Here is a 134,772-nt window from a genome sequence, read left to right on the forward strand (position 1 = left end):
GCAAAAGTATTCATACCCCCTTTTTCGCATTTTGTCACCTTACAACCACAAACAAAAATGTATTTTATTGGGATTGCATGTGATAGACCAACACAAAATGACACATAATTATTAAGGGGAAAGAAAATGATAAATGGTTTTCAGATTTTTTTTTTTTACAAGTAAAAATATAAAAAGTGTGGCATGCATTTGTATTTAGCCCATTTACTCTCATACTCCTAACTAAAATCCAGTGGAACCAATTGCCTTAAGAAGTCACCTAATTATTAAATAGAGTCCTCCTGTGTGTAATTTGTTCTTAGTATGAATACAGCTGTTCTGTGAAGCTGTCAGAGGTTTGTTAGAGAACATTAGTGAACAAACAGCATCATAAAGCTCAAGGAACAGACCAAACGAGTCAGGGATAAAGTTGTGGAGAAGTTCAAAGCAGGGTTAGGTTATAAAACATATCTAAAGCTTTGAACATTTCACAGAGCACTGTTCAATCCATCGTCTGAAAATAGAAAGCTACCAAGATATGGGCATCCATTAATAAAAATCTTAATTTTTAAGATTTTGTCAGGGTGCGTTTTTGCTCGCAGACTATATGATTGTGTTGAATTTACACAGTGGCGTTGCGTTGATGCTTGCACTTAAGGGTGTGTTTAAAAAAAACCTTCTCTGAACTTGCATCATGGCTAGATGAACAGCTCAACAACATATCACATCGTTTTCTTTTGCAAAATAATAATAATAAAAAATACATATTTCGCAGCATTTGTTTTCTGCTCTTGAGGACCTGAAAGTTGGTTCTTTTTTCTTTGGTAGTTTTTTTTATCTCATTGTCTTGGGAACATATTGGGTGGACTGTGTGAACCACACGCATAAAATATTGCTACATGAGGAAGTGAAGACACAGTTTTAATTTTAAATATATAGTGAGGGTGTGCGAGTGTGAAGGTAAACTTTCAGGAACTAATAAGTGGGATCAGAGAAATTACTAGTACATAGTAGGTCTGAGCCCAAACATGTTCACAAACAGTACAGTATAGTATACTTCATAGTATGGTTGCAGTAAAAAAAAAAAGAAAAAGACCATAATGTGAACTAGTTGTGTACATAAAAATAATTAATTTTATACTTATGTTTGTATTTTACATTTACATTCAGGCATTTATCAGATGCTTTTATCTGGAGCGACTTACATAAGTGCTTTGGAATTTCCATCATTAAATAGATCCTTACACTGGTTTACTGAGTTACTAATTAGAAGTACTTTAAGTCAAAAGTTATTCATTACTTAAATATTGACAGTGACTCGGCTGAACGGACATCTACTGTAGAGGAAGTTCATTCCACCACCTAGGAGCCAGGACAGAAAATGGTCTAGATGCATGTCTTCCTCGATCCCTTAGATTAGCTGAATCACTACATTAGCAATCACTACATAAATTTTGAATGCATCTTGTCAACAGCATTGATGATATGTGTCATGTTACTGTACATACTGTATTTCACAATGTTTTTGGATGCCTTTGCTTTTCTAGTAGAGTTTATGCAAAGCATACACAATTGGTAGACATGGGCATTTTTGTCAAGGAATGTTTTTTTAAAACCATCAAAGCCAAAATATTTATATTACAGTGTTAAAAGATACAGTACTTGCAACGTTTTAACTTCAATGTGATATGATAAAAAAAATCAGCCCACTGAGAGAAATAACTCAGCTTTTCAGTGTCATTTCCTAGACTGTTAAAATTGGTAGGTCTACAGTATGTACTACAGTCTGATAAAAAAATTCTTGAGCCCCGCTTATTTCCTCATATTTGGAACCACATGCTATTGTATTTTATTGTAATCTTGAGGCTTAGTTCTCCAGGTTTCCTGAAGGAATTTTTTGGCTCTCATTTTCAGTCCACTCCCTCACAGTTTCAGAGGAATGTCTTTTGTTTGTTAAGCCACACAGTGACCTACAGTATGAATCATTCAAGTGATAAAAGAATGTCTTTGCCATGAACCAGTGAGAAACCGGTGCAGATGATGACAGATGATTAGGCTGGTGATTAGTATACTGGTGATGCTGAATGCTGAGTGGTGCGGACAAGAGGGCAAATGAGGTTGCTTCTGAGGCTGTTACAAATAACCAATCTTTAGTCACTTTTCAGCATGGGACAGGAAAACATTTGTTCCCATTTCTTGAATTTAATCTACATAATTTAATTTAATATAAAGAAATGAGTGGTGGATCATGACTTCTGTATAGTACTGTAAGTACATGGTGATCTTGATTTTTATGGAATCATGGAATATGGAATGCATTCAGGATGATTGCATCATACAAGATTTTACTCATAATGTGGAATGACAAGATATCTGATTTAAAGCTGACGAAAAACTGTTCGTAATAGAATTTTTTCAGCACTAAATTCACAACTACAGTATTTGTTGCTTGGCATTAGAGCTGAAGATCTTTGCCCGAACCCGACGGAACCCGACAGGACCTGGGCTTAATTAATATAATTTCCACAGGCTCGGGCTAAGGAGGTTTTTTATTTTATGTTTCAACTTCCAAGTTGCCTGCTTATACTGTACGTTATTCATAAATGAATTATGTTAAAACATGTATAAATGACTCATTCTTGACCAAAGGCAAAAGACCTGTGTGCTTGCGCACATTTGAATAATGTCGGGCTGTAAACGGGTTCGGGCTTTTAAAAGGTTGTCAATCAAAATGTACAGTACTTGTCGGGCTCGGGCCCTGTCGGGCATAACTTTTAAGGCCGATTACAGCTCTACTTGGCATGCTTTTCAGTTTTATGTTTCCTGCACATAGTACTCTGTTGCAAGAAGATTACAATAAAAACTTCTCTTTACATGTAAATGTGATTTCTTACCTTGTCTTGTACAATGAATTATTTTCTTGCATAATACAGCAATGTGCAACCCTGTATTGCTGTGAGCAGTGTTGAAAAAAAAAAAAAGAAGACATTTAACTTGTTACAAAACAGCATTTAATTTCAGGCTTAGAATTTATAGTCTGGTAAATGAACAATAACATTTGCTCAAAAGAGGCCAATGGTGATTACTGGTGATTACTGTGTTTATTACTATTTTATGACCATGGACACACTCATTCACACACTATGGGCAAGTTAGGAATGCCAATTAATCTAATCTGCATGTCTTTTGACTGTGGGAGGAAAGTTCCAGGAGGACAACCCCCAAGCATGGGAAGAACATGTAAACTCAATGCACTTGGTCCCAAGGTGCTACCCGAACCCAGATCGTGGAAGTGCAAGGTGACAGTGTTAACCGCTAAGCCACCTACTGTCAATATAGCTAAGATTTTTGACTGGCTTGTATCCAGAGAAATTTATGTTTTTGTACCACTAACTAATTTCCTGACACCAATCTTTGTTAATTTTTTATATAATTTGTATTTTGAAAAACAAATTAAGAGGCTGAAGAGAATTGCTTCACTTTGCAGATTAACCATAGTAGATGTGTTGGGGAGGAGGCCAGTGTGCTCAGCACTATAGTCTTGTGCAGCGACACATAAATTTTCCAGCATATGAAAAGAAAAGTTCTTCTAAAGAGCATTAAATAAATATTTTATTAATTAGCACTGAAAAAAATAATCCTTTGAATTTACTTGATTTTAATGTGTACATCGGTCCCACATCATCAAAATGTGGCCAAATTACACAAATATTGCCTGCTAAACCAAAGTATTTCATTCATGTTAATCTTGAATCATGTTGACTTAACAAAATCTTTATAATTTACTGTAATAGCAATTGATTGTGCAATTGTAATGTAATTGAATTATGTCTATGATACTCCATTATCATTAAGGGGTCTAACAATTTTTTAGTGCTTACATTATTCAAATGTTTAATGTAATTTTAATTAAAAAAATAATCAGTCAAATTAATTTTATTAGGATCATTTAACTTATTTACTACAGCTGTGTCTAACATAATTTAATACTGTTAACATAAATGAATAGGGTTGTTACACCTCAAGTAAATTGAGGTTTTTCAAGTTTTTAAATTTCAAGCCCTGGTCAACAGAATTCTGTGAAGGAAGGAAGCATAAGACAAACGGGATAAAACGGGGATTTTTATTTTATAGTTAATAAAAACCCTGTTTTACACCAGCAGCGACTTACAAATAAGATCTCAATTTAAAAAGATGTACAAAACTTAAAACACCACAAATAAGTATTAATCATAGAAAAAAAATTAAACACCAACAGAAACGTTTTGTACTTTATAACTGTACGTTATGACTTTTAAATATGACCGTTAGAGACGGTTGGTCAGGAAACTCCTGAAGTCAGATGCAGACAGGACACTTTTCAGTCACAAACTGCTGTGAAAAAATATAGAAATAGATTCAATTAAAATTCATGATACTTAATTTAGCAAATGAACAATATTTATACTTTGTTCCTAACGCTTCACAACTCATGAGAACAGAACCAGAACCGAACCGCAGATTAAGCACGCGCATATAACCGTCGGTATTTTACGTGTGATTAAAAATACAAGAAATAGCTTAAACCAAAATAACGTGACTAAACATCGCTAAACAGCAGGTGACATTTATGTTCAGTATTTCGTTTCTATTTAGAAAGAAGGGAATTAATTCCTGCTTACCTTTTCCACACGCCCGCCAAACGTTTGTCTTCTCAACACGCTGTGTTCTCTTCTCGCGATGTTTGCTTGGATATTTCCGGTTTTCATAGTGACAAGATCTCTTTTGTTTATCTCAACATGATTGAATCTAATACATGTTGTTAAATTTTAGACAAATGCAACATAATTTATTCATGTTCATCTTGAAAACATGAAATTATTGTGTACAAAAACACATATTGCATTTTAGTACATGTAACAGGTAGCCATGTTCCTTTTTTTAGTGCATCAGGCACCTTGACTGACACAGACTGGCCTTTAAATACTAAGAGAAAGCATTTAGAAAAATAATGGTTTTGTAAAATGTATTATGATTAGGTAGTTTATGTTTTTAAAATTTATCCAAATTTAAGTATAGCTTAAAGAAAGACCCCTAATCATTTTTTAAATTCTATATTTTTATTGATTTATAATTATTTTGTAGAATGTACATGAAAAACATTTCTGTTATCACTTAAAGTTTCTAGCATTAGTATCCACCATGTAACTGTAACTGCAATAATTCATTAGAGATTAGAATTTATTAGAAACCAGAGCTTTTTCAGTCAGAAATACTGCCAGAGTCAAGCTATTATAAAAAAAAAAGACATGTTCATCCATCCAGCCATCCAGCTGAAAAGCACAGAAAAGTGCAGGCATACACATGTTTAATATATTTTTTATTATTTTTTGTAACAACATTTTGCATTGTTGTTATTATTTACAGGCAATTAGGTAGAAATTAGACTCCTGTTTGTTAAAATGCATTTGCTATGTATATGCGCACTATAGCTCTTCTTTAGCTGTTGCCTTCTGTGCATCCAGATATTTCTTCCTCTCTATTTCTTCCTACAGTATTAAAAAAAAGAAAGACATTATTAAGTCATGTGCACTGACGAAAAAGAGAGTGAAAAGTTCGGGAGTGTGTTTGTGTGTGTGTGTGTGTGTACAGTATGTGTGAGAGAGAGAGAGAGAGAGAGAGAGAGAGAAAGGTGACCTTAGCCTTATCCTCCTTGGCTCGTGCTCTTTCTGCATTCACAAACTCAACTATTGGCTCTAGTTTGGTTTGGCCAGTATATGGCACTACCTAAGAAATATTAAAACAATGCAAAGAGGTTAGTAAACACTGCAGTCTATAAATTCACAAAAAAATGTGTTTATTCATTTGCAGTGGTAGTAAGTACTGTATGTTTATTCAATTTTTACTATTAGATGAAGAGTTCTTACCCTTTCAGCATAGACTGCAGGGAAAAGGTTAATGGTTGGATATCGGTCAGTCATGCGAATGTTGACATCATTTGCAGTTACATCAATTCTGGCAAGTACCACATCCTCATTGTCATGGTAGTGTTTCGCAAGCTCTTCAAATAAAGGGAACAGTGCTCGACTCTCAGAACTCCATGAGGCATCTAGACATATACCGATTATTATTTTTTTGTATTTTAACATTTCAACTCTCATTATATCCAGTATTGTATTAGTAATTCTACTGGAATGAGGCTACAATGTCCAACTCTATATATCTTAGCTAATGCACAAGGATGAACAACCCATGTGGACAGTGTAATGGCGCTTACAGAAAAGAACCAAGACGTTCTTGTTTTCATTGAAAGCCACCCTTTCAAAGTTCATCCCCACCAGCTCTTTCACTGGCTGTTTGTCCCAGCCATCAGGGATTGGCTCACTTTGTAGCTTTGGCTATAAAAGCACACATACACATTCAGAAATACTGGAACATTACATAAAACAATGCATTTAACTAGATATAAGGAATTTTTGAGGGTATTGTACACTCACCTTAGCTTTCCCCTGAAAGTAACTCTGGCAGAAGTCATAAATTGTTTCTCTATCCAGCTGGTCTGAAGGTAAATTATATTGTAAGTTGTCTGTCAAATTAACCATTCGGATCAGTGGCGATTCCTCTTTCCTCACACGGAAATACTCTAAGACACGTCCATTCCTGGGCTCACCCGTGTCAATTAGCACGAACAGAACCTATATGAAATATTTCATTTTACTTTTAAACTCTAATATTTATATCCTTAAATTATTTCTTGACCGGTCTCCCACTTATTGTGTGTGTTTCTCAGGACCTGTATGGTTCATATTCTTACATTTCCACAAATTATGGGAAATAATGGTGGTGGGGATGGGTCACGAAAGTAAACATTGTTATAAGTTGGTTCATGGGTGGGCTCAGCCAAAAGGTGCTATTTTTGGAGCTGTTACACAAATGATGTAAATATTTAAAAAAAATAAAAGCTAAAACCTCTTCTAATCTATTGTCTCAAACACATCTTTTGATCTAAAACTGAAATGTTATGATTTTTTTGGGGGGGCTTGGTCCTGTTTATCTTAAAGGTTACAGGATCTGGCACCGGTTATATGTCGGATGCACTTTTGTGGCATCTCCCACTTTCTTAGTGGGCTTGGGACCAGTATTGCATGCAGTGAATGAGTTGTATAGGGTGTAGGAGTGAAGTCCTTGCCCAAGGACCCAACAATGCTGACCTGGCAGCAGGGCTCAAGCTCCAGGCCCTCCAACCAGCAACCCAGAGCCTCAACTGCCTGAGCCACCACTTCCACATATATCTTGATTATGTATTGAGAAAATGAATAAATAAATAAATAAATAAATAAATTGGCCTTTCTGCAGAAGAATTGGCTAATACTTTTAAGACCGTACATATAAAAGTCACTGGGCTCACGTTTTCCCACCAGCTTCAGTAAAATTTCATCAGAATGAATACCCATTTCAGCCATATAATTGGCTGATTGCATAATTATACGAATGACACTGCTGCCTTTGTTGGAAATGTTACCAATACAAACTCTGTCTTATTAGCTTTATTCTAGAAGAGTAAGACCCTTGTTTATGTTGTTTTAACTTAAATTCATAAAACACTACATACCTTGCCTCTATATTCCTTGGCAGTGCTTTTGAAGGCACGGTATATTTGTTTGAATCCTCCCTTGGCTTTATCAATGAACAAAACCAAGTGATTCTGTACCACAGAGTTTAATATCTTAGATGATGTCTGAGGGGAAGCAAAAAGACAAGAACCTTTTAGGAACAAGGTCCAAGCTGTTTAAAAAGAAATGTACCAAAATGTAAGTATAAGCACCTCGCCATTGTATTCAGTCACCAGAGGCATCTCATGGATTCTAATGAAGTAAATGACATCCTCTTTTATGGTTTTGCTTGTCATCCTAAATGTTTCTGCCACTTTTGACTACAAGAACCGAAAAGAAGTGTGCACATAATTTAACATTATTGGTTTTAACATTTTTTTGTCAAAAATGTAACATTTTATTGGTTTTAAGTACGTCGTTCATGCAGCAGGCTATCAACTGTCTGCTATGTGAATAGATTTTTAATAGATTCATTTGACTTCCTAAAGCAGATATGAAACAATCATATTTCCATATATAAAAGTAATCTTCTTACCTTTCTGAGAAGCACAACTGAGTCATCAAATATATCGTACTTGGTAAAGATCTGCTCGCTTCCTGTTACACAAAAGGTCATGTCAGCAATATCTGCTGCCACGTCGTAAAAAACATTTACTAAGCCCCTCTCAACATCCTAAAACACACGCACACACAATTTAAAGTCATTAAAGGAAAATGAAACAACAGTAATAACAGAAAAAAAATTATATATAATATAAACGCAACACCTTTGGTTCTGCTCCGATTTTTCCATGAGATGGACTTTAAGACCTAAAATTCATTCCAGATACACAATATTACCATTTCTTTTGAACATTGTTCACAAATCAGTCTAAATGTGTGATAGTGAGCACTTCTGCTTTGCTGAGATAATCCATCTCACCTTACAGGTGTGCCACATCAAGATGCTGATCTGACATCATGAGTAGTGCACAGGTGTACCTTATACTGCCCACAATAAAAGGCCACCCTGGAATGACACACTATCACACATTTAGACTGATTTGTGAACAATATTTGAGAGAAATGGTAATATTGTGTATCTGGAATGAATTTTAGATCTTTAAGTCCATCTCATGAAAAATCAGAAACAAAGGTTTTGCGTTTATATTTTTGTTGAGTGTATATATATTACAAATGTAGTAGGTGTGATCACCTTAAATAATCCCAGAACCACAAGATCATCTTCTTTAAGTACGCTCTGCAACCGGCTGAGATCAGTAATAAGGACAGCACTAGGGCCCTCTCTCCTTTTAAGCCATGTTATGATGGCAGTAGAGGTCTTCAGAACTAAAGCATATACACTTCTTCTTAGTCAATGCTATAAACATTAATAAAGCTTAAATCTTTATTTAATGAGAATAACACATATATTATATTCTAATATGAAGTCTACTGCTTCAGTGTTTTAAGATCTTTTTGTCAGATTTGACATTTCATAACTGTCAAAGGCTTTTATTGACAATTAATTGTTGACCCTTTTTCTTTTACAAGACGTCTGCAATTCCCCCTGGTATGCTGACAACTAACTTCTGGGCCAAACCCTGACTGATGGAAGCCTTTTCTTGCAAAATCAATGCTTGGAGTCCGTCAGAATTTTTTGGTTTTCCACCCACCTCTTGAGGATTGACCACAAGTTCTTAGTGGGATTAAGATCTGGGGTGCTCCATCATGCTGGAAAATGCATTGTTTGTCACTAAACTCTTTTTGGGTGTTTGGGCGAAGAAGCTCTCTGAGGATTTTTTTTGTTCCATTACTTATTCATGGCTGTGTTTTTAGGCAAAATTGTAAGTGAGCCCACTCTCTCGGCTATTTGACACATGAATGGTCTCAGGATGCTTTACTGTTGGCATGACACAGGACTGATGCTTAGAATATTATTATTATTATTATTATTATTATTAAGAACAACTGCTGAGAACAACTTATTCTTATTGTCCTGAAAATTATTTGATTTTAACAGAAATACCCAACCAGCCCCAAAGTGTTAGGGACAACATTGGTCTTCCACTGCAAGATTAACATTAGCTGTCTAGCCTGGTGAAATCTGCCACTAAAATGTATGATTATTCAAGGTGTTGCACTGTACATGAATTAACTAAAAAGGCTTGGTATTGTAGGTTGGTTTTATTCTAGTGTTGTTTGTGTTTGGAAATAAATTTGAGCGAGAAAGGGACTTTCTCTATTTTGTTGTTGTGCTTTAAAAAAATAGCAAATCACAATGCTGTTATGAGGCTCCAGTGTACTCGGCCTGTTCTGAATTGTATTGCAATCTGTCATATACTTTAATTGGCTGTTGTTGTTTTTTCATTTTGGTGTGCTGTACAGATTCAGTTCCTGCATTAGAGCTATCATCAGTCCACATCAGTGCACACAATAAACTTACAGGGAACAGTGAGGACAATGAAGAAAAAAATCACAGAATCTGAAATTATTTTGGTTCTTCTATTGCTATTTGTTTTTAAAATTATAAACAATAAGTCGAACTGAGTGGAAAAAGAAAACATGCATAAGTGTGTCAATGAAAAAATGTTTTTAAATGAAAATGAAAAAGAAAGGAATTTTCCCTAATGGGTCAGATTAAAAAATAAGGTGACATGATGTGATTGCTGGCCATTCAGTCAGAGTTATTGAATGAGTGGAGACAGTCGGTGGACAGCAAGAGAGTCTTAAAGAGTTGATGCCAATTTGCTCCTATATTTTAAACAATGTTCATAGATTTGTGATTTTTTTTTTTTTTTTTTTTTTTTTACATATGGACGAAATAGCTATTGATAAGGTTTTATTTGTTTCTCTGAACAACTTGACCTTGGTCCAAAGTTATTTTTATTCTATATAATGTTGTGTAAGGTCAAGTGAATATATAAATGAATGAATAAATTACTTACAAGTATCCACTGTATCATTTTACAGAATAAAATAATAAAATGTCATTAGGTTAGTAATACGTTTTTTTTTTGTATAGACACTGAAATAAGTAATGGTCCATGATGCCATTACACTATAATAATTATGAAAAAAAAAAACATTTCTACATACCTGGACATTCAATAGGGCTGGATTTGTCTCCAGAGAGGTACAGTCGTAATGATGGCACTGTAGTTACATTTAAGGATTTGGCAAAGTCTTTTTCTTTAGCGACATCAATCTTTCCAAGTTTCACAGATGATTTGGAGTCTTTGAGCTCACTGGCTGCTTTTGCAAACTCTAGAATTGAGCCAAGAGACTCACCAGAGAGAGGAGCATCTGTACAAACAATCATATAATTAAGTAACCTACCATCACACCATTATCATAAATACAAATGCATATAATAGAAGGATTTATTTTTATTGTATTGAATTACACTGTTGGTTGGGATTAGTGAATAATTTGTGTGTGTGTATATAGTATGTATGTACACACACACTATGTGGACAAAAGGAAGGATTTGACCAAATACTGCAATGAGATTGTATCCAAATACATATCCTATAACAGCTTCCACTTTTCTTAAGAAGAGTTTAGAGTGTTTCTGTAGGAATTCGTGCCCATTTATTCTGTACATCATTTATGAGGTCAGGCATTGATCTTCTATTAGAAGGCCTGGCTCGCAATCTCAGTTCTAGTTCATCCCAAAGGTCCTCGATGGGGTTCAGGTCAGGGCTCTTTGTGGGTCAGTTATGTTCTTCCACACCAAACTCATCAAACTATGTCTTTATAATCCTTGCTTTGTGCACTGGCACACTGTCATGTTGGAATAGAAAAGGGCCTTCCCACAAAGTTGGAAGCAAAAAATTGTCCAAGATGCCTTAGGATGCTGATGCATTAAGATTGCTCTTCACTGTACGTAAGAGGCCAGATTAAAAGACCCGAAGGTGTTTATTTAATAATTAACAGGTTTAAATACTAATTAATAATTAACAAGTATTAGCCAAATACTTTTGTCCATATAGTAAATTTTACATATCAACCACTATATTAACATCACTGAATAACACTGATTATCAATTATATACCAGTAAACTAGTGGCAGAATCATGGGCACCTAAGGCTTATCAGTGCCTGTGATCAAAGTCCAGCCCGTCTGATCTCACAGCCAAGCCAATGCAGCATAAAAAAAAAAGTCAGTGCCGGCCATGATGGAACACCCAGTACTCTAGAGTTTGCTGTGTTTGGGACTTTGCATTTAAATAATTTAAAGTCATTGATCTGGCCTTCAGATCCCCCAGATCTTTTTTTGGGGTGTCCAATTCCTCCCCGTCACTAGGGGGCTCCCACATTAAGGCTACTACTGTATGTCGGGAGGGCCGAAGACTACCATGAGTTTCCTCCGAACCTCCGAACCACATGACGCCAGCCGAATGCATCTTTTAGAACTGCTCGCTTACGCACCGTCGGGAGCGGTGTGAGCTCACAGACACCCCTGATTGGCTGTAGAGCCGTAATTAATGTGGGAGCAAGAAGTACCTCTCATCGCTCCCCTCTGAGAGCTCGGCCTATCAGCTCTCAGAGGTTACAGCATCACTCAGGAATCGAACCAGCAATCTACGGATGATAGGGCGAGCACTTTACAAACAAATCAAATCCATGGAGGCCCTAACCCACAACCCACAGCACCCAAAGGATCTACCATTAATGTCACACTACCAGACACCACAGCACACAATACAATCATACGGAGTCATTCCCTGAGGGGCCAGATCTGCCATAGCTGTGCTATGGCTGATCAATAATATTATTAGCTTAAAAGTGTTCTTAACCTATACGGTAAGATTTTTATACGCTTTGAAAACTGGGACATCTTGATCCTATATTGTGATTAGACGCTTTACCAATTTTCCTTACCCATGTTAGAAGTACACAGACAGATATATTTTTTTTTGCATCGAGTCGTTAATGAAACTACTTTGTTCATGTTACTGGAAACACTGAACACAATGCCTTCAAAGAAAGCGAGTTACTTTTAGGAAGCAGTTAGTTCCTTTTTGGAGATACATAATAACAGTATTTTCCTCACATAAGGTATAGTATGAGAATTTGCACACGCACACACACGCACACATACTTACAGAAGTGTACCAGTAACTGGCTGTGTTCTTTAAGTGCTTGGTTAAAGTTGCTTTCGGTCAGCACCAGTACATCTTTATCCTCTGAAATGACTTCCCCCTCTTTTTTGGCCAAAACTCCACTTAAACATGCACTCAGAAAGAGTTCAAGGCACAATATATATATTTCCATGGGCTTCATGCTGCCTTGTTTTACACTGAGCTCACAGGCTTAATAACCTTTAGAGCTTAGGAATGAGTCTGATTAAAGACACTTTGTAGTAACCGATATCTCTGTGCACTTTGATAACGGTCTACCTATAACCAATAGGAGGAGAGAAAGGAATAGAGATAAGGCTCGCCACCAGCACCAAGGAGTAGGTGGACGGCCTTATAGAGCAAAATTGCTCAGTTTTATCTTTTGGCCTGTAATAATGTGTTTGTATAACCTCCAAGCTCATTTGTAGTTCCAGATAAAAAAAATCTTTTATAGCTAGAGGAAAGATGAATCAACAGTTTAACATAAAAGCAGAAGTCTCTCTGCACAAATATGTTACTTTTGATTTGTACACAAGAAAGACGAAAATCATTTCCTGAAACCTTAGGTACCCTAAGAGACAAGTTTTCAATGTTGTATTTTTTGTTTGTGTGTGTGAGAGAGAGAGCGAATAGACCATAACATAATAATCAGAGGTGGAAAGAGTAATACATTTTGTACTTAAGTAAAAACTTTTTAAGTTTACTTTAGTGAACTTTTACTGAAGTACAAGTAAAGTTATCCTTATAAAAATCTACTCAAGTAAAAGTAAAAAGTAGCTCATTAAAAATTTACACTGAAAAAAAAAAAGATACTTTGGATCAACTTAAAAAAATAGCTTCAATTTGTTACAAGCAATTTTTCTACTTTCTCTCAAATCAAAAAATATTATCTAAGGTTTAATTTTGATTAAATATAACTATATTTTTAAGTTTCCCCAAAGCAAAAGAAATTCATTCATCCAAATCAAAAAACAAAAGTTATTACAATGCCTTAGGCCAGTAAAACTAATTTTTCTACCTTCTAATAACTTGATTATATCACTTTAGAAAAACCTAAAATTTAACACTATATTTAAGTTTACTGTTCTCCTCCAAAAACATTTATTACCATCCTTGAAACCATACATTACCTTTTATTTTTGTTATACTATTATTTCACCAATTAAAAGACAGAAAAAAGAAATAAAATAAATAAAACAATGCATTTTAATAACTTAAGCTTAAGAACAGTAAAAACCTATCTCCTAACCATGTGAAAATCTGACAATTGTTTAACAAATAAAGTGACCAGAATGTTATATTTTAATGTCAATAAAGGGCCACAAAAGTGTGTTTAAACTCACCAAGATAGCTTAAGTTTAGTGCATACAGTAGATGAGGCCAAACAACATGGAACATGCATGTGCGACTGATGCAAACTCAATAAGTCACAATCCCGATTTCATGTGGTCCCTGAAGACAGTCCTCTTCCTCCCAGAGGACAAACAGGGCCATCGTGCACCTCTCAAGTTCTGCCTGAGCTTGAACATCTAGGATTAAGGTGCATCAAGTTAAATGTAATTATGTCAATGAATAGGCCAAAACAACTGACATACATATACACACATTATATATTACATTATATTACATAAGTATTGGCTCGCCTGCCTTCACATGCATACAGTATAAACTTAAGTAACATCCACTTCTTAATCCATAGGGTTTAATATGATGTTGGCCTTTTGCAGCTATAACAGCTTCAGGTCTTCTGTGAAGTCTTTCCACGAGGTTTAGAAGCATGTATGTAACTAATGTTAATACATACTATGTTTTTTTTAATGGCCCTGTGTAAAGGTTGTGCTGCAGCTGATAATGCCAATGACCTCATATTTGTCAATATGAAGGAGCAGAGGTAGTTGTGAGGAAGCTGCCACCTGGACCTCTGAGCAATGCTAATATATCAATTCAGTAACATTTTTCAGTTCTAAGGTTGAAATGCCTTATGAACAAACGCTTACCAGTGCTTAATCAGTTGGTCCACATCTTCCACTAAATACACCATGAGACATTTCAGGAGATACTCTTTTCATACATTCACCTCCAGGATCTGGGCATGTAAAAACAAACATAGTATTGTTGGTTATGTTAGGCTTGTGAAGTGTGATAAAATGAACATGGCAGACATTGAAACCTGTATTCAGATAGCATACACTAACCAGTGAACAAGTTAAACTAAAATGTTTTATTCTGCTAGTTATGTGTTCATTTAGTGCGTCACAGCCAACTTGATTTGGATGCCTTGCTCAGCTCCTGTGGCTTCCATTCACAATGTTACATTTGACACCAAGCTAATTTCTTCTTTTTCGAGCAAGTACATACCAGATCAAGAACTTGAAGATGAAGATTATATCTCTGGTCTTCTCTTTGACAATTCCTCCGTTGTTTCTGATGATCTCAATGAGTTTGTAGTGTTGCTTGTTCAAGGAAACCAAAGCAGAGCAGTTATAATTCTCAGAAACTCATTACTGATCTTAAAAAAAAAAAAATTGAACTTGCTCAAGTTCTTATCAAATCTTAATTACAGTATGTATAGAAAGAATCACCCCCCCCACACACACACACCTTTAAAATAACTGCACTTTGTTGCTTTGCAAGTAATCACTACTGATAATACAATAAACCCATGAACATACTGTAATTCAGTTTCACAGGATAATTGAAATTATTCTCTGATATTACCAGATAATTCAACTGCTAAGTTTCAGTTCTCCGTCATTTTAAAGGGAGTTTATTTTAGAATATTTAGATTACGCTGACAGTTACTAAATTCACGGCAATTCTATTGTATCATTTTCATTTCCAAATGTATCCACATAATGTTTTTTTCTTGTGCATTTTAGTACTTAATTTCTGCAGTATGGGTAAAGTAATGCCCTTACAGAAAAGCTAACAGACCTGTAAACACAAAAGTTAATAAAGATTTTATGTTTACTTTTAAACTTCATGATATAGTAATGTCTAACCTCAGCTTGTTGGTCTGTGTAAACACTAGTGGACAGTGGGACAGTGCTCCGCCCATTAATCCATGCTACTACTACCAAGCAAATTGGAAGTTTGTTTAATAATTATATATATATATATATATATATATATACATAATTAACTGTTTTTATTTTTTATTTCACATTTTATTTAATTTCCATGGTTAATTTAATCGGTCGACTTGTGGACTTTTACTTGTAGTAACGTTAAATCAACATGTTAACTTGCTGCCAGTATTAGGGATTATATACTGATAACATTAAAAACCTGTAATAAAGTGTTACCAGTATGTCAGGAACATGTGCTAATGCCCCGTACGTTTCATACGAGGGAATATAGTTTTAGCGATATTACATTACTTACACGTTAGCAAGTCCAGAAGGTTTTAGACATAACTATAAGTACTACAAACATCACTCACTACAAACTGGCTTGTTTTGTGTTAAGATCACTTTCCTATTATTTTTTACGGTACTTAAATATAATTAACTTTATGTTATTCGGCACAGCCGACCTAGCGTAGAAACTCCGGTGTTTTTAAAAATAACCGCCTTAGTTAACTAATGCTACTGTAGGTAACATACTGTAGGTGTTTTTAGCTAGTAAACACGGACACAAAACTTAATCTACAAAGTAGTAGTTCCTGACATAAATCATAAATTTGCTCATATAAGAGATACATTTAACATAGAAATGACATGAGTTTGTTTTCTTAACTGTTGTTTTCTTTGAAAAACGATGGCCGCCAGCAGACCGTGATTCAGTCCGCGATAATACTACGTCATGAGGTCACGTGACACGGCAAACGTTTGTTTTGAAGCAGTAATGTCCTTTGAGTGAACGGATAACATTTAAGTTTAAACAGGAGCTGTTTCGTATAGTAAATCAAAAATCTTTGAAATTTTGAAAGTCTTATAAACACACTGAAATTTTTGGTTTCCTGAGCGTTTCCACTTCAGCGTCTTGGTTGCCTTCTTGAACATGGAGTCAGGAGTGAGGTGATGATGCTCAAATACCTAGGAAACATATTAAAGTGAATAAACCCAAGGAGTTCAACAGTGTTTAACATGGGCCAGGTAGTGACAGTCATTGCTTTGTCTTGGTTTGAAGGTGTGTTTTCTTTACTTGGGTAAACAAGTAGGCGAAGATGAACATAACCCATCTGGGACTTTTCATTTACACATTATATTATATTACCAATAACCTTTCTCATTGATTCACCAAAACTACAAATAAAGTGTCATTTTTATGATCGTTTAGGACAATGATGTATGTATATATGTATGTGTTATGTGCATGAAGTTATACAGCAATTTCTTTTAACTATTTAACTGGTTGCAAGGCTGTGGCATGGTGGCTTAGTGGTCAGCAATGTCATGGTTCGATTCTGACCTCGGGTCTGTGTGTGTGTTTGCATGTTCTCCCCTTGCTTGGTGAGTTTCCTCCAGTACTCCGCTTTCCTCCCACAACCCAAAGACATGTAGATTAGGATAATTGGTGTTGCCAAATTGCCCGTAGTGTGTGTGTATGCCCTGTGACAGATCGCACCCCATCCAGGGTGGACCCTAGCCATGCTGATTGTATAAAGGATAAAGTGGTATAGATTCAATTAAATTTCAATTTTAATTTTATTTTTAAAGCGTTTTTAACAATGGTCATTGTCTCAAAGCAGCTTCACAAAAATGAAAAGAAAATGTAAAAAAGAAAATTTATGAAAGTGTGTATGTTTGAGGAAAATGTGTCTAGATAATAATAGGATGAATGAAACCAAGGGTGACGGCGACGGTGGCAAGGAAAAACTCTCTGAGAGAGCAATAGGAAGAAACCTTGAGAGGAAACAGACTCAATCAGGGAACCCATCCTCATTTGGGTGATAACAGATTTTTTTTATACAGAAATTAAATAACATCATGTGTGTTATGCAGCTAAATTTTCAATATAACAGAAATTCTTTAAATTAACATGAAGTCCAGTTCAGCACAGGGAGTCAGTAGGTGCAGAGGGCAGATGGGGTCTGGGTCACTGGAAGCACAGGAGCAGGATGTGTAGCTCCAACCATCATAAAGCAGAATCCAGCTGGAGCTGGTCCTTCTCTGGATGCCTCAGGATCCTCGCAGGGTTGGTCTTTGTCTACTAGCTGGCACAATCTCCAGATGCCTTGAGGTGGGTAGAAGAATAAAGAACAGATGAAAATGAGTGAGTGTTTGAGTGGCATTCAAGTATAGTGCCTTTATTTTTTTTGCCTTTATTACTTTATATATTTTTCACACTGGTAAGTTTTACTCTTCGTATTACTCTGTTCATCTGTGTTTGCCAAGTAAAATGTAAAATTAAGTACTTCTATATCCTTTGTACAGTGTATGACTACCCTGCCCAGTTTTTACCCTTGTGTGATGACCCTCTGGCCATGTTTCCCTTGGCCTCTGGTCATGTTTCCTTTTCTTGAATACATTTTAACTATTTGTATGCCATAATGATTTATGGATTGTGCTTAATATTTTGACCCCTTATCTCCCAAATAAACTCATTTGCATTCATTTTGCCTTGACTTGAAGATGTCAGAGATAACTCCTGGAGGATGCTCTGTGCCCATGAACCACTTTCAGTATTTTGGACTTTTTTTGTGTCTTGTTGTTTCTTTGTTCAAAGTCTTCAGTTTTACAGGTCTGTAACTCCGGATTGGATTTACTCCTGTTTTGGTTTTTAGTTTTGCGATTGTTGCTTTTCACTTTATCAAAGTCTTCACATCTGCACTTATGCATATGCCATTGGAATTTGTTAGAATAACATCATATTTATTACCAAACTGTCCTGGACCTTTACTCCAACAAAACAAAGTCAGCACAAACTAAAAAGCAGGCTAAACAGCTATTTTAATTAAAGAAATATACACTATAGGACTAAATTATGGACTATATAATAAAATCTGGCATTTAATTATATAACAAGAAAGGTGTTTAAGCCAATATAAAGTCCACTTTTACTGATGGAAGCCCAAGTACAAAACTGTTTGTGGCAATTTCAGTTCTAAAACTACTGAGCGACTGCAGTCACAAGCCGTTATAGAAAACCTGCCTGCAGCTGCCCAGTATAAGGAGCGTGGGAAGGAAACTTGAACATAAGGGTTCCCTGTGAATAAGACAACCAGTCATTTCACCGTCAACATTTCACCTGAGGGATCAAGGAGAGTTGAAAAAGACATGCCAGTTTAATGAGTCCTCAACTTTACCTAAGAACAAATTCTTTCACGAGTAAGCTTGACTAAATAAACATGTGTTCAGGCAAGATTTAAGACTGAGATCCAAACAATAACTGGAAATAACTTTCTTCCTCCAGCACAACCCAGCCTTGTAAATATTGTGTTGTCCTGCTTTAGCGACGCCCTGGTGCCCCTGCCAGGATTCAAGTATATCAAACTTGCAGTGCATCGCAGGATGGCAGATGTAAAACAACATCCCAAGCCCCAGTTCAGGTTCACTTCAAGCCTCCCCATGCCATGTTCCTGTGCCAACTTTCAGCTCTGGCCCTGTGCCCAGTTTAAACATAACCTCCATATCATGTCCTCATACCAAACCCAATGTCCTCCACCACAGCCTCGGTGCTAGGGAGCAGGACAAAAGATTTAGTGGGGGCATGTCGTGGATTATGAGGGGTGCTTCTAAATAGCTTCTCTGGGGGGAGACATTATATCAGGAATAACCTCTGGAGGACCGTCTGTGACAGTGAACTGCCTTTGTTGTGACTTTGTGTCTCATTGCTTCTATGTTCGCAATCTTTGATGTGACTGATTTGTGTAACGTCCTGTTAATCAGTAATATTATTTAAGAAATTTATTTTTTCTGCCTAAATATATATAAAATGAGCTATTAAGTGCTATTTACTTATAATAAAAAATCCACCCTTCTTTTCTTATAATTAACTGCATTGACACAATCATACACATGACCCTCGACTATTAAATCCATCATGTTCTTTTACTCCACCAATTGTATAATTCCATAGAGAACAATCTCTAGGGTTTAATAAGATGTCCAGGTAGAAAGTGTACTGATGTGCTTATTAACCAAAAACTAATACCTATTCAGTTTTTCACCCTCATTTGTTCCATCATTTACTGACATGACAGTTTTCAATCAGTATTTCGATTTCCTCAGAAAATGTCCTCTACCTCTCCAGGAAGCACATAGCACATGCAAAGAAAAAAAATGGTTTAATTGAATTTTACCTCACACACCCAAGCCCTTCTGACACAAACCTTGCATCGACCATTTTATAGAAATACTGTAAGAATGTTTGTAAGGAAGGCAATAATTAAAATGTAACTAAAATATAAAAAAATATTAAAACTACAAACATATAACAGTTTCACGTGACCCCCTAGGTATATCTTCAAATTTTGACATCTGATGGGACCTTTAAAAATATGCTTTTTTTTTCCTGTACAGCTTTAAAACAACGTTAAAAAAAAAAAAAAAAAAAAATCTTATGTTGACAGTTTCTTGATTCCCACTTCAACACATATGATCCGACCCAATAGAAGAGCTACTGTAGCTCAAATTGTTGCAAAGGTTTTGGTGGCAAAAAAAGGGGCCTACTCAATATTAGACAGGTGGTCATAATGTTATGGATGATGGGTGTATGTGTGTATGTGTGTCCCTGTTCGGTCATGTGATTACAGTACCAAAGGATGTAGATATGGGTTGAGTTTCAGTTAAAGTTCACAGAAAATGTCAGAATGGGGGTTGACCTCGATTTGTGGCATGGCGGTTGTGGCATTGGCATTTGGTTTAAACATTTCAGAGACTAATAATCTCCTGGGATTTTTATGTGCTACAGAGAGATATGACAAACAACAACCAAACAATCAACCAAACATCCATTAGGTTGAGAATGAAGAGTGGGGAAACATACAGTAGCACCCAGAAATACAAGGTCATCATAAATCTCTATGCCAATGAATCCCCATTTGCTCCTTTACCTACAGTACGACAAAACTATTCACAAACGTTTTCAGCCTAAAATTTGGTCAATGAGGCAAAGGCAGCACTGCAATTTATTCTTATACTTGTTCAGTGAGTTTGTGGTCATGTCTCAGTTCAGGCCACTTGAGTTCATCCACATCAACCTTGGAACACCTTGTCTTAATGAACCTCGCTTTGTGCACAGATGCTTTGTACTGCAAGGCGCTTCCAGGTTCAGGGCGCTTAATTTGCAAAGACCCTCTCGCAAAGATACTGTAGTGGACACCTATCTGTTCACAAATGGTGGTGGGGCAAATTTTAATTTAAAGGTTTAATTTGTGATTAAATTAAACATTATTTACATTTTAGTTTAGTTATTATATAAAAACACTGTTTAAAATTGTGTAAATTGTGTGAATTATAAATATTCTAGGAGACATATGGGTGTAAAACACACTGGGTGCACAAGACATCTTTTCCCTGTTTGGCCAGCAGAGGGCGTCAGAGTTATGTAAACCTGTATGAGATTTCTTTTTTGAGATCTTTTTCTCTTTTCTGTTTTTAAAGCCATATATATTACAGATGTTATAAGAGCATAAGAACCTGCTGAATGTACAATTGAGTTTAACTCAATGTTAAACAATGAGTTAAACCCTGTTAGAGAGATCATAATTCTACATAATCATTGAATTTTGGTGATTTTATTGTATTTATGGATAATCATTCTTCATCGTAATCTATTTTAAGGATTGAGCGACACACAGGTGTGTGTGTGTGTGTGTGTGTGTGTGTGTGTGTGTGTCTAACCCATTTAAGATGTTTTTACAACCACATTTTTTCTTTAAAAAAAAAAATCATGATTCGCCATATCCTACCAGGTTTTTTTTTATAGTTCTTAACCCAATTACACTATTTTCAGCAATCTCTTTAATTATTTTTTTTTTCTCAATGCAATCTTTTCTCTTGAAATAAAGTTGGAAATAGAGTTATTGTTTAAGAATGAAAATCTACTCACTGCATCAGTCAGGGTTAAATAGCTTGTTGCTGGCTGAGACATATTAATCAGTGCAATAATCATTCAGTGGCTCTTAACGAGTTGCTACAAACCTGTTTGTTCAAGTCAAACCAGGACTATTGATTGTGCAGAATAACAGTTCACTTCATAGTGCTTGAAGTCTTTTGCAGATGTCAATCGGCTTTATGCCTTCATTCACAAAAAATTGACTTGATCGACATTTAGTAAAAAAACTTCACACAATATACAGCATTGTAATTATGATCTACCTGTTTTTTGTTTTTTTTTAAACCTTGTACTTTTTTATTGTCCCACCAATGAACCTCCTCCAGAATTGTGTTTCTTTCCTAACAGAGTAATGAACCTGTCAGATTGCCATTGTAAGTAAATTACATTAGACAATATTATGACATTATCCGACAACCTCCCTGAGGTGTTTGGGCCACATGCGGATGGATGATGCTTGTGATCTAATGTGGCCGTTTCTTGCTTGGATTAATTTCTGTGTTTAACAAACAGTGGAAATCGTGCCAGAAACTGCAGAAAGGACAGCTTTATTTTCTTTTACAGTAAAGTAGATTTTAACATATTGGCTTATATAAAATTAATGGTTATTGTTTGAGTAAATCCCACTTTTTTTTTTTACCCATTATAATTTTCGTGATAACATTGAGGCAATAAAGTATATTGGTGAAGGTGAATGCATATTTACAGTATTTAGCAACACAGATGTTATGGGTCTGAAAAGTATTATAAGTAAAGCAGTTGACCAGAAAGGTTTTTTTCCCCCCTTAGTGATATTGCATGTGCACATGGGAGACATTTGAGGTAAATGAATGCATTGAGGGATTGATTAAATTTTTAACTTGTATAACATGAATAGAGTAACATTAAACTATCTTTTTTGTATACTAGTATAGTAATATATGTATGAAATATAAGGAAAAAGTACTGGGTTGAATTTTAGCATAAAATTTGCAAACAAAAAGAGGAGCCCAAAGATGTATACACACTAAAACATGAAAAAAATATGCCGACTGTATATACGGTACAATATATCCATCTTGACATTTGCTTCTTTAGTCCAACTAAGGACCTTGGAGGCCAACATGACTGTATGCATGTATGCATGTATGTATGTATGTATGTATGTATGTATGTATGTATGTGTGTGTGTATGTATGTATGTAAACTATGATGTAAATCTATAATTTGACCAACAGGGTTATACTTTTTTCAGTTGATTTTGTCAGTCATTCCTATCCTATCAGGGAAGTACTTTAGACACTGCTACAAATGAGCACTCCACCTACTGTATCTGCATCATAGGTGACTATGATGGTTGTGTTAGCAACTGGATAGACGGTGTGACTTTCATCACCATGCATGCAAACCAGAAGCCTGCAGGTGACTCCTTATGTGAGCTTGCTGCTTAAAACCCAAGACACTGACTTCAGGTCAGATGACAAGTCAGATGCCAAGTCCTGTCTGAGCCAAACAGAAAGGCAAAGTGCACAGAAAATCCACCGTCACTTTCAAAGTACCAAGGGCACAGGGTGTCATGTCTGTAAGGGTGATTCCTACAGTATGCACAATTTAAAGCACAGAACCAAGCCCACAGAAAACCTCTGTTCCTGATCAGGTGTACAATCTTCATCACTTTGTTATTGGTTACTTCTTTTCTGCTTCATGTGTCTTTATTACAAAAAATGTTTTAATACCTTAAACTGAATATCCCAGGACTATAAATCGAATGGGCCCTTTTACAAGTGCTGTGTTTAGTAAAGAAGGATGCACATGTACAGTAATATACCATTTACAGAAAATCTCTGATTGTCATCTCATACACAGCTTGTCTGAGTTGCTGGAATAAAACAGAATATCATAAACCTTCATAACTTATTCTGTTGCACATTTTACTTGGGAAATTTTGCAACCAACTACTGCCAACAATGGATATCAGTCAGTCTTTGGTTGAGTGCTCAGGGAATGAGCTCATCAGCTTGCATATGTCATAATTTTTTTTTATGGACTCTTCGCACACTTTTTTTCACACTTCTTGTCATGAAATGTCTTGAGGCCTGAACCTATTCCAGTCCACCTACCCCCAAAACTACTCAGCAGAGAAGACCATATCTGCTGCTATTTACTCATCTCTTACCTACCTACCTAAGGAGACTAGGATCTTTTAACATCTGTAATGAGCTCCTGCTGATGTTTTATCAATCGGTCATCGCCAGTGTACTTTTCTACGTGGTGGTGTCAGCCTTAAAAGCAGGGATGTCGCTCAATTGGACGAGATAGTCAGAAGAGCTATGTTGGTGGTTGGTTTAAGTTTGACTCTCTAGATGAAGTGGTGAAGAGGAGGACACTAAGCAAAATGCTGTCCATCATGGTCAACCCAAAGCATCCACTTCACAAAGTTTTCTGCAAATAGAAGAGTGTGTTTGGTGGAATACTTCTGTTCCAAAGCAGTGTGCAATCTACAGCCTGTCTTTGTGTTACTGTCTCTATCTGTTTTCTATCTATCTATACATCTACCTGTACAAAAAGTACAATTATTTCAGGTTAGTGTCACCGAAACAAAAATGTACAGACTGGTTACCCCTAATGAAATGCCTAAAGGAACTACAACAGGGCATTCCCCAGGGATGTATCATCAGTCCACTAGTGTTTCACTTCTGACTTGTTTTTGTACCTCTGATGACAATACAGTCTTAGGTCTCATTTGAGATCATGGAGGACCTGGGTAGACCGCTCACCAGTGAACATCATCAATGCAACTATAACAAGATTCAGCTTTCTTTGTCTTAATCTTGTTGTGGACTCACAAAACCACCTGTCAATCAAAAAAAAAACATCAATATTTCTAGAGGTTAAAGAGAGCCAGCTGCCCTCCTCCTATCCTTACCACTTTCTAAAAGGAAGTTTTTTCGGTGATAAGTCAGTTACAAATGGCACCTCAAGAGTGGTACCAAGGAGTAATGTCTTTGTAGAGAAAAAAAAAAGGCGACTGGTTACAAGATTACAGTTTAGTGAATTTTGCAGAGTTTATTTCCTGATATTGTGATTGTGGCAGTGTAACATTTGATTATATATTAACATTTGAAATTATATTGATTTTACAATTATAGCTATAGTCCATAAATCGATATGTGAATATTAGATGGTGTTACATGTCTAAATTTATTTAGTAAACAAAATATGTCATACATATAAATACAGTATGTATAGACCATTTAATTGAACTGAATAAGTAATTTACAGTACACACACATTTACACGCACACACAATCACACAAACACACACCTGTATATGTCTTCATCTGAAAGGTTATATACAGTATCTGATTTGCCAGGACACCTTATCTGCCTCATTTCTGATGTGGAGATGCTGATGCTGACTAAATTGTTCTGCATTGTATTCATCATAAATATTAACAAATGCTGCAGGAAATTTTGACACATTGCCACACTGCCCATATTACAGCTTATTAAATGAGAATACTATCTAGTTTGTTTTGCTTATTGGCTTATTAACCATTAACCTTGAAAGGCTAGTTGGTTAGAGCTATAAGAGAGCAATATTTATTGCCTTCCTGTGTGAAGTTGACTCTCTCTCTCTCTTTCTCCGTGTGTCTCTCTCTCTTTTTCTCCACCACCAAAATTTTTTTTACTGCTAAGTACATTTTATTTGCTGCAGTGTGAAATTAAACTAGCCTTGTCTTGTTAATTTATGATGTGTATATCATAAATAACCTGTGTGTAGGAGGTCCTCACGATAATTATATTTTAATAGCATTCATATGCTTTGAATATGGTACTATATGTCACAATGATTACTTTTCTTAGTGTGAGCAAAGAAAAAAAGAGTTTGTAGAAATAGTTAAAGAGTTCAAGCTGATCAGCATTAATGTAATCAGTGATATCATTATATCAGGTTGAAGCCCATGTACATGTCTGTCTGTCTTTCTGTACGGCAGAACTCTCTATCTAACCTATTAATACAAAGAAATACAATTTTGTAAGGTTGAATACACTCCCTGTTTGGTAATCAGAGAGTGAATCGCAGGTGAGAAATCAAAAAAGTAGATCAAATAAAGATGTTAAAGATAAAGTTTTGTCAGATAAGGTTTTGTCAATATATAAAAATATATTGTTTTTAGCTTTTTTTTTATTAATATCTATTGGTTCTGGTGTTTGTTTGCATTGAGCAAGTAGCTTATTATAATTTTTTTAAGTGGATCATTAAATCTGTCACATAACTGCTTATAACATGTTTTACACAGCATTTTGATTTCACTTATGGTGCAGGTTGAACTGCAGGCAGATATCTAAATACTGTAAAAGTTTCATTAAATTCTGTCCAGTAGTCGTTTTAAGACACGCCCACAGTTTGATGTATGCGCAGTTGCTGTCAAAACGTCCGGTTTGTAATCTGGCACGTAACTGCTCATAACTTCATTTCTACTAAACATTTTGAATTTTGAATTAATTTATTGCTCAGGTTTAACTTAAAAAAACACTGTTTTTGTACTACCAAAGGTTTACAAAGTTGCTGGTTTCAGGTCCTTCAATGTATGAAATGTAAAAAAAAAGAATTCTTTTATTTTTATACATAACACACACACACACATACACACAATTGAGACTCACTGAGTAGAAATCATTTAAATTTGCTGCAATTTGTTTTAATCTAATACACGCTCAATAATTTATTTCTTAAATTTCATTTCTATTACCAGTAGAGACACTTAATGTATAACCTACTGCATGCTGAGACAGTAAAATCAAAATTGCATTAACTGATTAACCTGCTAAAAATGTCAGGTTAAAGAAATTTTTATTCAGCAATTCCTCCGTTATGATGAACACACTCTGGATGGGATGCCAGTTCTTTGTAGAGCACATGCATGGAAAAAAGACATGGAGGGGGAGAATATGAGATAAGATTGAGCCAGGTATAATAGTGCTCTATAACCATTGTGCTACCAACAAAGACATTTTAATTAGCATTTTATTATTTTATTTCTAATATGTTTAAGATCAAAAACACACCCTTTTTTTAAATGAATGAAAGGCAGCTGTCATTGTTTTCTTAATGTATATTAAACATGCATACATTCCCTTCCAAAAGTACTGGAAGAGTAAGGCCAATTCTTCTGGTTTTTGTCATACATTAGAAACATTTGTCTGTGAGATCGCAAGATGTATATGGGACAATAGATAGGTATTTAGTTTGTTATGATATCTAAATATATTAAATGTTTTCAACATGGTTCCTCTTGCTTGAACGCAAAGAATTTTTAAGTGACTATAAATGTTGTTCTTTTGGCTGGTCCCATCAAGGGATCATCACAGCAGACCATTTGGTCCGCACATACAAGCTTGGCACACGTTTTACTCCGAATGTTCTTCCTGATGCAACCATCCCATTTTATCCATGCTTGGGACCGGCACTGTCTAACCTCAGTGGCACAAGTGGCTGAGGTGAGAACTTGGGCCTTCACCGTGGCAGGTGAAACACCTACCACTGAGCCACCAGTGCCCTTTTCGAGTGACTATAAATATTGAAACATTATTATTATTATTATTATTATTATTATTGCACATGCCTGTTAGATTGCATGTTAGACAAAACATACTGCATGTTTTTGTTAAAAGGGAGAAAAGCAACCAATTTTAAAGGCCAAAAGTCAAAGCCTTTTAACAAACAATATCATGAAAAGAGAAGAGACTACTGATGTACTAACAACAAGGCATCAAACAGGTCAACCAATGAAACAATAGAAGTTAATAAGAAACATAATAAGAGCTGTGATTAAATATATACAGTACAGGAATCAGTGGCCTCACCAACAACCTCTACAGGGCAGGAATCAGGTATTGCAATCCACCATAAGATGCAAACCATGCATCAGCAGCATCAGCACCACCTTCTGAGGAAAGAATTTAAAAGAAAAATCTCACCTTAACAATCAAGAATCGAAAGAAGCTGCGGTACAGCATGGAAATTCATCGTAAAGCAGAATACAACAGTTTGGTGTTGTTAGTAAGTTGCCGGCTTAATATGTACAGTAGGTTTTGCAAGCAAAATCCATCATGCATCCAACTCATTTAGAAAGAATTAGGTAAAACTAATTTTTTTAAGTTACTAAACTGTTACTGTTACTACTGTTTTTTTATTCTTGTATTTTACTCCTGGCAGATTACAAATATTACAGTGGATACAAACCACTTTGCACATGTCATTAAAAAAAATCATACTGTACTGTATATCTGATTAAATGCTTTGAGCCTGTAAATGTACATCTAAAAACCAGAGGTTCTCAACCCGGGTATTGGAGGATCCCCTGCTCTGCACATATTAGGGAACCACTGATGAAATCAGAATGATTTCAATTAAGATTCAAAAAATATAGTCAGTGTAACCACAGCTACTGAGACTCCACCACTCCTTTTCCAACAGTTTTGCCTTCAAACATTTTCAAAGGCTTACATACAATAAAAAGGACCTAGGCCTCCTAAATTATTCAGATCTGCTCTTTCTGTAGTAGTAGCATTTAAAGATGCATGAGGTTTTTAGGTACATTTTGTGCCATATTCTAACTACATTCTGGCATTGGCTTTCAGTTTCTATGTATTATTAGTGAAACCACAAAACAATAATGTATGTTATACCATTGGTTTTGTAATATTATTGAATTTATTATCACATGAGAAGCAGTTAAAGTGATTTACAGTGTGCAAAACCTTGCATCATGGAGCAGTTTATAACAATTTATCATGATTAGGTCTTGGTAGGACCATAGAGCATACTGGGACACTTTTAAAATGGAAGTATATATAGAAATAGAACCCCAATGTGTGTGTGTGTGTGTGTGTGTGTGTGTGTGTATAACAGCGAAAACATGGTATTGGTGATAAAAATATCTTACCAAGGTGAAAAAGTGAATTTTGTGAAAGGATCCTACAGTATAACACCATTTTCATAATACTTAATGCTTCTTATCTCCGAATCCATGGTTTTTTTTTTGTAAATATGCATACACATTTATATTATTAGCAGGTTTTAAAATCACATTTGCTGAATACCATTTTATTCTCTTTGATGTAGTGTCTGTAACCTTTTTGAATTCAAATCTTTCAAATCTTTTAACTGTCATTCAGATGAAACTTGGCCAATTTAGATTTTACATCAAAAGACATAAACCTGAAAAAGTGCATTATTCTAAAATGCAAAATTGTTAAGATATTAAAACATAAATTTGACATGGTTACGGACACTACAGATTAATTCCTTTTTAAGCTTTTACTAAAAACCAAAATGTTTTAATTTAAGCATAAATAAACAAGATTGGCCACTTGTCTAAATTTCAGAAGTAGCTTCTTTGGCACACATAATTTCTTTATCACAATATATTTATAACATGAAAGAAAAAAATCTATTTATATATATTAATAATATATTAGCATACTATTGTCATATATATCAATATATAACGTATAGAAATAGATTTAGTTAATAAAATATTTCTACAATGTTTTTTTTTTGAAAGTGTGTATACATTTTGTGTATACTTGGTGTGTGTCTTTGCCTGTTCAGACTGTGCTTCAAATAAACCCAAACAAGTGTAAATACACACAGTGTATTCTGCAAACTAGCACCAGCATATTTTTGTTTTTGTTTTTACTTTGTTTACTCAGTTTTTTTTAAATAAATATAATACAAGAAATAGACTGGCTGCCCAAAATCTGACAAACTCCTCAGGATATTTAGGGACATGGGCTATCTCCTGATGTGACTGTTTAAGAACTGGAATTAGGATGTTCATATAGCCTACTGTAATTACTTCATTTACTGTACACAGAATTAATTGATTGCACGGGAGGGAATCTGCATCGTATCATTAGCTTAAAAACGAAGCATGCCGGTTGCCGCAGCAGCAGCAGCAGAGTCTCTCCCTCCACGTCTCTCCTTCTTCTTCTGGTTTGAATCAGATGCACAGTTTTCAGACTGCAGTCTCAGACAGAAAGGAACTGGGAGCGTATCGACGTTTTCCTGAACTCAGCTCACTTCCAGGGAGCCACTGCGGCTGTTGCGCCGCTTGTGCGAACGTCTCCCCAAATACCCTTCCTCCCCTCCCCGGCGCGCGCGCACTCACACTTATACACACACACACACACACACAGACAGACAGACCAGCATCACCGATACAATTTGATGAAGCGCTCCAGAGTGACCGCCCTCCCTCTCCCTCTCTCTCTCAGTCTCTCTCTCTCTCTCTCTCACACACACACACACACACACACTATCTCTTTCCTTCTCTCTGGACGCTGCGATGAATCTGGATGGAGCGAGATGCCACAAGGCCTGGTTGGTTAAGTCTCTCCACGCGCAACCCGGCGAAGGCATCGCGTCCGAGCCGATGTGAAAGCCACGTGTCCGCGTAATGGGATTCCAGTCTCGAGCTCCAGGTTTCGACGCCGGTTCAAGACTGCGCGGGTTCAGCAACACTGCGCGTGCACGCTCGCTTCGGACGCGCTCCACTTTCGGAAAGCGGCTTACCGGCGCTTTAATATAATAATAATAATAATAATAAGTGGAAACGCTTATAACGAGTGAAGTTTTTGGAGCTGCTGGAATCAGAGGAGACAGAAACACACACACACACACACACACACACACACACTGGTGATGTGTTTAGTTGGGGTTCACCGCTGCGGTCCTCATCCACCAAGGCACGCGTCCTCGCCTGGCTTCTGACGCCGCGCAGAGAGACAGAGACACAGACAGAGAGAAAAAGAGAAAGAGAGAGTGTGTGTGTGTGTGAGAGAGAGAGAGAGAGAGAGAGAGAGCAGATCCCACCCTTACCACGAAGCGCCGAACTAATATGCGATGTTATTTTGTGCTGAAAGCCCTCGCGTCGCACCGTGATCAGGCCACACACCACCCACCCCCGCGCGACAAATGCGATCGAAAAAGTGCACGGACGAGCCGGAGAGGCAAAGGCGCCGCCGCTGGTAACGAGTCGGACGCGAAGCCGAGCGCCGTCCTCAAGTGGCACGCGATATTTCTGCACTTGGATGAAGACGCAGACGAGCCGGGGCATCACGCGGCGATTTCTATGGTACAAGTGGCATTCTCGTGCGGCAGAACTGATCCAGCAGGGCTATTATGCAACCGCAAAGAGCCCTTCCCTATGAGGGCGCCTAGGCTGCTGGACTGCTCTTTGCCCAAATCAATGTGGTTTCTTTGGAACATTTTCAGCAAAGGATCGCATATGCTGCAGTGTCTTTGTGGCAAGAGTCTTAAGAAAAACAAGAACCCAAGTGGTAAGATGTATACTCACTCCTACCCCTTCATGATACCCTCCCCCTCATCATCATCATCATCATCATCATCACTCCCCGGCTCTCACCACCACCGCGATGAGTGTTCTAATGTACTTGCATTGGTGCGCAAGTGTGTGTTGTGTGTGTGCGCGCGTGAGTAGAGGAATAAGTTATTGCACACCTTGCTGCTGCATAATAAGGCGTATCACAATCACAATCCACTATGTCCTCCTCCCAGACTGTGCCGGGAAAACCTGCCATGCACTACAGTCTGATTCTAAACTTATACGCTGCGGAATCACTACATCATTAGATCATCGAGGTACCCCAGACTCAGACTGCGGCGCTTGTTGCTGTGTTCTGTCCCCGCTCCTCCAGACTATTGGTGTAAAAGTGGCTACTGCAGTAGTACAGTAGCGATGCAAAGCTCATTGGTTAAAAAGCGTCTCAATCAGGTGGAGAACTGGAATGCCTCAACAACAACAACAAAAAAAAAAAAACACACACAAACAAGCAAACTTGGGAGGCCATGAGTGCATGCAGAATATGCATGAAAAAGCATGCAAAACTGTTGCACATGATCTATGAGGAAACCCCTCAACCCCCAAGCCAGGTGCTGACGTGAGCAGCAATGAAAATCTAAAATATTTATAAGCCAAGCAAAAGCTCACTGACAATTCATAAGTAAAAACAAATTATCCTGTGCCATAGACTTTGCCTTGGCTTATACTGTATGAATCAAACACCTGAGGCTATGTAATGTCTGATGTACAGTCCTGTTTTATTAACGTCCCAAACTACTGTATGATCTGATTGATAATTAATTCCATTACAGAGCAAGCAAACATTAAATATGATTTAACTTTATTCACAGATACCCAGCTGATACCTAAATGGAGGTCTTGGCCTCTGTTGCTTTTTTACGCTATAACCTTTTTCAGCTTTAGTCAGCTCACACTTGGTCTTAACATCCATCTCGGGTGATTGAATCACAAATGGACCGAGTACAGTCATGTGGGATGCATGTGTGGTGTCAACGGCAACGTGTTCCTTGTCTGAATAGTTGATGATGTTGCGAAGTTTGTAGTTTTCACTCCTTGTACAGTTTATTTGGACCAATGGTGTTACACTGTTGATGTGCGCTTTGCAAACATTTCTATAATTTATTAGTTTATTTAGGAGCATGTTACTTAATTACACAAAAAAGTAATGTCAACATGACTTAAAAAAAAAAAAATCTTAATATGTGATTACAAATCTTTTTAAATTATCATCATCATCATCTATCGGTGTAAAAATGAAGTTCTTGATGGACTTAAAGTTTGGAAAAGGAGTATTAGGAGTTTGGCAGTATGATCAGTCATATTAAACATATGAAACATCATATAAATAATCAGCTCAAACTTGTTCTCAACCAGGCATCGTGAAAGGTGAAAGGGTCCATCTACATAGGAAGACAGATACTCCCCACCCTGGAGATATATCCTTAATTTCGGTGGCAGTATGGGGTCGAGTTGCTAGCTTGACACCTGATTGTAGTTCTTAGGGGTGAAGGAACTTGCTCAAAGGCAGCCCGGCAGTATCAGGCTTAAACCAGGGACCTTCTGATCAGCAGTCCAAAATCTTAAACAGCAAGCCACACCTTCCCCTAATGTAGCCTAGTAAAAAATACTAGCTATAATTTATAGCTATAATATAGAAAAAACTCTTATGTAATTAATAAATGAAATTATAATACTGTGGTCAAGTTCTTTAGAATGCACTTGCTTTAAATACTTTATCTGATGCAATCAGAGGCCTTGACAGTTTTATTAGAAAATAGTACCAAATTGCTAAATGGAAACACATTGTGAAGAGGTGGCCTTAGCAGCCAAGCTGATATCTTTTTATTCCTTACTTATTTATAAAGGAAAGTGAAGCAGTAAAAGATTCACTTTAAGCTGACACTCACAGCTTCAGTAAATTCTTTGAATGTACCATCACCATACATTTTGTTAGGAACATCTGTAAACTTGTATATCCATGCATCTATATAATCAACCAATCCTGTGGCAAGAATACCATATAAAGTTCAATACAGGTACAGGTTAAGAGCACTTTGCTTGGGGTAGACCATACTAGCTCATACCAAAATGGCTGGTTTGAGTATTTCATAAACTGTTGAGCTCCTGGAATTTTCACACACAACAGAGTTTACAGAGAAAGATGCAAAAACAGCAACAGCTTAAAACACTGTGGGTGGGGACACCTTGTTGATAAGAAAGATCAAAGGAAAATAGTCAAATTAATTCAGGCTAACTCATATAATTACGTTTAACGTACTTTTTATTTATATAGATTATTATAAGATTATTAATAATCAGATAAATTATGATGCTAAAAGTCCAACCTGATGTGTTTCAATTTCCTGTTAGTGAAACCTTATAAACAGTTTGTTTTGCAGCACTCATTGCATTGACCAACACACTGTACAATGGAAAAGTCCATGGAGCTCAGGGTAGATCTGAGTATAAAGTTGTAGAGTTACACAAGTCATGGATATCTCTTATGGCCATTTCTAACTGCAAATTTTATAATCAATTCAAAAAACTGTACTGAAATACAAGTTATGGTGAAGTGTAGCCATTTTGCCAAGGCCTGGAAAAAGACCCAAACTGTCATCCCCAATGAGGGCACAGAGTTGCTGCAACAGCAGGGTCACTTTATATAGTCAAACAAGATTTATATTACCATTGACTGAAATTTCCATAATTTTCTTTTGATTCTGTTAAGTTGCTTTGCAACAATAAGCACTGTTTAAAGCTATATACAAATAAAATTGAATTTAATTAAAAAGAGGCCTTTTCTAAAACCAGCATCTTCAAATTGACTGAGAAAAAAAGGCATAGTTAAATCTGTGGAGAAACTTTTTAATGAGAGATATGTGTAAAATTGACGTATTCGACCCCCAAAATACTGTACCATGTGCTACACATGGTGGTGGTAGTATCAGGCTTTGAGACTGGTTTTGCTGAGTGAAAGGAATAATGAAGAATGAAGAAAAAGGACTACAGTACCTCAAAATACAAACTAAACAAAAAGAAAAACTGAAGAAAGGGAAGACTTTGATATGTTTTGGCAAAAATATGCAGTATCTCCAAACTTATTTTCTTGTTTTCAGCAACTTTCATGAGCCAGCCATGCATAATATCCATGAGTTCACAACCAGTCCTAGCTAAAGCAGCCACCACAACCTCCAGGACAATTTCTCTCTCACTAAATCCCACTTAGGGGATGTCTGAAATTAGTTGAGGAAAGGGTCTAGCGTTTGAATACATGTGAAAGAACATTGGCATATTGCTTAAATATCTTAATTTTCTTAAATCCGGCTAACTTCTTGTACCACTGTTTAAAGACTGTGAATTTTCCATCTACTTAAAAATTAGAAAGGCCCATCTACCTCACCCTATTAACTATTATCTCATCATTAATGATAGAAGCTCTGACTCACTGGCACTCGGTTTCACCTAGTTCTTGAGAACCGCACAAAAGTCCTTAGAAATATTAGCTTCAGGGTATTTCTTGACCAAATTATGTTCATTCTTTTTTGTCCAATTTTGGCACATTTTTCTATTAAGCAGTGTCTCGGGTTTCCTCACCTTAGTGATCCCACTAAACATTTGACGCCAACTACAATCAAGAGTTTGTTAAAAAGTTAATTATAAGTCTTTTACATTTACACATTACATTTCTGACTTTCCTTTAACACATTTCTGCCTGAACTGACTATTTTTAATAAAGTGTTTGTGTGGTAGTCATACAGTACCTCAATAATTGTATATCCTAAAAAGGAATGAATTCTCCTAAAATATTGTCTTCTGAAGTTGTACATTTTGATTGTCATTTACAGTAGATGTCCTTATTTGGATTTCCTTATGGTGCATGCATATAAAGTACTTCCATTTCTTTCAACCATATATACAGTGACATCAAAGCACCTAAAATGATCATAACCAATGATTATTGAGGCAAATAGTAATTTCTTTTAAAATTTCTTTCTTTGTAAGCCAGTCATTCCAAAGGTGGTTAGAAACAGATCATTGTGCTCTTGACTAACTGTGTCAACCACATCCTTAACATATATATATATATATATATATATATATATATATATATATATATATATATATATATATATATAGTAATGTATTAATAATTTAACCAAGATCATCAGCAGTATTCAATGGCTGGCCAAAAAAAAAGTTGCACTCTTATTTAATTTAATCACCCTCACTTTGATTACAGGACCCAACGTACTGGCCAGTTCATGTGTTATAGTTGATAATTTTCTGATACACACTTAGCTCAAGAATAGGGTCAGCCTGGACTTATCAGTCTGGACTAATACCTTTTCTATTGCGCCAAAGCCCAATCTTTATGCTCTCTGGCCTTTTCTTCTGATGAGTCTCACTTACAAATGGTTTTCTTATGGACACAGAGCTCATTAGTCCCAATCTAGTAAGTTCTCATCATTGTGTGCGTATGGAAATGTTCTTACTTTAACACAAAGCTATGTTTTTTGCTGTTGATTTTTTCAACAAGTTCAGCACTACTGTATACTCCCATGTTTGATATGGTGTTGAAGGGTTCTTATTCCAGTTGCAGTAACTTTAAATCCTTTTAGTTTATTTATTTTGCTTAATGCAACCCTTCTTAAATGATGACTTGCATTCTTAAATGCAACCCTTCTTAAATGATGAATTAATTTAGGATTTATTCGTATTTTATGTATTTTTAGCAAAAGTAAAATTAATTGTATATTATTGCTTATTTTATAATACACGTGCAGTGCACTTGCACTAATAACTCTGTCCTCCTGGACTTCCTAGCACTTAAGTCTATTAAAACCTGTCTTTTTGGGGTTAAGCCACTTTTATGAAGTATACTATAATGTAAGTGCACATGCAAAGTAAAATACTGTACTATTAGTGGCGTTGCCTTTATTTTCATAGCCATTAAGCTCTCACTATTCATTCTGATATATGAACCTCTAGTAATAGATGGATCCCAGTGGGACTCTTGGCTTTCATGTCTCCTGGACCAGCACCAAGTTATCAAAAAGGTCTAACTAATGTATTCTAAGAATATTTACACTATATAAATATAGATTCTGTATTTTGTTTACAACTCGCTGGCAATGTACCTACAGCATTATAATCAGTAAGGAAAATTTACAGTACTTCAGATTTCACGTTAACTTTATTGGTGAAATATTTTCATATACAAGTTTGTGGATGAACTCCCTTTAACACAGAAGCTTGTCTTTGAAGAATATTGTCATTAAGGCCTTTCGATTGTAACACATTGAGTGGGCTTATGATTTAGATTATGTAGAAGTGGAGTGTGTTGGATGTTGGTATCAGGTCCAGGCTGCCTTGCTGACGTTCCAGCTCTACTTTTCAGACTGAGGCCATGTAACGTGTTGCAGTAGGCGATTGCAAAACTGGCACAGTAAGCCTAGTCATTCTAAAAAATATATATATATTAAGCATTATAAGGGTGATGCTGATCTTATAAATTACACAAACTTTTTTTGCACACTAGCCATGGCCTCAACCTTTTTTATTATGTAGATTAAGTGGAAGTCATTTTCATAGTTTTATTTGTATTTATTAATTTAATACATGTTTCAAATATGCTAAATTTGACTAATGGGTGAAAAATCAAAAGAAAATCTAAAATTCCATTAACCATACATTGTTGGTCATAAACCTTAAGATAAATGATAGATTTATCTTTTATTTGGATCGATAGATATAGATGTAGATAGATCATTATGCTACTTTCCAAACGTATTTTGTTGGATTAACATCCAGACTGGGAAAGACATTGATGATCATTGAACTAAATGTCAGGTTCATGAACATGTTTGTTGCAAAGTGAAATTGTTAGTATGTTGTAATTATGATAATTGTATGACTATGTTGGAAGTAGTTATTAGGTCATGGCTAAATCATGGCCATGAAAGGGTGCACACGGTCGGCAACAATACTCAAATAGGCTGGGGCATTCAAGTGAGTGATGATCAGTGGTAACAAGAATGAAGTATGCATAAAAAAACCTTCCCCGCACTATTACATCATCCCTACCATTCTGGTCTGTTGACAAAAGGCAGGTTGGGTCTATAGATTCCTGCTTTTGGCACCATAGTCCGACTCTGCCGTCTGGCACTTCAGCAGAAATCAAGATTAATCAGACCAGACTGTGTGTTTTCTGTCTTCATCTGTACAGATTTTGTAAGCCTCAGCTTTCAGTTCTTGTGTGACAGAAGTGAAATCTAACATGGTCGTTCTGCTGTTGCAGCCCACCTGCCTTAAGGTTTGACCTGTTGTATATTCTGACCACAGCTGTACAGAATAGAGTTCCATTCCCCAAAACTGCAACTCACTGGATCTTTTTATATATATGGATATATATGGATATATCGACATGCATAAACATACTTGAAAAAAGTCTACAGACTATTGTTTGTGAAACTCCCAACAGATAAGCAACTTCCAAAATACTTAAACCAGCCCTTCTTGTACGAACAGCCATGGTTAAAGCCAGTGATCACATTTTCCCATATTCTGATGTTTAATGTGGACATCAACTGAAGTTTTTTTTCCCTTATGTGCAGGTGTACAGGTGCATTTCTTGTGTGCTCTTCTTTAAAAAAAGCAATAGCATGCCTTCTTTTATATCTGCATGTGTTTCCAGTGCATTATCTGTCCATTCCTAATAATGTATTCATATTCCATTATGTCCTTAATATGTGCAGAATAACATAGAATTGTAATTATTATCACAAGGGGAAACATTATCTGAGTGCTAAAATAACTTCTGAAGTAAAGTACAGTTCCTCGTGGCAATCCAAATGGAGTATATAATAGTGTTTTAGTGTCCACTGCTGCTCGCTCCCAGTTTGCTAGTACATGTGCTTTGGGCTACATCTTCAAATAAAGTACTGCAGTGTTCTGGTTATTTCAGACCCAAGTTGAAAACTAGGCCTTGCACTTGACCGTGCAAACTTGGCCTTGTTGCGTCCTTCGCCAAAAGTCTTAAGGTTTTCCAATGAGGTATAGGAAACCAAATGATGAGTAAAAGTTGAGTAAAAGATCTCTTTGGCAAAGCAATTAATCCTCATCATGCTGCATGGCACTATGACAATGCACTTGTCTTTGGAGAGCTTACACTACGCAATCATTTTAGTCATTTCAAAGTGCATTCAATAGATTCTTTCTTTTGTTTGCCTTAGGAAATTGAGTTTAAGTCAGCAGAACCTGAAGTGGAATTTGTAATGTTTCAAAAACAAACAAACAAACAAGTAAATAAATAATAAAAGAATCTCAAAGACTGGATCAGAGTGGAATAGAGCTCTAGGCCTTCAGCTTTAATTCAAGTCGCTTCACATTTCCAGATGCTTGAAATTAATTGGTCAAATTAATTAATGGAACGATAAGTTTAAAGTTAATTTAAAAAAAAATTTGGATGCAAATCCGTTGACTGGAACTCATGGACATCTCCAGATGTTGAGTTTCCCCTGGGCTTTTATTGCATCTGCTAAGATGTTTCATACCCACATTTTTGTGGTTCCATCACTTCTATCTTCTGTAAATGAAAGCATGTTCAGTTGGTCTGAGGTCAGGTGATTACCTCGGCTATTTAGGACCATTTTAATTCTTTCCCTTGGGTTGCTTTCACGGTACTGTACATTTTGCATGTACATTTTGCACGTCTATACAGTACACGGCCATGCAATAACACATCCACCTATATGGTGCATGTATATTTGAATTTGATTAAATTAAATTTTATTTGTACAGCATTTTTAACAATTGTCATTGTCGCACAGCAGTTTTACACAATCAAAAGAAAATGATGGAAATTTTTTTAAATATAAAAAATGTGTATGAAACAAAAATTATTAGATTTGACAGATGAGGAGGCGCGCCATCAATTATGATCCCTTACTTTCCTTCTCTATACAGTTTTCTTTTTCCCGTGATAAATCTCTCTATTTTTAATTTAGACTTTCAGACATTCTGGACATTTCAAATTGTATCGGCTCTGCCCAGTGCTTATGTAATGATTGTTCTGATTGATTTTCCGTCTTTTTTAGCTTTAAAATGGCTTACTTTTCTCCCATAGCTAGCTCTTTGGTCTTAATTTTGGTTTTTAGTCTTTTAACTGCAAAAGATTAGACAGATCTAAACAAAGATTAGGCAATCAGACATATTAACTGTTAAACACTGCACATGCTTTTCACATGCTGTCAGTCACATCACATCACAAGGTGCACTTGACCTACAGTTTATATGCCTACCATGGGAAGTGCATGCATAGTGTTAATGAGCTACTAGTGTTGTATATTCTACAGTCTTATGCACCAACACCAACACAATGTTAAAAAAATAAAGGTAACTAGCATTAATGTGCACAGGGCAAGACTAAAATTACCTGAGCCTATTTGCCTTCATTGGCTGAATATTTTTTTTTTTTAGGAGAAAAAAAAAATGCTGTTGTAGCTACATAAGTACAAGTAGCCTAACTTGCAAAAAAAACTTGAGTGACACTGCTTGAGTGACCATCAGCAGTAAGTGATGGTCTTACTTTATGGAAGTTAATTTAGTTAGTTATTATTGTTATCATGTCATGGCATACACACTGCCTTCCTAGAAGTCCCTGTTACTCTTGAAGTCAGGCCTTCATCTTCCACTGCACCCTCTTCCTGGTCTCACTTATTCTGTCACCACAGCCATATTAGAGAAGTACACATCCTACAGCATCCCTGCAACAAACATTTGTATTTTCAACACATTTGGCAGTATCAGATTTATTATTATTATTATTATTATTATTATTATTTTGGACTGTGCATCTTCTCCTCTGTAATTAATTATTGTTCTACAGATGTTTGGCTGTTAGCCATAGCATATTACGCAAGAAACAAAAGACAGAAAGAATGGGACCTAGTTAGAGATTGTGGCCGAATGTGGGACCTAGTTGACCACAATGTTTTTTTTTTTTTAATAATACATTAAAGACATAAATTTAATTATATCAATCCCAAGGGGGATACACAGTGCACTGGCCCCTGGAAAATACCCGCAATGCAAAATTGCCAGTCTACCTCTGGTTTTCCCCAATGATAAACCGACTTTTATTATTATTATTATTATTATTATTATTATTATTATTATTTTGACTCTCAACTGGTTTTGTATACTGTACGCTCCTAAATACATAATCGTCTGTTTCCACTAGAACAGAAAGCACAAAAAGATCATTATTTTCTTGTGAATGATAAAAACACAGCATGGGGCTGGGCGGCCTATATTTCGCTAGTAATTAATGGCTCCCTTCTTCAACTGGACAAACTTACTTCTGCAAATATGTTTTTATGTCTGAGAAAAAGAGTTGCCTGTACAAACTGTATAAACAATTTTATTACAGTATTTCATTTTTTAAACATCCCACATATATTTACTTCCACTTGCACTTCCTAATGTATTTTCTCAATGACATGACAAGCTGGGGAAAATGTTTATAGCTTCTATAACCGGAACTAAATCGTCTTGCCAACTTTTCACTATTTTAAGTTTAAACAACAAACTTTGTTATAGTTAATTAACAAGCACCCTTTATGTTTTTTTCATAATTTTGTTACCCACATGCACATGTTGTTTGGGGTGGTGACTTAAAAAATGCACTGGGAAAAAATTATCATTGGGTTGCATTCACACAAAGAGAGGACACCGCTATGGACTTTGACAGAATAGTTCGACTGACTGAAAAACAGATACGCAGAGTTCTTGGGCAGAGGGACCCAGGTATGTTATGTTAATCTTTACATAACCTTTAAAAAAATAAATAAATCATGAGAACAGGAGCCTGTACTGGCCACTGGGAAATGGAGTTGGGAGGACAAATCTTAAACATTCTTGTCAACAAAACATCACAGAAAACACACAGACACACAGACACACACACACACACACACACACACACACACACACACACATATATATATATATATATATATATGTATATATCGGCCAATGTATAAAAAAAAGAAAAATAGTCTGATGCATATTATTTTAATATAATATCAATGCTATTATCATATTATTATCATAATATTATCAATTATACCAATATATAATATATAGCCATAAATTTGGTTTTAAATTCTTTATACAAGTTTATCTTTCTCAGCTTTCATCATTGTAAACATCACTTTTCTCATCTACTATAAGTTTAAAGTTTTTTGAAGATCAAAAACCAAACTAAATTTGGTTGAATTGACATGTAATACCCCGGTTACTTATATTTTGCATTTATTGACCTACTTTGTATTGTTACAACTACTGTAGCTATTAAAATTCATCTACAGTACTTTGTATTGCCTGAATCATAATCATACTAATTAACATTCGAGAGATCAGGAATAATAACAATAATCCCTTATTTCTTGACTATTATTTACTATTTTTAAAGGACTACTGCATTTTAATTAAGTAAGGAATTTGGAGACTATTGAGAGGTTTCCTACAGTACTTCCAGTTAGCCAAATCTTAGTGATTAGCACTGTCATCTTGCACCTCCAAGGTCCAGGTTGTGCATGGTGGGTTTCCTCCAGGTACTCCAGTTTCCTTCTTCTAAAAATGGGAATAAATACAGTACATTAGTAACCATAGGTCAAAGTGGTTCCTAGTAAGACCACAAAGGTTCCTACAGTAGATAGATGGATGGAGGGATGGAGGGATGGATGGAGGTATGGATGGATGGATGGAGGGATGAAGTTTGCCATATCGTGGTTAGCTAGTTCTGCGAAAAGGAAAAAGTTAATTTGTGGTTTACACCATAATGCAAGAGATATATAAAGAAAATTTAGTACCAATATACCCTTGAACTCTTCCTATGACAAGAGTAGTAATGCCGGAAAATGAATTTCTTTCCTCTTGTTAAAGCCTTTCTAAATTAATTTGTCAGATGCATGATGTTTTAAGAAAAAACGATCAGATAAACCATGTCTTCATTCATTTAGTGCTTAAAACCCCTTTAAAATGAATCTTGACTTGCAGACAGTCTTGTCTAACGATGTCGCATGTAGCCAAATTGTGAACTGAATTTTAATATTAACAGCAGGTGTCAGAAAACTTTTGGCACTTGTGTTTAAGGAATATACACATCTTCAGGTAGTTCTCGTGTTGTAAAAATGTCATTAAAATTATTATTTTTTTATCGTGGAAAAGGTAGAACAGAATCCTTAATGTATTTTAGAGAAGCTTCATTTAAGTACATCAGAAAGACTAGTTATTAAGCATGACTATTAATACTAAGATTGATCAGTGAATAACATTTGTGTTCCCTGTATATTTAGTTTTTTAGTACATAATTTACGAAAAATACATGTTGGAGTAATTATAGTGTGAAGTGTAATTATAATTTAACATAAATCAACATGTTTTCATAATAAGGTTATCAATTAAATGGTAATTTTAGTGTCCAGTAGGAGTAGTCTCATTAGTGTGTGTGTGTGTGTGTGTGTGTGTGTGTGTGTTTGTGTGTGTGTGTTTTCTGTTTAATGTTTAAAACTGCCTCATCAGAATGACTGTATTTAATTTTGGGCTAAGCAACTTTTTAGTGTCTGGTGCCGTTTCTTTCTTTCTTTTTTTTGAGGTTGCTGACTGAAAAGTGTAGACTGAAACACCTCCACACCCCTGTAAAAATTGCAGGTTGTTGAGAACTTAACCCATGTCAGGAGCTGGTATTTCATTTTTTAATTTTTTTATTTGTATGGGTGTGTGTGTGTGTGTGTGTGTGTGTGTGCGTGGGGGGGGGGGGGGGTGGTTGTAAGGATGGCAAAAATGGATATTTCCAACGGATTGGATAAAAAAAATTTAAAGACAATAAAAAACAAGCGGAGAGGGCAAAAAAGTAAAAGACTTTACCCCCTAAAATTGTTGAAAAGACCTAAAAAGAATGTACCAAAAGGCTGCCAGGGGGCCTGCATAAACGTGAAATTAATTGCTGCAATCAAAACACACAAGGTATACAGGATATCCAACCCAAGCTGAATCCAGCCAGGTGAATCTTTTAAACTGTAATCCCAAAATATATGCTTGCAAGCAAAACACACAGCACATCATTAAAAGGGGACCATGCTAAAAGTAAAGCAAAAAACATCTTCCATGTTTTTTCTTCATGGAAGAAATAATCCAATAGTCTAATGATTGAACTACCAGTCAAGTGTGGTGCAAAACCTTGAGGGTTCTTCTAAAATACTTAAGATATGTTTCATCTTTCAGCATGACAATGATCCAAAGCACAATATACGGTACAAAACAGTAAAGGAATCACATCATCAAAACAAGATTATGATCTTGGAACATTCAAACCAGATCTGTCCCAGAGTCCAGATCTGATGCTCATTTGACCCTGTCAGATTGCTTTCGCAAGGGATTTGTTTAATCCTGGGTTGGTGCTTTTTTTTTTTTTTTTTTTTTATTTTAGTGAAAAGTTCGGTTAAAGTTGTGTCCTGCACGATTGGCGCAGTGGGATCTTGCTGGTGTGGTTATAATGGTGTGTATGAGATAAGATTTCCAATGTCATATTGATAAGAACTTCAACAAAAAGTAGTGGAGACAGCATATGCTGGATTAGAGCATAGAGTTTGCTCAGCTAGTTATTGAACTACTTTAGATTAAAACCACAATGGCATTCGTGGTGGAATTACTACTAACAGGGGAGCTTTAAAACCTGCATTGTCCCCTTTATGTAGAGATGGAGTAAAGTCTGGTTCCCTTTGGTGCCATTATCAGCAGGTAGCGAAACCTGGGTAAAGATAGAAACTCAAAAAGAAGCACAGAACTGTTAAGAATGTCTTTGTTTGCAGTAGTGTTAAGATTTCCCTTCACTGGCCAATCTCTAAAAAACTAATACCATTTCTTGCATGGCACAAAGTAAGTTTTTTTTCTTTTTCCTTTCTAGACTTGGCATTCCAAAATATTGAATGCTGTTTTTTCAGATGTTGATTTGCTGGTGTGCTTGTTTGCTTGGGATTATTATCCTGTTGCATGAGTCATTCTTGGACCAACTTAAACTGCTGGACAGATGGCTTCACATTTGTCTAAAGAATATTCTTATATAAAGTGGAGTTCATATTTGTCTCAACATCCCATGCAGCATCGTTGGTTTAAGGTGTTAATGGTAATACACTATATCACTTATATATGAGACATATATTGGTTTTCTCTAAACCTGACACTGAGCGTGATGACCAAACATCTCCGCTTCTCATCAGTACAAAGGAAATTGCTCCAGAACGATTGTGATTTGTTCAGATGCAATTTTGTAAACCTAATTCATGCTGCCTTATACCTTTTGGAGAGAAGGGGCTTTTTAAAGACATAATTTTTACTTTTTTGTGTGTTTTAAAGACCATAAACAATTACAGTGTTGGTGTGACATGATGTTACTCTTGGGTTTTTCTTCATATATCTGAGCATTGATCAATCATATATGATATGGGTGACTTTTCTGGGAGGCACATTCCTGGGAAGACTATCACCTACAGTATCTTGAGGTATTCATACTTTAGAATGGTGAAATTAGGATTGATTGGAGATGGCAATGTAACCCTTCCTACGGTAGATTAATGCTTCTTTTCTGAACACATAGATTCACATAACACATAGATTCACATACTTGTTATTTTACGTTTTTATCAAAATGACACTCGTAAAAATCTGTTGTGTTTTTTTTTAAATCATGCGAGGAGATTTGTGGCGGCATGGTGGTGTAAAGGTTGGCACTGTCACCTTCAGCACCTCCAGCACCTCCATGTTCTCCTCGTGCTTGGGTGGGTTCCTTTCAAGTTCTCAGGTTTCCTTAATTATTTCAAAGACATGCAGATTAGTCTAATTGGCGTTCCCAAACTGCCTGTAGTGTGTGAGCCCTGAGATGGTTTGGCACACTGTCCAGAGTGTATATCGCCTTGTGCCCTAGGTATCCTGGGAAAGACTCCAGGCCCCCCGCGTCCCTAAATACAGGATAAAGCGGTATATACCATGAGTGAGTGAGTGAGTGAGTGAGTGAGGGAGGGAGGGAGGGAGGGAGAAGGTCAAAGCAATGTACCCACCATATACTGTATAGCAGCCACTGTACTGTGTAAGTATTTGGAGGCAGTGTTATGATCTGGGGTTGCTTCATTCGTTCAGGTTATCACATCTATGGAGTTTTTCTTTCCCAGACCCAAAGAGTGAATGAGTGGGAGCAATCAAAGAAATAAATAAAATATTAGAGTATGTACATTTTTCTGTCTATAGACTGGGGAGGGTAAATCTGGCCCAACCAGTGGTTTCATGAGTGGTTAAAGACTGTTAAGAACTATGAAGCCTAGATGCAATGAAGGCAGAAAGTTTTAAAGCACACACAAAGTTAATCTTCTATTTACAGTTAGTGTAACAGATCTGGAGGACGATCCGCAAATGCAGATGAAGGTCACTTAAGCTGAAAATAGTGTACATGTCCTTCAGTTAGCCACAGCTTACCCAAGCTGAGCTACAACTGGTTCTGCTATGCTTTATTAGCAAATCACGGTTATTATATCAGGCAGTGTGACACTTATTTCTTGACAGAGCAATCAGATAAGCTGTTATTGTAGGCTTGAAATTTCGTTGAAGTGGATTATATTTGTAATATTAGTTTTGCTTGTGAAGTTTATTTGTAATATTTATTTCCTGCTCATATTGATTGAAATGAATGACTTGATGTTTATGGATGTGTTCGTGCCGGATTACAGCTCTGAGAATTGTAGTGTGTTTTTTGTACGTGGAAAACATCAATCCATCCATCCATCCATCCATCCATCCATCCATCCATCCATCACCAAAGTACTTTTGTTCTGTGACAGTCGGCCCAATCCACATGGTTATTTTGATCCTGATACATTGTGACAATTGTGCCCTTATCATTGGGGAATAAAACACCAGTTTAAACATTCAGATGACTTCTTGCTATCCTCTAGGACTTGTACAGTATTTTATATTGCTCGGAATATGTGTGATGTGGAATTTGCAGCGCACTGCCTGAATGAGTGGGCTACGTTCTGGATGGTGTTCAGTGGTGCAAATCAATGCTAGCTGGCCACAAGCCAGCCAGCATCCTGCCTCAACAAACCTGTAATAGAATAAGCATTGACAGTCAGCCTGTGTCTTTGGCAGCAAGCCAGAAATAACTGTATCAGTGACAGACTGGGAGAAATTTAAAGAGGGAGTGGAGAGACAAAAAAGAAAATAATTTCATTACCATCATGGCTAGAGCGGGCATAACGAAAACGTCCACGGCTGAAGATCATGCTTGACCACTAAAGCGTGTTCAGGTATTAATAACATTTTTGTGCCATATCCATGTTGGTATTCCTATCTGTTTTAGTATCTGTTTCAGTTTGTGTTAGTTCAGGTAATTATGTCTATAACATTTTTAATTATTTGCTTATTTAGTTAATTAGCAACAAATACACAAAGAGATACTTACAGTAAGCTGATCAAACATACTTAGCTTAACAGCCTTGCCTTACAGCTAACTTCTCTTCCTGTGACTTCCCTACATCATTCCTTCTAACTGTCTGCGCTGTGGGAATTAGATTTAATACCCACTGTGGGCCTCAGGTAATGACAGGATGCCCCGTTGGCCTTTACAGTTTAAATTAAAATGAAATGTCTCAGAATTCCTTAAGGATGTACAATAGGAAACTCCAATAAAATGTCAAAAACCACAAGAAACCCGTTACTGCAGATATCACAGATATGGATACCAACGGCCATAAAGAGAAGAGATATCAGTATAAGAGGATATATAATAATTTGATACTGATTTTATACCATTTATTAATATTACTTTGTGTTTTAATCCCACACACGAATGTGTGGTCAGGGAAAGACTTCAGGCGATTTGCATGACCGCTGTAGAAACGTTGTATGATACAGTTGTATGATAGGGCTGATTGATGAATATTCTTATGGTGGGACGTCATAAGAAGAGGATATTCACAGTTGAGGTTTCAGCTCGTCTTGGGGATCATTGGTGTCCCTGTAAAACATTTGAATGGCATAAACGTTTTAAAGGCGGCCAAACATCTACAGTATGAGTACGTCACAGGTTTTATTCTGGATGCCCGTCCGATTTGAGACCAGCACTGTCTTGGGAAAATGTGTAACCAATCTACTGTACATGTGTTTAGTTGATGTGGACAAGGTCTTTGGTCCTGTACCTCAGTATTTCTTATGGAGTTTATGGGGCATTCCTGGCATTAACACAGACTTGTTTATGTTCATATTTCTGTATGGTTTTTGTGGACAGGATATCCAGATGAAGCTAATGCTTGAGACGTCTCCAGTATGGAGGTACAGAAGTAACTTCCCTATAATTTGCTTTGACGTTGTGCTGCTGAATGTAAAGTGGCTAAGATGAAAGTTAGTATGTCCTAGACCAAGCATGGTGGTGGTGGCTCAGTGATTGTGGCACTGACTTGGTAATGAGATGGTTAAGGGTTCACTTCAAAATGTCTGTAATAGTGCCTGAACCACAGGGTCCAGTACGGTCCAAACAGAATAAAGCATGAGTGATCCATTATCATATTTTACCATGGATATTCAGGACTGGATGAAAGTCCTGGCCACATGCAAAGATAAAACAAATAAACTATAAAATCAATATAGCTATTAATATAGCTTCTACATAAAAACTACTATAAACAGTAGTAGACGGTGTGTGGTGTGATAACCTCCTACTTTTTAACCTCCTACTAAAATTTGCCAAGCTTAGCAAAGACATTTGCAGTTAAGTTTTACTTAAATCTTGCACAGTTCTTCTGACGACTCTGAGTGAAATTCCTGCTTTTTGTTTTGCAGGGAAAAACCCAACAACCTTTATAATCGGCCAAAACATGGTATTGGTGCTAAAAAGTGTTTCAAAAAAGTGGAGGTAAAAAAGTGAATTTTTAGATCAAATCATATAAAGTATATAAACCATTTTTTCCTAAAACTTGTTTTTTCATAATACTTCTCTAGATCCATGCTTAATTTTTTTTGTTAATATGCATACACACTTATACACCCTGCTTTTATAGGATAAAAAGAAACACATTTGCTAAAGCTAAATACAATTTACGCCCTTTGATGTATCCGTGAGGTTTTTGAATTCAAACCTTTTCATAATCTTAATTGTCATTGGGATAAAACTGGACCAATTTACTGTATATCTCACATGAAAAGACACAAACCTGAAAAAGTGTATTACTCTAAAATGCTAAAATGTTAAGATACTGCCAGATGTATTTGACATGGTTACAGACACTACAGATTTTTTAGGTTTTTAAGCTTTTACAGATTATTAGCTTCTTAAGTCATATGCTACTAGAAGCTAAAAACTCGATTTAAATATCAATACTTAGAAATATAAATAATATGCATTTTAAATTATTATTGATTGACGCAAGACAGTATAACGCTGAAAAATGGCCATTTTTGAGGCACATATAAAATCATCTCTCCAAAACAGCTGAAGTTAGCAACTTGGCTGCATGTTTTGTTGTTGTTGTTTTTTTGTCTAAAGAGTGGTGGACAGTTTCTTATATTTTTCTTTAGTGGCATATAAAAATACAAAAGTACTGACTCATTTAAGTTGAAACATTCAAACATTAAAAAAAATAGCATCCTTTTTAAAATTAGCATAGTGCATGTGTAACATGATGAGGGCTAAGGAAGCTGTTATACATTTGTCTAGATCTTCATTCTATGTTTCTACTGGCCTAACCCCAAAACGCACGCACACACACACACACACACACACACAATCCCAAATCCCTCCCCACAACTCTCTCTCTGTCTCTCTCTCTGTCTCTGTCTCTCACTGTCCTCCTATACGCATTTAAGCTAGAGAAAGCTCTGGATCCTTCTAGTTATGTAACACAGCAGGAGAACTGTTTAATAAACTTATTGGGCCCTACGGTAAATGCAGACCCTATTGTGTATACAGCAGGAACAAATAAGATATATAATCCGGTACAAAATAAAATAATATTATTGTTTCAGTTAAATATACTGTACAGTATTATGCATCCCATGATATTAGAAGTCACTTATATATTATAACAATTTACGTACTTCATTTATTTGGTTTTATTTCATAGTTACTCATGACTTGTGTTCACTCATGTTCAGATAATTTGCTTATTCATTCTATTCATTCATGCTATTAAATGAATGTCCAGCAGTGCATTGATTTTGATACCTTGAGATTGTCTTAATCTGGTCATCCATTTGTCCAGGCCACCAAAGGTGTCAGACACATTACTGGGATTTTCCGTCAGTCACCCCAGGCCTTTCTCCATGTTTCATCATATGACATCTGAATTATTCATAGATGGCAGTCTCTCTCTCTCTCTCTCTCTCTCTCTCTCTCTCTCTCACACACACACACACACACACACTGTTATGATGCTCTAAAAAGAGATGAAAAGGTTATTCTAAGCTAAAGATTTCTAGTGGAATTAGTGATCTTAAAAACCTTTTCCTGTAGAAATATGCAGTTTTATGTATTGCTTTTGTCTTTAGGCAGACAGTTACGTGTGATTAAAGTGTATTGCATGCAAAAAGGCCTATGGTTGGGACATGGTAAGCATACAGTACTAGTCTCGCTGTGTTCACATTAAATTGTCCACATTGTCCTTTAAAATGGCATGCATGCACACATTAGTATATTGTTTGATACATTTTAGCATCGATTTCTAGCACTACTCTGAAATTCCTGTGCTGCCAGTGATCACGTCAGCAAGTGGCCTCAGTAAGCCCAAAGGCAAAACAAAAAGTTGCATGAATTCCAATCTGCCTGTTCTGATTCAAGGCATGTATCGAATATATATATGGTATTATTGGGATGATACTTATCCTTCTTCTTCCTCCAAACACGACGAATGGAGTTAAGACCAAAAAGTTCTACTTTGGTCACATCTGACCTCAGGACTTGCTCCAATGACTCCTCTGGATCATCCAGATGGTCCCTGGCAAACTTCAGACAGGCCATGGGCTGACTTAAGCAGGGGAACCTTTTCTGCGATGCAAGATTTTAAACCATGACGTCTTAGTGTATTACTGATGGTAGACCTGGAAACGATGGTCCCAGCTCTCTTCACGGCATTGACCAGCTCCTCCCGTGTAATTCTAGGCTGATTCTTCACCATTCTTAGCATCATTGATACCCCATGTATCTACTTCGACTTTGGCTGATTGTGGAGTTCACAGGTGTCTTTATGACAGCTAACGACCTCAAACAGGTGCTACTAATTTAGAATCATGAGCAGAGTTTAGCTGGACTATTTAAAAGCAAAATAACAGGTCTTTGAGGGTCAGAAATCTGGCTGATAAGCAAGTAATTAAATACTTATTTGGCACAGTAATTTACAAATAAATTGTTAAAAAATCATACAATGTGATTTCCGGACTTTTCTTTTTAGATTCTGTCTCTCACAGTGGAAATGCACCTATGCTGAAAATTGTAGACCCCTCCTTGATTTCTAAGAGAACTTACAAAATCACAGGGTGATCAAATACTTATTGACCTCACTGTATATATATATATATATATATATATATATATATATATATATATATATATATATATATATATAAAACACTTTACCTTTAAATATAATTAGTTAAAATCTAGAATTGCTTATTATTATTGCTCTAGAATTTATGCATAGCTTAATCACAAATACAGTTAATAACACTGAAGAAAAATTATCACTTTTATTGTCAAGTTAAATGCAACAACCACTACATGACATTGCACCATATCTTTAAAAAACAAACCTATGTATTTTGCATTAAAAGTAATAATAATAATAATAATAATAATAATAATAATAATAATAATAATAATAATAATTAAATCTTATTAGAGAATTAAGACAAAGTATTTCCTTTAAATGCATTAAATGCATGAGCTTTTGGACATTGGATTATAAATAGCTTGACTTGTATATGATTTGAAATTAGATTAAATCTGATCTCTATTTATTCCTACTCATGAAGTGAGCCTATACAACATTCTTACATGTGTGCTCGGAAGGTACGAAATGAATGCTCCATGTTGCAACAATACAGCAGAAAAACGCAGCTCTTAATTTACCCCGGTGTTTATTTATGCTATACAGGATACATTTATATGATTTATGACCAAAATAATTTAAAACTATTATTTCATATGATGCTTGGGGAGGAGAGGGTGCATCAGGTTTGTGACCCCATTGTTTCATACTGCAGCGTTTGTTTTATATTTTAACATTAGAAGCACACTAAAGACCCATATTAAACTGATTTCAGTGTTAAGTATATAACATACAAGTATATACAATACAAGCACAAAAAGTAATTATTTATCCGACATCTGCCGTGACTCTTAGTCATCTGAATCAATATCTTGCCCTTATTGTTACAGGCAAGAAAATTAAATAAAAAAATATATTTAAAAAAGATAGCCTCATGTGAAAATCCTACCGTAAACTACAGACCAATACAATTCAATTTTATGAAACAAGGTTTGCTGTGAGTAACTTTTATGTATGAAAGATATACACATTTATACACATCCATGAACATTTCTATTCTATTCTATCTGCTTACAGATGGTGACACTTTTAGTCCATATTTTAAGCAAAAGTTGTAAACCTGGTCTGGTCAGAACACACAGACCTCCAAATGTCTCTGTTAATTGCAAATGGCAAATTTTATTACTTGTTTATGGGTCCACATTGATTGTCCCATATTGTTGTTCTGTAGTCGGTAATAAAATTTGTTCAGTTATTGCATCTGCTTAAATCATGTACACATGCTGTGACTGTAGTGCATTATTAAAATTGAGTCAGTTCTGCAAATTTAACTAATGTCCTAGATGATGAATGATGTTGTGACTGTAATATTAGAAATCCAAAAGTGACAGAGAATGAGCAACAGTTAAAACAGTGTTCAACATGGGGTGATAACTGGTATACAGTATTTCAGCAGCTTTAAACAAGCATTTAAACTATACTGTAGCAGAATCAATTAACATTTATATGATAATCATATGCATCATTTTTCAATTATTACAAGCCCAAAAAATATCAGAGCAAAGAACTTTTTTCTTCAACATTTTTAGTTTTTTTGTTTTTAGTAATGCTTAATTTTAGAAATGCTTGATTTTTTAAAGTCTTTTTATTATATGCTTGTATTACATCCCTACATATTACTTCCCTTGAATGCATATACGACTTTTCCAGGAAATGTGAGTGAGCAAAAGCGAGAGATATAACTCAGGATTTTTTTGGCATGTTACCCATGCAACACCACTGTAAAACTCTGATTAACCTACCACATGCATTTTAAAAGCCAGACTCGGCTCTGCTCTTGCTCTTGGCAGAATCTTTTCCGTGTACAAAAGATCGCTTTCTATTTTCAAAAGCTTGAAAAATGTTTAGTTGTTTGTTTTTTTTTGCATATCTCAAGACTACTTATTTGCCTACTAACACATAAGATAAAAATGAAAAAAAAAAAGCTGTGCATGACCCGCAGATCCCAGTGATGTAAAACCTGACCAAAATCATAAAACAAATGTATACAGCGCATACAGGATTATGACTGAGGGCACCTCGGTGCACAATGTTTCAGATTTATAGTAGATTTTCTTTCAATATGAACCAGATTCAGTCTTCTCTGATCTCTCTTATCAACAAGACTTTTCTTTCATTACTCCCACCATTCTTTACAAAAGATCATCAGTTTCTAACTTCTAATAAACTCAGAGCAGCCTCCTTCACTCCAATACCATCTCACAGTTACTGATATCACGGTTTTCCCCACATGTTCTCGCTGTGCTTTATGGGTTTCCTCCAACAGTCCGAAGACAATGCCTGCTTTGTGTGTTCATGCCCTGCAATGTATTCTGTCTAGGGTGTACCCTGCCTAATACCCAAAGTCGGGCCCACATGACCCTGTACATGATACTGGATAAGTGGAATAAATTAATTAATGATTTATGCCACATGAAAGGCTGATTAGATAAATGCAAGAATGAGCAAGAGTATACTGTAGATATTCCTAATTAATTGGCTGGTGAGCATGTACTGTATATTAACAGTATTATGCATATGCAATATGCTCTCCATACTGTATACGACTTACATCAGTTTTCTTTTCAATCCTGAACAAACACACTAATATGTAACTGTGCCTTAGAAAATAGAGCTGTAAAGTACTATGCTTTATGAAGGCAATATTTTTATTCGTTTTCTCTTCCTGTAAGAATTAGCTCATCATTCTGTCTGTAAATGGAGCTGCAGAGAGAGAGCAAGAACAAGTCAGAGACAAAGAGAGAGCACTCCTTGTTTATGAATGCAATGCTGCACTGATCATATTGTAACTGCTGATGCTCCTCTGCAGTACAGTGACAATGGCTGATCAGTGTGTGTGTGTGTGTGTGTGTGTGTGTGTGGTTGGGGTATAGGAGCATTTGCATGTGTTTGCATTCGATCAATTCATCACCATTAGATTTCTTTAGCAAAAACCATGCACAATGGGCCTCGGTGAACTGATTCTTCCGAGGTACAAATTAATTATTTAGCTTTAATGTAATAGAACAAGCAATCAATAGATTTGTAGTTATTATATAGTTATCCAGTGCTGGGACTGGAAGATTGGTACTTTTAAGAAAAAAAAACCCACGTAGTTTGGAGTCAAGATCATTGCTGCGTCAGCTCACATTCTGCAGGTGATTGCCTCGCCAACTTCCTCTTTTCTGGGATTTGGGAGTTCCACTCAAGTCGTGTTGCTTAGCAACAGGTTTAGTACGGGTGCGGTTAGGGGGAATTACCACTGCAGAGGGACTCTCCTTTCACTCCATCAATTAGGCCTTAGGAGGAAAGGCAAGGGAGAGACCGAGCGAATCGGAAGACGTAAGCATGGGCGTCATTCCCTGTCATATACAGTACATGTGAGCAGAATATTGCAAACCTACTGTAGTGAAGGGAATGCATCAGTTTAGCATTAGAGGGTCTGTTTTAGTCCACTTGTTCTGTTCACTCCTACTACTAGCAGGAATAAAAATGATGATGTAAAGAGTCTTTTGTTATATCTTAGCAGTACAATATAGTAGACATTAAATATATTATGTTATATTTGATTATATTATATAATATATTTTTTATAAATTTATGTTTTTCTGAAGTCAGTTTCTTGCATTTTGAAAAAATATAAATTAAATTATTTTAATTTTTTTTTTTTTTGGCTTGATAAAATACTTACAGTAATAGTCCCTAATGCACTGTTTTACAACTTCTGTCCTATAGATGGCTCCTATTTTTCTCCACAGTGAGACTGAATAATAATAATAATAATAAATGATAATAATAATAATAATAATAATAATAATAATAATAATAATAATAATTACCCCCCCCCTCCTCTAAATTATGTCAGTTAAATTCTTTTAGATCTCCTCATGTTTTCTGAACTGCTTACTCATTTTCTGTTTTCCTGATGTTCGTCCCCTCCACCGTGTTACTTAATTAATGGTACAGCAATACAGTACAATATGATGCAGTGTGACTGTATCCAGATCTGCCAGTATTGTGCCAATCTCACTCCACAATGATGTCATCTGTCCTGTCTGGTTTTTAGCCCTCTTATTTTTAAGGTTTATCTCCTACACAGAAGCAGAAAGCAGCACTATATGTAATTACCCAGTAATCCACCCTCCGCTCTGCTATTATTACAGATTTTTTTTAAGTCCTAATGCTTTCATGTCTGTATCTGTTCATGGGTTCATTTTCACATCCTAAACCACAGCTCCACACTGTGGACAACTTATAAAGTTGTAATGTTGCTTGTAAAGGAAGCAGAGAATTTCCATATTTGAAGGCACCATACACACACACACACACACACACACACTGATTAGCCATGACATTATGACCACCTACCTAACAGTAAGTAGGTGCGACCATAACAGTGATGCACTGTGTTTGTATCACAGCCAGCATTCCCTTTTTTATTAGTTTAAACTACACTAGCACTTCTACTGCTTCCAACACTTCAACTTCAGGAAAAAGGTTCATTTGTTGCCTAATACATCCCACCCACTTCCAGCCACCATTGTAAAAATATATTAAAAATGTAGCTATTAGAAGGACCAAAATGTTATTGAAAGACAACTGGGGTAGAGCAAGTCCAAAACTGCAGCCTAGAGCTGGTCAGGACATACCAAAAGAGATCCAAGAAAAACTGGTGAACTGGCGACTGGGTGATGGGTGGCCCAGGATCACTGATGCACATGCAGAGTAAAGGCTGGCCTCTTGTAGTCCGATCCAAAAAAAGTAAAAAAAAAAGTTTAGGTAAAAAAAAAGTTTTCAGTTTAATGCACACAAAACCTTGTGTTCAAGGTCTTAAGGATTGTTCAAGATCATAAGGAACATTAAAAACACTGCACAAGGTTAGGTTTAGTGACAGTTACAGACTTTAAAGATTCCTTCATTAGCCTTAACATTCTCCAAAGATCCCCTGAGTGCATTTATTTTAATTACAGCAATGTCATTTTGCCCAAAGGCTAGACTCACATTATTGATCACATGACTGAAAGAAGCAATGTAATTGGCTTGATTTTGAATGTTTTGCCAGCTCAGTGCTTCTTTATACAAAATTATATATAGTGATTTTCTTTTTAAGTTTTATATTTTGTCACATATAAATTACATATGTACACTAATACAAACAGTTGCAGGCTAAATTAAGAATTTTGACAAAACTGTGGGGTGGATTTATAGCTGTTTGCAAAATAATACAAAAAACTGCAACAATTTCTCTATGAAATTATGTCATATAATGTATAGTGGACAACAAAAATTATTGTACAACATTGTACAACACCAGTCAAAAGTTTGGATACAAGGTTGGATTTTATTTGTTCTACATTCTGGAACAATACTGCAGATTTTAAATCTATGAAATAACACATATTACTTTAAGTAACAACAACAACAACAACAACAGTCAGTTGTTAATTTAAGACGTAAAGATCGGATGTTTTGGAATAGTTCTTGCAAGGACCGATCAAGCACATTGATAAACCTGGCTCGCATGAACACCAACCCAGGAAAGCAAGACCAAAACTTACCTCTGCTGCAGAGGAAAAGCTCATTTAGAGTCACCAGCATCAGAAATCACAGAATAACAAACAGCACCTTGGATTAGAGCTGTTATAAAGGATTTACAGAGCATAAGTAGCAGATGCATCTTAATATCATCTGTTTAAAGGAAATTATTACATATTTTAGACGCCTACATACTGTAACATGCATAGGGTGCTCACTGATGTCACTCAGCAATGGTAGAGCAGGGATTTCATAGCAGTGCTAGCAATAGCAGCTAAAACGAGGCGGCGGGCTCTCTTCCTTCTTCTGGAACGCAAGTAAAGCTGACTGACTGCTTGCTGTCCTCCAGAAGAAAACCCCAAACATATTTTTAAATGAAATCGCGTCCATTGTTTGAAATGAATAAGAGGTTGCACAAACTTATGACGTATTTTTACCCAAATGGCATGAGCAAAGACATATTGATGTGGGCGTGCATGTTGTTTTAGATTACAGACAGATAACAGTCACTTGTAACTTGTAATGTGAATACCTAAATATATTAAACTGCCAGGCAGCAGAAATGCCCGCCATTTGCATATACAGTATAGGATATCCAAAGTGAGAAACAAAATCACAAAAAAGGGGCGAAAACAAGAAAAGCATGTTTAAAGGGTTGCCGACTGATAATTAATGTAAGTTATAAGTAGAGTATAAGCTTTGATTATTAATGTACAGTAGAGGACAGGAAAAGCTCTCAGTGTTATATCCATAAAACAGCCTTTCTCTTTTTTACACAATTCTATTTCTAATCACTCCTTTGACAAGGCATAGTGAGTCACTGTCTGCACTCTGTTAGACTTTAAAGTTAGGCAGACCATGAAAAGTGAGTCCTCAGTAGTTTACTAAAACTCCTATAGTAAGCTTGTATGTGGGAGTCTGAAAGCAGACCGCCGACAGTAGATAAAAAACGTTTTAACAACTTTTTTGAAAAATATAATTTAGAGAGACATAATTTCACTACACTAACGAGTCTAGTGCAATTATGGTTTAGCATAACAATACCCTCGTGCAAAAAGCATGTTACATAAAAACAGTTGCAAACAAGGTTCATTTTCGAAACAATCAAGACACAGAGCCATCACTTTAACATCACTGAACTAAATCCCAGGTATCCAATGACCTCAGAATTGTTATCTGGCTGAATAAGAAATTCCCACAATCATATTCCATAATCTACTGGAAAACCTTCCCAAAAGAATGGAGTTTGTTCTAACAGGAAAAGGAACTACATATTACTTTCATGCCCGGGTGTGTTAAAAAAAATAAAAAAATCAGCACCATACATGTATCTGAACACCATCACAATGGATTTGAACTAACACAGCCAAGTTGAGACTGAAGTGTAGACTATCAGGTTTAATTCAGGGGTTACTGAAAACATTTTTTAAACAGGAAATACACCCATTTTGGACACAATACCTCCATTTTCACATGCTGTTAAGTAAGTAGTATGTTTATGGCTAGTAATACGTTTTTTGGTTTCATAGGAACATCTAATACAGTCGAATTATGTATTGAGGCTTGTGAAGGAGGTCATTAATTGAAGAGATACAAAAAAACCTTATTATTGGCCAAATCAACAAATTGGTACATCCCAAAAAAAAAAGAAAGGAATTCACTGGTAAACTCTTACCAAATCAAAAGCTTTTACCAAATCAAGGCATGTTAGGAATACTCTTGAGGAGATTGGCCTATCAACAGAAACCACCGATGCTAGAAAGCATCTAAAATACCTGCAAATCTGGAATAAGATCTTTTGGACAATTGAAACCAAGATTAACATGTTTTAGACTGACAGGAAAAGAAGAACTAGAAAGGATCATGATCCAAAGTATACCACATCATCCCGAGCATACGCATGTGTGACTGCCAGTGGAAGTGGGTCATTGGTGTTTATTGATGATGTGACTACTGCTAGAACTAGCATAATGAAGTTTATAGAGCTAATTTTCCACTCAGATTCAGTAAAATGCTCAAAAACTGATAGAACAGGGCTCTGCAGTTCAGATGGACAATGACCAAATAAGATCCCTTGACACTAATGAAAGAGTTTCTTAAAGCAAAGAAAGGAGATGCTCCTAAAGGGCCCAGTGCATCACTTAGTAAAGACTGAAGGATAGAAAGTTCTACGATAAAGAAGCAACTGAAGTCGCTGTAGCAAAGGGCTGGCAGTGTGATTAAAATCAAAGAATCTCAAGGGGGAAGCTCAGCATTTGGTGACGTCAATGGGATCTAGTCTTAAAGCAGTCACTAACTGCAAATGATTTGCAACCAAGTATTAAAATAATTCTTCTGTTAATTTGTCCAATCTCATGTGAAAGCAAAAGGGATGTAGAAGATAAAATTGTAATTCCTAAACAACTAATATGTTATTTTTATTACACCAATTCAATTTCAGCTGAAGATCTAGACTTCAATAACATTTTGATTGCTTCATTTCAAATCTATTATGGTGATAATCTACATAGATAAATTTATGAAAAATGTGTACTGTAACTGTACAGGTACTTATGGACCTGTGTGTTTTTGTGCTACAACAAAAACATTACAGCTGTTAAAAAACAAAATATCTTCTATATATACGGGAAGATCGTCATGGGTTGAGGCCTTAATGGATTGGCCTCGTTTGTCCGACGCATTCCATTTGCATTTATCAAGACTAGGATCTTCGGAATTTGGAAGCCAGGTCAATGGCCTTGCCTGTTCATTGAGTGTTCTGGTGCCTTTCTATCATGGCCAGCAGTGACTTTTTCAGTGATTTGTGCTGCATCGGCTTTTCTGTGAGATCAGACTGACCTTGATCACTGCCCATGATCTTATCTCTAGTTTACTGGAATATCATTTATAGTCAGTGTTAATATGTAAGTGTTATATGGTGTTAATGGAATGGCTGATCGTGTATGTTAGTTCCTTCTATAGGGTGAAAAAAAAATGTAATGCCTTTTTTTTATTAAACATTAAAGCACAGTTAAATTGTGCAGTAACATTTTTTAAAGATTTTTTTAGGATATTTAAGTCAGTCACTCGGAACACTTGTAATGCTAGATTACAATGCTCTAGGCTGCATAATTTAACATTGTTAAAGTTTTCACTGAACATACCTGTACGATGTACTGAACAGCTGAAAAAGACACTTTAACTTTTTTTATGTTCCATATTAACTGTACTTACCATTAACCTTCAGGGATTTATACAACAAGATTAGATTGAATAATCTACAAAAAAAGAAATGAAGGTACAAATAAACCAAGCCACATTGTCCTTGTCATAACATGTACTACGCTTATTTATCAGAGCATCCTATTTCTTAGTCCATAGTCTATACTGTCCTACAAGCGGTTGTGAAGGATTAAAAAATAGTGCTTCATATTCCCCTCTAGTGGATTTCTTGAATTATAACATCAATGTACCTACAGTATAAAACTACTAAACTAATATAGAACAGTCAGCATTTAGGAAAATTATATTAACATATCTAAAAAGATCAGATAAAATGGCAAATAAAATGAAAACTTGGAGAGACAATGGAGAGACAAACTGAAAACGATTAGTGTTCTAGATTTAACTTTTGTGTTAAAGTGTAGCTTGGTATTGTGTGATGAAGTGCAAAAAGATTTTCTTCTTCTTCATACATACAGTTTCATCATAGTGCTTGATCCACCTGGAGCTATCCAAGGTCCCTAAACTGCCAGCAGGACTACCATAATCCTAGAAGACAACACCAAGCTTTTGGTGAGAAAATCACATAAATATCGTTTTTAGAACCAAAGGTTCTAAGGAAGGAACTATGGTGTAGGATTTTATTATTATTATTATTATTATTATTATTATTATATGGCAACAACGTTCAGATGGTGCAATGTAATTTAATGAATGTTTTAAAATAGATATAAGCTTACAATTATTGATTTATTGGCACATGCAGTATTTTAGATTAGCATGGTTTAGTCATTTACTGTCTCCAGCGTAACTCTCCTGTATTTCATAGACACACACACACAGCCTAATTCACTAGTGTCTCACCCACACACATTAAGTGAGTATTCATGGCAGACCTGCAGTGCATCTGCTTTCCACCAGCACATCTACACACCATGACAAGATAACAGAGAGGAGCTGCTTTCAATTTTAAACAAACAGCTTTTACATACAAGCCCAGACAGTAGATGGCTCTCTTGAGTTTCATCCTTTTAATGAAAAATCAAAGTGTGAATTTTGGCAAATTATATGTTGCTTTTGAACTGTACTGTTAAAATAGAAAATCACTGCAGTCTCTTGCTATTGAATAAAAGTAAAAAATATAAAGTAAATGTGCACAAATATATGCATCAAAACACTGTTTAAGGATGTGCAGTCTGCTGCTGAAGATTAGTTTGTCCTGATTATGTGTGTATATAGGGGTGGTGGTGGGGGCATGTAATCCATGGCATTATGTATATTTATTTTGACCTTTTGATCAATGTTCTAGCTGGATGTAATAGCCTAACTTCACCAGTGATAAATATTTTTCCAATCTGATGACATGAAATGAATATTGTGGAGTGTTCTAGGCTTAGTTGATGCCAGTGGGCAGAGGTAGACTGCAGGATGTCTTTAGGATTACAGACCTGGAGTGCCGCTAGAAATTCTGGGTCCCTACTATACTGGGCCTCCTACTTTCCACAAATTGCCAAAGGTCTTTTAAAACCCTGAAAGCCCAAGTGGCACAGGTGAGACTTCAGACTTTTAACTGTGTTAAGATAAGATAAGATAAACCTTTATTAGTCCCACAAGTGGGAAATTTGTTTTGCCACGGCAGCAAGTGGACAGTACAAAGTTAAAAATTAAGAAACAGAATAAAGTAAAATAAAATAAAAATAGGGGAAATAAAATAAAATAACAAATACTAACAGTATAAACTATACAATCCGGCTATAAAGTATGGACATCTGTGTAGTAAAAAATATTTACATAAAAATATATTTAGACATTAAGTAAACACAGTTGACTAAGTAATATGTTTGTACTCAATGAATATATGTATACATACAGAGAGTGAATGACAGGCATTTACAGTAATATTCTAAATGTATTAAATGTTTAAAAAAAAATTAATTGTTTTTGATTTTGAAAATATTTCAGGCATTACTTTTTTTTAATAGCGAATTTTTGCCACTACCAGAATGTATAGAAATAATCTTGCAAAAATGTAGAACTCTCAAAATTAACATTTTATTATTACTATGTATTACATTATTTTGGTCATAGAAACAACCAAACTCAGCCATAAAAACATGTCAACATGTGTATCTGTGCTATTTATTTGCCTATGCTGTTTTCTTTTTCTTTTTGCTAAGTCATAATTGTATAGCTGGCAAAGAGGAAATAACATATATATACAGTGGGGGAAATAAGTATTTGATCCCCTACAGATTCTCTAAGTTTGCCCACCTACAAAGAAATGAAGGGTTATCATAGGTTTATTAGGATTGAGACCTAATATATATATATATATATGTTTATTTAAAAAAACAGCAAATAATGTCTAAAATGCTCTGAGCTTTAAGGGCTATGGGTCTCTCATCAATCAGGGGCCTCTGGAATCGTCCTTACTTACCCTTTTTACGGCACCCCGTTAAAGACTTATTAAGCTCCTTAGGACTTATTAAAGCTCTAATACTGTTAACATCTCTAATTTCCTAAAATCTTCATACCAATCCATCTTTGGGATGATCACAATACATCTTAAGGAGTTTTGAGGTTTAAACACCTGACGGCATGTCACATCTCTCTCTCTCTCTCTCTCTCTCTCTCTATATATATATATATATATATATATATATATATATAATTTTGTCTTATATATATATATATATATATATATATATATATATTTCATTTTGTGTTCATCATCTCTGAGAGCTTCTGTCACTTTAACACATCCTTGTATGTGCAAACGTACTTGGCAATAAAGCTCTGTCTGATTCTGATACAAAACATGCAAACCACTGCCACGGATCCAGTGCACCACCTTTCCACCAGGGATACGCTCTCATTTACTCACTCACTTACTCATCATCTATACCGCTTTATCCTTATACAGGGGGAGATTTAGGGCACGAGGGATGCGGGGTTACACCCAGGAAGGTGTGCCAATCCATCGCAGGGCACACACATTCACACACTCGCACGCTCATTCACACACTACGGGCAATTTGGGAACGGCAGTTATCCTAATCTGCATGTCTTTGTCCATGACTGTGGGAGGAAACCGGAGTACCCGGAGGAAACCCACCAAGCACATGCAAACTCCATGAAGACAGAATCGAACCCAGAACCTGGAGGTGCAGGGAAAACAACATATTTAAAAGCTATAATTTACCACTACGTCACCGTGCCAGCTCTATGGGAAAAAAACAAAAACTGACAAAAGTTTTCAGTTAAGCATCAGGTTATTACCCTGATAATGTCAATCCCCAATCAGAATCAACCACACGCGCACGGTGCACGCTTCCTTTCTTCTCCTTCACTTTTTTTGCATAGTCATTTTCATAGTGAACTTGGTGCGTGTGCGAGTGAGGCGACCATACTGCCACACCCGGCACACACACACACAGTCTTCACGAGAAACACGCGGACATTAAAACTCCCCGACACTGACTGAGCTCCACCTGTGCAGGCGGGGGAGCGGAACGGAACAGGAGGAGAGCGCGCGCAGAGGAGACAACACTGTCTCACAGTACAGCATGTCTGCTGGGGATCCTTAGAGCTCGGGGTGAATTAAAAGAATAATCATTGAAAGGGGGAAACAATGTGGAGACTCAGAGGTTCATCCATGAAGTCAGGAAGGATCGTGTTTGCAGGAGAGCTTTCACCGGAGTGTGTATGACGGTGCGCGCAGGTTATGTGGACGTCGACGTGTGGCGCTTGGACTTTTCTCCGCCAGCATTTCTACCCATGATAATAATAATAATAATTATTATAATAATAATACCGATACTAATCCTAAAACATATTTTATTCTAGCTTCGGTAATGAACGGGGACAAAAGCGGGACTCAAAAGAGGGACGGAAAGAGAGAAGAAGAAGCAACAAATCGCTCCGTGTCGTTTCGCTCCGCGCGCGCGGACGTGAACCCGCTCCGGTTTTTGCCGTCTGCGCTTTCAGGAGGCGGCGGCGGCGGTGTTGGTGTCGGGGGTGCTGTCGGATGCTGGATGTTGTTGTGGTGGTAGTTGGACTGTCTGTCGTTTTCCCATCTGTCTTGTGAGACATGGCAGCGGCGATCGCCAGCGGTTTGATTCGCCAAAAGCGGCAAGCGCGAGAGCAGCACCTGCACAGACCGGCGACTCACCGCCGCAGGAAAAGCCCGAGTAAGAGCAAAGGGCTGTGCAACAGCAACCTGGTCGACATCTTCTCCAAAGTGCGAATCTTTGGCCTCAAGAAGAGGAGACTCCGGAGACAAGGTGTGAGCAAAATCAATAAAAGGGCGCCTTTTTTTTTTTTGTCTGTTCTTGAAGCTGTTGCGTCTCGGGTATAAAGGCACTGGTGTTTAATTAGAGACCTCCTGAAACATTCATTTACCTTATCCTCCTCTTCCAGTTTAAGGTTATACTACGTGATAAGGGAATATATATATATATATATATATATATATATATATATATATATATATATATATATAAATTCCTTGTAATTACACTTAAATGAGAATCTGAATCTTATTTGCTTATTTCTCATATCATATAATTATATTGCTTATATTGTTTTTTTATTCCTGGCTACACTTTACTTTCTCTCTTCACATGGTGTGTCTGCAAATCCAGATAGAGGTCGAATTCAAGCTGATTAAAGGTGCTGAGAGTTTGACAATTTTTTTAAATATCTTTAAAATAATTTTTTTTATTATTCATATTCGTAAGGCTTTGATATTAGGAACGGTGGTGTAGTCGTTAACACTGTCGCCTCGCACCTCCAGGGTCTGGGTTCGATTCCCAACTCGGGGTCTGTATATGGATGGAGTTTGCTTCTTCTCCCCGTGCTTGGTGGGTTTCCTCGAGGTACTCCGGTTTCCTCCCACAGTCCCCAAAACGTGCAGATTAGTCTAATTGGCGTTCTGTGTGTGTGTGTGGATGCATGTGTGAATGTTGACCAGAGGAAATAACGGTCACCTTGGCCTCCACAATCCCTAGTTGCACTATACATGGATGGATGGATGGATGGATTACTAACATTGCATTTGAAATGTTGTCTAATTCTGGGCCATTGCTTTGTAAGTGTTTTGAATTTTGAATGATTTCCGCCAGACCTCTTGCTGTTGGTGCTTTCACACTTACACAGTAGTCTAGAACACAAAATGTTCCTTTAGTATTAATTGCTGCTTGGTGGTTAGAAACAAAATTAGAGGGTGTGGTTGGATACACATGATTACAGGTGGCATTCACTGTTGCACCTAATGAACCGTGGTGGAGAGCACATTAATTAAACGGAATGCGTTTGATCTTACCATGCATATCAAATCAAATCAAGTGGTGTTTTTTTTTTTTTTTTTTTTTTTTGCATAATTACATGGTAAAATTGTAAACACGTTTAGACTTGTTTGACTAAATGGTACTATGGTACTGTGCAAAAGTCTTGAACCACATCACATTTTTTCATTAAATAAAAAAAAATAGGATTTTAAAATTTTTATTTACTGCAACAGGCTAGAAAGTGCCCAAAGATACATTTTAATTAAAAATTGGTTGTCTATCTAAAAACTTCAGCAGCAATCTCATTTCCCCTCTCATCTATTCCAACCATTCAGCATCACCAGCATACTAATCACTGGCCTGATCATCTGTCATTTTCTGGCTCAACCAAAAAAATTATCTGAAACAGGTTAGGTACTTGACAAAAATATGATCCAAAAAATCCTTCAGGAAGTCTGAACAACTAATCTTCAAGACTTCATTAAAAAAATAAAATAATAAGTTCTAGCTCTTTGGAAGCATAAAGAAATGACGGGTGGCCCAGGATTTTTGCACGGCACTGTATACACACACTGTATGGTGTAAATTCTACACTCTGTGTTATATAAACACTGGGGAACTTTTGATTAATTTGTTCATGATCATGACTTATTACCATCTAATGAACACTGCTGGAGTGATACTGAAGTTAGAGCATCTGTAGTCTAATTTGACAAAGTTTGTATTATACTGTCTCTACTTCCTTACTTAGATATTTATTACATGACCCACTTTTGGATGGAGCAAATGCAGGCTTGTTGCATTAAATACAGTTTCATTATCCTTAAGTAGATCTGGAAATTGTGTATTGGTACATCACAGGAAGTTCTTATTAAACCACGGCAGATGGAAGCTTTGGCACATTGTGGGTGGTTTTGGGTTTTGTGTCTATATCAAGAGGTGTGTGTGCGTGTGCGTGCATGTGCGTGTGTGTGTGTGTGGGTGTGTGTATGTGTCTAAGTGTTTGTCAGGGCGGAATATCATACTGTGAATAATAGACTTGACGAGCATATGTGTGTGGAGCCTGGGGAGAGAAGTAATGACAGAGACAGGAAGTCGTACTATAAGAGGTGACGGCCATTTTGTTAAACTCTGACCGTAGTGCCCTTTATGTACGGCAATGTTTATTGGGTTAAGTGCTTAACTGAAACTGAAGTGTGTGTTGGATTATTTAGCCTGGATAATGTCTAATGAAGAGGCTCTTGTCATAGAGTTTGACTGAGTTAGGAGTATTTCATTCAATTTCTTTCTTTAATGATTATTTTTTTGCATAGAAAGATGAATATCCGGGTTCATGTGCATGTGCACTGTTGTGTTTGTGTTATGGAGGCTTTATAGGAAGCCATTAATTTTCTACCCACTTGAGATTTATCAAGTCAATTTAACTGCAGCTATGACAACCTGTCGACAGCAAGGCAGGCGTTATACACATAGAGAAAGCTCATCATCATCATCTCTCTCCCTCTCTCTCTCTCTCTCTCTCTCACACACACACACATCCTTGCATTCATAAACAAACAACTTGTGGAAAGAGCTGTAAGTTAAAAGTGTGGATGTGTTCAAATAAATACAGAATGCATGATAAAATGAGAGCCGTGCATATAATACTCAATCCATTTACTGTAGGAAAAATAAAATATTGAAATACACAGAATGCCTGGGATTAGAGGGATCTGCTTGTCCCTGATCAACAAATTCTAACTTGTTGCTTTAAGTAAGGGTGACCTAACAGTATTCAGTAACAGTGGCTTTGACAAAAGAAATAGATATAAGAAATGCAAGAGGTGTTATAACTTCAATATTCTAAGGACAGAAATGAGATAAATGGTATTGTTGACAGCAAAACAAACAAACAAACAAATAGTTTTATCTTGACATTGACATAATTGTAAATTGTAATTTGAAATTGTGAAGTGCTTTAGAAAAATGTAAATTAAACAAATTAAATGTTTTTTTTATTAGCTAGGTAGATACATTTTTTTTATTTAAAAAATGCATTAAGAATTTTATATAATGTAATATTATTATACATCATAATATGCATTATATATAATAATACTAATAATACTACTACTAATAATACTAATACAATTTATTATAATTTAATTAATTATATTGGTATATCATATAAGATAATTATATAATTTTTTATAATATAGAAAAAGGAATGGATATAGCTTACTCTAAGGCAAAAAAAAAAAGAAATGAGATAGCTGTAATTATTGATAGCAAAACTATTAAACTATTTACAAAATTATTTTTCCTTTTGACAATACATTGTAATTCTAATTCATTATTCATGATATTATATATTATATATTAGTATATTATATAATTATACTCTTATATGGTATATTAATATTATGTTAAAACATGTATTATATATTATAATCATATAATTTATTACAATTTAATCAATTATATTAGTATAATATATAATATAATTTATTCTAATACAGATGAGGATGAGGTCATATTAAGTAATATAGTCATATCTCGTTTAATCCATCCATAATATCTTGTTTAATCCATCCTTCTTTTGCATTACAAGGGAAATGTATTGTTAGGATTATGCATAAAGAATATTAAACAGGATATTTAAACAGCTCAATTTGACATTTGTCTTATGTTGAAATATTTTAATACGATAGGACTTTAGCCACTTTGTTATCTTAAAAAAATAATTAACGTATCAGCATTAATATAAATGGAAACATATGCATATAGTAAACATAATGTTTTTAATAAGTTGCGCTCACCTTGTCATGCAAGGTCAAGGGGGTCGAGTATACAGTAGAGCTTCGCTGTTCCTGAACTGCTTGAATGTACTGTATGCTATAACACCCAAACCATCTAGTGACGTGTCTGAACAAACCTCCTTTATTTATTCAACCCATCAACAGTAGGATTTATTTATTTATTTATTTATTTATTATACCTATTTAGTATCTGTAATTTACATGGTCAGATATAAAAAATGTCTCCTGGCAATGGCAGTTCTAGTGCGTATGGTGCCCTAAGCAAACTCCCCTTTAGTGCCCTGCTGGAAAAAAAAAAAAAAAAAAAAAAAATTTCGCCTTAACGGACATAAATGTTGCTAGCTTATTTTATTACACCTGTAATATTACACTCATAAAGTGATGACATAGCTGCATACCTTTGTCTTTTTTTCATTTGTCATTTTATTGGACACTTAATGGCTTTGACCTTTTTATTTTTTAATTCAGCGAACATCCGGACATTACCCATTCCCATTTATAGTAATAGTCTAGACTAAAGCATTTCACCTTTGGGTGTGTATAGACTGGTTGTAAATTATTCTTAACAACAATTTTACACAAAACAGAGGGATGAAATATGCTTCGAAACTACACAGTGCAGGACATATTTACAGTATTATGAATATACTGTATTTTGCACATTATGAATATTTGGTAGCATTATGTAGTGTGATTGATTTTACTAGTTGAGATCTACTTCTCCGCTTCGCACTACTAAGTGTGTGTCCTTCCTAGTCCAGTCACCATCCTGAGCCTTTCTCACAAACTAAAGTCGTGGCTCCATCAAGGTGAATTGTCCCACATAATGACATCACATGAAAGCGAGCAATAAAAAATCAATTGTGCAAATGTTATTATTATTTTTAACTTTTTTTTTTCTTTTTTCTCTGTGCCCAGTGCTGCAAGGATCAGTGATGATCTAGGGGTGCTTCAGCAAGGTTGGAATCAGGCATATTTGTCTGTGTGAAGGACGCATGAATCAAGCCTGTTTTTGCAACAGGTCACTAAGTGTTTCATGCCACACAGTTACTCAAGGTCAGATCGAGACCCTGTCATTGCCAGTCTGATCCCTGCATCTGAACCCTATTGAAAACCTCATATCCTGCGATATGATTAAGAGGATAGTCACTGTTTTTTGCACCTAGATTGGAGTAAAGTTGCCAAAAAGCAATGGAGAGCATACCAAGATGCGTGAAAGCTGTGATTACAAACTAGGGTTATTACACCAAATATGGTTTCTGTTTCTTAGTTAAAACATGGTACATGGGCATAAAGTTTATGATGAACTGGGGTGTTTGGATGCCGTTGCCCCTAACAAGGGGCACTCAGATTTGCTGATGGTGGACTGGCTGGATGCTTTTCATCTCGTTCCTTCTGTCCCTGCAGTGTGAATAATCTACACTGATCTTATCCATGTTCTTACTACGTTCAGATTTTCCTCCAGGTTGTCTAGTTTCTTCCCACCTTCCAAAACATTCTAATTGGTGGGTCATCCTCTAGGTGTGACAACATGTGCACATGACTGGGATGGATGGGAATCACCAGGGACCCGGCAATATTATTTTCTTTATAGTATTAGATATTATCACGATACCTTGGTGCGACTGTTAATTAATCATTTTTCATTATGAAAAAGTCAATATGTTGAGCTGTTGGTTCACCCTTTGTTTTAGAGTGAATACAGGAAGTTTAATTACAGTATATTTAATCTAACCACACTTACTGATCATCTCTTTTTCGAATTAAAATTAAAATTTTGGTCACGCACACAAGCATACATAGTATAAATCGCAGTGAAAGTCTGTGACCTAAAATGAAAAGATAGGACCGAAAGATGGAAAATTGAACTAGAAGAATATGATTAAACTAAAATGAGAGTTTCCAATAATACAAATAAAAATGGATGGAATGTATAAATCTGAAAATCTACAGATTTACAAAGTTTTTTTAGCCAATGCTAAATGTTTATGGCCTGTAATCTGCATTATCATTGTGTTCCATCATGATTTCTGTGTGTATATTGTTAAACACATGTTTTAGGTACTTATGTCATTCTGTATACAGATCAGCCATAACATTAAAACCATTACCATTTAAACCCCCTCGTGGGCCTTTGCAGGGTGTGGCTGTGGTGTCTATCACCAGGATGTTGGTGTTTGGGTGCTGTGGGGTGGGAGGTGGGGCCCCAGTGAATCAGAATTGTTTACCGTAAGTGTTTGATTTAATTGGGATCTTAGGAGTTTGTAGATCATTAGGCTCTTGGCCCTCCAGGGTGGTTCGTGGTTCTGATGCCTTTCAGTAATGGCCGACAGAGATTTGTGCTGCATTTGGTTTTTCTGCTGGTCTTTGGTTCCCGCAGGCATGGGTGAGCACTGGGGGCCCATGATCCTGACACCAGTTTGCTGGTATCAACTCGATTCTCATGCATCGTGCCAGGATGTGCGTAACTCTACCTTCCTCTCGAACTGTAATTCAGAAAGCAGTTATGTGTGCATGTGGGAATTATATTTGTATAAATTACTTCTGAGTTCCCAGGAGGTGTTAATTCTTCTTTTTTTTTGCAACAGCAACTCTGTCTGCTGCTACAGCTCTGGACTGTAATTACCATAATAGGGAAATAATTAATTCATTAAAAAGAATTATAAAATAAAAAAAGTTGCATTGGCAAATCAAGATGCTTTAAGATGGTGGCAGACCTGCTCTCGTTCAGTTTGCTGTAAAAGCATAGCATTTATTCTTTTCTTATAAAACATAAGTGCTGGATTGAAAGGAGCTACATAAGGTCTTCATGTATTCATGCTATTTTAGTGCATTTTTTAAACTCACTAAAGATAAATATTTATTTTGTTCGAACGTCGAACAATCAGTGCTTGATTGCAATTTGAACCAAAAACGTGAACGACGTATTAAATGTCATCAGCAACATATTGTCAGCTTGCGTTGATGAACAGGCATGCTTATCCATGTCGGAGAAAGAGGCGGCTTTAACGAGTGAATGTGAATGTCTCATTTGTACATCACCACATTTCTATTCAGGAATTACAGCAACAACACCCTGATTGCTCGTGGCACCTCGGGTTTCTTCACGAATGTATTAGTTTCCTCCTCTTTCAATCCTTATTCGATTGTGCCTCAAACACGGCTTTATGAAGGTCTAAAATTGTTGGAAATATGCATTTTAATTTTATTTTAATAATATGCATATTGAAGAGGTTATTTAAAATAATTTGAATTTATTTTATTTAAACATGGCGTGACTGCAATATAATTATCTTGAAAATATCATGATGCAAATTGAACAATTAGACCAGAGAAATTCATTTAACTCCTTTTTTCATTATGAATTTCATATCATATCATTATTATGAAATGCAAATGCTTCCATTGAAACAACACTAAATATGGAACATACTGTACTGTACATATGGAATGTATGAAAAAAGTGGTACCGCATTATTTAGTAATGCTGTTAATCAATTACAGTATATTGTCCTTGGGCTCTATAGACCTGTATCGTGTGTGGGAAATTTAATCTAGTCTCTGATCAGCGCTTGATCTGTGGAGAAAAACACTCACACTTATACGCACAGACACACACAGACACACACACAGAGCGCTTTTTAAAATGTAGCTGTTTGCCAATTACATTGTGTGACACCGCACGTCTCAGGGATCTCGCCATTTCCTCTGGCATCACTAGAAGGTCGTCTGAAGGGCATTTGAATCAGACGGTTATTGTTTGCTCACTCGCTCATGAACGCCGCCTGAGCCGTGCAAAAGCCAAATTAGTGAGCGAGCTAAAGGTGGGTTTATAGGTTTTAAACGTTTTAATGTTTAAAGCATTTTTTTATTATTCTAGGGAATTATTAAAGGTAATGATTACCATTGTTGAATTATGTTCAAATGACGGTTTATACTGTAGGTATGATAATATATGAAATGTTAAAATTGCATCATTATTTTTAATATGCTTGATGATGCATGAAAATATATTATCACTTTGAAATGATTAAAACATTTTTTTTTATTAAATAAGAATGAAAGAACAAATTGAAAAGTGAAAATCTGAGATTTTTTGCTAAATGAAAAGACATTTCTTTAAGTCCACATACTGTGGCTGAACCCCAAACGCAAACGCTGCACTGCTTTAGTAATTATGTGTTTATATGTTTAATTTTAATGCCAAATGTTTTAAATGTGTAGTTATAATGAGTATACACGTTATAATAGGATACACCATAAAATCCTTACATTATTTTGCCCTCCTGATCATATACCGGGCTGATCATAATAGCTCAGGTTCTGCAACGTGTTATCTGACATGCTCTGCTTGCTCCAAACATGACACGATATTTCAAGTCTGAAACTGGCGATAAAAAATAATCAAAGGCTCGGCTTGTTCCCGCATCACTGGACTTTTGAACTGCAAACAAAGCTGCGTCTGTTTCTGTTCACCTTTCATGATCAGCCATGACATGATAAGAGACAGCACTCTCAAGTTGCTTTTGTTCTAAAAGACAGACTCATAGGTAGATGCAAAAGTGCCCTTAAGATGAAGAGATTCCCCAGGAAAAACTAAAACCTATTTGTTGAAAAACAGACAAGGACCTGTCTGTTTTAGAGGACAAGAAATGGGAATCCCTGATACGGTCTCCCTGGCAACAGTCCGGATGAGGGAAATCCTAGACAGGAAGAATGTCTCCATAGTAACAGACTGTGGGTGAGGGCGGGGCTGTGTAAAGGAGCCGGGGAAACTCTCCATGGCAACAGAGCCAGTGTGTGACATTGGAAGGATTCAAGATTCCTGAGGATTTTAGTAGACATAAGCATTTATTAGTTTAGTACTTCTATCTATTGCATTGTGTTCATTATGGCTTATTTTAATTTGATTTCATTTATCATCTCTATTGCAGTCCTCATATCTTATATTAAACAAGAGAGAAGTTCAAAAAGAGATATTCCCTTTAAAGCTTATTCCAAACCCACACGCACACACACAGAAGGTGTGATCCGGGAGAAAGTTAATTAACATAACGTGTGAGCTGAGATAAGGAATCCTAAAACGGATGATCACAGCATTTGGCACTAAAGTCGGTTTGCCTAGTGGAGGGAGACGTCGCTGTCTAATTTATGTGCACAATGTTCCTGTACATCCGAAAGTGGGTCACCGCCATCTGGAGTGTGTAATAGTATGGTTGTGTAGGTGTTTGGGTGGTGTCAAAGACACTTTTGCTGGGATTCCCTCACCTACATAAGCCAGGGGGGATAAACCATGGGGTGAAAGTAACAGGAATGTAGGGTAATAAGAATTAGCTTAAACTGTGCCACTATGTGGAAGTGGTATAACGTGTTCTCATAGATAAAACCTCAGGAAAAACCTAACCTGATGATTTTGATCATGGCAAATACATACGTTTTTGCTTTTTGACATTTGCGTAATATAAACCAGACAAACCAACCACCCCCCCCCCCCACCCACACACCCCACCATTTTGTGAGAATGCAATGATTAACATGATATAGCTAATTAACATTATGCCCAACCTAATTCTAACAGAATGAACCGAAGCAAGCAGCCTGTAAATTATCGCACCTGGCTGTGTCACTAGAACAGTAATTGTCATGGTGCTCTGTTGTCAGATAAGGCCAAAGTCATATTTTTGTCCATGCACAAATGAATTACTGTTCGGGCAAAAATGGGAACTCCATTCAGGGACAATGTGAGCACATAAATATTCTGTCAGATCATTTACGCTTTTGCAAATGCTTTGTTTCAGAAAGGGGCTTTTGAGAAGGTTAATGAGATCATGAATAACATAATTACTTTTTTTTTTTTTTAAACATTCTTGCCTTAATCATGGTGTTTCAAACAGTATACCTTGAATGCAGCCATCCCAAGTACAACACACAACAATATGACACACATATGCATATATATATATATATATATATATATATATATATATATATATATATATATATATATATATATATATATATATATATACTTCCATATATCCTTTATACAGTAATTATCATACAGAATGTGGCATTAAGGTGGCTTAGTGGTTAGCACTGTCGTCGTGCACCTCCAGGGTCTGGGTTCGATTCCTGCCACTTGTCTGCGTGCATGTTCTCCTAGTGCTTGGTGGGTTTCCTCCAGGCACTCTAGTTTCCTCCTACAGTACAAAGACATGCAGGTTAGGCTAACTGTAATTCCCAATTTGCCCATAGTGTGTGAATGGCATTTAGGCATCAAGCTGGCAACCTGAGCCCTAAAGTAACTGCTGAACACAGAAACGATGGATATACTATATCTCCAGGGTGGGAAGTTTCCTTTGCTCGATGTACTGCATGGCATTTGAAAGGACCAAAATATCCCAAAAAATATTTATCATATGTTCTGCTTTTTGGTGCACCTACAGTAAATCCCCTATAAGAGTTTGATGAACAGGCATGCTTATCCCCGTCGGGCTATAATGCCTCGGATTTAAAGTGCAATTCAGGGAAACTATAATAAAATAATAAATATTGCAGTAGATGATAGATGCTGTAAGACAGCTTGTCGAATGGAATACTCACAGGAGGTCTGTCCTGCAAACCCATACTAAATCTTCTAATATCTGACATAATGTGATATTTATTTTGAATGAAGTACTCCCAGGAGATTTATCCTGCTTCGTGACTCTAAATAATCTGATATTTGACACTGTGTGGTGTGATATTCATCCCCTCTTGTTTTCTCTTTTCTGTCTCTGTGTTTCTCCCCCGGTCTCAGATCCCCAGCTCAAGGGCATTGTGACCAGGTTATATTGCAGGCAAGGCTATTACTTGCAGATGAGCCCAGATGGATGTTTGGATGGGACCAAAGATGACAGCACTAACTCCTGTGAGTTCACTTTTTCCTCTATAAATAATGCTTTGACAGGCTGTCATACAGTATAACTGTCAAAGTGTAAAACTGTACAGTAGATGTCAGGGAGAGAAGATCTGGTGTGTAGTCATCATTCCAGTTCATCCCAAAGGTGTCCAGAGGGGTCAAGGTCAAGCAATTTCATGGACCTTGCTGTGTACAGAGTGGCATGTGATGCTGGAAAGCCGTGATGTTTGGGTGCCATTGTTCCAGTGATGGGAAATTGTAATGTTAGAGCATACAAAGACATTCTATACAATTCTAATTAAGTGTTTTCAAAATTGTGGCAACCGAAAATTGGAATCTTTTCTAAGAGACATTGTTATGGATAAAGTCACAAATTACCCTTATTTCCTCAGACTGCTTCGGCAGTGTTTCTTTTAAAATATGGACAGATCTTTTTTATGTTACAAAAAAAAAAAAAAAAAAAAAAAAATTATGACTTGCTTAAAGACAAGTGTTTGCCTTTACAGTTGGTGTTTTCAAAACTTTTGAAAAAAAAACCCTAATAATTTACTAATTTAATGTAAATGGTGCTTTAAAGCCTATTGAAATATACAGAAGGCTTTAAGCACAGTAAACTTGCAAACTGAGAGACCTATTGGCTGTAAAACATTTGAATGGCGAGCCCACTACAGTCGTTCCTGTGAACATTCAGTGAATAGAACGCCTGATCCTTGACAGAAAATCAACAGATAGGTTTGTTGCCAACTAGCGGAAGAGAAGCATCTGTCTGCGGGAACGGTACACACAATCATTCAATAAAATCTTGTTTGGGAGTTATTACTTCAAGCCATTTCCACATGTTTGGGCTATTAAGGAGTTCCTGGGAGGCCAGTGTTTCAGACATGATCATGACTCATGATGGCGTACTGAGAAAACTTTCTACCTTGATGGTATCCAAGATAGTATGACTCTGGGATAAGTGCATTAGTGTTGCAGGAATTATATAGAGGAATAAAAGTAGTTTTTACACTCATAACTGTATTCTGTTTTTCTGCACAATCAAAAGTCCCAGTAATTTTACTAGAGTAAATGGATAGCCACAAAAAAATCAACTTAAATCCTTCCTGCCATAAATATTGATGGGACATTTAAATTTAACTTTCAAAGTAAGACTGCCCCTAAATGTCTGTTATTGTTAATGTCTGACAATTACAGGTAGTCCCTTACTTACAAACGAGTTCTGTTCCTGGAGCACGCTCGTAAGTCAGATTTGTTCTTAAGTCTGAAAAAGTGAGTCTTATATGCTGTTGACAAGAATATACAATGTAAAGCATACTGTACCAATCTACTTGCCTAAATCTCTGTCCCCTTCTCACACACTGCCATTATTTGGCCAAAAAGCTTAACTGCCCCAAAGGAAATGAATTTCATACACGTCAAATGTAGCAGTGTTGTCTCTGTGCCTTTAAACCGAGTGGAATTTAAGATGGCATTTTGTCTCAGAGCTGTTTTCCACTGTATTGGACTGTGAACAAATGTTCGTAGAACTGCTGTCTGTTCATATCTCGAATGTTCATCACTCAGGGACTACCTGTACATGTTCTTGGTTGCGCAGTTACTTTTATCCTTTAACAACTTGGCAATACAGGTAACAAAAGTACACTTTATTTTGTTGTTTTTCTTCTTAGCAATGTTCAACCTCATCCCAGTGGGTCTTCGAATCGTTGCTATCCAGTCTGTAAAGACAGGATTATACATTGGTATGAATGCAGAGGGCCATCTGTACACATCGGTGAGTAATACATCTTATTTATACAGCTTTTTGTGCTGCGCCTTGTAATGGTGAAAGATTTTGTAATAAATTTTTGCAGGGATTTAAAGATTTTAATAAAAGCGCTTCCTACAGTAAGTGGTGGAATATGATGTAACACACACACACACACACACACACACTTACACACAGACAAACATTTGTTCAAATAATAGAAACACAGAGTCTCTCCATACTATATATAACAAGGTTAAAATCACTTGTAAAAGGATTTTCGGCATTCTCCATGCGAAACATTTTAAGATTTTTTACAGTCTTAGGTTAGACTTCTGTCTTTAAATCTTCTGACTCTGGGTTTCTATAAGGCTTTGGGTCAAGGATGTTTGTGTCACACAGCAAATTTCTGTATGGATGTATATTTTAAATAAATATTTTATAAAATATATTTTTGTACAAATATCTTGTATCTTGATGTGATTAGTTGTGGTTTTAGTGCATTATTGAGCTTGTACTTCAACAGTGCATGGAGTCTTTGATGTATTTGATGTATCAAAGGCAACAACAGTGCGTCTGGAGAATGCAATTAAAAAAGAAAGGAAGGAAAATAATTTGATTTAATTATTTTGCCCAATTAGATATTTCTCCCCAGAAACTCATATACAGCTAGTTCCCATGAAAGAAAATATTCTAATTTGTACTACAACTTTAAAAGATACTGACTCAATTTAGTTCAACTGCAAAAGCTTCGTATGAGTCTTAGCTGAACTTTTTAAATGCACAGAACAACGGTTGTAGAATTTGCGTCGATTATTTAAATCGTACTTGTGTTGCGGGTGAACTTTATGGTCCTTGTGCAGAGTAGAATCATTTAGACCAATGGTAATTTATTTACTGTATGTAAAACTCAGCTGACCATGCTTAAACCCAGTTCATGCATGAATGAGTAAAAGGGAAGAACGAATAGAGCCTGGCTATTGTTTAGAACCCGCCTACCCAACTGAGTTACCACTGGTGGCTGTAGTTCAAACATATGCTCATTACTACTCTACTCATGTTGTTATGTGCCAAGTCCTACATTACCGGATTGTAGATAATCTTATAGGTAAATTAAACTACAAAGATTATCTGCAATCCAGCTGTCCTTCAAACTGGCCATGCCCCAAATTATGCATAATTTTACCCATGATGTATCCAGTGTACAGCTGGAAAATCTAGCTAATCTAGCTAGGGACCAACGCCGTTTCTTGTATCAGGCTATAAACTGTTTATTTCTGTTGTAAACTTGGACTTTTTACCATGGGGGTCCATGCTAATTGACTTGCTTTTGGAGCCAGCCCCCAGTGGACATTTGAGGAACTGCATGTTTTGGCATTTCGCATGACTTCATTTTTCACAACATAAGGTTTTCCCTTGATCAACTGATATTTTAAGGTACTCAAAAGTAGAAAGGTTTAAAAAAAAACATCAACAAACTCAATAATTAATAAATAAATAATTAATGTGCAAAAATAAATAATAGCAAAATTACAATGCAGTGGTAAACAAACAAAAACCAAAATGTTTTTTTTAGTGGATTGCAAACTTAGGGTTTGGCGTGATTACCTCACCCCTATCACAAGCAATGTCATCTTTGGCTATATATTTTTCCTGTATAATCTATCTACTACAGTTACTGCTTACTTGTACATAGTCATAGCAAAGATCTTTACTCTTACTGTATGCTGTTGCTCTCAAATGTAATCCTATACGTACAGTAGTGTGTTAATGTTGATGCAGAATGTGCAAGAATGTCAATATACTGACACGGCTCATATTATGGAATGTTGTGTGATGTAAGATAACAGTTTTTTGCAGTTGCTAAGACACAAAAAGTGGTGCTTGTCACACTGTATTTGAAAGTACTAGTTTATTACTGTATGTGGCTTATTTATTGTCCATGACCATTGTGTGACCATTTTGCAATTCTAAAAAAATTTTTGATACAGTAGTAAATATATTGTAGTTCCCCGCATTAAGCACATCAAGCTACAGTAAAAATCATGTCCATTCCAATGCATACCATTTACTAATTACCCAACCCAGTCCTCACACTAGGAATTAGAACTTGAGTACCATAAAATAAGTCACATGTTAAAAGCCTTGGTTTGGATAACAATGAAAGTGAAAGGAAGAGATACAGTAAATAGAGAAAAAGGACATGTAACAGGATGAGAAAGGGCAACTGTTATGGATGAGATCCAAGCTAATTTGGTTGACCATGTGGACCAGAGGATCAAGCCTAATCTGAGGGCAATCACTAAGTACGCCTGTCCTCCATACCATGCTACTGAACTGTAATAAACCAACCAGCCATAACCTTGACACCACAAATAATTAAAATGTTAACATTGATTATGAGTCAAACATCAGCAAACTGGTGACAGGATGATGGGCATCCAAAAGTCTATTTCCAGCTTGAAAAGGCAACAACATACTGTAGTTCTCCTGAAAAAGCAATGTCTATGCATTAAGCAGCTTTGCAGGGTACCAATTGAGTGCATTTAAAAAGGGTAAAACAACTACAATTTAAAAATGTGCAAACAAGCTATGCTATCTTCTCATTGGTCCAGGATTCCAGTGCATTGTGCAACACAATTTTTGACTATTCCAGTACTCAAATGTTTTTGTCATACAGTATTCCAAAAACTGGTGGTTTGTCATACAGTATTCCAAAAACTGGTGGTTCTATATGTTGCTGCTGTGGGCCACATGTTCTTGTACACTGATGAAGATTGCTTTAATCTTTTAATAAAAGGTGCAGTGCTATTGTTAGTGTACCCAGTGCGGTGGCATTATCACTATGTGTGCAACCATCAGCCAGAATGGTTCCCGTCCACATAATTCAACTTCCTTTGAACCTCTAGTGCATACCATACTTATTCCCAATAACCAGGAAAATCGACCAGGTTTGCTGTTGTTTGGGACAAGAGATGTTTCTAGTAGTCTGCTGTAGTCTGCAATTGGTTCTCTGACCAGCCACAATTTATGAAACTTCACCTGTCACCACACCTGCTATTCCTCAATCCTGTTGAAGAGTTATTTTCAGAATGGAATACAGTAGTATGGTCTTTGATTGGCCATCCAACCAATGCATACTGTAGCTATTGTTCAGGCAGTGGAAGAGGTCTGTGATGACATTGATGTGGGAGTATGGCTGGTCTGGATACATCATTTTTCAGACTGTGCTTCCCCATATGTCCACCCAGAGAAAACATTGATTGTGATGTTGAGGCCAGATCCAATAGATTCCTTTAGTTCACAGTAACAAGCCTATTTTATTTTGTTTTTCATTGCAGCTTTCACCCCCTGCAAAACCCACTCATCACTCACTCACCTTCTATACCACTTTATCCTGTATTCAGGGCCGCAGGGAGCTGGAGCCTATCCCAAGAGGCTTCCATCGCAGGGCACACACACATACTGTACTCACTACGGGCAACTTGGGAATGCCAATTAGCCTAACCTGCATATCTTTGGACTGTGGGAGGAAACCCACCAAGCACAGGGAGAACATGCAAACTCCATAAGACGGAAATTGAGCCTGGCCGGGAACCGAACCCGGACCCTGGCGGTACAAGGCGACAGTGCTAACCACTACACAACCGTGCCACCCTAGTAATGATACAAAAACATGTAGGCATCATGGAGGCGCGATCCATATGCAGTACTATAAAAGTCTATAAAAGTATTTTCCTTCTAGTTGTACTTTATGCTGATTATTTACTGAACTACACTACCAAGCAAAATTTTGCACACACCTTAATGCATCTAAAACATCCAGTATTTTGCTGCTGTTTATGCTCTGTAAAGACTTCATAACGGCTCTAATCTGAGGTGCAGTTTGTTATTTGGTGATTTTGAGGCTGTTAACTCTAAATGAACTTCTCCTCTGCAGCAGAAAAGGGTTTTGGATTTTCTGAGAAGGTCTTCATGAGAACCAGTTTCATCATGGTGCTTGTTTTGCAAATGCATTCGACAATACTGTTTTTGCAAGAACTATTCCATAAAGATTGACCTCTGTGTTTTAAAATAACAACTGACTCTTGTTGTTGTTAATTAATTACCTAATGCCGTATGTGTTATTTCATAGTTTTGAAATCTTCAGTATTGTTATAGAATGTAGATAATAAATCTAAACTTGTGTCCAAATTTTTGGCTGGTACTGTATATGAGTGATATGATAAAGATTAACAGGAAACTGAAAATTTGTAATTGTGATTATAGTTGACATAGGCGATTTGTGTTGTTGGTCAACGCTGTATTAACAACAGCCAGTTGCAGTTCACAGGTAAACAGATGTAGCCCTCAAACTTTCCCTCAAAGGAGGCAAAAGGAAATAATTTGCCAGTTCTGTAGAAAATGCAAGAACATAATAGCATTGGAGTGTATTAAATATCATTCATAGCACTACACATTTTTGTCCATTAGGAAGCATAAAACAATTGTCGTAGAACTAAATTATACTGGACGGTCATGATGAAATGTTTACATACTGTAGGTACAGTCAAGTGTAGAAAAAAGCTAAAGTTCTACATTACTTTCATCAAATATAAATAAACGCATTATGAATTATTGTGTAGCTACTCGTGTTGGACTGAACTCTCTGCCCAGACTCACTCATCATCAGGCCATGATTTATAACAAGGTCCAGGGAAATGGCATTGGAAATATGTCTCTGTCTTTGCCTGGTCCCCTTTTTTTTTCCCTTCGTCTTTGCGCTCTATGTGTCTTTTTTCTTCTCTTCCTCTTTTCTTCCTCTCAGTCTCACTGCCTCAGTGTTTGCAAGGTTCCCACAAAAAGGTGTGTTTACCCGAGGTCTATCGCAGTGTTTATGTGTGTGTAGGTGTTGATCATTTCAGGTGTTTTAAAAAAGGTTGTTCCAATGATTAAAAGATATTTCATTTGCATATAGGCGGTTGGCAAAAACACTATTACATTCAAACTCAACTCAACAGGCTCACTTTATGTTTGTATCTGTTCTGTCCTAGTTAATCACAATTTTAAAATACTCAGATATGTAGTATATTCAAATCAAGGTTTGATTAGCTCCCGGACGTGCGTGCATCTTCGGTTCGGTTCGTTTATTTGTATGCTAAATGCTTCGTATGCCAATGCAAACTTCTTCCAAAATTTCTATTCTTAAGGTGAAAATTTGTAAGGCGGGGCATTTGGATAGTCCAGAGGTTCCACTCTACTATAGTTTCAAAAATAAACCATTTTAGCATTTTGACTTTGGGTGGAGTTATGTTGTTTCTGTTACTGTATGAAAAAATTAATGTGTGTGTGTGCTGTCAGGTCGGGTATTTTACATGCCCTTACCTCGGACTGCTGTAGATATGTTCGCTCTAACGATCTATGTTTTATCTCGTGTCGTCGTTCCACATGCCTGCTTTTTTTATTTAGCGCCACAGTTTCCGAAAATATGTATAAGACAAACTGGTTTTAAACATCTTCCAGGATGAATATACATACATTGATCTGTCTATACATCTTTATAGGTTCAGTTTTCATCGAGTACTTGCCTTTTTTGGAGTAATCCATGCTGTTTCATGTGTTTGTTTCTGTTTCATGAGGATTTGGGCACCTTTTAGGCGCATCACGGTTTCTGTCTTCCGCATACTCATACACATGTGTATTTACAGTAAACCATCGTGTTGATTAATTCAGTTGAGTGACGTGCTTAGCCACGGCCACCTCAAGGGGAAAAGAACTCTATTTGTCCAAAAAAAGCGCTGGCTGCTATGACAAAATCTGGCACATAACTGCTTATAATGTCTGTTCAACTCAACATTTTGATTTAATTTATGGCGCAGGTTGAACTTCAGGCAAAACCCTAAGCATTACCAAAGTTTTATGAAATCCTGACAGAAATACAGACAGAATTTTTTCTGAGACCTCCAATGTATGGAATGTAAAGATAACATAAAAAGAATGTAGATATAAAACCTTTTTTTTATTTATATGGTTTGACATGCCAACATGCCAACTGTTCATGGTTGTTCGTGATATTTAATGGATATTCATAGAATGTTCTATGGATATGATTCCGTCGATGGTCCTGTTTAAATTTTTAGTGCATCATCTATTAACGTGTCCTTAGTCATGTGGGCAGGATATGTAAATGCTGCATGATAGGTAATAGATGGTTTGTGTCCATGTTGGATTCTCTTCTCTTAGAATTTCTTAGTCTTAGTCAATATGACATAAACTCTTGCACAAGACAAAAGTACAGCTGCAGCCAGTAAAATGTTTTTACCTCCACGCCCTACCGCCTATTCATCCTTTTTTTTTAAATCCATGTCTTTAAGGTCTTAAAAGTCTGCCAGATGTTTAAATAAATCTCATTTTTCCACTATGTCCGTCGTATTTTAGTTGCCATTTTCTAAGTAACAACCACAATCAAAGCAAAATTATCAAAAATAGAAGCTGTCATTTTGGGATAAAGGCATCTGGCGTTTTGTTTTATTCTCTTCTTGATAAAAAGACAACAAAGAAGGGTAAGAATTGGATAAGAAAAAATCACAAGGAAGAAAAGATGTGAAAGGCCATTGAATTCTCTGCTTTTTTTTTTTTTTTTTGCAACTGAAGCTTTTCTTTCTGTCTCCAAGGAAGGCTCATCAAAATGTGTGAGTGCCATCAACCTGACAAGAATATAAATTATCCTCAGCCCTGGCAGAATGGTCTTATCCCACAGAGTTTAAACTGTTTACCTTATTATCCTGTCTAAAATGCACATTCTTTTCAATATTTGTTTTCTGAAAGCCAAAGTGGAGTCCTTTTTAGTTACAATATTTTTACATTGGTTTGAAAGGGTTTAAGAAGAACTGAAAGGGAAACTCATTTGCAGAATAACCCCTTTGATGGTGCTCCTTCTTTTGCTGAGAAATAGCCGACCTTACATCATCTGTATGCAGCAGAAGATTTGATCCCTTGCTGTGACAATCCTTTAAAAATCAAACCACATTTACAGCGTGCACAGATAAAGACAAGCTTAATTTTTTTTCAGGAAGGATTCATAGTGAGATTTGTGATTATGCCTCAGAACGAATATACTGATTTTACCCAATATGGCCAAAAGTATGTGGACACCAGTCCATTACAACCATATTTGGTTCCATAAGAAGTTGACGAAAAACATACAGTTATGTTCAAAAGTTACCCCCTCTTTTATAATTTTTGTGTCTGTGTGTAATAAAAATCATCTGATCGTCAGCTGGTCTCAGTCTTAGGCGAACACAACTGCATATAACCTTTTTCATCATGCCATTATTTAATTCATATAACAAAAATAAAGCCAAAAAGAAGAAACAAACAAACATGTGGGCAATACTACTGTAAATACCCCCTTACTGCTTAAACAGAATGTAAGAGGGTAAGTTGCAGCCAGATACTCATTAATAATCATTAGCTCTTGAGTTATTGATCATCAGCAGGTGCAGACCTCTATAAAAGCAGACGTTTTGTCAGATTTTTTGCTTATCTGGAGCATTCAGGAGTGACCCAAGCGCTAAATCTCAGACATGTCCTACAGTCCTCACTTAGCATTTTAAATGTTAAAGTTCATGTCAGCACAATTAGAAGAAGACTGAACAAGTACAGTTTGTTTGGAATGGTTGCAGAACACAGAAATATTGTTGAAACATAGAAACATCATTAAGTCCAAGATTCAAACTACTAGTAATACTTAAAAACAGGAGTGTCAGATTAAACATCGCTAGAATTATTAACTTGTACCAGAATAAGATCAAGAAGAATTAACCGAGGAGAAGTACTGTAACAGAGAAGAATATGGAGAAGGAAAGGAAGGGCTCATGTTCTAAAGTATCCCACATGTTGGAAGCTGTATTATGGGCATGTATGGTTGCCAATAGATCTAGATCACTGGTATTTATTGATGATGTGACCTCACTTGAAAGCATCTCAAGGGAGGAAACTCAGCATTTGTTCATGTCTGTGTTTGTGGCATTCAGGCAGTGAATTACTACAAAGTTTTTGCATCCAAGGATTAAAAAAAGCTATCATAATATTTATGATTCTTTAAGTTTTGAACCTGTTATAATGGAGAGACAGTTTAAAACAAATGCCTATAATTGCTAAACATGCAATGCAATATTTTTGTTAAACCCGTTCAATCACATCATGGTTGCTTCATTTGAAATCCATTCTGCAAAATATACAAATATTGCAACAAAATATGCAGAGTACACAGTGGTATAGGATGACTTGGTATGCTGTAGTGTTATTATTTTACTTTCACTTCACCTTCTGTGCCCAGACCTGTTCCAGCAAGACAATATGCACAAACTAAAGACATGGTTTGACCAGAACTTAAGTGGCCTGCACAGAGCCATGACCACAGCACTAACACCTTCGGGATGAATCGGAGCACTAAATTGAATTGGAACACTGACTACATGGCAGGACTCCTAACCCAACATCGGTGACTAGCCTCACTCATGCCAACATCACTAAATTATGGGCAGAAGTTCTACTCAAGTAAAATATGTACGTTTCACAAAAAAATAAGTCCCAAATTATGCCAAGAAAACATCCCCCACACAATTACATCACTAACAACCTGAATTACTGGTGCAGGGCAGATATTTTTTGAGTTACTGTTGCCTTTCTATCAGCTTGAAGCAGTCTGGCTGTCCTCCTCAGACTTTTGGCAAGGCATTTTTGTCGGAAGAACTGCAAATTGCTCAATTTTTTTTTGCTTTTCAAATAATTATCTGTAAAGTTTGTTGTGTCTGGCAATCCCAGTAGGGATTAAAAAAAACTCCCAACAACTGTGCCAGTTAAATTACTTTTCTTCCCCATTCTGTTGATCTTGGTTTGAATTTCAGCAGATTGTCTTGACCATGTCTAAATGTATTGAGTTGCTACAATGCAATTGGCTGATTACAGTAGATACAGTATTTGTGTAAACGGGCCATAGAACAGGTGTACCTAATGTGGCTTTTTAAGTGTACAAAATTTTACAAACCAATTTATTGCATTATCATGTGCAATCTCCCTACAGTCACATGTGTTTCGTACACAAAGTGGTATTTGGAGTATTTCTCTACGTAATGTAGTAGGCTCCCAAGTGGCACAATGGAAAGGTTTTTGCCCTATCATGATGAGATTGTGACTGTGAATCCCAGGTGATACTACAGCCTTCCGTAGCTGGGAGCCCAGAGAGGGCTGATTGGCCATGCTCTCTCAGGGGCGGAGGGATGGTATATCTGCTGTCATAGCGACGCTAGCCAATCATTAACTTTTCTCGGCTCATGCAAGCCGGAGGGATCGGATGGTGCTTTCCTTTTTTCCACTCATGAAGAAGCCGTGAATGGTAGTGAAAATATTTTTTCTCGTCATTGTTTCACATATGTTTTGTAGGTGGTATCCATCACTGATGTGGAAATACGAATTGGATACAACTAAATTAGGATGGAAATCAGCATGGCTCCTTATTGCGCCAAATTACTAGTGACAGCAGGAGCAAAAAGACAAAAGTCAATTTGGAAGTGAAACAGAAGATTACACTTTATTACACATAGCTTTTGTTAAGTGTCATATGGTGTTCACAGCATCCAAGCATAATGTCCTACTTCACAGAATGTAACACAATGAGATAAAAGGACACATACGGTACCTGTAATCCATTAATGCGGGGTTAACTGCAATGGCAGTAAATATTTCGTTTCGTATCATTGAACCAACTACTCCACTTCTTTTGCAAATTGAGGCACATTGAAATGTTCTGGAGGCTGATGGCAACTCAATACTCTACTCAACACCTTATCCTAAACAGGCCTAATAAGGTGAGTCTGTACAACATCTATTTGTGCCAATGTGGTGTCTGGCCTGGCAAGTCTGTCTCCTTGTTGTGCTTTGGGCTTAACTGTAGGGTATGATGAATTGCTGCAATTATTACTAAATAACAATGCAAGGGTTGACTTATGTTGAGGCTGTTTCTTATTTCATATCCATTTTCTGTTTTTTTTTGTTTTGTTTTGTTTTTTGCACCAGAGGTTAGCAGATGGAGTCACACTTTGCTTGTTTGCTTTATGCATTAATGCTTAGAAAGTAGACATTTTTCTACCATTGAAATGAATGAAATAGTTTTGAAAGACTGAAACAGGAAAAGATTGGTGAAACACATTCCAAGTGATTTAACAGCAAAGGTCCATTATTCAAGCAGGAAAACTGTGGCTTTTAAAAACACTGCTAAAAAGTATTTCTCCTTTGTTTGTAATTCTAGATATGTCTGGCTTGTGGGGTGGCGTGACGGAAAAGCAAGGAAGTGTCACAGCCATCCATCTGTGAGCTCATGAAAAGGGCAGATAGTGTGTTTCGTACTGCATGGCACGAGCAGCAGTTCCAAAAGAAAAGGGTGGGTTAGCTTCACATATTAGTGAAATGTAGTTATATTATATGGTATAATATGGCCAATATTATAATTGTATATTTTGTACCTACCGTTATGTATGGGGGTGTTCAAGGCCAACTGAGAATAGTGATGAAATTTCTTGCGAATGAAGGCGTAAAAATCAATCAGCATTTACAGAAGACTTTAAAAAAAAAAGTGTCATTTATAAGCCAGACAAATCTACTGAGTTTCAATCGGGTTGAATATTTTTCCGAGGCAGTCTAATTTTATGAGTGGCATTCAGGTCAAACCGCGACTTTTGTTTTGATTGTGCAGAATAACAGAACATGGTTACGAAAGTAAAAAATAATTTTAAAAAAATCTTCTTTTTTTGATATAATCACCTGCTGCACTAAGGCCTTGTTCACACGGGCGTTAAAATCGAGCGTTTTTCTTGCGTTTGTAGCGTCCGGTGAGCGCGGATCAAGCGGCGAGTGTTTTCTACACATAAGAGTCAATGAGAGTGTTCACACGGGCTTTGGTGACGTGCGTTTGTCCGGCTGCGCGTTTATACGGCATTAAAAAAACGTTGCATGCAGCTTTTTCTTGGCGCTCAAAACCCAACGAACGCAAGAAAACCGCTTCTAGTTCGTTTTCTGCGCGTTCATTTTACGCTTCGGAGGACCGGATATATCCCATGATCCTCCATGCTATACATAGGGAAATGCGGAAAAGGTCAAAATAAAAAAATTAATTATTGAAAAACTTACGCGGAAATTTTAATTTCTTCATAAACCACAAAAAAGACTTCCTTTAATCCGAGGTTGTGCAGTCAGAGAGTGAACCCCGTAGCAGCGGGCTTTCATATCCAGTTCCCGACACACTGCCCCCACAGGTGAACACACAAACTACAGTTTGGGCTGCAGGCTGGCGTTAGACAGAGACAAACGAACGCTGGTGTAGAAGTCAATTAAGCGCCACTACAGAACACAACATAAACGTCTAGGACGTTCAGAGCACGTTCGTTTATCCAAAAACTTAACACCCGTGTGAACAAGGCCTAATGCACTTATCCCAATGCTTCACTAGTGCTTGGATACCACGAATGGTATTCATGCACTAGTTGGTGACAAGTTATCCGTAGATTTTCAGGAATCAGGGGCTGAGTGTTAACGAGAACAACTGCAGTGGGATCCAAGCCACTTTGGCCTGGAATGTCATTCACGGATATATGGGCTCCGTTACAATGTTTAAAAAGAGTTTCATCATTGTACTGCAAATGTCAGTTTTGTCATTTTTTTTTTTCATTTTCATTCATAAGAAATTTCATCCCAATGTTTTAAACAACTTTAACTACCTGCAGTAGTCTGACAAAAAGAATATACTTTGTGCAAAGCTAGTAGGTCCGGAGATAGTCAGAGCTAGTATTTCAGCAAATAGTTAGAGGTTCTACCAAGTAAAGTATCAATTTAATTTGATTTTGTCATATTAGTGTCATTTACAATCCAGATGGTCTAAACAGTCTATATATACCTGCGTTTGGCTTTGGTGCAAATACGTAGATGAGGTCCAGTGCTATTCCTTTTCTCATAACAGAGACCAACTCACTGCTAATGTGATATTAAAACCAGATGTATGTCATAACCCATCAGGTTGGCTTTGACATCAAAAGCTTTTAGCTAACAGATTTAATTACCTTTGTTTCAATTTGTTCTAAATTAAGTTTGTTTGGCATTCATGACTTAATGATTAATGATAGTGTCCATGACTTACTGACGTTAGAGCCGCGTTTATCATTCAAAGGACCTTTAACATTATTATTTCCCCATAAGTTATGTTTGATTCTAAGAAAAATGAAAAAGCATATCGTGGTAAATATGATATATAATAAATGATTCCATTTTTATCTTAAATGTTGATTTTACTGTTACAATTAACAATCAACTTAAACTATGAACAAGTGGCTACATGGGATTTAGGAAACTGAGTATTATTAACACATATAGCCTAATAACTGTGGGCCATGATAGGAAAGAGTAAGCAATATCTTACCGAACGAAAAGCCGACAATTAGTTAAAACTAAATTTTGCTAGCTTAGTAAATCCATGCCATGTAAAACTAATGCTGTTTTGAAAGCAAAACAGCATCAGCATACTCCAGTATTAATATGTTGAAGCAACATATTACTTTAATAGAATATTTATTAACATACATAACTTTATGGCACTGCATTGCTTATTTATGTCATATTGGAGATGGCACATTGGCTTAGTGGTTAGCACTGTGGCATTACATCTTCAGGATCCGGGTTGAATTCATGTGGAGTCTGCATCTTCTCCCCGTGCTTGGTGGGTTTCCTCCCGGTACTCCGGTTTCCTCCCACAGTCTAAAGACATGCAGATTAGTCTAATTGTCGTTCCCAAATTGCCGTAGTGTGTGAACGAGCGTGTGTATGTATGTTTGTGCATACAAAGCACAAACATACATACACACGCTCCCCCCTACATCAAAGCACCTTACCCCAGCCGAGGCTTCTCCATATACACAAAACAATGGATTGATCTTTTTAACTAGTTTTCTATGCAGACATTTACTTATACTGTAAAATAAGGATAGCCTGTGGATGCAAAACAGATCCAGGCAGGATAGACGAATCAACTTTGTTGGTTAAACAAATCATCTTTAAAATATCTGTCTTTCAAAGTGTTGAGCAGAAAAGCACTTGTCTTTTTGATTTTGTGGCTGAAATGCCATTAATCTGAAAAACATAAAAATGTTTTCATTAGGACCATGTGTTAGTGTGTTCGATTTTTTTTAACCTAGCACCCTCAAAGCAAACGAAGGCTCGTGCACCGCCTGCGATCTTTGGCAGCCCCTTTATAGGGGCGTGGCCTCCAGGTTGGAATACATGGTATTATGATATTTGGATTGGATTATGGTGGACATGGTAGTAGAGTGTTAGCACATTTTGCACATTATCAGGCAAAGCCTCAGTTGTGGATTATTATTTTATTTGAATAAAATTGTGTATGGATGGCACTGATGATGCCATGGACACTATTGTCACCTCACAGCTCCAGGGTCCCTCGTCAATCCTGAGCTTGGCTTGCTGTCTGTACTGTAAGTTTGGTTTTCTCTCACTTTACAAATACAGAGCAGTATACTGTATGTAAGGTCTAAGATAGATTGCCTCTTGGTGTGAAGCTTTGCAATAAGCTGATGTCCCATCCCATTCAGGATATGTATTCCCACTTGGTCCCCAATGTTCTCGGTATTGGCTGCGCATCCATGAAAACACATTACATTTTAATCTGCCACAGGCCTTCTGTTTCCCAAACTGAACATTATTTTGAAGAAGTCAAAACCTTTGTTCTAAAACTTTTGATCTGAACGTGGACATTGAAATGTTCTCTAGCCGGAGAATGAACATAACAGTAATAACATTAGGTAATATAGATAATAATGAGGAGATTGATGTGCATACTCATATTATGTTTAAATCCCTCCTCCAAAATAAATATAATTTTCTTATTTCATTCAGATGGAAAGACTTATTTTTTAAAAGCATTTGGTTCCTTTCCAGTGCTTCAGGTGTTGGCCTGCTGATTAGTACATCCCAGGTTCAAACCCCATTACCACCAAGTTGAGCAAGGCCTTTAGCCCTTAACTGCTCAAATATACAATAACCTAAAAAAAAGGAAGTCACTCTGGATATTAGAGTCATGAAATTTGTACCTCTGCAGTCACAGAAATAATTTATTGGACGATGTTGTACCATTGTGATGCAGTGTACCCCCAAATATCCTATAAAACATTAATGTTAATAAACATTTTGCAGTAGAGTGTTAGAAGCGTCCCGTTATTATATTTCATATTTATCATCATTATTCATTATTCAGAAATGTGCAAATAATGTGAGCGTGTGTGTGTCTGTGTGTGTGTTTCCACTGAAGTCTGTGAGGGAATCAGAGGCAATAGATGCAAATATATCAATATTTAAAGCATCTGCTAATTAGTTTTTGCTTGACTTCATGCTTCATCAGTATTGAGGAGTTTCATTCTCTATTCATGTGCCTGAACTACATAGCTATGGGTGAGAGATTTTCCTCCGCATCTCTTTTACAATCTTGTGCTTGCTCATGCATATTAGGGATGCCTAGGACAGACGGTGACTCCCTTTTGAAGGCTTGCCAACATCTCGTCTTTTGAAAAATCTAAAAGCTACACAGAATGCCCTTTTAGTCTTTAAACTTTTATGATGCCACAACATTCGATTTGGCCCCGTGCCTTTGTGACCTCCTCCTCGTTTTAAGTGTTTACCTTCTCCACGATTCCACAGGGTTATTAGCGTTGTAGTGCTGTAGATTGTTAGAGTCCTCCTACTCCCTTCACCGGGTGAGGAAAGGACAAACTCACTCGGGAATTTTAAGTCAAAAGGTGACATCCTGCTTTAGTATTACGTCCCACTCGATCTACCAAGTTCCTTTAAAAAAAAAAAGAAAAGTTTATTATAAGCCTCATTCAAATCACTCGCATGTATCTTAGGGAAAAATAATTAATTATGGGTCTGTGTTTTAAATTAGAGAGGTATTAAAATCCCTTTCATCTTACTCAGAGCCTAACAATGAGTTGCTGTGTTGGTAAACACAATGGAGGTAGAGTCCCCCAGGGAGCAGTCGAAATGAATGTCTACCCTTGATTATGGATGTATGTGCAGTTAATAAAGCCTTGGCTAATTAACATTCTAGCTGTTATGCAATGGAATAAATACCAGCTAAAGCTCATACTGCGTTTTTGCTCTCTAAATCGCACAGACTATAAAGTAGCTGACTGATCATTTTATGCAGTCATCAATCTTTTTTATGCATATAAAAACTCAACAATGGACTTAACTTTGTCACAAAGCAACATCAAAGACATATGAAAATTCTGGATCTAATTAATTTTTTTAATAAGCATGCTTCAGGAAACAATCGCTCACTCACTCATCGTCTATACCGCTTTATCTTGTATAGAGGGTCGTGTTGGACCTGGAGCCTATCCTAGGAGACTTAGGGCACGAGGCAGGGGGTTCAACTCAGACGTAATGCCAATCCATGGCATGGATTACAGGCAACGCCAATTATCCTAATCTGCATGGCTTTGGATTGTGGGAGGAAACCGGAGTACCCGGAGGAAACCCACCATCATAAAAACTAAATTTATCACAAAGTTAACAAATGAACAGGTTAAAAAGTTTGTAACTTTAAAGTTTAAGTGTCTGCACAGAATCACCTCTTTATTGCCAGATCGGGAATATTTCAACCATAAGGGGTTTAAATATCTAAAGGAGGATGGACAGGTTTTTAAGCGAGTTAAAGTGTATCTTTTTCCCATTGTAAATATTCTTTACAGCTTTTTTGGGTGTATACTGTAATCTCCCTCTCTCTTAAGTTTATATATATACAAACCCATATACTGTAAAATGTTGTAGATCCACCCATGCAGCCACTCCACTGTCACCAAACCTGAGTGTACATGTGAGACTTGGGGGTGACGGCATCAAAACATGCCAGTTTGCCAAACCACTCCATGCTCATAAACCCTCCAGATCTACTACTTTACCTAAGAAAAAAAATTAACTAAACAAATATGTTCTCTAGCCGAGACGGTGTCTGTGTCCCAGAGACTAAATAGGCGGCAGTTCCAGTTCTATGGGGCATTTTAAGAGAATGCTTCGCCCCTTGCTGGTCGGGGTTGTTATGATTTATCCTAAAAAAACAGGTCATGCAAATCCTGTAAGACTATTTAGTAGTTTAATGGTCAAGTAGTATTTTAAAGTCAGTATGAAATTCAATTGTGAGCCAATGCAGTGTTGATAGCACAGAGATGATATGTTCATATCTTTTGGTTCTAGCAAGGACTGGATTCTGGGCTAACTCAAGGTCCAAATCCAGCCCTGGAGGACCAGTGTCCAGCATATTTTGTAATTCACTAACACTTACACACACCCACTAAACCTGTCAATTAAAAGATTACTTAAATTACTGTTTGGGCAGAAAAATGTTTGGCCAACCTGTCTCTGGACACCGGCCCTCCAGGGCTGGATTTGAACACCCCTGATCTATATGGATGCAGAAACAACCTCCAGGTACCCAGAATACAGCAGCAGAAATCCTTGCTAGAACCAGAAGATTTGAACACATCATATCTTAGGGCTTTAACATAATCCATCCTAGAGGGAACATAAGCATGAACTAGAATTTTTTCCTGCATTATGTATCATCAATCACATTATATTTCTTATCTTGGCATAATTTCTGAGATTAATAGTTATCTTAGTTAAGTTATCTACATGAGCTTTTAAAAAGGCCTGGGGTCAAAAATCACACTCTGCTGCACATGAGAAAATATCAAGACCCTCCAGGGTAAGTCTGTAAGTACAAAACTTATTTGGTACTAGTATGAGTATGTTTGGTCTAAACTTTCATAAGCCTTCGTCTCTCATCTGGATTTGCTATGGAAGATTATACCATGTTTGTGAATAATTTTCCTAAGTACCATGGACAGCGAGGGGAAAAAAGCCATGGTTCTATAATGGAACTAACATTAGTATGCACAAAGAAGTCACCATGTACATCTACAAACTGATAAAGATCAATAAAACATTAGAGACCCTCAATTTAAATCGGGATCTGTAATGAAAAACATTTACGTTCAACTAGTGGAACACCTGATCATTGAAAATCAACGCACACATCTGTCTGTGGGGACTGTACAGATAATCATTCACGAACAAACTCAGCTGGGAGTTATTGCGACAGGGGAGTACCGTCCTCCCCTCGCTTCATGCATTTTTCACATGTTTGGGCCATTACAGGAAACCTTGAGAGGAACCAGACTCAACAGGGAAACCCTCCTCATTTGGGTGATATCAGATAGCAGGGATTGATCTGCCGTCATGCTGTGTGTTATGAGGCTGGAAGTTCAGTATAACAGGAGAACAGTTAGTATGAAGTCCAGTTTCATTATTGGAGGCACAGGTACAAAATAGGTTTTAGGAATTTCAGTCCTAAACTGTCCTTCAGAGAAGAGCTGCCTGCGTCAGCCGAGTCCAAGACCATCTTCATGGTAAAGTGAAATCACACACAAGGCATCCACGCGGTGAGATCTCCAGTCAGGATGAGTCAGACGGGTCTGGAGGGCAGAGAGGGTCTGGATCACTGGCAACTCTGGAGTGTGATGTGTAGCTCGACAGAGAGAAACAGGGAGAAAAGAAACCATTTACCTTCTAAAAACCATTTATCTATGGCATTTACTTTATTCTAATAATAATAATATAAATCAATACATGTGATGATGTTGGTATAGGAGCGAGTGTTCAAAAGTGTGTTGTTCTTTTTAACATTGTATTTATGTTAAGGCATCTTTTTTTTTTTAGCGCCTGTGTTGACAGCATACGGTTTCTTGTTTGTTTTTTTAGTGCAATATATGTTTTGGCAAAAAAAATGTTAATTGTGTAAGAGAATCGTGATCTCAAATCCCATAGAGAAAAATCATGATTCACATTTGTGAGTAAGAATCATGCAGCCCTAAAGCAAGGAGACACAACCCTTATCAGAGGCCAGTAGAGTTTTATTTACCACGTTAACCAGTAAAAAAAAAAAAAAAAATCATATTTTATAAATATTATTTCTATACAGGCCTGAGCAAAGCTGCTATACTGCAACATTTTTGTAAAATCCTGAGATAAAGAGAATGATTGATTTTGGCTTATAGTTGGACAGCTGACATGGGCTGAACAAAATATCGTTTTTTGCTTTGATCCTCAATCAAAGTAACGTCTCCCTAATGACTTTCGTCTTCAGCAGAGCACTGTGCCGGGATCTAGCCGTCATTTTAGCCTGAGATAAATAGGGGTCTTTTCTTTCGTTTTTGCACGGTCAAGATAAAACGAAATCTCAGCACTTGTTGATATTTGATGATTAAAGAATCTGCTGCAGACATTATTAATTCTCTATTAATAATCTCTCATGATTTGGAATTGCGTATATAATAGGCTTAGAAATACAGTAATGACTGGCCAAATTTTTCGAATAACATTTCACATCAAGGTCAAGGTCAAGGTGTGATATTGGTAGAGAGCTCTGTCTTCTCAGTGTGTGTGTGTGTGTGTGTGTGTGTGTGTGAGAGAGAGAGAGTGTTTATTGATTGCTTCTTTAAAAGACTTGGAAATATTGTGCTGTGATGCATGTCCCGAATCTGTTGATGTAATAATTTCAGTCATACATACAGTATGTTCAATTCTTCAATTCTTTAGGTTCCTCATATTGCTTTGTGCACTTTGGTTGAACTTGATTGTGTTCCCTAGGCAACTTTTCAGGAGCAATAAATGTTCTATTTTTTTTCCTTATAATTTTATTTTGCATCACATATCTCTCTCTCTCTTTCTCTTCCCCAAACCACCTCCTCCTGCTTTCACTGTAATCTGCAGCAATAAAGCTGTTTATGATCCTAAGACTTATTTATTTCCAGAGTTAACACTAATGGCCAAGTTTTATACCATGCATGCGCACATGCTTTTAAAAGAAAACCTGACGGGTTACCTATTAGGTCAGGGTAATATATTGACTTTTTAAGGTATAGCAGTAACAAGATATTGGGTGAAACATTACCATTTATACAGAGATAGTTCGATGTCGGCCGTGACTCTGCGCCAGCGTTTGCATCTCTCCTCTCCTCCACTGTTCACACAGCCCCACCCCCACTCTCGCTCTGCCTGTTACGACTTACTATACACACCCATGTTGGAACCTGGTACTGTGCTACCGTGAGCTCCTATTATGTATTAAACAGGATTTTTATTTTTCGCCGTTTTTTGGTTTGTTTGTCTGTTTGTTTTTATCATCCACGTGAATAAATTGTTCAGTGGTGGCAAGAAAACGTAACTGCATTTGACAGTCAAAGAGATCTCATTTGACTGGCAAAATGTTTTTAAGATTAGATCCAGTCCAGTCATCTTCATTCACACGTACTGTAAGACCCTTCGATCTGAAAGTAAGTAATCCACTTGGATCTTTAACAAATGTTAACTAATTCATTTGTTTTGTGTTCTGTTTATCCTCCTCTTTGTCTCACAGGAACTTTTTACACCAGAATGCAAGTTCAAAGAGTCAGTTTTTGAGAACTACTACGTCATTTATTCATCCATGCTGTACAGACAGCAGGGGTCAGGTCGAGCCTGGTTCCTGGGCCTAAATAAAGAAGGCCAGCCGATGAAGGGGAACCGGGTGAAAAAGACAAAACCAGCTGCACACTTTCTACCCAAGCCCATAGAAGGTAAACGTATCTTTTGGATTGTTTTATTGCTTCGGTCTGATCAGGTTTGCTCATGAGTGCTTAAACCTAAAAGGAAATTGATAAAATAAAATAATGTGAGGTCTACATTTCATTAACAGCACTGGAAATAACTATGTAAATGATTTGTAATCATCACTTTAAACATACAGTGGTACCTTGGGATACAAATTTAAGTCGTTCCAGAGGCGAGTTTTTAACATTACATTACATTTTTAATATACGATCATTTGTGTTGTGAAACGCATTTTCCCATAGGACATAATGTAAACGTAGATAATCCATTCCAGGCACCTATAAAACATCAATGTTACCAATTTCCAACACTGTAATTATATTTTTGCATATATAAACATTCCAAACATCTAGAAAAAACATGTAAAATATGAATTAAATATACATTAAACCTGACTTAACCTTAATTTATTGATTTCTCTTGGCGTTGGCTGCTTGAAAACGAAACTAAAAATGACTCCATTTTCTTCTTGCTACCATCCTTGGAACCATGATGCTATGTCTTTACTAAATCTTGCACAAAATGGAAAAAAAAAACCCACAAAAGGAATTTATACTAGCTAGACTTTTTTTAAAAACTCCCAAACATACTGTACGCACAACTCAGCCGGCATTCGTTTGGTTTGGCTCGATTGGTTCACTCGTATGCAAAAAACGCTAAGGAAAATTTCAGTTCTTAAGGTAAAAATTCTTAAGCCGAGGTTCCACTGTACTTTTTGATACCTTAATGATTAATTCCACACACACACCCGTACACAGCCTGATTTGCTTAAAAGTAAAAGCTGCTTTTCTTGTGTCTACATTTTCTGCCCAACCAATACTGTTTTCTCCTCTCCAGTCGCCATGTATCGTGAGCCCTCCTTGCATGACGTTGGCGAAGCAGTCCCAAAGGCTGGAGTTCCTCCCAGCAAAAGCACAGACCCAGTGGTCATGAATGGTGGCAAGCCTGTCAGCAAGCCTGAAAAGGAGACATAGCCTTGTTCCCCTTCATCTCCCCTTTGGGTCTCTCTACATTCGCTAATTAAAAAAAAAAAAAAAAATCCACACATTTGTATCTTTGGATTGTGAGAAGAAACAGCTAAGAAACATGTCCCTCCTATTGAGTTTATTCAGTGAAACAAATTAAGGGTGTGTTGTTTAAAAAAGTCTAAGATTGTAGAGAAGATAGCTGAGGAGGGGGTGGGGGGGGGAGGGCATTGAGCACTCAGCATTAAGAGACTGACATTGCAATGTCCTATGCGATATCAAACATCTTTTCAAAAGTCCATTTTCTTTCAGTTCTACCTTTATTCTTGTGACAATCCTCTGTGAAAATGCGATTTTTTTCCCCCCGCCTTGTCTGGTAGCTTTGCCTGCTGAGAGCTACCCACAGTTTTTCAGTTTGAAACTTTCATGTTATTGTAGTTTTACAAAATACTGTACCATCGTGCACCAGCATTTGTCTTGATTGATTGATTGTTTGTTTGATTGTTTGTTTGATTGCTGTACAGATACAAGTGAAACTGTTGATGTCATTTTTGTTGCCCCCAATTATTTTCAAATTTTTTCTGGAACATTTTTCCATCTAGAAATAAAATGAAATGGGGATAATATGGGGACAATAAACAAAAAGTTCTTATATCATTAAAGATTGCTGTGTTAAAGGTACAGTACAATGGGGAAGATGGTGTGGAGCTGCCAAATTATTTAAAGAACTGGTGCTTGGTTTTATTTGTCCATTTAGTTATTATTATCGCTCATGAGAATGACAGACAGAATGGCAGTAAACGGTTAAATAAAAAGGTACATCATTGATAATCGTGCCTTTAGGCATTCAGGGTGGACATCGTTTCTCCGAGGGGAAGAGTATACATATCACAAATACCCTCAGTATGCCTCTGCTCCCTTACCTGACTCCCAGATAACAGCCTTAAAAAGGAATTTTGTTATCATAGTCAACATATAGTAGTTATTGGCCTCTATGTTTTTTTTGTTTGTTTTTCCTATTCTGAGCCCTAAATCCCACGACCAATGACAGCAACTGTTGATTAACGATTATGTGAACATCGATGACTGAATGTACTGTATGTTGATGCTGTCACACAGGTCATGCCTGCATTAAAAATAAAAATGCATTGATTTTCCCTTTGCTTTTTATAATAGTAGCATTTGTGAATTTTGAGCGATTGAAACTTCAAAAAGTGCTATGCTGTTGGTATGTACTGTAGGTGGAACTTGAATGCTGAATTTATTATTATTATGCTATTTTTAATGTTAGCTTTAAAACTATGCTAAAAAACACTACGTTTTCCGTTAGCTCATCGATTAATTTATCATTCCACTCATGAAATGAGTGATCACATACCTTAAACGGAAAGTACCGTCTTTGAGTATTTGTGTCGACTTATTCAGCTTTTCCACAGATTTTTTTTTGTTTAGGTTTCTCCTATGGTCGTTTAATACGAAAGGATGTGGAAATATCACTGTGCATCAGTAAATGCTGTTATAAGACTTAGACACTTAGAGGATATTGAATAATATTCATACTTAATTCAAATAAATAAACAACAAATATAGTATTATATATGATATCCAAATGTATTGCATCTTACTTAGATACATCTTTGTCTAGAAAACTTCAAAATGCCTTTCCATTGTTTTATTTATTTATTTTGTTTATGATAATTGTTTTATATATATATTTGTGGATGCTACCATGCTGATGTTTAATGATTTTCAATGAGACTGCTATTTCTAATTTCTAAACACAAACAATAATAACCAACCATATGAAAATGACTTTTTCCATTAGTTTATCATCTGTTTTTTTAATGCAACGTCTTAAGTTGTCCAAATGAAATAAAATCGAATAATAATAAGAAGAAAAATAAAAGTTTCTTAATGTCACCAAGAAAAAAATGGCTGAAAATTGCACTATTCCAGTCTATCCTTTGCTTTTTCATTCGAATGTCCTTTACCCGTACGCTTCTAAAGTGTGCTTTTTTTTCTGGGTTCCCAAACTGTATATTTCACCATGCTGACCAGTTCTAACTGGTTCCATAGAAGACTAGATTTATTTTTGTAAAATTATAAAGTGTATCTTGTTTCTCATTGATATATCTCCCTGTGATGTACCTTTTCCCCATTTCATGCACATTCTCCCATTTGTACTTGTACGTTCCCATGTTGTGGGGATGTTTATTTTAAGTTGACTGTTAGTCTTAAGAATGACCTTTCTTTGTTTGTCTTTATTATGTGTATTGATAATATTGACGGCAGGACGATATCTGTGTTTTTTTTTTTTTTTATTCCCCTACCTGATTCATGTCCTTTTCTGAAGTTTTCTTCCTTGACTCACCATATGTTTTACCTGTTGCATGGTAATAAAGGGAGAAGACTGAAGACCTGCATGTTGTAGGCTATGTGTATCAAGACAGTGATTATAATGTTGTTTATATGTACCACTTTACATACAGTACATATATGCAAAAAGAGTCTGCAGTGTACAGTTTGTCAATCCATTGTATACACAGAGATAACATATTGAATAAACATTTATATGAATTCACAAGTTTTTAGAAAGCATGTTCTATATTTCTTTTTACAGATTTTTGAATACATGGACACAACAAAGTTGGTGGTGGGGTTTGGATCACACTGCTTTAAGTCAAGCAACTTGTGAAGATACATTAGATCGTATATTTCATTTCTTGTATTCATCATCTACACTATATGGCCAAAGCTGTGTGGACATCTAACGATCACAACCATTTAGCAAACCAATTTTGCTGCTATGATAAACTTCACTTATTAAAGAAGACATTTTACTAGATTTTACTAGGACAGAGGCTAAGGGGTTTACTGAGGTCAGGCACTGTTGCATGCAAACACCTGGGTTGCAGTTGTCATTCCAGGTCATCCCTAAGGTGTTCAATGGGGTTGAGTTCAGAGACACTCAAGTTCTTCCTTTTCAACATTAGCAATTTATGTCTTCATGGACCTTCATTTGTGCACAGAGGTATTGTCACAATTGGGCTTGGCCACATAGTTCAAGTGAAGGCAAATTGTAATTCTACAGCATCCAAATACATTTTATACAATTGTTGTTATTGGTGACCATGTTATGACTCAGAAGCTCAAGGTGATGCTGCGATTCCTGATGAAGCACCCTTGGGTATAAACTTCCATCACACTCTGAGTTGATGCAATCCATTTTGAGAATATCTTGGTCACCGTCATCACCAAATTTCCTACGGTTTCCATGGATGCAAACTCTTGACCCCCAGATGTGGGATATCATGAGGGACAGAGAGCACACACTTGTTAGCATATTATCAATCACACTGTCTGCACACACCTTTTGGTAAAAGGCATAAACTTTTATAAAAATGGAAATGACTGGAAAATGGCCGTTAGCTTCACCGCTAATAACCGAGGGATTTAATTATGGCTTACATTGATGACATCCTGATTTACTCCAGTCTGCCTACACCAATTTGCCATGTCAGAATGGTTCTGTTAAGCCTGCTGGAACACCCGCGTTTTTTGTTAGTTTTTTTTGTAAAGGAGAAGAAATGGAAGCTCTTTGAAAATACAGTACAAGGTTCCTGAGTATTGTATTAGGGCCAGAGGTGCTGATAAACCAGAACAAGGTGTTCTTGTCTGGCCTACCACCAATAAGGAATTGTAGTGTTTTTTGGGGGGCTTTTTTAGATTTTTCTAGGTGAGAATAAAATTAATATTTGCATAAACTGTACAATATGCACATGAAGATATTGATTAAAATGTCAACAATCTATGTTCAAGTAAGATGCAAGAAACCATTCCACCTTATACCAGTACCTGTAGCCTCTCAGCCATAGAGAATATAGCAGTGTTGTGTAGCATTCGCAGTGTGTTAGGGCAGAACACAGATGCCAGGAATAGTGGAAAGAAATTTTCTTTTATTTGCAACAGTCAATACACATCTGCCAGGTGAGTTTAGAGACTACTGGTGTACCTTGGTCTGTGGTGAGGTGTGCCATAGGTACAACTGACTGGATTAAGGTAAAGGTGGGACTGCAGCAGGGATCTGGCCGGATGCACTGGACAGAAGAAGCATGAAGATCAGGAGGAGCAAAAGGAAGTACATGTGTGTAAATGAGAGTGAGGGTTGGGGAAAGGTGCAGGTGCAAGGAGTAGATATAGGGAAGGTAGAGGAGTTTAAATATATAGGGTAAACTGTCCAAATCCAGTGGCTAATGTTGTGGAAAAGTGATGAAGAGAGTACAGGCAGGGGGGATTGGGTGGAGAAGAGTAGCTTAACCTGTGACAAGAAGGTATCGGCAAGAATGAAACGGAAAGTTTACAGGACAGTGGAGAGATCAGCTATGTTGTACGGTTTGAAGACATTGCTGACAATAAAACAGGAAGCAGAGCAGTTGGGGAGTAACAAGAATAGGCACAGTGCAGGTAGGACCGTTTACGGACAAAGTTCGAGAGGCCATATTAAGATGGTTTGGATATGTGCGAAGGAAGGATGAGAGGTGTATCTAAAGGAGAATGTTACAGATGGGGCCAGGCAAGAAAAAAGAGGAAGGCCCAAGGGGAGCATTATGGATGTGGTGAAGGAGCCCATGGAGGAGATTGGAGTGACAATGGGAGATGTGGAAGACAGAGATACTGTAGATGGAGACAAATGGTCCGCTGTGGCGACCCCTAATTGGAGCCGCCAAAAGAAGAAGAAGTACAGTACCTTGGTCTGTGAGCAGCTCCTTTTCGCCATAGGTGAAAAATAGGACAACCTCATGATCATCGTTGATGGTCACTACCAGTCACATAGTCTACCAGTACCAGGACTCCCTCTAAGTTGGGCAGAGGGCCAACAAAAATGTAGCTATTACATTTAATGCAGCTTACATACAAAATATTGAGAACATCAAAACAGGCATGAAACAAAGTCAGGTTGTTTGAAGATATTTACCGTAAGCATCAACACCATGATTTTAATGCACATCATTTTAGTCACTCAAATCCCACGAGAGCATTCCGGACATCAAGCTGTCCGGAATCCATAACTTTTATTAACCTAATTGAGAAAACTCGGCCAAGAGCATGTATTAACCATTATTTTTCAACAGATGTAGGATGCATTTATTAAAATGTGGCTTGTTTACAGTACATAAGCTGAAAAAAACATCATTCCACATTTATAATTTCCTCCTGCACATCAAAGTAACGTACAGTATCAGGGGGTTGCTGGGTGAAAAAGCTTGATAGCTTCAAATTGATAACAAGAATTATTAATAAGGGAATGTATAAAAAAATATTAATAAAAATTTTTAACATTTACTTATTCAACTGAGTGGAAACAAGCAAAAAGCAACAGATTCAGTCTTATAGGAGGAGCAAATGTTGCTTTTTAGAAATTTCCTCTTACATATTTATGTGGTATGAAAACTCATCTGTAATAAGTAACCTGATCCATTCAGTATACACTAACAGTAGTGAAGTCAGAATGACAGGCACAGACAGTCTTTTATTAATAAACATAGTCACTAAAAACTATTCCATGGACTAGAGCCACAGTATGAGTTTGGAAATGAGCCACTAGCATACAGTAGCATTAGCACCTTAGCTAAACACAGAACCGAGGTTAGAAATAAAGCATCTCAAATGTCACAATATGAGAATATGCTAAAACACTGCTAATAAATCCACGCAACTAACTAACCTTAGAATCGAACCCATGACTGTAATGGTGTGATAACACTGATAGTCAATTCACTACTAGGCCATGCATCGATATAGGATAGTGCTGAACTGTCAACTTCACTGAAAAGATGGGATCATAAAAAATGTGAATGACCAAGAATAGACGTCACTAAACTGCTAAAAGTTCACAGCTATGTTTAACAGTGAATGTACTGTAAGAGCATTACCTCGTGCACAGTGAGATGAGAAATTACACGACTGCCACTGGAACGACCTGGTTATCTCATCAATGGATTTTATTCTTCCCTGATTGCAAAGGCAAATTCCTGGACTAGAATCAAAAAGGAATCATTTCCACACATGAATTAGCGACGATATTGCATTGCTGGCTCAGTGGTACTGTACTGTAGGTCTCTCACCTGCCATTCCAAAGGCACAGGTTCGATTCCCATCCAGTGCACAAACCCCAGCCACTGCAGTGCCCTCCCCAAGTCTGGATAAAATGAGAGGGTTGCATCAGGAAGGGAATGCGGTGTTAAAAACCTGTGCTAAAGTTCTGAGCGGATCCGCTGATCCGCTGTGGCAACACCTCAGTGGGAGCAGCTGAAAGACTAACAACAACATTGCATGCTGCAATCACAGATAAAGGTGATCCAAGTAAATGTGTGTTTCTTGTATGTAGGTGGTGTTTGTTTTCTTTCAATGAAATTCTGGGGCTTCCCTACAGTAGGACATGCAACACCCAAAAAAATGACTCAGAGATCCATATTATATTATAATATACCAAATAAATTTAGCTACGCAGCTATAGCTGACCCAAGATCTGCCAGAATACAGAATACGAAATATTTTTGTCTCATATATTGTTGTCATTTTCTATTGCGGAGGACAGGTCTTTTGTATCTGTAACTGGCTGTGTCTTTATTCTTCTATCACTCAGAGAGTGAGGCTTTTGGCTGCCATGGAGATGGAGCATGACGCAGGAGAGCAAATCACAGGTGGTCGTAAAGATCCAAGGCCTGCTAGCAACATACCACTTATGCTTTCAATCAATGATCAGGCAGCAGACATCACACCAAAGGCTGGCAATAACATTATTATACACACTAATAAAAGTGTCTAGTGCTAATTCTGCAGAAACAATTATACTGTCAATTTTGTTACTGTCAACTCAGTTAACTGTACCTATATACTTATGTATATGGATTTATAATTCAAAATGTAAGTTTATATTAAGAAAAAAAAATCATGACTAGATTATTCTCTCTAGATGTTGTCATGCCATAGTTACACAGTAGTTCGCCTTGTTGCTTTGCACCTCCAGGGTTTTTGGTTTAAATATTGACTTGTGTATGGTGTTTGCATGTTTTCTTTTTTTGCACGTGCATTGGAGGCTGATTTCCAAATTGCATATAGTGAATAATTAGACGTCTGAGTGTGGGTGTGTGTGCACCTGTGTTCAGGTATGGGGGCCCCCAGCCTTGTGCCAAGGCCTCTGTAGGATAGGCTTCAGGCCGCACATGACCCTACACAGGATAAGTAGTATAAATAAATAAGAACAGATATCTAAAAACACCAATGACCAGCCTTTTTTTTTTGGAAACGGAATATAATTATGATCCACTGTAAAGTGTATAGAAAGGACGAAAAAATGCATTTTGCTAGTAATGAAACAAAGCGTGAATGTGCAATTAAGCCGTACATAAACATCGTACAATTGGCTCGGTAGTTACCCAGACAGCATTAATTACATACCCTCAAGTAATAAAAACTCAGAAAGCATTGTTCCTCTAAGACCGGGAGGTGTCTGAACAGCATAAGAAGACTTTTTTTCCTATAATGCCAGTTCTGATTTTCATATTAAAACAGCAATATAATGTTATCAGTGGAGTCACATTATGTTTCCCTTCTAAGTAGTTGCATTCATATGATAAGTGGCATTACTATAGTGCACTTTTGGCATTTCAGAAAGTAAGAAATGTTAGTTTAACTTTTAAAACACAGCACAAAGGACAGCTTCTAAAAAACAACATGTGTGAGAATAGTTAAGAATGGAGCTCAGGAAGATCGGCCCAGACGGCATCAGCTCTAGGCTCTTAGACCTGTGCAGACCAACCGTGCAGCATATTGTTGTACTTGTTTGGTCTGGGCCTGAAGGTGAGGATGGTGCCACAGCTGTGGAAGACATCTTAAGTGGTGCCTGTACCTCACACCTGATAAAGACATTTGAGAGGCTGGTGCTTACCCATCTACAGTATGTCCGTTGGTAAACCCATGAATAGATCTACTTCAGTTTGTCCATCAGCCTGGCACTGAAATAGAAGACGCTGTCATCTTCCTCCTTACTAGGGCTTTTTCACACCTGGAAAAGACTGGGAGCACAGTAAGAGTCATGTTTTTTCTTCCTTCTCTAGTGCTTTTAACACCATCCAACCTGCGTTTCTGAGGGATAAGATGGAATACATGGAGTAGCCCATCATCTATCTACCTGGATACTGGATTACCTCACTAACCCACCATAGTATGTGAATACCCGTGACTGTGAATTGTCTGCAACACTTGAGCCCTGCAGGGAACTGGCATGGGTCCATTCTTCTTCACTGTCTACACAGCAGACCTCATGTTCAGCTGACAAAGTGTACAAATGAATGATTTAGAACTGGCGCCAATGCAGCTGCCTCCAGAAAAATGCGTGTAAGTCCAAGGAACTGGTGGTGGATTTCCGCAGGCACAAACACTATCACAGGTAAACTTTCAGGGACAGGACATTGAGAGAGTGAACCTGGGTGGTAATCTGGGTGGTAAATACCCAGAAGGTTATCTGAACAGCATACTGGACTTTATGAACAACACATGCAATTTATAGTATAAGACCGAGCAGATTCTTTTTGCTGAGGAGACTAAGGAGATTGAAAGTGCGAGGACCACTACTGAAGATCTTTTTTTTTTTTACTCTGTGGTGGCCTCAGGCATCTTCTATGGAGTGGTCTGGTGGTGCAGCAGCATCTCTACTGCTGAAAGAAAGAGACTGGACACGTTGATAAAGAAGGCCAGTTCAGGTCTGGGTATTCCCTTGGACACTGTACAGGAGGTGGGATAAAAAAGGATCATCATTGCTGTAGAATGACTCTTATACCCAGTGTGATACAGTTTTACCTCTGAGCAGCTCCTTTAGAGCCAGACTGTTACATCCTAAGTGTCTCAAGCAGCGATTTCAAAGGTCTTTTCTCTCTGCTGATATTAGACTATACAATCAGAGCTGCTCCCGATGAACCAGTCACCATAATACACACTGTTTTTACTGTTATAGACTGTTGTTATAATATCTTATTTTTTGTGCAATAGCAACTATGCAATAACACCCATTTCGAACTGTGCAATATTATACTACACAGTGCAATTTGTTTGAAAATGCAACTTTTGTATTGTTTTTCCTTTTTTTATTATACTGTACATGGTTCTGTCCCTGATTTATATTGGCACATTTTTCATCACATTATAATGAGATTAAAATATAAGTTCTTCTTCAATAACCCTCATGCGTTTGAATCCATCCACATACAGTTCTTTGTTCTAGAAGGCTTAACCTAAAACCATGGATCTAGTGTGTGTGTGCACATGTGTGTGCACATGTGTGTGTATGATCCCATCATTTCAAGTTCAAGATTCAAGTTCAAGCAGGCTTTATTGTCACTTCAACCATATACAGTTAGTACACAGTGAAACGAAACAACGTTCCTCCAGGACCAAGCTGCTACATGCAACATAGATTTACAACATAAATTAACAGAGAAACTAAACTAGCTAACTAAGTGGCCTAGTTAGCTGGCTAGCAGAAACAAGACACATAGTCCTAACATAAATTACAACATAAATTAACAAAAACTAACTAACTAAGGAAGACTATCCACAGTATTGTGCAAAAGAGATTTGTGTGTACGATAGTTTGGTAGTGTAGGTTAGTGTGTCTAGTGCGCTTGTGTTGATTAGTCAGTCCAGTCTCGATGTTTTAAGGTAGTTGAGTTAAGCTGAGTGATAATGTTTGTGTATTTGTGTGTGTGTGTGTGTGTGTATCAGTTCAGTCCCTTTTTGTGAGGAGACGGATGGCTTGTGGAAAAAAGCTGTTGCACAGTCTGGATGTGTGTGTCCGAATGCTTCGGTACCTTTTTCCAGATGGCAGGAGTGTGAAGTGTGTGTGAGAGGGGTGTGTCCGATCAGCCACAATGCTGGTGGCTTTGCGGATGCAGCGTGTGGTGTAGATGTCTTCAATAGAGGGGAGAGAGACCCCGATGATCTTCTCTGCTGTCCTCACTATCCGCTGTAGGGTCTTGCAGTCCAATATGGCACAATTCCCAAAGCAGATGCAGCCGCTTAGGATGCTCTCGATAGTCCCTCTATAAAAGGTGGTCAGGATCGGTGGTGGAAGCTGGGCCTTCCTCAGTCTTCTTAGAAAGAAGAGGCGCTGTTGGGCTTTCTTGTGCAGGAAGCTGGTGTTGAGGGACCAGCTGAGGTCCTTCTCCAGGTGGACACCCAGGAGTTTGGTGTTTTTGATGATCTCCACAGAGGAGCCGTTGATGCTCAGCGGAAAATGGTCGCCTCGTGTCCTCCTGAAGTCAACAACCATGACCTTTGTCTTGTCAACATTCAGAGGCAGGTTGTTGTCATTACACCAGTCCGTTGGCCTCTGCACTTCCTCTCTGTACGCTGACTCGTCGTTCTTGCTAATAAGACCCACGGTCGTGTCATTAGCGAACTTAATTTATGTGATTCGAACTGTGTGTTGCTACACAGTCGTGAGTCAGCAGTGTGAACAGCAGGGGACTGAGCACACAGCCTTGTGGGGCCCCAGTGCTCAGTGTGGTGGTGCTGGAGGTGCAATTCCCGATCCGCACTGACTGAGGCCTTCCGGTCAGAAAGTCCGGGATCCAGTTGCAAAGGGAGGTGTTTATGCCCAACAGGCTCAGCTTCCTGATCAGTTGTTGGGGATGATAGTGTTGAATACTAAGCTGAAATCTATGTACAGCATTCGAACGTATGTGTCCTTCTTGTCCAAGTGTGTGAGGGCAAGATGGAGTGTAGTGGAGATGGCATCGTCCGTTGAGCGGATAGGATGGTACGCAAATTGCAGTGGGTCCAGTGAGGGGGGCAGCAGGGTCTTGATGTGTCTCATGACGAGCCACTCGAAGCACTTCATGATGGTGGGTGTAAGTGCCACGGGACGGTAGTCATTGAGACACAGTAGACTTCTTGGGCACGGTGACGATGGTGGTGGCCTTGAAGCACATGGGAACGACGAGATGTTAAAGATGTCGGTGAGAACATCTGCCAGCTGTTCAGCACATTCTCTGAGCACTTTGCCTGGGATGTTGTCTGGTCCAGCAGCTTTACGTGGGTTGACTCTGCGTAGAGTTTTCCTTACATCAGCTGTAGTGAGACACAGCACCTGGTCGTTCGGAGGAGGGGTGGTCCTCCTCGACGCCACGTCGTTCTGCCTGTCAAAGTTGTTCAGCGCATCTGGGAGGGAGCCGTCACCGTCACAGGCAGGTGATGTAATCCTGTAGTGAGTAATGGCTTGTAAGCCCTGCCACATGCGCCGTGTGTCGCCGCTGTCTATGAAGTGGTTGTGGATTCTCTGGGCGTGTGCGCGCTTTGCCTCTCTGATAGCCCGAGAAAGTTTGGCCCTTGCTCGTCTAAGGGCCACCTTGTCTCCCGCTTTGAAGGCAGAGTCTCGGGTTCTCAGAAGTGCACGCACCTCCACAGTAATCCACGGTTTCTGATTGGGACGTGAGATGATGTTCTTGGAGGCAGTGACGTCATCGGTGCACTTGTTGATGTAGCTGGTCACTGATGACGTGTACTCCTCCAAGTCAGTGAAGTCGCCGTAAGTTGTAGCCTCCCTAAACATGTTCCAGTCAGTGTTCTCGAAACAGTCCTGAAGAGCAGAGATGGCTCCTGCTGGCCAGGTTTTCACCTGCTTCAGAACCATTTTTGAATGCCTGACGAGTGGTCTGTATGCTGGAATTAGCATAACAGAGATGTGGTCTGAGTAGCCGAGGTGGAGGCGGGGCTCTGCCCGATATGAGCCGGGGATGTTTGTGTAAACCACATCCAGCGTGTTTCCTCCTCTCGTTGCAAAGTCCACATACTGATGGAATCTAGAAAGCACTGACTTGAGATTTGCATGGTTGAAATCTCCAGCAACAATGAACAGTCCATCCGGGTGTGTATTTTGCAGTTCACTGATCTTTGTATACAGTTCCCATAGCGCTTCCTTAGCATTAGCGCTAGGTGGAATGTACACTCTGATAATGAAAACAGTTGTGAATTCCCGTGGTAAATAAAAAGGTCTGCATCTAACAGTCACAAACTCCACCAGCGATGAGCAATAACTAGAAACTAGCACAGAGTTCTTGCACCATTTTGTGTTGATGTAAACACACAAGCTGCCACCGCGAGTCCTAACGCACAGAGCTGCATTTCTGTTGGTGCGAAACGAGGCTAGCCCATCTAGCTGAATAGCGGCGTCTGGTACTCTGTCGCTGAGCCATTTCTCCGTGAAAACAAAGACACAGTCTCTAACCTCACGCTGTGTAGCCTGCTGGAGTCGGATGTAGTCCAGTTTATTGTCCAGGGAGCAGACGTTGGATAAGATGATGGACGGGAGAGCCGGCCGGCTAGGGTTTGTTTTTAGCCTAGCACAGACTCCCGTGCTTCCGCTTCCGATGTCCCCTTCTCCGGCCGCCGGCATGAGGCAACGCCAAAAATCAGCTTCAGCTTCTGCTATGGAGCAGGTGCTTCAGGGCTGTAGGAGGACACTTACAGGAAGCCCATTTGTCCACATGATGGACCATTTGAAATCGGAAAAGGTTGCTAAAGAAAGACTGCTTTTGGTAAAGCAAGGTATCTTACTTGCCACTGCATGTTCTTTAACATTTTGCATTTTGGTAACAAGAAGTGACAAGAAAAAACTGACATTCACTTGAAAGATGGTTTCCAGCCAAGGGTTCAGTAATGAACTGAACTAGTCTACAGAGACTATTTCCTATTACTCAACCCATACATTCAGCTTGCCATTGACATAAACAACCTGCTCAGGTCTTTTGAAGTCAGTGCCCCATAAAGTACCAGCCACTGCCCATTGCTGCAAAGGAAAAGATAAAAGGCTATTCAGGTTTTTGTCTTTACCTTACCCATGTTTTATAAATCAGCCACCAATTGTGCAAGTTCTCCCACTTAATAAAAAAATAAGTATTTGGTCACCTACAAACAAGCAAGATTTTTGGCTCTCACAGACCTGTAACTTCTTCTTTAAGACGCTCCTCCATCGTCCACTTGTTACCTGTATTAATGGCATCTGTTATCAGTATAAAAGACACCTGTCCACAACCTCAAACAGTCACACTACAAACTCCACTATGGCCAAGACCAAAGAGCTGTCAAAGGACACCAGAAACAAAACTGTAGATTTGCACCAGGCTGGGAAGACTGAATCTCCAATAGGTAAGCAGCTTGGTATGTAGAAATCAACTGTGGGAGCAATTATTAGAAAATAAAAGACATACAAGACCACTGATAATGTCCCTCGATCTGGGGCTCCACACAAGATCTCACCCTGTGAGGTAAAAAAAAAAAATCACTAGAACTGTAAGCAAAATTTCTAGAACCACACGGCGGGACCTAGTGAATGACCCGCAGAGAGCTGGGACCAACGTAACACACTGCGTCCCCAGGGACTCAAATGTCCAGGCCTGTCTGAAGTTTGCTAGAGTGAATTTAAATTATCCAAAAGAGGATTGGGAGAATGTCATATGGTCAGATGAAATCAAAATTGAACTTTGTGTTTGGAGGAGAAAGAATGCTGAGCTGCATCCAAAAAACACCATACCTACTGAAAACATCATGCTTTGGGGCTGTTTTTCTGCAAAGGGACCAGGATGACTGATCCATGTAAAGGAAAGAACGAATGGGGCCATGTATCGTGAGATTTTGAGTGAAAACCTCCTTCCATCAGCAAGAGCATTTAAAGATGAAACGTGGCTGGGTCTTTCAGCATGACAATGATCCCGAACATACCGCCCGGGCAACGAAGGAGTGGCTTCTTAAGAAGCAATTGAAGGTCCTGGAGTGGCCTAGCCAATCTCCAGATCTCAACCCCATAGAAAATCTTTGGAGGGAGTTGAAAGTCCGTGTTGCCCAGCGACAGCCGCAAAAAAATTCTGCTCTAGAGGAGATCTGCATGGAGGAATGGGCCAAAATACCAGCAGCAGTGTGTGAAAACCTTGTGAAGACTTACAGAAAAGGTTTGACCTCTGTCCTTGCCAACAAAGGGTATATAACAAAGTATTGAGATAAAGTTTTGTTATTGACCAAATACATATTTTCCACCATAATTTGCAAATAAATTCTTTACATCTATTCTTATTTTGTCTCTCATAGTTGAGGTATACCTATGATAAAAATTACAGGCCTCTCTCATCTTTTTAAGTGTGAGAACTTGCACAATTGTTGGCTGACTACAATTCTGTCTACAATTGTTCATAACCATGGTAATATCTTATAATTGTAAAATGTATAAAAGACACTAGACACTAAATACTATGTTACTTTTAATCCATCCATCCATCCATCCATCCATCTAAAAACCACCATAGTCCAATTAGGGACCATGGAGGCCAATGGTGACCATTGTATTTATTTTATTTATTTGTATGACCATGGTAGGACCTCAAAATTAACATTCAATACATTCGCACTATATGGGCAATTTGGGAACTCTAATTAGCCCTAATCTGCATGGTTTTTTTTTTGACTGTGGGAGGAATCCTGAGTACAAGCACGGGTAGAACATACAAGGCGACAGTGCTATCCACTAAGTAATTTAGGACCTCAGATTTTAATTTAGATTACTTTTGTCATCCAAGAAGCATGGGAAATTGGAAATATCATGTCATTACTTTATAAAGAATCTTTTTTTTTTTTTCTTACAAATATTTCATTTGCTACTTCTTTGCTGGACCAATCACTACCTTAGGTGCAAAAAAAAAATAATAATAAACTTGAGGTACTCTAAAATGCAGCAGACAAAAATGAGAATCAGAAAGTTTGACTATATTATTCCTATTGTAACCACACTACAATGGCTTTCATTTAAATTTCTCATTAATTAAAACAATACCTCTACTCATCTATAAACTATTGAATTGTGTCACTCAGTAATAAGTAAACTGGCTCTCTATTATGATCTGCAGTACATGTTTTGTGCACATTCTTTATCAAACAATGAATAGTCAAGACTATTGCAGGGGATGGAGCTTTTTCTTACAAAGCCCACTAAATATGAAATATCTTGCTAATTAGTGTCTTTCTGTTTAGGATTAAAACTTAAATAGCATTTCTTTTAATAAAGGGTTGAGTAGTATTTTATAGGCGTAGAGATTTTTGGCAAACATACGTACACTGCTGCTGTCACACTGACTCTCTCATTAGAAATATATTGTAAAGCTACAAAATTATTTAATAATCCATAAAGCTGTTTGTAAGAATGTTTACAATTAAACAAGCTATATAAAAGAATATATAAAAAAATTTGTTTGTGAGGTCCATAAGCTTTAAAAAAAAATGTAGTTAATATTTAGTCAGTTCCTGTGTTGTGCTTATGTTGGAATAATAAAAGTTTTTTATTTACTTATTCTTGCTTACAACAGCATGTCATGAATTTGAATGTTAAGTATACTGGTTGTCAGAACTATGTGGAAGTTTCATAAAAATTTGCATGAAATTAGTCAGCCACCAATTGTGCATGTTCTCCCACTTAAAAAGATGAGAGAGGCCTGTAATTTTCATCATAGGTATACCTCAACTATAAAAGACAAAATAAGATACTATATATATTTTTTCCACAAGGCATTTCCATTACAGTCACCCTTACTTAAGTTCATTGCCACTTGGCCAAAACATGGTACTGTATTTGTCTTAACTAGGTTAAAAGGTGAATTTTCACATAAGAACATCATTCTTTATAATACTTAATGCTTCATCTATTTTGATTTATGCTCGTTTTTGTAAATATACATACACATTTATACTTTTGTCAGATGAAAAGAAACAGAATTTGCTAAATATAATTTGATGCCCTTTTTGTAGCGTCTATAACTTTTATAAATTTAAGTCTTTTAATAATCTTATTTGTCAGTCAGATGAAACTTAAAAAATCCAAACTGAAACAGTTTAGATTTCACATAAAAAGACAAACCTGTAAATGTGTATTATTTTCAAAATTGTCAAGAAATTGTACATTGAATTTAATATGGTTATGGCCAATTCTTACAGGCCATATGCTTCTAGAAGCTTACACCAATGTTTTTATTAATATTCAAAAAAGTATGCATAATTTGCATTTAAAATTATCATTGTTTAAGTGAGACAGTATAACGCTTTATTATAGTGATTTTTGGGCACTTAACTTTAATTGTTATAAGTATTTAGTAAACAATAAATATAAGTTGAAGTATATTGGCAAAACAACAAATAAATTTTTACTAGCATTTTAAGTGCAGTAATGTATGCTTGGCTTTCTGTCACACCGGGTTACTCGCAATCCTACTCAGATTGCGAGTGACCTGGTTTGCGAGCGTCCTGCAATAATAGCAAAAATTTGTAATAAATTTTGACTTGAAAAATAAGAAAGTCTTGATATACGAGTACCAAATATTATGATGCACTTCTTGTTTTAACGCAGAGCATCACGTGATCACAGCTGAGCCAATGGTTCTTCTCTCTATCTTCAGAAGAGATTGTGGGTATTGTCGTCGTCTCCCATGCTTGGTCTCAGTGCTGTATGGTCAACATCTGTGCGCCGTGTACTGTTTTCTATAACACTGACCATCTGTGTGCGTGTAAAGCATATTTTATTTACCTCACCTCTTCTGCTCTCCCCTCTCCTTTTCTCTCCCTCTCTTTCTCTTCCCTCTCTCCCCCTTTCTCTCTTCCCTCTCTCTATGTCGAGCTACACATGTCGTTCCTGAGCTGCCAGTGATCCAGACTCCCTCTGCCCTCCGGACCTGGCTGACCCATCCTGGTGCCCCGCTTCTGGTTAAAGATCTCGTCACATGGATGCCCACATGGATGCCCCGTGTGTCTCTTTGGGATGCGTCTGGTGTCTGGGGACGGTTTCAATCTACCTAGAAGACGGTTCTGGCTCAATTGGTGTTAACAGCTGTTTCTCTGAGGACTTGACAGTTTGATAGTTCAGGGCTGGAATTTCCTACAAGTCTACCTGAGTCTCCAATAACTACCTGGACTTCATATTAACATCAATTAACATCAACTGTTATAGCTGCCACCTAACACACTGTATAAATGCAGATCAATTCCTGCTCTCTGTTTCACCCAGATGAGGATGGGTTCCCTGTTGAGTCTGGTTTCTCTCAAGGTTTCTTCCTATTACCATCTCAGGGAGTTTTTCCTTGCCACTGTCGTCCTCGGCTTGTTCACCAGGGACTTATCTGACCATTTTGATTCATACACATTCACATTCCACACAAACTTAAATAATTCTTTTGATTGTGTAAAGCTGGTTTGCGACAATGACAATTGATAAAAGCGCTTTACAAATAAAATTGAAATTAATTTATTTTGTATTTGTGTGTGTGTGTGTGTGTGTGTGTGTGTGTGTGTGTGTGTGTGTGTGTGTGTGTGTGTGTGAAAAGTGTCCTTTCACGTGGGCATGTACTGTTTATTATAACACATGTGTAGAGAGGTTCCTGTTTCCAGTTTTTCTCTCTCTGTAAGAAAGCTGTGATAGTGTGCATGCCCCTCCTCCTCTTGCATTTACACACACACTCCAACAAGAACACTGCTCTGTCATGATTCTTTTTAAAGGTAATGTGCAGTTTATTTCTTTTTTTATTTTTTTACTTTACAGCAGTGATTCCATTGGTGTGTGCATGCGCTCGAGTGTCATGTCTCCCACGACGCCTTTACGTCCAGGAGAGACTCCCGTTTGTGGCACCCAGAGAGAGCTGGGAGAGGCCAGTTTTGACTTCAGCGAGAGAGGTCACTGTCATGGGAGTGTGCAGGAGCGCTACCTCCACGTGCCCCACTCTGCCCACCACCGCCTTTTACCAGCCGAGTGCCCGCATGCCAGATGGGCACTGCCGACGGACCTGCCCGTGCACACCTTCACTTCTTTCCTCCCCTTTTACCTTCCCCCCTTCTTTAACCCTTTCCTTTCCTTTCATTTTTCCAACATAAAGGTACCCTTTTTCCCATAAGACCTCGCCCCTTGTTCGCGTGTCTGTGGTGCCATATTTGCACAAAGGGTCGAACCTGTTACAACACACAAATACACACAAACACTGTGTGCACTGCGTGTGAAAACACTAATGGAAACACTTATCTGTCAGGATTTATTTTTCACTTTTAGAATAATGTAAACTGAACTTTATGCTGTTTAAAGCTTAACTGTAAATGTGCCAAAAAAGTTTTAAATGACTGTACTTGCTTTTTTTTTAAATAAAATATTTCTCAACAGTTTTTTTTTGTAAAAATTGGAATGTTATAGATAAATCTTTTTTGATGACATTAGCGTATTTACATCTTCACAAAGAACTCTTATTCTTATTATTCTTATTGTTGATGTCTTTTCTCCTGTCTGTGATGTTGATCTCTGTGTAATGATGTAATTTATATGTAACTGGCAGAGCTTACTGTATATGTTGCCTGTTTACCAGGCCTTATAGTCTGTGCCAGCTACCACCTCCTACATGCGAAACATGATGTATATAAAGCACATAGCATGCTTTGTGGCTAACAGCCATTTTATCCTGCCATCTGTGTGGACTGCATACTTGTAATAATGTATATACTGGCTCTAAACTCCTCTGTACCACTGTATATGCAAGGTAGATTGAGCATATTAACAGTGGCTGATTATTAAGTTGGTGCACCTTGATTGTGGCACTTTTTTTTTTTTTTACTTTTTATGTTCTGTGCTGTATGAGTCACATCAGTGTTTTTTTTTTTACTAAGCTAAAATTATTTATAGTGGTTTATATGCAATGTACACTGCCTCTCTCGACTGGCCCATACTGTGTTACCACAAAAGGCATAAGCACAGAGCAACAATGATGGTTGCACTTCCTTTAGCAATAAGCATAATATGCTATGCTCCTGGCACAGCATGTTTTGGAATAGACGCAGAAGCTGCAGTACAAAAAAGCAATTCTTGTCACCCGGCTGGCTCAGCTCCACATGGAGGTCAACAGGGAGACCTCCAGAGACAAATCTGTATAGCCTGAATTAATCCTCCTTTATTTCAAACTCTGTGCTGTAAGGCATGATACCCATGAGCTACACCATCAGTTAATCAGTTACAATTCCATGGTCTTGGCAGATTTTTGTTTCTTTCGACATTGTAGAACAATGCTAAAGGCATCCATTCTCTCCTTTGATTAGTTGATATTGAGATGTGCTACTTATGCTATGTTAAGCCTTCATAACAGCTCTAATCCGAGGTGCTGTAAATTGGTGATTTTTAGAGGGTGCCCAAAGACTTTTTAGGGTGTGAACTTTGTTTCCCAGAGTGCACCTCGGTCAGGAGTATCGACGGCGCCGGTTCTCGAGCAAATGAACTCATCAGGGAAATAAACATCTGCCATGCTGCAAAGGACCTTAAAAATATGCAAACCCTACTGGAAGAGGGTGCACTGCTCAAAAGAAAGCTCACCCTGCTCGACAATGAACCAGGTAAATCAAACTCCAGTACCCAGTCTTTTGTTAGCTTGAATGTAGGCCCAGTCTGCCCTGAGAAGCCCGGCTTCGAGGACCCAGTGTATGATCCGCCGCCTGGCTTCCCGAGTGGGGAGACCCCACCCTGCTCTCATACTCATACTCCGCCACCCTGCCCAAGGGATGTCCTTCACAGTTTCGCTGTCGAGAAGCCCGACACGGGACCTTTGGGGAGGGTGCCCTTGACCTTGTGTTTTGTTAAACTGTTTTGGATTACTGTTTTCTTTAATTAAACATCTTTAATCTTAACCTTTGCACTTATGCCAACAATATTGTGAGATTAGGATTCATATATCAAGGTTCCACTGTATTTTAAAATTGTTATTAATTGTAATGAACTAAATTACTTTTTAACAGATTGACTGCACTTGATTTCATTTATTTAATTTGATACACATATCAAATTTAATATTAAGAAATAAGCAAGGGCCCAAGACTTTTTCACAGTACTTTATAGTGGATTGTACGTTTGCAAATTTAGTACGCAGAGAAAGGGAGAAAACAAGTGATGGCAGGTAGTTGAATGTTCACAAGACTATATGCTCCCCCCAAATCACCCAGCAACAATTCAAGGAGCTGATGCTTAATGGGAAGCCAACAACTTAAATTAATTACATATTTGGCCTGTATAGGAGAAAGAAGCCAGAAGTAACCAACTTTTTAAAAAGATTGTGTTAGTAAACTGAAACCATGCGAAAATATAACCATTTTGTCTAAAGCTAACATAATATGTGGTACAACTCCAATTCATCCATACCCAGGTTACAACATTCCTACAATCAAGATGTTGGAACTGGAAAGCTTGCTGCCATTGCCTTTCTCATCCCACAACTCCTTCTCTCCTCTCCTTGAGCTCCAGGATCAGTGTTTATTCATGGTTACGACCAAGCGAGAGTAATTTATGGTCTACAAATCCAGTTTAATGATGCACTAACACCACCCATGCTTTTCACTTATTAAGGATACTATATCAAGTGAGACAGGGCACTCATGCCATGGAAGAGGTGGCCATGTTATTAGTAAAAGTGAGCTGTACAGAATTCCTGTTCTATGTGACGCATCATTATACCATGCCTTTGCATTTAGGAAAGAATGAAACATTAATCTGTTAATTGGCCTGTTTTAAATGGTTGGGCTGGTAGGGTAGAATTCATAGGTAGTGTTTAGCATGCTGTGAACATCAGCTGAAATGCACATGGGCATCATTTTGTGTTATAATGGACTCTGCAACATGATACCAAGAAGCCATGTGTTTACACAATATCTTTGTACTCACCATTGAGGGGCACTTTCAGGTACAGTAATTTCCTAAGTTGGGATCCTAAAAGAGATTCTAACAGACTAGAGCACATCCTTTAAGTCATGCAAAGTGAAATCAATTAGCACAAGTGTTTACCACCCACAAATGGCACAAATTAGCACTGAATAGGTCGGTTAAATAGTTTAATCAAATGCTTTAATGCTTGGGCAAAATAATGCCCTGAAACTCCTCCACTCCACTGGGCCACCAAGCCCTGTGGTACATAACAAATCATTTGGGAACACTGGAATGAGGGACTTCAAACTTTACATCAACATTTGCATCTGTCATGATATTATGAGATGAGCAGATCTCATAGTAAATCCAAACGAGTGTGCAATTGGACACAAAAGTCAAAGTATGGTATCTGGTCTTCCAATTGCACTATGGGCAAGTGTGTTCTGAAATTGATGATATAGCAGCAAATGCAGCCTGCCCTTGACCCAGAACCAAAAATGGGATAAGGCAGTTCCTGGCTGGCTATTTATCTTACATTTGTATTGAATTTTTTATTTTGCATCAGCTTAGTGTCTGAACTCACAACAAAATGCCATAGTGCCATATCCAGTGTAGTGAATGAAACCAGGTGAGCTTTTTTTTCCTTTTGCTACCTAAAAATGGTTGCATGTTGGGACCCAGTACTGCCTTTTTCTCCTTTTCTTTAAATGTCTGCTTTAGATGAAGAGGACATGGTGTATGTGTAGCCTTTGAAAAAGTTGCCTTTTGCAGTGCTGGGTGTTTGCAGTGTTTTAACCTGTCTTGAATGAGCATATCACACATTGATCTATTGATGGATTCATTTTCTGATGAAATTCTGTTGGCTTCATACGGTACCTCATGGAGGGTCGGCTTTCCAATAAAGTAAACAGCAGCTGCATTTCCTGCTACATTATCAATTTCAGGACACACTAGTTCATAGTGCAACTGCATTTATATAACTGCATATAGAAATATTAATTGCTCATTCTCAGCAGAATCATATTAGGAGCTAACTTTGTAGCTGTCCTGTTATGTTGCTTTTATATAAGCTTTTTTTTTTCTTTTTTTTTTAGTTTTACTTAGATTCATTCTGTAAAACATAAAAATACTGGAACTCGAAGGCTATATGCTGTACCACATTTGTAGAAAGATCAATAGCAATGAAGCTGGCCAAAGCCAGACTGGAGGCCAGCATAAAGGGTGAATAAAAATAAAAGGCAGCAGCAGCCGATCCTCAGGCAGAGATACTGGAAGCAGTTGCAGAAGTTAAAAAAAAGCAAAAAGCTGTACAATCCACTGACCTGGGATGCCACACAAAGCATAAAGCACAGAAAAGCATGTGAGGGAATACATTAGGGATCAGCGGCATGTATTTCAGCCAACAGTCTAAGCGGGAAGTCTTTCGCCACAATCTATGACAATCAGCATAAACATGTCATTCAGCCAAGCCCTTTTTCAGCTCATAATAATCCAATAAATCAAGAATTTAATCAGTATTTTAGAGTTGGTAGTTATGGCTCAGTTTACAGCCTGGAAAGCAACTGGGAATGCATCTTTCAAAAACACAATTAGAAACTTAGACCTCAGAGCCCGGGAAGAGATAGATCCACATGTTTTGACACAACCATCTGTAGCAGTGGCATTTTATTACTTGAGAAAAACCAGCGCCAATAGGTGAGAAGTAATATACTACAGCCATCAGACATTTTGTGATGCACTAGTTCTATTGTGTTTTTTCCAAACGCAAAAGCCATTTATCAACTGACTTGCTTGCAAACCAAACTAGGGGCTTTATAAGTGTGTGTCACACAGTAAAGAAGTATTAAAAGCTTGTCCATGCCAAAGACATTAAAGACAGAGAAGTCACTTCTACACAGTGATGACATTTAAAGGCTATGTATGAATTGCTACTTCCAAAACCAAACAAAGTATCAGACCATAATAAGCCCTTCACAGACCATAAAGTCCTGTCCACCATCATCAGACTCTTTGATTTACTTAGCATTAAAGCTTCTGTCTTTATATATGGAATGTACTGTATCTGCTGGGAGAGCACTTTAACAAGGCAGGAGACATGCAAGGTGTTTCCCAAGGCTGTGGAACACCTATACCGACATGATATTTTGAGTGATTGGAAAACAAAGAGATATGTTCTATGAAACTTTCTACGGCAGAATATTTTCCGAGTATACGGTTAGCTGGATGTCCACAGCCAAGAAAAAAGAAATTTGTGTCTTCTCAGATGCTCAGGTGCTTGGAAATAGATGCAATGATTCTAGATTTTTCAATTTGTATGTAAACAAGAGAGTTTAAATATCCTATTACTGACAGCACGAAAGGTGAAAACAAGCCAGTTAACCTTCAGACACAGTGATTCATCTCCAAGAAAAAAGTCACTAGAACAAAAGAAATCCTGCTTACTTCCGAGAGGTTTAAGAGATCCCTGGAACTCGCTTTAAGGAGCTATTGCTTCCCTCAAGTGCACAGAATTGCAATACTGCTCTAAACTTCACACTGCAAATATTTGTCCCAGGCTGAAAACAATCGTAAAGAACAGCTTGTCTGGTAGTGCATGAAGCAATCTTAAAGGGGACTAAAAAAAATGCATATATAAAAATCCAATTCCAGTGTGTAGAAGGTTTATAAATTGTGGCAGTAAGATAATGCCTGGTGTGTCAAAATAACAAAATTCATAGTGATCTAAAGAATGTTTAATCAACACATTCTTCACAACATGTTTAGTATCAACTGAATCCATATTTCATTTTGATCAGTCATAAATATCATATAAGTTTAGAAATAAAAACGCAGAATGAGGCTTTCTGCAATATACAGTATGTTTCTCCCTATCACACTCTCCCAGTATACTGTACCAGTCTGGACACTTGGATTTATTTTCTACATTCTAGAACACTCCCTTATCGTTATTACTGCTTAATCCTGTATTCAGGGTCGTGGGGGGCCCGGAGCCTAACCCAGGAGACTTATACCCCTTTTCCACTGCTCTGGTTCCCGTGCCGGTTTTAGGGCACGAGAACAGGGTGCCAATTCATCGCCCATTCTAGAACTATTTTCAAAACCATGGTTATTTGCCAGAAATATGCTATAAGGAAATTAAGTAACAACAACCATGAGAACAACAATTGTTACTTTAAGACATTAAGGTGAGCTATTCTAAAATAGTAGTAGTAAATAGTAATAAGTGCAATTTGCAGGAAAGCAAGACCAAAACTTACCACCGTTGCAGAGGTATTGCATATTTTGGATGCCTTTAGCATGGTTTATTTTGTACAAAGAAATAAAAATCAGGACAGACCATGAGTTAGAAGTGGTGTCCAAACCTTTGACTGGAAGTGTGTGTTATTGAACCTTTCCCAGACACATGCAATCAACAGTATGGCTCTGGGGCAACACTCCCAAGCATCTTTAATAAGTTAAAGCATATGCTTCTCACTTAAATGAAAATGTATCTCTGTGATTTTAGGAACCACAAGCTGAGAACCTATTTATGAATGTCTTTTAGTTAATGGATGCCCAAGAGAACCATCATTATGGCTGCTATTAGCAAAGTCTAATAATGTTAACCTAAACAGTAACCAAGCAAAATTCAGAAGGAGTGTTCCAATACCTGCTATACATTGGTGTTTTAAGGTGAATATATCCTCAGACCATGGTAAGAAGGAAATGCCTCAACTGTAATTCAGACATGTGGCTGCACAACATCATAGCAGCAATTGAATAGTATAACATTAGGATGAAACAGAGGGCATTAGAAAGCAGTTGAACCCTCAGAAATCTAGATTCTGTTAGGATCTAAAATTGCACCACTCAGCCACAAACCTGCTAGTTGGTAATATGGCAAGAAGTAAAAACACAATGGGGAGAGGGTAAAAATATCAGGCAGTGACAAGCAGTATAACCCTAACCATGAGGCCATGTTGGCCAATGAAAACCTTCTCTTAACATTACCTTCACTAGCTTATTGTTTGAGGGTCCCAGAGATCCTGATGTTATATTTGTATAAAAAAATGACTATTTTTAAGAGTATTGTTTTAGAAATATTTTATACCATAATATGATTATATACCATAATATGATTACAGTATATACCATTAACAACTTGGGTCTGTTTTTCTGTAAATATACATGGATTTCTTTTCTTTACCAAAAATTTTTTTATATAGAAAGATATTTATGTTATCCTAGAAATGTCATCACTTATGTTTGAGGTCAGTTCGAAAAAGTACTGTACAAATGAATAACATAGAAAAGGAAAGAAAATCTAATCTCGGACCCAGCAGGTAAGTGTATAGACGTCCATTGGATACAATAAGCAATATTTTCTTCTTTTTTTAATCTATCTTAAAACTTAACAATTCGTTCACTCTTCTTAAACCTAACACACCCTCAGACCCAACAGTCACATATACAACATATGTATTACTTTACAACACATTAACACTCCCAGCCTAAATGATTGTTGGTATTGAGCCTGGATGGAGGGATGGAAGTATCTTTCCGTGCATTTCTGACTTTAACTTAAATGTTAAAGCTTATGCTGGTGCTGATGCAGTCAGAGGACCAGAGGGTTCAGCCTGACTTTGGATCTCCATGACGATGGTCATTGCTAGGAAAACATTTCCTCCTCTCTATTTCCTTCAATTCACAATTTGTCATGGTTCCAATCACTGTTGTTTATACACTATTGACAAAATCTGTGTTATTGCTCACATCAACTGTGTTGGGAAAAACACCATGCAGATAAAGATATTGTCACTTGTAGATCTTTCCATGTTTCTCTATACATCAGCTTCTATATTTTTCATCTCATGAATGAAATTTTCTACAGGATGTGAGATGACGACCTCAAAAGCTGATTTGGGCTCTGAAACACGACTGGGAGCATATCAGGTGGGGCTTGAAAGCATTTTGATTGCATTTTTCACAACAAGCCTCCCTTGTCACTCAAGTGAAAATACAACCCATGACAGTTTTTCATTTAGGATAAGAAGATATCTGATTTACATAACAAAGAAATAGGCTCTTGATGGGTTTGAAATGCTTCAGAAGGGTCAAAACTAAAAAAAAAAAAAAAAAGCAATCACTCTCTGTGGATGTATAATAAGCGTCCTCCACATCGCCACCAATCTCAGATTGATTACTTTCCTAAACACAGCCATTCTCACAAAGACACATTTCCAGAACATCAGAAGAAGAAAGCTTCTGATGGCTTGTCATATTCAAAGCCTTACAAGTGACATACAAATCATACACAAGGCTCTGCCCGCTACAATTTCCACAGATATTCCTATAGTGAGAAACCAAACGAGAACAAGTGACAGCTCTAACCGGACCCTGATGCTTTTCTGATAAATAAGGATTATTAATATACAGTACCAGTAAACTAGCACTTTTTGCCTTAAGGTGGGCATGGCTATACATGTCACTCAACATAGCCAAATCAATGTTATAGTTTATAGACAGAGTGTGCAGAAGAAACAGAAATGAAAGTAAGATAAAGCATGGCCCCTTAGACAATGACCCCTCAAAGATGTCCTGCGGAAAGTTTAAAGCCAATTTGTCTTATACAGTATGCTCCAAAATAGAAAGCAGTAATGTAAAGTGCCGTAAAACACCGGTCTTTTAAGTAAACATATCCATAGTAGAGCGAGGTGAGGGCGTCTGAAATACTTGAACTGAGAGCTCAGTATGACAAAGCAACCTTTGACATTCATTTACAGTCCAGCAGCATGCAAATGAAGATTCACTGAAGACTGATTAAAGATTGTTGCTTGTTTTCCACACACATACAAGGAAATATACAAGGCCATCAAAGTTCAAACTGTCCACATGGTAATGTAGTTACTGAAAATGTAAAATAATTACTTGTATTGAAGTTTTAAATTGCTTATTTACTTATAGACTTACAATGACTGCATATATAGAGATCTGAATCCAAACACAAACATGAAATCCAGAAGAAAAATGGATTGACCCAATCTTCTTAAATTTAATTCAGTATCCCTTATATAGTAAACTGGTGACAGGATCATGGCACCCAATAATCAGAAAAGCTAGTGTAGCACAAATTGCTGAAAAAGTCAATGCTGGGCATGACAGAAAGGTATCAGTGCAGCACAGCCTGCCACATATGGGGTTTAGTAGGCAAAGAGTTCAAGGTTGTTAATCCAGCTTACAAAATCCCCAGATCCCAATAGGACCGGCCTTTCATGGAACACGCCAGACAGTCTGATCTACGGAGGCTTCAGCTTGCAGCACAGAACCCAAAGGATCTGCTGTTGTGCCATGTTCAGGGTTTTAATGTTATGGCTGATTTTTGTCATGTGTGTATGTGTTTGAGAGAGAGAGAGAGAGAGAGAGAGAGAGTCAGCTTTACTCATAACATCAAACATAATCTATATACATTTTTATATATAGTTTTAGGACAAATGTACTGTTTATTGTCAGATCCCAAAAAATTACAAAAAGCTATGAAGTATAATGAAAGGAATTTTTATAAATTTAAGCATGCTTTTTGGATGTTAAAGAGTCTCTGGTGTAACTGAGGTCCCTCAAACACATTATAAAGATGAACTCTTCTTATAGAAAAGAGATTAGTTAAAGTGTGGATCTCTTCTTTTTAAAATTAAATGTGATGTCATTTTAGGCCATTGTTTAAAAATATAACCAAATTATGATTATTATTGTCACACACACCCCTTCTGCGTCCTGCACTAGGACCTGGAATAACAGCAAAACAGGAAGCATAAAAAGAGACAAGATGGCGCTTCACATCGCTCAGTCATTGAGTTCGCTCATGTCGGTTCAGATCGTCCGTCTGCGATTTTGTGAGTACTCACTTTCTTGGGTCTACTTTCTGATTCAAGTGTGTGTTTATAGGTCGCGGGGTTAAATTTGTGTTTTTACCCTTGCTCCCCTTCCATGAGAGTCCTTAGATTAATCGGAAGGATGAATCGGAGCCGTCGATTCATCCTGAAGACGTCGCGGCCTTGCGCCGTGAGGTGGCGGCGCTTCGGCGGGAAAACACGGATCTTTGCGAGGCTGTTGCTAGCGCGGCTAACCGGCCTCCCATCGCTGCGGCCGCTTCCCCCCCCCTTCAACTCTTGATGTCTTTCTCGCTTTACCGGATAAATGGGATGGCACGGACAGGAGATGCAGTGTTTTCCTAACTGCTCTAGATCTGGTGTTTGAGTTTAACGCCATCAAATACTCCACCGATCAGTTTCGCATTGCTTTCCTTGTTTCGTTGCCGTCAGGGCAGGCCGCGGAGTGGGCCACAGCAGTCTATCGTTTTGATTCTGATACTGCCCATTCATACAATGAATTTACCCGCCAGTTAAAACTCACCTTTGAACATCCTGCGGGCGAGATGGAGACCGACACAAAGCTGTACCACCTGCGGCAGGGTGGATTGTCCGTAAGTTGCTATACCGCTGACTTCCACACCCTTGCTGTAAAAATCACCTGGGGAGACAGGCAGCGCTCCGGACATCCAACTACGAGGGGCTAGCTTCCCAGATGAAAGACGAACCAGCCGGGTAAGAGCTTCCTGCCACACTGGGGGAACTGATTCAGCTCGCCCTAAGGATTGACCAGCGCCTCTTCTCTCGGCCGAAGCCAGCCCCGAGAACCCTGTTGTCAGCACCCACCTTTGCCTACACGACTCCACGCCCATCAACCACCTTCACTTCCACCACCCATGGAAATGTCGGCTCTCAACCTCCTGCCGTGATTGACACCGGAGCCAGGAAACCCATGCAATTAGGACGCGCCTCCCTAACCGTGGCCGAGCGTGAACTCCGCTGGGTTCTTCTTCGTAAAAGAAAAAAAAAAAGCCGGCGAACTTCACCCGTGTCGACTATCGAGGGCTCAACAACATTACCATAAAGAATCGACACCCTTTGCCTCTTACCAACTCAGCCCTGGATGCCCTTTCTGGTGCCACCATTTTCACTAAGTTGGACCTTCGGAGCGCCTACAACTTGGTGCGCATCAGAGAGGGTGATGAGTGGAAGACGGCTTTCATCACCCCCACAGGACACTATGAAAGCTTGGTCATTCCATTTGGCCTCTGCAACGCACCCGCCGCCTTCCAACAATTTATCAACGATGTCCTCCGCGACATGTTAGGGTGTTCGTTTACCTGGATGACATACTGATTTACTCACGCACTGCCGATGAACACATACAACATGTCAGGGCGGTTCTCAAGAGATTGCTCGCCCATCAGCTCAATTGTAAGTTGAAGAAATGTGCTTTTCACGAGCGCTCCACCACGTTCCTGGGTTTTGTCATCTCGTCCCAGGGTGTGGCCATGGACCTGCAGAAGCTTGAAGCTGTGCGTCTTTGGCCCCTACCCAAGACCCTCAAGCATAAAGCGACGACCTTCAACGGTTTCTCGGGTTTGCAAACTTCTATCGTCGCTTTACCCGGGACTACAATACAGCACCTTTAACCACCCTGACCCGACCTTCATCTCACTTCACCCTTAACCCTGACGCCATCACCGCTTTCCACGCACTTTGTCACCGATTCACCACCGCACCCATCCTCCTCCATCCAGATGCGAGTCAACCATTCGTTGTGGAGGTGGACGCCTCAGATGTGGGCGCCGGGGCCGTTCTCTCCCAACGAGGTCCAGACCAGAAATTACACCCATGTAGTTTTTTCATCAAAAAGTTTGACCCCACTCAGCAGCGATACGGAGTAGGAAACCGCGAACTGCTGGCCATAAAGTGGGCTTTGGAGGAATGGCATTACTGGCTCCAGGGTCTGGACCGATCACCAAAACCTCATCACTATCAGGAATATGAGACAACCCAACCCCAGACAGGCGCAGTGGGCATTATTCTTTGAGCATTATAATTTCCACCTTTCCTACCGTCCAGGGTCCAAGAACACCAAGGCAGAAGCCCTCTCAAGACAACATGAGGAGGACATCCCCCGGACGGACCCCACGCCTGTCCCCCCACTTTAAAAATCATCGCACCACTCCACTGGGATTTGGAAACGAGAGTTCGCGAGGCGCAGGCCGAGGAAACCGAACCGGCAGGTGTGCCACCTGGATGACTCTACGTGCCACAATCCATGAGAGTAGAGGTTCTTCAGTGGGGACATTCATCTTCCATCTCCGGACAACCGGGCACTCGTCGTACCACCCAAGTCATTCAGAACGCCTTCTGGTGGCCGTCATTGAGGAAGGACGTTGACGAGTTCGTCCAGGCATGCCCTGTGTGTGCCAGGGCAAAGGACAACAACCAGCCAACGCCAGGAGAACTCCAACCGTTACCCGTCCCACGTCAGCCCTGGACACACATAGCCGTCGACTTCATCACGGGCCTGCCGATCTCCAAGGGAAAGAACACTGTCCTGACAATCGTTGATCGGTTTTCCAAGGCCGTGCATCTGGTGGCTCTCGCCGGACTCCCGTCAGCCAAGAAAACAGCCGAGCTGATACTAGAACACATAGTCCGCCTGCATGGGTTCCCGAAGGACATCGTCTCGGACAGGGGGTCCAAGTTCACTGCCCGGTTCTGGAAGGCCTTCTGCCGTCTGATGGATTCAACCTGCAGCCTATCCTCTGGGTACCATTCCCAGACTAACGGTCAGATGGAGCGGACCAACCAACAACTGGAGCGCTACCCGAGATGCTTTGTCGGCAATCGCCAGCGCTCCTGGGCCCGCTACCTCATCTGGGCAGAATGATTACTTAACCTGCACACCTTGTCTGCCACGAACCTAGGAGGTGGCCCTACTTACACCGTAATCCTTGATTCGTGACCCAGAGGCCGAGACTTGCAGTGATGCACAGTTGTTATCCTGCCTACTCGCTTGCTTCCACGTTTGGTTTTACCATCCACGCTACAAAGGGCTAACCGCTAAGTCTTCTGATCATCCTGGTTAGTATTGTGACAATTATTATGAATATTATTATTATTATTATATAATTATATTTTGTATTGTTTTAATATTATTATATTATATTTATATATTAAATATATTTATATAATGAATATAAAGCCAGGCAATCAGAAAATGCTGTAATATCTGATATTGGAAAAATGGTGCAATAATTAGTAATAAAGTTGTAAAGGTTTATGAAAAAAATTATAATATAATGAGCAAAAAAGGTTGAAATATTTAAACAATGAAGCTAGAAAAAATGTTGTATAAAGTAGAAACTAAGAAATACTTTTGGTGCATCATCACCCGTTTGTTCTTTATATTAGTGTAGTACTAAGTGAGCACTAACAAAAGAGGAAAAAATAATAATAATAACCGTCCTAAATCCTCAACATCCTTTATTTTAACATGTAAAGGTTGCTTTAATATTTTTATTTTACCATTTTGTGTTAGTATAACAACTTTATTATCTTTTCATTTTAAGAATAAAACAGTCTCTATCCTATAGTGCCAGCTTTCTATAACCTCCGGAAAGGAAGGAAAAAAAGAAAAAAGTATGTGAATTGCAAATTAGGCTGTAAAATACACGTAGAGATAAATTAACACCAGAATCTGAATACTTGAACAGGCATTAGCAAGCTTATGTGAGTGGAACAGGGGCCACTTAGCTATCTCGCTACTGATTAGCCTCTAATTACAAATAGAGACATTCTCTCTCTCTCTCTTTCTCTCTTGAGAGAAAGTTAAGTTAAACATAAACACATTTAGTGTCAAACATTTAGGTAATATTGGTTTACCTCTTTTGGTACAATCTACACTACACTGGGTGCTACAAAATGTATGGTATTCCTAAAGAAGAAGCGGCATGGACTTGTTTATTTATAGAGCAGAACTGTAGCGTGTCACATACTGTCCAGTACATACAATTTCTCATAGGGCCAGCGGACCGTAGTTGGAATTCTGTAGCTTGTGCTCTTTTAAAGACTTTTAGTAGCATGGGACTGTGTTCTGGCTGGAAACAAGCAAGATAAAGATAAATATAAATATAAATTAATTTCCAATCTTTTACTGTAAATTTTGGCTTTTGATATTTATAGGCCAAAATAACGAGCATTTACCACCAATAATAATAATTAACTTACTCAAGCAGGATGTTTGACAAAAAAATATATCTAATAATTCTAATATAATTATTATACAAGGATATATAGACAATGAAGTTGAGGGAAAATATTATGTCCTCATATGAGGATATTCGCGTCTCAAGAGTAACCAGTGTTTGATGCATTCAGACATTTATTTATTGTTTTACAGAATCTTTTAGATGGTTTAATAAAACATCTGTAATAAAGACTTTCATTTGGGGTTTCAGCTATACACAGAAATAGTGCTTCAAGTGGCTACTGATTGATTATATTCTGGGACAGAGTGAAATGGCAGTTGCAAAAAACAAAATGGAATGAAACTCCGGGTACAACACAAACGGTTTACTTTCCTCTTGTAAAAATCTCGAATTTAAATTCATTTTTATTTTTACGATACATTGAAAGGTGGCATGGCGGGCTTGCACTTCCAGAGTCTTTCAGGGTTCAATTCCTGGCCAGGTTCGATTTTTATCTCTGTTTGCATGGAGTTTGCATGTTCTCCCCATGCTTTATGGGTTTTCTCTGGGTACTCAGGTTTCCTCCAATAGTCCAAACTAATCTCCTATCTCACTGCCAGTGGGTGTGCTTCATTATGAGGACCACTGATCCATCGCTCAAATATAGATACGGAAATCTGTTTTTTTTATAGGCTATATATATATTTGAATGCTCTAGAAAGCAGATAAACAATGCGTTCACAAGGAAGTTTGTGATATGTGATACACTGGCCTGAAAGAATTTTAGTGATCTTTGTTAAAACCTAATTTTTTTTTCCATGTCTTTCAAATTTCGGGCAATTTGCACCTACAACTGTTACACAACCCAAATCATCAATAAATGTGAGTGAATTTTTGTAGTTCAAAAGCATTGTACCAGCATGGATCTGAAATATTGCTCTGAACGCAATATTGATAAATTTGATTACCATATGTAGGGTTTACCATATGTGTGTTTGTCTTTAATTTTAGAGGATTTATTTTCCTGACTACCCTTGTGCACCCTTTTCCATATACAGTATACAATATGCACACAGACACACACACACACAAACCCACACACATATGCTCACACATACGCACATGCTATAGACCACTGCCAATCCAGAATTCATACATATCAACACCCCATTCTGCAATTGTGGCAGCAGTTGCCTTGGCAACAGTCGTCTTTGCTAAAACCAGGCAAGGTTTTTAAACTGAGTGAAAGGACTGGCATTTTGATTACACTATTTTTCTTTTTTTTAATGCATGTGCCTTTTTGCACAAAATATAGTTTCTTATTTTTAATTAGATTTGGATTGACATATACTGTAGCAGTCAATCCTTTTCCCTATAGTAATATCATAATTATTATATTTTCTTAGTTTCTCAGTTAAATCACTGCAAACCACTTACAATTTTTAAACGAAACCAAAGTCTTCATTATATTTAACTTAATTAAAAAAGCACTGAATTCCCACTATACATAAAGCATTGAATACACTGATTGTCTCATAACTTTTGGAGTATTGAGCAGCATGTGGGTCATTATGATTACTTACCCAATAAAAATCTTTGGACAATGTTGCTTTTAAAAAAACTGTTTCTCTAGCATTTGTAATGTTGATTGTGGCTCAAGCAGTTCTAGTAACAGTGGCTGATATTTTTAGTCTGGCTTATGCAACACCACCCATTATATAAATGCTGGCACATATTAAATAAATTCACAAACAATTTTGTTTTATTTAAGATGTTTTGAGAATTAAACTAATGGAAATCCTGCAGAACATTTGAAATGTCTATGTTTAGGATCTGATGAATATACTGTATCTAAGAATACATAAGGCTAATGTAATTTCAAATGTGTCTATATGCGACATCAGAAAATTGTCATGAACATTTTTTTTTCTAAGTTGCATTGGCCCAATGTTCCACCTTGTGATGTATTCCATTTTAATTTAATTGCCAGCTTTCCCTGTAATTCTGTGGGGGAGTGTTGGTGGTGTGTTTCTGTGTGTGTTCCTGTTTCCGTGTAGGTGGTTTTATCCCTAATTCAAGAATGGCAGTTTAATTAACAGTACCCCCTACGTACTTCCCACATGTCAATCTAACCACCGTGATTCGACAGCTACCTCAGTAAAGACCGCTTAGCTTTTATTGAGCATTCTCAGAATAAGCAGAAAAAGACATTTTAGGAACTACCATGGAAAATGCAAGAACTCATTATTATATTTTAAAGCATTTAATTAATTCATTAAGGGGAGGTAGGGCCTTTTATAAATTTTATTTTCAAAACGGCCTTTTGATCTTTTCTACTTTACAGTCTCACCCAGAGACAAACATTAACATAACCACAAACTCGTGTGCACGTGTATGCGCATACATTTTAATTCAGCTATTTCCCCATATCTGTGTTACTCCCTGCTTTTATCTTCTTTCCTGCCACTCACTGCAACACAGAACTCATTAGGTCAACTACCTACAGTACAGGTGCATGCTCCTCCGAATGGCATGAAACCAAACAAACAAATTGCAGAAACATAGAAGTCCATACAGACACTGTTGTAATATAATGAAGTACAAATACTTTGTTACTGTTCTTTAAAGTATTTTTCTACTTCTAATTTTCACATATCTACTTGCACGTTAATGCACCAATTTCATTTGGTGATCTAATGACTGTTTTTTGGCCGAAAGAGCAGAAAGCCCATGTCGTTGTCACAGTTGAATCAATAATGACTGATCCCATCATGGAAGCACCTGCTGCAGACACCGCTGCTAATGTTACAACTCCGGTAACAGACGACTACAACTCTGTCGTCAGAGGTGAACTCAGTGAAACAGTGATGAATTTAGATATGGGAAACATTGGAAGCTGCCCCATGTGGTATCTTGCCTGGGACAAGTGAGTGAGACGGGATACTGCACTAGGAGTGTCGCTAATTTGGTGGTACGAGATGGGGGAGGAGGTGGCTATGTGGACCTCACCACTAGTCTCCAAACTGGAAAAACAACTGCAGGGGAGGAGCAGAGCAAAAAAAGGACACAACTACCTTACATTGTATGCAATGCAATTAGTAAATTCAATCACACTGTGAAATGCTACTAAATAAACCACAGTCCATTCATAATACTGTGAACGTTATGAATTACATGAGTAAATAAAAAAGGCAGTTTAAATAATAATTTCAATAGAAAAAAAGCTGTCCAAACCTGCCTAGTCCTATGTAAAAAAGGAATTTCCCCCTAAACCTAATAACTGGTTGTCCCATCCTTTGCGACAACAACTGCAGTGATGCACTTGTCATAACTGGCGATGAGTCTGGAGGAATTTTGGTCCACTCTTCTTTGCAGAATTGTTTTAATTCAGCCACATTGGAGGGATTTCATACATAAACGGATCTCAATCGGATTTGAGTCCAGAATTGCTAGGCTTCTTCAAAACCTTAATGTTTTTAAGCCATTCAGACATGGACTTGCTGGTGTGTTTTGGATCATTTTCCTGCTGCGTTACCCAAGTGTGCTTGAGCTTGAGGTCATTCTCCTTTAGGATTTTCTGGTAGAGCACAGAATTTATGCTTTTATCAATTATGGCAAATTGACCAGGTCCTGAAGCTGAAAAGTAAAGCAAAAAAACAGACCATCACACTTCTACCACTTTTGACTGTTCGTATAAGGTTTTGTTTTTAAAAATGCTGTGTTAGTTTTACGTCAGATGCAATGGGATTTAAAAAAATAATAAAAATTAAAAAAGTTAAACTTTTGTCCTCGGGATAATCAAAATGTTTTGTTTTTTTCAGATGAGCCTTTGTGTTGTTTTTGGTCAGCAGTGACTTTCACCTTATAACTCTCAGATGAATGTCATTTTAACCCAGTCTCTTTCTTATTTTCAATCATGAACACTAACCTTAACTGAGACAAGTAAGGCCCACAGTTAGCTGTTGTTCAGGTTACATTTTTGAGCTCCTGGATAAGTCGTTGTTGTGCTCTTAAAGTAGTTTTGGTAGACCAGCCACTCCTGGGGAGATTCAACACTGTTCCAAGTTTTCTCTATTTGTGGATAATAGCTCTCATCGTGTTTCTCTGGAGTCTCAAAGCCTTAGAAATGGATTTGTGACCGTTTCAGGCTGATACATGTCAACTACGTTTTTCATCTGTTTCTTTAGATTGCAGCTTGATGTGACATTTTTGAGCATGATTGACTTTGTCAGACAGGTTCTATTTAAGTGATCTTTTGATTTAACAGGTCTGGCAGTGATCAGGCTTGGGTGTGGCAAGTGAAATTTAACTCAGCACCCCAAAAAATGTGACTAATCATAGTTCATTCATGATTTAGGGGAACCTTCATACATTTCAAGGGGTACAGCAAGGAAGCCACTTCTCTCCACAAAAAAAACAACAACAACAGGGACAGACTGATATTCTGCAAAAGGGATTGGACCGCTAATGACTTAAGTAATGTAATTTCCTTTGATAAATCCCTTTCCAATTGTTTAAGGTATCCAGAGAAAAGCTTGCCCGGGGATGAAAAGGTGAGCGTTACCATCAGTCCTGTGTCATGTCAACAGTAAAGCATCCTGAGATCCATTCATGTGTGCGGTTGCATCTCAGCAACTCACAATATTTCCTAAGAACACAGCCATGAATAACTTCTTCCAACAATCCAAGAACAATTTGGTAATAAACAATGCCTTTTCCACCATGATGGAGCTCCTTGCCATGATTTAAAAGTGATAACTAAGTGGCTCAAGGAACAAAACATAAAAATTTTGATTCCATGGCCAGGAAACTCCCCAGATCATAATGCCATTGAGAACTTACATTTACATTTAGGCATTTGGCAGACGCCCTCATCCAGAGCGACTTACATTTTTATCTCACTATACATATGAGAAGTTGAGGGTTAAGGGCTTTGCTCAAGGGCCCAACAAGGACAATGTAAAAAATATTATGTACGAATTGGCTGCCATCAGCCAGGATGTGGCCCAGAAGTTGATCGAAAGCCTGGCAGGGTGAATTGCAGAGGTCTTGAAAAAGAAGGGTCAACACTGCAAATATTAACTCTTTGCATAAACTTAATATAATTCTCAAAAGCCGGTGACACTTATAAAATGCTTGCATTTTAACCATCGTAACATTTGACAAAAAGATCTAAAAACACTGAAACATCAGACTACAGTAATTCTTTTTGTAATTCTCAATAATTTAGACCATGGCTGTACTTATCTGAAGGCAATGGTCCTGAAGGATAAATTCTTATTAGCATGCTCTCATCTATTTGCTTCTTCAGCAGCATCACCTTTCGAGAGACGGGTCGAGTAAACAGCTAACACGTAATGCTTTCCACCTGTGACTACTTTGGTGTCTCTATTGGTGTCTCTTTGGGTTGGCAGCAGAAAGACCTGGAAAGAGAGTGAAAAATCTTTGCTAAGTTTTGTGTTACACAGTTAAAATATAAAGAAAATGTAAGATATTAGACTCACCAAGCCTACTTCCAGCCCTTCATTTACCAAATACTCCCAAAAGTTTTACAATCACTCTACTGTATATGACAAGCAACAGAAAAATATCTCACTCAAGCAGATCTGTGACTGTACTTCCATATAAAACAATGTTTCTGTCACAGAGCAGACAGCCATACAAGCCGAAAGCATCTTTCATTAGAGAAAACCCCCCTTCTGATTTTAAGTTGCGCACCTTTTTTTGTTCTCATGGCTACTGGCCAATATGTTGGAACGATCCAGACGTTATCATACAGTATGGTGGAAAGCCTTAGACACACCAGTCAGTGATGTGCTCCATAACATTTATTCAAAGTCTAGTTCGGTTCATTCTCTGGAAGATCTCTCTTCTGTCTTTTAACGCAGTCAGAAGAAACATCAGTCACATTGGCTTAAAAACACAAACAACTATAAAGTTAGACAATTATACAGCATCAATTCGTCTTGAGAATGACAGATACAAATCCTGCACAGTGGCCAGAAGGGTTTTTGAGCCATTCTTCTTGCAGAATAGTGGCTAGGTCACTATGTGATGCTGGTGGAGGAAAACGTTTCCTGACTCGCTTCTCCAAAACACCCCAAA

General features: G+C 37.5%; 2 protein-coding genes across 3 annotated transcripts; one reads left to right on the forward strand and one right to left on the reverse strand.

Moving 5' to 3' along the window:
- Positions 1 to 5,111: 5,111 nt before the first annotated feature.
- On the reverse strand, positions 5,112 to 12,877 carry zgc:136472 (uncharacterized protein LOC678514 homolog). The gene is made up of 11 exons (XM_053477366.1): positions 12,662 to 12,877; positions 10,650 to 10,856; positions 8,767 to 8,900; positions 8,107 to 8,244; positions 7,784 to 7,891; positions 7,571 to 7,696; positions 6,456 to 6,653; positions 6,236 to 6,356; positions 5,886 to 6,067; positions 5,656 to 5,745; positions 5,112 to 5,507 (listed from the first exon to the last, which is right to left on the reverse strand). Exons 1-11 carry the CDS (start codon positions 12,837 to 12,839, stop codon positions 5,445 to 5,447), a joined length of 1,545 nt encoding a protein of 514 aa, XP_053333341.1. The 5' UTR covers positions 12,840 to 12,877; the 3' UTR covers positions 5,112 to 5,444.
- Positions 12,878 to 30,622: 17,745 nt separating this feature from the next.
- On the forward strand, positions 30,623 to 99,408 carry LOC128506547 (fibroblast growth factor 14-like). Of its 2 annotated transcripts, none has more exons than XM_053477044.1 (5): positions 30,623 to 31,009; positions 74,306 to 74,416; positions 76,075 to 76,178; positions 95,671 to 95,869; positions 96,741 to 99,408. In XM_053477044.1, the coding sequence occupies exons 1-5, from the start codon at positions 30,802 to 30,804 to the stop codon at positions 96,875 to 96,877; spliced, it is 759 nt and encodes a 252-aa protein (XP_053333019.1). In that variant the 5' UTR covers positions 30,623 to 30,801; the 3' UTR covers positions 96,878 to 99,408. The 2 variants fall into 2 exon arrangements, with proteins under 2 accessions (XP_053333019.1, XP_053333020.1); XM_053477045.1 differs by lacking the exon at positions 30,623 to 31,009 and adding an exon at positions 62,940 to 63,703.
- Positions 99,409 to 134,772: the final 35,364 nt, after the last annotated feature.

This window comes from Clarias gariepinus, chromosome 18, assembly GCF_024256425.1.
Source record: "Clarias gariepinus isolate MV-2021 ecotype Netherlands chromosome 18, CGAR_prim_01v2, whole genome shotgun sequence".
Classification (NCBI taxonomy): Eukaryota; Metazoa; Chordata; class Actinopteri; order Siluriformes; family Clariidae; genus Clarias; species Clarias gariepinus.

Bases quoted from the DNA above. Each gene is read 5' to 3' on its own strand.
- zgc:136472 (XM_053477366.1), bottom strand. From the start codon at position 12,839: ATGAAGCCCATGGAAATATATATATTGTGCCTTGAACTCTTTCTGAGT. The intron at 10,857-12,661 runs GTAAGTATGTGT...TTGTTTGTACAG, and splicing joins CCAGTTACTGGTACACTTCT to ATGCTCCTCTCTCTGGTGAG. The intron at 5,746-5,885 runs GTAAGAACTCTT...AATATTTCTTAG, and splicing joins CTGCAGTCTATGCTGAAAGG to GTAGTGCCATATACTGGCCA.
- LOC128506547 (XM_053477044.1), top strand. From the start codon at position 30,802: ATGGTACAAGTGGCATTCTCGTGCGGCAGAACTGATCCAGCAGGGCTA. The intron at 31,010-74,305 runs GTAAGATGTATA...CCCCGGTCTCAG, and splicing joins GAAAAACAAGAACCCAAGTG to ATCCCCAGCTCAAGGGCATT. The intron at 74,417-76,074 runs GTGAGTTCACTT...TTTTCTTCTTAG, and splicing joins AGATGACAGCACTAACTCCT to CAATGTTCAACCTCATCCCA.